The sequence below is a fragment of the Petromyzon marinus genome, chromosome 75 (genome assembly GCF_048934315.1).
Source record: "Petromyzon marinus isolate PM22_M1 ecotype Great Lakes invasive population chromosome 75, UKy_Petmar_22M1.pri1.0, whole genome shotgun sequence".
Classification (NCBI taxonomy): Eukaryota; Metazoa; Chordata; class Hyperoartia; order Petromyzontiformes; family Petromyzontidae; genus Petromyzon; species Petromyzon marinus.
The window spans coordinates 2866474-2994339 of record NC_133741.1 but is presented as its reverse complement, the minus strand read 5'-3'; the positions used below and the strand labels follow the sequence as shown (position 1 = coordinate 2994339).

Genomic DNA, 127866 nt, shown 5'->3' with positions numbered 1-127866 from the left:
TCACTGGGCTTCACTCGGGACAGAAACTCCTGATTCTTGTCATGATAATCCCGTCACTGTACCGTAAACAATATTAGTTGTGCCGTAGCATAAGGTAAATTCTTGCTGTAGATATATTCTAAAGGAATATTTCAGTACCTTCAGTACTCTGAATAAATATTATAATTGGAATGTATAAACTTGGGGGACTATGAAATGATATGTTTCTCTCTAGAAAACGCATGCATATTATGTTAAAATACCGAGTCATGATAAAGGGTAGGGACATCTACATTTGCATGGCTGCGTGAGCAATTATGGGTAGGCGCTGATGTTAATATGTTAAAGCTGGACACCCCTGGTTGCCCCTAACCCGCCCACATTAGCGGGTAAACGTGCAGGGTTCAGCATAGGGCCAGGCCTGGTGGTTTATGGCTCCACAACTGTGCTGGAACCCTGAATGCAGTGACTTTTGGATAGGGATTTTGATAGTTGTCATTTCTTGTTTCGTTTAGTTGAGGGGTACCTTACAAACAGTGCAGTCTTTTCTGATGGTAGTTCGTGTAAATAGCTAATTAAATATGTTATCGTCTAATGGAAAAACCTTGACTGGAATCCTTATATCGATTGCTGACTTGCTGGGTTGTCTGCACTCTACAGCTACAAAGTAGGAATTTTCAGTCGACATGGTAGGCTTCTTTCGATGAGCCCTGTGCTCCCAGAGTAATCCCTTAAACCCGACTCTCACACCTGCAATTCAAATCTTCATGTGCTTGGCTCTTTATCCTCTGTGATGTAAAATCAGTGGTTAAACGGCAGGCATAAGAACCCCCAGACTAATTAATAGGTGGGATTGGTTGCTTTATGTCAACAGTTAACATAATATCCAGCAGCGGGAGGGAGTGGTGGAGGTGTGGGGAAGCAAGGACTCAGAGAAAGCCAGCCAAAATTACCTCTTCATTTGCCTCCATGCCAGCCTGAAGCTGTGACCCTGTCTGCATGGCGTCTCAGCTGCCGAGACTATGCCCTACAGCGGTGCATAGCTGCTGTGTGTATGTCATGCTACATCAAATTCCCAGTGTTGCTGTACTGTGCCAAGTGTCCATTGAAGGGCCAGGTGCATACTGGTTCTGTACCAAGCGGTCACTGCTGTATAAGGTTTTCACTAGTGTCAGATGCTCATTGGGGGTCATGTGAATTGCAAACAGCTAAAAATACGTGTGTATCAGAACCGCTGTGCAGTGATGTGACTGCATTTTCAGTGGCTCAGGCCAGCGCAGTTGTCTGTGGTCACAAACGCTGTGAAGTGCATTCATGCGGGTGCGTGTGTCACAGCAACCTTAGGTGTTTGTGAGACCAGGTTTGCATAGCTAGTACGGTAAAACAACCCCCTACCTCCTCGTTGGTACTGGACAGTAACGCTGTGGTGAGCAGTGCCATGGGGGGGGGGGGGGGGGTGGGCGGGGGAATTTATATTTGCTATTCCCCTCATGGCGTTTGTATCCACCACAGTGGCCAAATGGGGGCTCTGGACAGGTGCGAGGGGTTGATAACCCCTCTACCTTCAATTAATTACCACTAAACCACGAAAATAATATCCAAATAAAATTAGTGCCGGATGGCCCGGGGGGACAGGCGTCTATGACATCTCCTGGACAAACCCTATTTGGCAGAGCCAGAATATTGAATTATTAGCCTCGGGGTTCATCCAGAAACAGCAAAAAGCCACTGTGGGTGGTCATGTGGAATGTTAGAACGCTCACTGTGGAGGAGAGGCTGCCTCTCTTTCGGGAGCTAGACCGGTGCGGCCTGGATCTCTATAGAATTCAGGAGGTCTGGAGGACCAGGTCTGGCTCCTGCGACCATGTGGGGTGGACAGTCCTCTACTCGGGGCAGGACACTGCCAAACAACAGGGAGTGGCTCTTATTCTAAACAAAAGGATGGAGAGGGTGTGGGAGTGTGGCAGTGAGGTGTGGGAAGCTGTAAGTCCCAGGCTACTTTAGGGCTAGCCTTCCCATCAAGCAGAGGCGAGGAGTGGTGGTCGTGGTTACTGATGCCCCCATCGAAGTTGAACATCAGTGGAGGGATGCAGGCAAGGCCATTGAGTCAGATTCATTATATAACCTTCTGTCACAGGTGCTAGCTAAAGTGGCCCCTCGGGATAGCACCATCCTGTTGGATGACTTTAATGCCCGAGTTGGTCATGATATTGGCACCTGGTCTGGAGTGATTGGAAGGCATTGGCCAGATCAGCTCAATAACAACAGTAGGAAGCTGCTAGACTTTTGTGCAGCCCATGAGCTTGTAATTACCAACACGCTGTTCCGGTATCGGCGCATCCACACATCATGGATGCATGCCAGGTCCAAGCAATAACATCTGCTGGACTATATAGTGATGGTACAGTGCATGCAGGCCCATGTCCTTAACACCAGTACCTACCATGGAGCTGATTTGCCCACTGACCCTCGACTTGTCATCTGTAAGATGCGCCTGCCATTCTTCCACTCCGGTGGTGGGTGTTCACCCAGGACCACATTCAAACCTATAGTGGCCTGGCTTCAGCTAGCTGATGAAAGTTGCAAGCGAGAATTTCATCATCGCTTGCGGCTGGGGTTGGCATTGTCCCCCACTTCTCCTGATGTCGAGGGGAAATGGGCGAGGTTTAGGACTGTGGCTCATGCTGCTGCAATGGCTGCGTTGGTTACACGGTCCAGGCCTCCCCAGAGACCCTGGTTGGCAGAGGAGGTGTGCAGGCTGGCTGAGAAAAAGCGATAGGCCCACTCTCATTGTCTACAGCATCCCACATCAGAGAATGAGGGGGCTTACCACAGCGTTCGCTCGGAGGTTCGGAGAGCCATGAGGCATTGCAAGGATGGGTGGTGGTCACGGGTTGCTGAGGAGATGGTCTCTGCCTCAGTCGCCTGCGATCACAAATCACTCTTTAATTCCATCAAAAAATGTATTTGCAGCACCACATCTATCACCATCATTCGGGGGAAGAACGGTTATCCAATCTCCGACCCCCAGGAACAGGTTTGCAGATTTGCTGAGCATTTCCTGGAGTTGTTGGGGGAGGAGAAATCCCTCAGCCTGGAAAACATCATTGGGCAAAGTGGGGATGACCCTGGCTGAGCCTGCGGTGCCTCAAATATTGGAAGAAGTCACCCCCTGTGAGTGGCTGGCTAAGGAATCATCTGTTGAGGAAGTACTGAAGGCGATTTTGAGTTTGAGACCAGGAAAGGCACCGGGCAGAGATGATCTCCTAAGCGAAATGCTGAGGGAGGGTGGCGTTTGTGCACAGACTGCCCTACATGACATCTTAATAACATCTTCTGGGTTCTTTTGGTAAAGTCACGTAGAATGGAGATAAAATAATACAAATAATAACAGAATAAAATTCTCACGACGTTTCGGCCACAACACAAGTAGCCTTCCTCAGGTGAAGAAACAGGACTGTCCGGAAGACAGCGCTGTCTTCCGGACAGTCCTGTTTCTTTACCTGAGGAAGGCTACTTGTGTTGTGGCCGAAACGTCGTGATAATTTTATTCTGTTATTATTTGTATTATGTTATCTCCATTCTACGTGACTTTACCGAAAGAACCCAGAAGATGAATCCCTGCAGTCACGAAAGCTTTAAATTGAAAATCTTAATAACAGTCTGGAACACTGGGCTGGTTCCACAGGATTAGAAAGATGCCCTGGTGGTCCCCCTCTTTAAGAAGGGACACCGTGCAAACTGTAACAACTACAGGGGCATCTCACTCCTCAGTGTACCGGGAAAGGTCTTGGCAAGGATTATTCAACATCGCCTTGCCAGACATGCTGAGGAGAGGCTTGTGGAGCCCCAATGCAGTTTCAGGAAAGGGCGGTCCTGCACGGATGCGAGATTTTCAGTGCGTCTGTTACAGTAGAGGTGTAGGAATTCCAACTAGACTGATATCTGCTTTATTGACCTGGTCAAGGCATATGATACCATCAGGAGGCCTGAGCTCTGGGTTATTCTTCGTGCTTTCAGAGTCCCTGACTCTCTGCTCACAATTATTAAGGACCTTCATGATGGTGAGCAGGTCCAGATAAACCTACGTGGTCAGGAGTCGGAGCCATACCCTATTCATCTTGGGGTGTGATAGGAATGTCCTCTGGCTCCCACATTATTTAACATCTATTTCAACCATGTAGTTCGTGAAGCCTTCGATGGCTGTACCGGAGGATTTTCCATCTGGTACAGATACAATGGGAGGCTGATCGATGGCTGCCTATTGGTCAACCATGTTATGTATGCCGATGATCTTGCGATTTCTGCTCATGCAGAGGAGAATTTGGAGGTGCTGCTGATCCTGGAGCGTGCCACTAAGAGGTGGGGCCTTACTATAAGCCCCACCAAAACTAAGCACCTACCTGGGTATTTTGCAACATCAGACACTCCACCCCCACAACTTCCAGTTGGTGATGGGGCATTTGTGGAGAGAGTGGGAAATGTCCCATACCTGGGCAGTGTGCTCATGACTGGCTCCGGTTTCACAGCAGAGGTCTCACTCCGAATCATTCGAGCAGCATTATCTTATCATCAGTTGTGCAACGCTGTATGGAAGCTACCTGGTCTGCTGCTCCAAACGAAGCTTCAGATCTTCTCGGCAACGGTCATGCCCTCCCTTCTCTATGCTTGCGAAACGTGGACCCCCCTAATGAAACATCTTCACAAGTTAATAACATTTACGCTGGCCTGCAAAGGATCCATTATGGGTTTTACCAGGCTGGATTGTGTGAGGAGCTCACAAATCCTTGAAATATCTGAACAAAGTCCCATTGGTGAGCTCCTCCGGCAGGCAAGGCTGCGTTTTGCTGGGTCATGTAGCCCGCATGACCAGCCTAAACATCTTTTGTTTGGCCAGATAGAGGAGGCTAAACGGGCACTGCACGGGCTAGAAAAGAGATGGAGTGATGTGGTACAGGAGGATGTGGAGCAGAGTGGACTTGCCGATGACTGGTACCAATGGTGTCAAGATCGTCCTCTGTGGAGGGGGCCCGTGAAGGATGCTACTGGGCAGTTGGAGGCAGTCGCCCTCCAACAACAACGGAGGGTGGAGGAGCGATGCTCACAACAAAGGAGCGGAGCGCCGGGCGGCTAAAACACAGCAACTTGGCAAAGTAGGGGGCACAGGTGGTGCATCGGCCAGTCATCTCAGTCAGTCGATCCATGGCACCTTGGTTCGCCCTGTTACCTCCTGCCAGTGGGCGTTCGACACGTCACGTGGCCTCAACGTGCACATAGCCTCGCACAAGCGCCGTGGTGACATGACCGCCACTTAGTGGCGAATGGTGGTTGTTGTTGAGTCGCTACTTGGTGTGTTTGGGAAATGCCCTGCCTTGTCAATAGCACAATCGCTATTCGAAATATGCAAACGGGTTCTCATAGGGAGTTGGGATGTATGGGTTTTGTATTAATTTCCCGCCAATCGAATGTTTTTTTATATTTATTTCTGGGGGTGTGGCATTGTCTGTCACAATTCACACCTCCACTAACTTGGTCGGAGCCGAAATAAATCACTCGAACCAAGGTTGGGCGTTTTCTGTAATGTGATGCGAATTTTGAGTAGCCACCATCACCAAAGTATAAAAATGTTTCTACGTTGTGCATTCGAACATGTGCGTGGTTACACAACGATTGCAATGCTGGATAAATGGTATCACAGGCAACCAAAGCACAATTTAAATTGCGTTGCATGAGACTTAAAAAAAACATTTTCTATTTTAAACGAAGTATGAAGACTGCCACGGGGTAAATAATTAGCAGCAGTCTATGTGTTGCAAACAATGACGGAAATTATACAATAAGACACACACACACACTGTGGAAACCGGAACGCACATTTTGGATTGGATGACATTATTAACAGGTGCGAATAAAATAAAACAATGGGTGGATGGGGGAGGGTTTCACACCTGCAGCAGGAAAGCAATATTTGTGTGTTCACATGCTGTACCGTGTTAAGAAAGAACAATTGAAGTTTGATGGTGGGTCCCATTTGTTTGGTCACTGCGCAATTTTTCTCGGCGTGGTAGAAAGTATGTAGCACAGCACACCCGAGGGATACAAACCCAAGTCGAGGCTGCTTCATGGGTTTGTGCAGCTTTAATCTTTCGCTCGCACCGGGAGATTACAAACGGTGAGCGTTGATGTGAGCAGGACGTTTAAGATGCCACGCTGTCGATAGGTGATGAAAAGACTGCAAGCGGACAGTTTACAAATCAAAACCCACTCGCACTTAAAGTCCTATTAAATGCCGATGCTCGCAGAAGTAAAACCAAAGATATGGATTTAAGCAGGGCAGATACCCTTTGCCCATCTTTGAAACAGCAACAGCGAAATATATCCCCAGGTTAGCCAACTATTCGGCTACGAATCCGAGGCGGGTTTGTAGTTCTTACGAATATGGCTGAGCCAGAAGCATAGATACTCGGGGACAGTTTTAGGACAGCATATATGAGGCAGCAGCAGCAGAAATTCTAGGCTTTAAAGCAAAGAAGGAGCGTCCATGGATAAGTGCTCAAATCGAAAAAAATCCCATAGACAGGGCTGGGAAAGGGAAGCAAAAGTTTATTGATAAGGACAATAGGTAAGAACAGGAGGAAGAGGAGTTTAACACGTAGTAGTCGTAGGTGTGGTGCCGTAGCAGCAAAGCCGCTCCGTTGGAGCCGTGCCTGCCACTGTGATGCCGCAGCAGCGAGGCCGTCCTGCCGACTCCGTGGCCGTGACGCCGCCACCTCCGAGCGACGGGGCCGACGCTGCTCTTCCCTCACCACCCCCCACATGAACACACACACACCCCCACATAGAGCCCTGAGGGGAGGTCACCTAGCCGACAGGTTTTCACCTGGAAGCCCTTTCATGGGACCAAACTTCACGGTTTCCTGCGACCAGGGAATTGGGCGACCTCCCCCGAGGCTAACGTGCACCACGGCGCCGTGACTTGGGTTGTAATCACGTGGTCACGATGTGGCTGCTGAGCCACCGCGGATAGAAAACAAACACCACACACACGGGTCAGCAGGCAGGTAGGGGGGGTACGGAGTCACGAACGGTGGGAAAAACAGGGCCGGTCCTCTGATTGGTAGGACAGATGCGCTTGTTTAGAGGGTGAAAAGCGGACGTCTGAGAGAGCACCGGCCTGGGGAGAGTGGCGGGAAATCCGAGCCACCTGATTGGACGGGAGGCCAGCGGATCAGCACCGACTTTTCTTTGATGTAGAGTACAATAAAAAGGTTAGAGAAGGTAGGGAGAGTTGGTTCCTGTTCTACTCAAGCCAGCGCTCAGGGCAGTCGACTTCCCAGCCACTCGAACGTCCGTGTGACGAGTCGAAGTGCAGCGAGGATCCGACCCAGCAGCTCCGTACGAGTCGAACCGTGAATACCCGAGAGTGAGATATTGAGGCCATTGGGAGATAGGTTAGACCTGCCCTGCTGACTCAAACTGACTCGGGTAATTTAACCTCGGACTCGCTGAGAATAAACTACTGGGGATCAATAAACCTTGTCATGTGGTTTCTGCGAGGATGGAATGGATGCATGTTGGTGTTTGTGCGTGAGGGTGTATTTGCCCACGTGGTTGCTCGCCCATGCGTGTAGCTCGTGGTTGGCGTGTGCGTGTGGTGAGCGGAGGCGGACTCGTGAGATTACTCATACCCCCTTTCGCTTAACGTGTGCGTGAGGCTATCGGGCGGCGTACACGCGAGATTATTCGTGCGGCCTTTTGTTTAGCGTGTGCGTGGGGAGAACGGGCGGTGTACCTGTGAGTTTGTTCATAAAGACCTTTAAATAAAACTCCGAGACAACTCCCCAATCGGCTGCGCGTGTGTGAGTGACGTCCCTGCCCTCTGACCCCGAGTCCCGCGCACGCGATTGGTGCGTGGCACGGGAGAGGAGCGACGTCGGATTTCGAGTGAGTAGGTGTGAGTGTGTGCGGAGATTGTGTGAATTGATCGCAGGTGGCTAAGCGCCAGCCACGAATCATGCCCCGAGGGGCTGCAGCGAAGGATGGGGGGGGTCTGTGAGCAGTAACCCTCCCCAGGACACGGAAGAGGGGAGTAGTGGATCCCACCTGAGCGAGGAGACGGGGGTCAGCCTCCCCGATATAGGCTTTCGAGACCCATATTATCCATACGTTTTATTTATTTATTAAATCGCGCAAATGTATCGTTAAACCCGGCACCACCCGAAACACTGCAAATTAGTAAGGTTTGTCACGTAAACAAAACGTGCCAATCCGTTCCGAGTAACGTTACGAGTAACGGATTTATGTTTAAGACCGAAACAGGAGGATTTCCCAACTCTGGGCTGTCGCCTGATGTGGCTTGTTGTAATTAATTACCGGCGAAACGTCACGGTACCCGAATTGTAAATGCTGTCGTGGGTTTACTCTGAAATATTCCGTTGTGCTGAGCTAGTAACGATGTGGCATGTTTCACGTGACAACCCCTTATCAATTGGCTGCGAGTCTGGTGGTGGCGGGTTTAACGACACATTCATATTCATGCGATCTGATCCAAGTGTTGCACACTCGAAATGAAGGACGTTGGGCAGGTGCTCCAAATCGAGGGCAAACACATTCATTGTGGTTAATGTGTAGAATGCAACAGCACGTGTGTCACACACAGCAAATCTTCACCGAGTCGCCATTAACCACGTGACTGGTGTACACGTTCGGTTAACCATTAACCCTGCCAGCCCCCCCACAGGCCCAACTCAGTCATCGCATGCTGCTGTACACACGTGCATTGATGTACTGCACAACACATAAAGAACTTATTTAAAGAGTGCTCCATTCCTAATGTGCCACACAAGAAACAAATATATTACGGACAAGGTACGTATTTACCAATGGAGGACAAAACAACGTTCAGTGATCAAGGCTACGGAAAAAGTTGTCACCAAAGTAATTCACGTAAGGGTGTGTGCACCCTGTGTATCGAGCAATGAAATGCGTACTTTCGGTGGCAAGGAGTTAACTACCTCGCCTGGTATGCAAGAAGGTCGTTGGTTCGATCCCGACTGTGACGCCTGCTTGTATATTTGGGGTTTTCCTGTCTCTTTCCCCGTGGTTGCGTGGATTTTTCTCCGGGTCCTCCAGTTTTTCCTCTCCACATTAAGAAACACGCGTTTAGAGTATTTTGCTGTGGCTTTAAATTTCCACGTGATAATAAGACACTTATTTGAGCTATCATGTATGAGCAGGTCGCTCTGAAAAGAGCTACATAGCTCAGTGGGCTCTACCTGGTAAAAGATTATAGATTTGAAGTTTTCATGACTGTAGGGATCCATAATCTTTGGTTCTTTCGGTAAAGTCACGTAGGTATAAAATATAAAATAAATAACGACGTTTCGGGCGCAACACAATTGCCCATCATCAGGTGGAACAACCACAGCAATAAACAATTGCTGAAGCGATTGTTTATTGCTGTGGTTGTTCCACCTGGTAAAATAGCTTAGTTAAAATCGACCCGAGTGCACGAGCCAGATTAATTGTAGCATTGCAAGATCATGCCAGGTGGTGACAATTTGGAATGGTGCATGGTTTACAATGATCATATGATCATGTCCCGAGTCTCTAGAATAGTATTGCCACAAGACTTGATTTACAGTCACTACCATCACTCAATCACCTTGAATCACTCCTTTCAAATTAATTCCTGCCAAGCTGCCACTGCATAAACAATTAGATGTGTGAACATGATTTGCCTGTATGCCTTATCGCACTATATTTTATTATGTTATAGACGCTTCATTATTTTACTCAGTTCAATATCGTGATGGTTGTAATTATTACTGTATGCTTTGGTTCTTTCGGTAAAGTCACGTAGTTAGAAATACATTCAAATGAAACAAATCACGACGTTTCGATTGCAACACAATCATCATCAGGTGGGAAAATCACAGCAAAAAAATGGTCTTGCTGTGGTTTTCCCACCTGATGATAATTGCTTGTGTTGCAATCGAAACGTCGTGATTTGTTTAAATTTTAATTTATTTATACCCACGTGACTTTACCGAAATAACCAAAGAGTATGGATTCCTGCAGTCACGAAAGCCTCAAATCAAGATTATTACTGTATATTGACATTCGACGTTTTTCAGTTAAACTTCCTTACCATTTGCGTTTTTATGCCTTATTTGCAATATGTAATTTAATTATAACCATCACTTTAGTTACAATTTTAAAAGATAACTTTATACTATACAGCAAGGTCTCAGAGTACGCGGACCCCGCTCATACACGACCGACTGACCCTCCCCCCCCCCCCGATTCATACTGACATTTTGTGCGACTCGTACTTTCGCTCCACGAACGGGGCTGGAAGCGAGGAGTCGGGCCACCCCTCGCCATCACGAGAACGATGGATTTGATATTGTATTTAGACTCTATATGGTAATATAGTGGTATACAGAAGTACATAGTAGTCTATAGTGTAAAATAGCATATAGTAGTATAATGTAAGAATAATATACAGTAATATAGTACTATATAGTGATGTAGTAGTATATAGTGATATAGAAGTATATAGAAGTATATAGTAGTTTATATGTATATACACTCATAGGCGAACCCCAACTTACACGAATTCGCGCTTACGCGGGGGGTATACGGAACCCAACCCCTGCCGCGTCCTCTGAGACCTTGCTGCTGTACTCGACATTGTGTGATTTGTTGCCGTTTTTGTCTCTTCACTATTTATTTATTTATTGCGACCTGTTATGCACGTTATGTTTGCCAGGGAACCGATGCTTTTGTGTATGAATCCCGATTCAAGAGCTACTTAGCTCACAGAGTACTTCAAAATAAACTGACACAAAAATTGGAAGTGCATCATTGTCTCCAGGTGAATGGTTTCGTTGCTTGCAGTCGAAGGTCAAATTTGATGTCATCAATTGGCCCATTTTATTGATGCATTTAAATCACCGTTACATTTCCAATAGGCTTCTTTTAAATTAACCGATCAACAAAAAGACATCCACGTCACACGTAAATAAATATCTTAAGCACAACAACGAACGTAGCAATAGACATGCACGTGCAGCTCAACCAAAATATGCACGCGTGACCGTGAGTTTGCACAAGTGACCTTTTTTTTTTTACACAACACTCGTGACGCGACGTGCCAAATTGTGAGTAAAACAATAAATTAGTTTTTGTTCTGTAGCATAATAAAAAAATAAGCAAACTTTGCAGCAACGCGACGCCGAACATGCCCCGCAAGAGCAGTCACCGCGCCCGATCCAAACTCGATTTCACTTCCCCTCGCGCAACGGCGCAAACACACTTGGGCGACTTACATCGCCTCGGTTTTGAGTAGAGCCCCTGCAATCGCTTGCTCATGGCCACCGCTGGCGAAAGAACCCCCACTACAGGGGAGCTCTAAAGAAAAAAACTGTGCTCTTGGGTTAGTCTCGGACTACTCTTCCATACTCCTTGTGAGGCAAATGTAAACACAAAGCATCCGCCGTATTTATTTACCCAGGTGCCCCCCCTATTGTACAATGAGATTTATTTTCCGTGCAAGGTGAATTTCACGTTTACAATATTTGTATTTTAGCCATACAATTGGTTTTTGGGTTATATTGCGGAAACATAAATGCGTTGTTAAATTGTAAATGCAGTGGGTTTACTCTCCAACACACCGGTGTGCTGAACTAGTAATACATTGGCACGTTTTGTGTACGTGACAAATCCTTACTAATTGGCTGTGTCGGGTGGTGGAGGGTTCAATGACACAGCATTTATATTTATGCGATCCAACCAAAAAACCTCCCATGGATAATATTGGTCGCGAAAGCCTGTGTGTTAAACTGATTTGTATTTTTGTCGACGGTGCATCATTTATTTCCATCATCACCACCGCCCACCACCGTCACCAAAGCGACCGTCACGGCGGTGGAATGACATCACACGCAGTACTGCAGCGTGGAAAGCAGCGGGGGTGCCCTGGGTAACCGCGGAGAACACCGCGCTGCCATTTCGCGGTGGCGTTGTTCCCAGTCACACGCCAGCCAGACTGAGTCACTGCAAAGGGAGGAGACGGCGCACTGCGAGACTCCTACACAAGGGGGGGGGGGGGGGGGTGGGCAGAGAGAGAGACAAAGCACCACAAACTCACAAAGACAAAGCTCACTCGTATAGCCTGAACAGGCTGTTGGCGAGCGCCTATGAAGGCCGGAATGGTACACGAGGGGGTGGGTGGCCAGCACCACGCCCGACCGCCTTTTTCTCCCTAGTGGCGATGTTTACAAACCACACCAGATACTCATTTTAGGCTGAGTCGACCTAGGGGAGGCCCAGGACCGTTTAAAATGATCGTAACTGGTGTTGGCCGTGAGCAGAATCGAACTCGGGTCACCGGGTTCGTAGCTGAGCGCACTAACCGCGACACTACCAATCCTCACACACCAATACTCGCCATTCGCCACAAAGTGGCGTTGACGTCACCATGGCGCTTGTGTCAGGCTATGCGCACGTTCAGGCCACATGAAGTGTCGAATGCCCACTGGCAGGAGGTAACGGGACAGACCCAGGTGCCATGGGTCGACTGACTGAGATGACTGGCTGATGCACGACCTGTGCCCCCTACTGTGCCAACTTGCTGTGTATTAGCCACCCGGCGCTCCGCTCGTTGTTGTCTCCAACTGCCCATTAGCGTCCTTCACGAGCCTCCTCCACAGAGGCCGATCTAGACACCGCTGGTACCAGTTATCGGTAAGTCCACTCAGCTCCACATCCTCTTGTACCACATCACTCCATCTCTCCTCTAGTTCATGCCAGGCCCATTTATCCCCCTCTCTCTGGAGGTGACTGAGCATTCGGTGGCTGGGCATTCGGGCTACATGACCCAGCCAATGTAGCCTTGCCTGCTGACGGACCACACAGAAAGCACACCTCGGATACAGCCCGATACTTTGTAAAATTCCACTGCAAGTGGACAAATACATGAAACGTTATAGAGATTAGAATTATATACAGGATGTGACTCTACCATAAAATATACACAATCTAAAGGGGTGACAATCGAGAGAATCTAGAGGTGTGGATGGATATAATCTACCAGAGTGTGAATGAGAACCTATATTGGTAAAATAATCGATATAATCTCCAGTGATATGAGTATCAATCGACTCTAATTGTGCTATAAAAAAAACTGTAACTGTACATAATTAAGACAATCGATCATCACACAAAGTAATTTCATCATGAGCATAACCAAATCGAAGGCTATACAGGGAGATGGGGGGGGGTCTTTGTATGCATCTTCTTTGGTTCTTTCGGTAAAGTCACGTAGAATGAGAATAAAATAATAAATTGATAAAATAAAATAACACAATAATATTCTCACGACGTTTCGGCCACAACACAAGCGGCCTTCATCAGGTGAAGGGAGCGAGACTGTCTGGTAGGACAGCGCTGGAGTGAGAGAGCCACGTTCAGATCACGGCTTTTAAGCTGTGTGAGAGGAACAAAGAGCCTTGACGAAGGAATTAGCATAAAATTTAGCATTGAAATGGCTGAATGATTAGCTTGTGACTGGTCACAGAAATAGCTATGTTAAAAGTTAAAGCATACACATCCGCAGAGGCACCCATTGTTAAAAGGAATTAGCATAGAATTTAGCATTGAAATAGCTAAATTAAGGCATACACATCCGCAGAGGCACCCCTTGATAATGGGATTAGCATAGAATTTAGCATTTAAATGGCTGAGTGATTCGCTTGTAACTGCTACAGAAATAGTTACGTTGAAGTCAGAGCATACACATTCACCGAGGCACTTAGTACAAATCAAACAGGAGAATTTAGCATTGAAATAACTAGGCGAATTTAGCATTGAAATAACTGGGTGATTTGCTAGTGACTGGTCACAGAAATGACTACACATCTGAGCTATTCACAGTACTATATAGTGAACCAATAAAAACTAAAATATAAATTACCTTCATGTTATCAATAAACTCTATATTCTCCAATCAGCTAAGCTACCAACCATAAGTCGTTATATATCACAATGCTATATGGCGAAAAAATGGGTGGATTCTTACCCTCAAATTTCCGTACCACGGATAGCTACGGGCCCCGTTCAGACGGACGAGTTCGTCCATGGTCGGAACAGAGGAGGGGGAGAGAGACAGCTGCGAAGCCCTAGTATACTCCATGTTGTAAACCATACCATTAACCGTGGTGCGAGAGGTATTAAGAGGCAATGCTGGCGAAAGAGCTGCGGTCTGAAGGTCATCGTAAAATTACAATTAATTAAGAACAGAAATGATTTAACACATCTTTCCAGTGGTTACTAAGCCTGAATCCATCTTCTCGGTTGAAATTGTCTCTGTGCTTGTATATGTGAATGGCCTCATGAACGAATCTCTCATGGTAGCCAGTTGGTTTGCAAAGAACCTCCGTCTTGGAGAAGTCAATGTCATGTGAGCCCACTGAATTGTAACAGTGATCTGCCACGGCAGAGGAGTTCGTCTTACCGTGTTTCAAGTCTGCTTTATGTTCGCGGATGCGGTCCGAGATATGTCTTTTGGTTTCTCCAATGTAGCTACTACCACAGAGGCACTTTAGTTTGTAAACGCCCGGGTACTGTATGTCTGGAAGAGCATCTTTTACAGATGGAACTAAATCACGGATTTTGTGTACTTTGTTGAATCGGACCTGGATCTTGTGTTTATTCAGGATTTTGGAGATCTTTTTAGTGACCCCTGCAATGTAGGGTAAGGTGATGGTCTCGGACCGCATCCGCGAACATAAAGCAGACTTGAAACACGGTAAGACGAACTCCTCTGCCGTGGCAGATCACTGTTACAATTCAGTGGGCTCACATGACATTGACTTCTCCAAGACGGAGGTTCTTTGCAAACCAACTGGCTACCATGAGAGATTCGTTCATGAGGCCATTCACATATACAAGCACAGAGACAATTTCAACCGAGAAGATGGATTCAGGCTTAGTAACCACTGGAAAGATGTGTTAAATCATTTCTGTTCTTAATTAATTGTAATTTTACGATGACCTTCAGACCGCAGCTCTTTCGCCAGCATTGCCTCTTAATACCTCTCACACCACGGTTAATGGTATGGTTTACAACATGGAGTATACTAGGGCTTCGCAGCTGTCTCTCTCCCCCTCCTCTGTTCCGACCATGGACGAACTCGTCCGTCTGAACGGGGCCCGTAGCTATCCGTGGTACGGAAATTTGAGGGTAAGAATCCACCCATTTTTTCGCCATATAGCATTGTGATATATAACGACTTATGGTTGGTAGCTTAGCTGATTGGAGAATATAGAGTTTATTGATAACATGAAGGTAATTTATATTTTAGTTTTTATTGGTTCACTATATAGTACTGTGAATAGCTCAGATGTGTAGTCATTTCTGTGACCAGTCACTAGCAAATCACCCAGTTATTTCAATGCTAAATTCGCCTAGTTATTTCAATGCTAAATTCTCCTGTTTGATTTGTACTAAGTGCCTCGGTGAATGTGTATGCTCTGACTTCAACGTAACTATTTCTGTAGCAGTTACAAGCGAATCACTCAGCCATTTCAATGCTAAATTCTATGCTAATCCCATTATCAAGGGGTGCCTCTGCGGATGTGTATGCCTTAATTTAGCTATTTCAATGCTAAATTCTATGCTAATTCCTTTTAACAATGGGTGCCTCTGCGGATGTGTATGCTTTAACTTTTAACATAGCTATTTCTGTGACCAGTCACAAGCTAATCATTCAGCCATTTCAATGCTAAATTTTATGCTAATTCCTTCGTCAAGGCTCTTTGTTCCTCTCACACAGCTTAAAAGCCGTGATCTGAACGTGGCTCTCTCACTCCAGCGCTGTCCTACCAGACAGTCTCGCTCCCTTCACCTGATGAAGGCCGCTTGTGTTGTGGCCGAAACGTCGTGAGAATATTATTGTGTTATTTTATTTTATCAATTTATTATTTTATTCTCATTCTACGTGACTTTACCGAAAGAACCAAAGAAGATGAATCATTGCAGTCACGAAAGCTTTAAATCGAAATCTTTGTATGCCGTTGTGAAAAGGTATTGTGGGTTCAGAGGTGTGTGTGTGTGGGCATTGAGGAAGTGTGGGTTTAGATACATTAATTATGCGTGTGTGTTTGAGGAGCAGTAGTGTAGCGGTTATTGCACTGCGCTACGAACCCGGCGACCAGAGTTCGATTCCTGCTCATGGTCACCACCAGTGGCGATTATCTGAACCGGTCCTGGGCCTCCCCCTAGATTGACAGAGCTTCAAATGAGTTCCTTGAGTGGTGTGTAAACATCGCCACTTGGGAGACAAAGGCGGCCGGGCTTGGTGCTGGCCACTCGCCCCCTCGTCTGCCACAGTGCTGGCCTTCATAGGTGCTACTCACTAACAGCATTTGCCTCAACAGTTACAGGCTACACAGGGGATCTTTGTCTTTGGTGTGTAATGAGTGGAGGGGGTCTGTGTTTGGTGGGGTTGGCTGCACCTGCACTGGCCCCGCACTCCACCTCGTGACCTCCTCCCATGGAGCCGGTGTAAGCAGAACCTTGGGACGACCCCGCGGCCATGGGACCTCCCGGAGCCTCGGGCGCCATACCGAGGTGGCCTCTCGACTCATAGGTCCGTAAAATAGCCTGTCGGGGCTTGGACACGAAGATAGAGATTAAAAGGGGGAGGGGGCGGGGGTAGGGTAAGACAGATCGAATCAGTCATCAGAATCAGAATATTTATATATACTGGAGGAATCCATTGAGTTATACATTTTTTCACAAATGTCCAGAAGGTTACAACAATAAACACAATACAAAAATATATAAATGTGACAACCCTTACTATTTGGCTGTGTCGGGTGGTGGCGGCTTTAATGACACATTCATATATTTACGCGATCTAACCCCCCAAAAAAACCTCTATGGACAATACTAAACACGACATTAGTGCAAAGTACAGGAAAGGTAAACAAATGATGCAAACAAATACAAATAAAACTAAACCATCCCCATCCTACCCGGCAAAGCCCACTGAGGTATTAACTTGTTTTTCAGAAGTGACCTGGCCACAAATGATAACTCAATTAAGTGGCGTATCATCTGGAAATTTATAGCAGCAAAATAATCGAAATAATTTCAATGCATATTTCTAAATGTGGAAGGAAAAACCGGAGGACGCGGAGAAAAAATCCACGCGATGACAGGGAGAGACCCCACAAACTGTAAATATACAATAGGAGTTAGGGTCGCTATGAAACCCACCACCTCCATACCAGGCCAGGAAGAAAACATCTCACCACCGCGGTGCCCGCTAAATAAATGTGTGCACTGCAAGTAGGACCATCTGTGTATTGATTTGTGTGATTCAGATATGGACAAAGGGGGGGGGGCGGGGGTAGTAACCGAGCAAGAGACACTAAGCTCGCTGTTTAACTCATTCTGATTATGTGGCCTCACAGACTAAATTGTCCTCCCCAAAGAGATTACAGGTAGTCCTCTAATTACGATGAAGATGCGTTACGACGACCCCATGGTAAGTCGAAAATATCGTAAGTCGAAGATGCCCTAGCCTACCCAGGAGTCTTAAAGAATGGTGATAATTTAGCAAAACAGAGCAATTTACAGTACCGTACTGTATAAACTATATACTGTATGTATTAATTGCAATACTGTATTGAACAGTAAAATGTAAAGTAAAAAACAAGGTAAATTCTTAGCCTACCTATATGAACTGCAATTTAATAGAAAGTTTTTTCAGGAAACAATCCTATCTACTATAAAAACTTTTAACATGCATTGAACGTATCGTAGTAACCCTAAAATGAAATCGCTAAAGCTACGTATCATACATGCATTGAACGTATCATAACGTATATTGTGCTGTACTCGCCAAGATTCTGTCCGTCGTCTGCATACTTGAACGATGTTAGGTTGTTGATGGCTACATTTAAAATATTTTACAATTTTGTCGTATCGCTATCGCCATCGTAAGATCGAAATATCGTAAGTCGGACCATCGTAACTCGGGGAACTACCTGTAGTCAGTTTAACAAGAAGGCTTTCGCGATCAAAATTATCTATAATAGAAACGTCATACTCGAATTGTAAATATTGTGGGTTTACTCTCCAACACACCGGTGTGCTGTACTAATAACGAATTGGGCCCGTTTTGTTTACGTGACAAACCTTGCTAATTGGCTGTGTCGGGTGGTGGCGGGTTTAACGACACATTTATATTTACACGATCTAATCCAAAAAAAAAACCTCTATTATTCTTTTTTGCGGATTAAAGGCACATATTATTACACCTCGGAGTGTTTTTATTTAATGCGAGCTTCGTAATCATTGTTTTATTTTTAAAGATTACTTAGGGATAGATATGCCTGTGACCAAGGAAAGTACTGTTAAGTGAGCACCTAAAATGGTCTGCACAGCACACGTTGGCCATGGCGTGAACGGCACCATGTTCAGGCAGCCTTCGTGTCCCTTAGCGGTGATGTTAAAAATTTTGCACCAGGTGTTCACTTTTTTTTCGTCCTATACTATACCAGGTAAGGTCCACTGAGCTACTGTATATAGTTATTTTTCAGAAGCGACCTAGCCACAAATGATAGCTCAACGTGGAAATGTATAGCAGCCAAATATAGTGGACTCTCGATGATCTGCGTGTGCTTTATCCAATTTGCAGATTAACCACGCACCTGAGATTTGGACGTAAATCAATAACTCATGGAATTTCCCTTAAGCCCAAATTAATAATGTATAAACAGTTATATATTTTTATTCTTAGAAATGTTTACTACAAGTTACGTGCTTAAACCGAAGAAATGTTGCTCCGGTTAATCCGAAATCCACGTGATTGGCTCCTCTACAGTACATTAGTTGCAATCCTTTACAACACTGGGGTAGACTTTGAATGATGTTGATTGGCGTGGCTCTGCTATCATCCACTTAGTGGGCCGAGTCTTCTGCTGGGCGGGAACAATAAAGTGTTATCATTGAGCACGTACATCATTGATCGGTCGTCGATCGTTAGTATTCGTTCTAAATTGAGAGAGTAACAATCGAAATCGTCAGTTGCGCTTCATTTTGAGTGACTGAACCAATCATTTAGTTTGTGAGCTTTAACTTATGAAACTGCGCGGTGCCAAAAGAAACGGAAGCGTCGTGTTGTTTTAACACTAAGTGAGTGCATGCTTTCGCGTGGACTTTTGTTATTAAACAAGATCAATACTTTCTCCATTAATCTGCTCCATCCTATCTCGCCGATCAGTGTGTACCAGCTTCGACAGACCCAAATTGACTCGGACTACGGCCCGTGTGTAAACCTCGTGCGATACGGCCAGCACAGTTTCGGCGTCTCCGGTCTAAAGACCTGGAACAAGCTACAAACTCAATGGTCGACATCCATCCCCGAGTCTGAGCCAGTTCCGCAACATACTCCAAACAGTGTTGCTGTTGTTGTTTGTTGTTTCAGAGAGCCTACTTCAACGTGTGATCAATGCACATTCATGATGGACTGGACTCATAAGAATGCACAATATCAAATGTCCATACTTACTTATTGCAATGTTATGTTCATTAACAAAACTAAATTTTCTTAACTTAAACATGATTTATACCTACATTAGTGGTCTTTGGTATAGAGAGAGAGAGACAGAAAATGGATATCATTGGATTGTCCGCGATTTTGAATTATCCACGGCCGTCATCCCCATCATTAGCGCGGATAATCGTGAATTCTACTGTAATGTATGTTGGTCTTCTTTTGCCGCGATTTTGAATTATCCACGGCAATCCTCCCCATAATTAGCGCAGATAATCGAGAATTATACTGTAATGTATGTTGAACTTCTTTTGCACCATACGTAGCCAACCATGCTAATCGGAGACAACGAACTTAAAGCTCCGTGGAACAAGCAGAAGTCTGTGATGTTTTTCCTGATGGTGAACATGCCATGCTTAGGGCGATGCATAACGGTGATGAATCTGAAACGACGAATGTGATATTGTGCGCCTGGTCAGTTTTTTTTACGTGTAATTCATGCTGTGCCAATACAGTCCGCTGTCGATTATCTATGCTAATGACAGGGAGGACAGGTTGCGGATAATTAAAATTCGCGGACAATCCTAAACTACGCATTTTCCGCAGATGTATATGCAAAAAACTAACGATAGACCAATCGATGCACGTGCTCAGTGATACTAACACTTTCCTGCTCCCGCCCAGCTGAAGACTCGGCCCATGAAGTGGATAGCAGAGCCACACCAATAAAAATCAATCAAACTCCGCCCCACTGCTGTAAAGATATGCAACTACTTTACCATTGGGGGAGATCACGTGGATTTCGGATTAACTGGAGCAACAAATTGTTCGGTTTAAGCACGTGACTTGTAATACAAATTCCCAAGAATAACAATGTATAACTGTTTTTGGATTATTAATTCGGGCTTTAGGGTTATTAACTTGTGTCAAAATCTCAGGTGCATAGTTAATCTGGAAATCAGATAAACCGCATGCCGATAATCGGGTGTCTACTGTACGTTGACGTTAAGGCCTTGAAGTGTTCCTGAGAGAGATAGATTGCATTTCACGTACAATGTTAATTTGATGTCCAGTTTGTGGAAGCGCGTAGGCTTGGGGGCGTATTCTCCTTGCGAAGTAGTCTTAGGAAGGGCCTCCCCTGTTAGTGCTTTAATTTATTATTCTGCTGAAATTGATTACACAAGTTCATATAAAAAAAAGACAAGACCCGTCATAGGGAGAAACCCGTGAAATTTGTCATCTCCCACCATGAAAATGGTGACGCACAACAGACACACCCCCCCCCCCACGCATGCAGTCTTACCTCACTGAGCTCGCTGGCTGGAGAATTGGGGGGCACCGCATTAGCGGGAAGCCCGGAGCTGCTGCTTGTGGAGAGAGACCTGGAAGGGAGGGGGGGGGAGGGGGCAAAGAGGAACAAATTATCAGAGCCAGTATTATTTCTCTCTCTCTCCTGTAACGCGGCAGTAGTAGTCGCGATCCTGAAGAACACCGTGTTGTGGCAAATCGCGTCGTAATAAATTATTTATAATCTAGGGTAAAGCACAGTCCGTGATAACGCGTGAGATGCGTAATTGCAGGCCGAACAAAGACTGAGGTGCGTGTGGTGGGTAGTATCTAGAAGCATCCAGCAGCATCCCGCATTGTGCAGTGCTACCCCGAGGCACTTGGAGAACCGCTTATTCCTACTTGCGTGACGTAGTTCCGTTCACTCAATTGCAGTATATCCAATTTGCATCGGCGTTATAAAAAAAAAAGTGTTCCCCAATACATCCATCGCATTGCATCCAATTCGCGTTATGCAAACACGCAGCGTTATAGAACAGATCGCACATTACATTTTACAATGTGATTATCGCGATATCAATTTGCCCGTAACTGTGAAATTGTATTTTACATCAAATTGTATTTCCACTCAACCGCAGTGCACTTAACATAAGCCTGCCATAAGTTTTCTAAACTTTACAATCTACAATTTCTTACAATGCATATGCTCTCAGTTACGCAGGAAAACAATGAATTAAATGAGCTGCTTAAAGGATGTTACATAACCGCCACAGCATGAATTACCGTCGAGAAACTGATAAACGCCTCATGATAGTGTAGTGTAATAGCGCCGTCTGTTGTCCAGCAACGGCAAACGCGGTACACGAGCAGTACACACGCCGGTGGGCACTTACGCGGCTGTGTCAGCAGGGCGGAGGAACTAGGGCAAGGGTCACAGAGACCCTGTCTGGAAGCCTCTGAAACCCGCTACTGGGCTCGAGAAGGCAGGCGCGGCCAGGGCGGAGCCAGGTCGGGGCCGAGTAGGATAGAAGCAGCGGAAAGCGACAGATCGTGGCTGCCGGTTCTGGGAAGTGGACACGTTTCGTCTTCGCTGTCGTCTTCGCCGCCTTCATCGCTGACGTCTTTGCTAGATAATTGCGGGGCCGGATAGTTGTTGGCTGTCTCGGTCGATGCCGTCAGTGTAACACGGTCAGGGTTGTGTCTAGGCTAGGCTCTACAACTTGGGAGAAGCGAGGGCGAACCTGTGAACCTGAAGGTGTTAAATAAAGAAGGTGCCTGCGCTCAAGAATCCTGTCTCCTGCTCCGTTGACACTACAATAGTAAACTCAGCATCTCCTGTTACTCGCCGGGCAGACGTGTGCAAACTCGTGGCTCATCACTTCAGAAGTGTAGACAATAGTCCATGTAGCATGTCAGTACATGGCCTTGTTTGATTTCTGCTAGGAACGTGAACAGAAAAAAAAAACCCACAGAATGCCGTCCCATATTTACACTTAATTTTGTTCAGGCAATAATACCAAGCGCCTCACCTTAACTTAAACATATTTTTTCTTTTATAATTGAGTGCTAACGAAACATCCATCATGAACAAAACATATTACCTAAATGTCTCCTCACATACAGTTAGGGAAAAAAGTATTTGATCCCGTGCTGATTTTGTACGTTTGCCCACTGACAAAGAAATGATCAGTCTATAATTTTAATGATAGGTTTATTTGAACAGTGAGACAGAATAACAAAAAAATCCAGAATAACGGATGTCAAAAATGTTATAAATTGATTTGCATTTTAATGAGGGAAATAAGTATTTGACCGCCTCTCAATCAGAAAGATTTCTGGCTCCCAGGTGTCTTTTATACAGGTAACGAGCTGAGATTAGGAGCACTCTCTTAAAGGGAGTGCTCCTAATATCAGCTTGTTACCTGTATAAACGACACCTTTCCACAGAAGCAATCAGATTCCAAACTCTCCACCATGGCCAAGACCAAAGAGTTCTCCAAGGATGTCAGGGACAAGATTGTAGACCTACACAAGGCTGGAATGGGCTACAAGACCATTGCAAGCAGCTTGGTGAGAAGGTGACAACAGTTGGTGCGATTATTCGCAAATGGAAGAAACACAAAACAACTGTCAATCTCCCTCAGCCTGGGGCTTCATGCAATATCTCACCTCATGGATTTGCAATGATCATGAGAACGGTGAGGAATCAGCCCAGAACTACACGGGAGGATCTTGTCAATGATCTCAAGGCAGCTGGGACCATAGTTACCAAGAAAACAATTGGTAACACACTACGCCGTTAAGGACTGAAATCCTGCAGCACCTGCAAGGTCCCCCTGCTCAAGAAAGCACATATACATGCCCGTCTGAAGTTTGCCAATGAACATCTGAATGATTCAGAGGACAACTGGGTGAAAGTGTTGTGGTCAGACTAGACCAAAATGGAGCTCGTTGGCATCAACTCAACTCGCCGTGTTTTGAAGAGGAATGCTGCCTATGACCCCAAGAACGCCATCCCCACCGTCAAACATGGAGGTGAAAACATTATGCTTTGGGGGTGTTTTTCTGCTAAGGGGACAGGACAACTTCACCGCATCAAAGGGACGATGGACGGGGCCATGTACCGTCAAATCTTGGGTGAGAACCTCCTTCCCTCAGCCAGGGCATTGAAAATGGGTCGTGGATGGGTATTCCAGCATGACAATGACCCAAAACACATGGCCAAGGCAACAAAGGAGTGGCTCAAGAAGAAGCACATTAAGGTCCTGAAGTGGCCTAGCCAGTCTCCAGACTTTAATCCTATAGAAAATCTGTGGAGGGAGCTGAATGTTCGAGTTGCCAAACGTTAACCTTGAAACCTTAATGACTTGGAGAAGATCTGCAAAGAGGAGTGGGACAAAATGCCTCCTGAGATGTGTGCAAACCTGGTGGCCAACTACAAGAAACGTCTGACCTCTGCGATTGCCAACAAGGGTTTTGCCACCAAGTACTAAGTCATGTTTTGCACAGGGGTCAAATAGTTATTTCCCTCATTAAAATGCAAATCAATGTATAACATTTTTGACATGCGTTTTTCTGGATTTTGTTGTTGTTATTCTGTCTCTCACTGTTCAAATAAACCTACCACTAAAATTCTAGACTGATCATTTCTTTGTCAGTGGGCAAAACGTACAAAATCAGCAGGGGATCAAATACTTTTTTCCCTCACTGTAAGCTATAAAATGATTTCTTCCACCACCCATCAGCCACACAGGTTGCTGGAAGTGCATAATTTTAGCAGCATCGATTTAAATACAAGCAAAACTCTGGACTGCCAGGTGTTACAGGCAAGGACTCTCCCTTTAAATGGACTGTAGTTCAGTGGTGTTTTAGGACATCAGGTTGTGGTGGGTTGGGGAAGTAGGTCGTGGTGGGTGGTGACAGTAGATAGTGGTGGATGGGGACAGTATGTATTGGTGGGTGGGGCCATCAATTAATGGTGGGCGGAGCCAGGTAGGAGGATACTAAGGTCTATACTCTTTGGTTCTTTCGGTAAAGTCATCACGTAGGTAATAATATAAAATAAATCACGACGTTTCTATTGCAACGCAAGCGATCATCATCAGGTGGGAAAACCACAGCAAGAATTTTTTTTTTGCTGAAGTGGGAGAGAGAGAGCTGCCGTGGTAAGAGGTTATAAAGGTAAGAAAGGGGGAGGAGCAAGGGGGGAGAGAGAGAGGGGGTGGGGGGGGCGCTGCGTGGACGCTAGAAGGACGTGAGGCTGGGGGGGGGGGGGAGTGGGCAGGCCTGGAAGTGGGAGGCCGAGAGAGCTGGGGATGCGGGGGGGGGGAAGTAGACAAGTACCCGGCAGATATGATAGACAACAACCATAAAGCAGTTAGGGTTTTACCCGGTTAATAACATCCTTCCAATGATTGCTCAATTTGCGTCCCAAAATAAACATTCTTGCTGTGGTTTTCCCACCTGATGATGATTGCTTGCGTTGCAATCGAAACGTCGTGATTTATTTTATTACCTACGTGATGAATTTAACGAAAAAACCACAAAGAGTATGGATCCCTGCGGTCACGAAAGCTTCAAATCTAAGCTTCCATGGGTTTGTTATTTTAAAATTGACTTAAAAACGCGAACTCACACTTGCAAATTGCACCGCGGAACAATTGTGTTGAGCTGAACGATCCTCCCGCGAGATGTAATGAGTCGGCCTCGTGCTGCGAGTGTGCGTGTGCCAAAATAGATCGAGAGGCCGCATCATACACACAGCTACTTGTGCACATGCATAGCAGCACGTATAGAGAAGATGACAACACACATTCTGACTTAAAACAATGTCATCGAATAAACTGCGTCTATTTAGTTTTTGTCCTCGCTTAATTGTTCTTTAACAATGCAATTTGACTGTTTCTACATGTTGTTGTCACCAAGACATTCCATGGTGACCCATTCCGCTGCCATATTTAATCAATGATCTTTACGTTAAATTACGTTGAAGATTTGCATGTTTTGTTTTAAACGGCTGCCCACAAAGGGGGCAGCCAAAGAGTCACAAAGGGGGCAGCCAAAGAGCCACGAAGGGGGCAGCCAAAGAGCCACGAAGGGGGCAGCCAAAGAGCCACAAAGGGGGCAGCCAAAGAGCCACAAAGGAGGCAGCCAAAGAGTCACAAAGGGGGCAGCCAAAGAGTCACAAAGGGGGAAGCCAAAGAGTCACAAAGGGGGCAGCCAAAGAGTCACAAAGGGGGCAGCCAAAGAGTCACAAAGGGGGCAGCCAAAGAGTCACAAAGGGGGCAGCCAAAGAGCCACAAAGGGGGCAGCCAAAGAGCCACGAAGGGGGAAGCCAAAGAACCACAAAGGGGGAAGCCAAAGAGTCACAAAGGGGGAAGCCAAAGAGCCACAAAGGGGGCAGCCAAAGAGCCACAAAGGAGGCAGCCAAAGAGCCACAAAGGAGGCAGCCAAAGAGCCACAAAGGAGGCAGCCAAAGAGTCACAAAGGGGGCAGCCAAAGAGTCACAAAGGGGGCAGCCAAAGAGCCACAAAGGGGGCAGCCAAAGAGCCACAAAGGAGGCAGCCAAAGAGCCACAAAGGGGGCAGCCAAAGAGCCACAACTTTGCGGCTTCAGAGCTGCATGTTGCCAAGCCCTCGTCAGGCGAGATATGCTAGTGTATAATCACCATGTCACGGAAACCGATCTATCCTACTCCAATCAAAGACAAAGATCCCCCGCATATGAATCGATTGGCGGTGACCCGGGTCACCATCGTGACCCGGGGGTGCCAAAACCTCCATAACTCCGAAACCAGACGGGAGATGTCACCGAGCCCGATACCCAACGCCAAATATGGAAATAAAAAACAAACGCAAAACACCCATAAACAAGGGGGGCTGCTGGGGTATTAGTGCGTGGCAACGGTTATCGCTTGTTTTGGAGGTACATGAGGATGCTGGTCTGGTCATTTCCCCAGCACGTTCTGCTTCTTACGGGGGTGGCCACCCTCCTTGTCTTTGGGAGCGAGACCACTCGGAGGCAATGGTGCACCAGGCGCTCATCTTGGTACGGCCGGCGGTCACGGTCGTGCTGGCGGGATCGACATCGTCGTCATCATCGCTCCCAGCGTCGCCCTCCGGCAGGACAGGATGGTAGTACCCAGCGATGCTCCCAGAAAAAAAAAAACCTTAAACTATGCCCGGCCAACCAATATTTTGCGGTGACCCGGGCTAATCGATTCATATGCTGAACAGACTTTTGGGCAAGTGCTCTTCGCGACGGCCGACACGGCACACAAGTGGGTGGCCAGCACCAGGCAATGTTTGGGACACAAATACGAATTTGAGGCCGAGCCGAACTAGGGGAGTCCCAGGAACAATTCAGATAATCGTCACTAGGTGTTGGCCGTGAGCAGGAATTGAACTCAGGTGGCCGGATTTTTAGCGCAGCGCGCTAACCACTACACTACCGCTTCCCTACTCCCCTGCTCCCACCACAACCTCCAACCTCATCTCTGGAATCCCAGTCTGCCGAATCCACCTTCTCCTCCTTCTTGACTCTCACCCATCGTAACGATCATTCAAAATATCGTTTGTCCTCAGTGAAGTCTCCCAGGCACGAAACCCAGGTTGTCGTGAACAAGGGCCACGGACAGGGTTGAGTTCAGGGATGATCATAATAATCATGACGTCAACTTCTATAACATGTTCCCACTATTGCAGTGTTCTGCCTCAGCCTCAAAGACAAGAGGACGACTCAAGGGGCACCAGGAAGGCGGAACACACTGACAAACGGGAAGGGTGCCAGCCACGCGGTGAGCCCATGCCAAATATAGCTCAAGCTCTGCGGTCCTCTGTATTTATTTTCAAATGTTTTTTTTATTTGACCAGGTAAGGCTCACCGAGCTATATGGATCGTTTTTGCAGAAGCCACCTGGCTATCGCAAACGATAGCTCAACGAAGTGGCATATCATGTGGGCATTCAGACCAGCCAAATACTCTCGAACGGCAGGCATGCCTCAAAAATGTGGAGGGGAAATATCGGAGAAAAATTTACGCGGCCACGGGGAGAACATGCAATCTCCAAATATACAGACTTCCTGCATACCAGGCGAGGTAGTCAACATCTCTCCACCCTGGAGGGGACGTGGGGGAACTAGGGTATCCGGAGAATACCCATGCATGCCAGGGGCGATATCAAGCTATCCCGTACATACCACCTTCTGCCAAGTCAGGGTTACGGCTCATCGAAGACCATTAGGGAAGGTAGTTTCAAAACATTTGTGTGATGCACCAACCCTCGCGCTGCCTTCAAAGTGCTGGATTACAGCAGCCATGGTGTTGAACGAAGACTTCTGCACTATTTCTCAGACCCATGGGGTTGGGACCATGACTCTGCACTATTTCTCAGATCGATGGGGTTGGGACCATGACATCTGCACTATTTCTAAGATCTATAGGGTTGGGACCATGACTTCTGCACTATTTCTCAGATCCATGGGATTGAGACCATGACGTCTGCACTATTTCTCAGATCGATGGGGTTGGGACCATGACTTCTGCACTATTTCTAAGATCTATAGGGTTGGGACCATGATTTCTGCACTATTTCTCAGATCTATGGGGTTGGGACCATGACTTCTGCACTATTTATCAGACCCATGGGGTTGGGACCATGACTTCTGCACTATTTCTCAGATCTATGGGGTTGAGACCATGCCTTCTGCACTATTTCTCAGATCCATGGGATTGAGACCATGACGTCTGCACTATTTTTCAGATCGATGGGGTTGGGACCATGATTTCTGCACTATTTCTCAGATCCATGGGGTTGGGACCATGACGTCTGCACTATGTCTCAGATCCATGGGATAGAGACCATAACTTCTGCACTATTTCTCTGATTCATGGGGTGTGGGGGGACCACGATTTCTGCACTATTTCTCTGATTCATGGGGTGTGGGGGGACCACGATTTCTGCACGACGTTCTCAGATCCTCGGTGTTGACCGCCGGACGATTCTCAAGTAGCCTTTATTCTCGTCGACAGCTCGATCTATCGCTCTCACCTCGGCCGCTGCCTCTCCTCTTGTCGTCTCCTTTCCTCCCATGCGCCCTGCACTCCATCCCCCCCAGGCCCGTCGACCCGATAGTGAAGATCGTGATGGAGTTGTTGATGATGATGAGGCAGCAGAGGCAGCAGATGGGGACGGTGTCCGTGATGATTATGCCGTTGATAATGGTCGAGTTGTTGCTGTTGATGGTCTTGGTGGTGGTGGTGGTGATGTTGTTTGTGGTGGAGCTCCTGTGGCTCACGACGTTGGTTAAGAGTCTGCTGCTGTTGCAGCTGATGATCGTGACGATGCTGCTGCTGGTGGAGATGTTTGCGACGTGGCTGTTGTTGCTGCTGCTGCTGATGATCATCATCATCATCATGGCGTGCGTATAGATTCCTCTGCGGGATCGTCCGTTGGCCGTGGTGAAGTTGCTTCTTGTGTCTCTCTCCTTGTTGTTCCCGTTGTTGTTGCTGCTGCTGCTGCTCCTGCTGGGAGTTAATTTCTTGACGCCCCTGTTCCTGTTGCTGCTGTTCCTCCTGCTGTCCCCGCTGCTGCTGTTCCTCCTGCTGTCCCCGCTCCTGCCCCTGCTGCTGTCCCCGCTCCTGCCCCTGCTGCTGTCCCCGCTCCTGCCCCCGCTGCTGCCCCCGCTGCTGCTGCTGTCCCGGCTGCTGTCCCTGCTGCTGCTGCCCCTGCTGCTGCTGCCTCTGGCTGCCCTGACGCCGCCTCACCGCCGCCGCCTCCGCAGCGCCGCGACGGCGGCACGCGAGGAGCGCGCGGCCGGCCAGGGCGCAGGCGAGCAGCAGCAGGAGGCAGGCGCACGGCACCAGCAGGCAGACGGTGCCCAGCAGCAGCGAGGGCCACCAAGCCGCAGCCAACGGGGGCGTCTGGGGAGATGCAGGAGGATGAGGAGTCGGGGTCGTCTTCACACCTTGCGTCTCTACCAGCTGGAAGAATGGCACAAGTGCTAGAAGCGGCACCACCAGCATCATCCTCGTCGTCGTCGTCGAAGCTTCTTCCCGACTCCCGGAGGGCGAGGGGGTTTGGTGGTGGTGGTGATGTGGATGGGAAGGGAACAAACAGTGTGGGGTGTGGGGTGTGGTGGTGTGGGGTGTGGTGTGTGGGGTGGTGGTGTGTGGTGTGGGGGGTGGTGCAAGCGGTTAGCGCGCTGCGCTGCGAAAACTCGGCGGAGCCGACCGAGTTCGATTCCTGCTCGCGGCGGCCGCCACCGCCACCACCACCAACAAAGCCTCCTGTTGGTTGGGGGCAAGTGTTGTTAGCGAGTAGCACCTACGAAGGCCCACGCACGCCACCCGAAGGGGTGGGTTGGGCCAGCACCATGACGCCACCAGGCAAGGCCATAGCCATGGAGTCAGCATTGGGGGGAACCAAATCTTCCAGGGTGTATGGGGGTCCCCTCCCCCCCCCCAGAAAAAAAAATCTAAATTTGAAAACATTTCCTTCCTAAAATATAAAAAAATTCACTAACACATGGTATGGACTTTTTTTTATTAATGTTTACAATAATGTCTAATAGTGTACTGTATTACATTGCTCTGTTTTTTTTTATTTTTCACCATTTCTTGTTTCATTGTATGTAAATGGCAGAGATTAAATATGAATAAAGTACAACCATAACCACAAAAAATATGAACGGAAATCTAAGCATTGATTTAATATGAAGACAAGTCCAGATATTGTGGGCCAAGAGGTGTGTCGGCCGTGAGCGGGAATCGAACTCTGGTGGCTGAGGCTGAATGCGTAGCGCAGCGCGCTAACCGTTGCACCACCGTTCCCATCAACACCAAGGCGATTGTCCTAAACCGAGTTATTGGAGCTGCTTAGGGGCCATCTATAAATGACGTCACGCACCTAGGGTGGGGGGGTCAGACATTTGTGACGATGTGTGACAAGGGAGGGGGAGGGGGGGTTGAGAAATGTGACGTCACATCAAAATGCGCAACTTTAAATCAATATAGACAACACGCTGTACTTAATTAAATAGACTTTTTAATGAATGTTTTCTCCTACAACATCAGAGTGCAGCGCCACATTAAATACGCACTATAATGACAATAGTTTAAAGAAATTTGAAGCATGTTTTTTTTTTGGGGGGGGCAGAGCTTTGTGACGTCATATTTGAGGGGGGGGGGGTCTGACTTTTTGTGACGCCGTCCAAAATCGCGTAACGGCCCCTTACTCCAAAAGTCTTTTAAGGCTATACGGGGGATCTTTGTCTTGTTTTTTGTAACTTTTTCCGCTCACGGCCAACACCAGTGACGTTTTTTTGAAGCGTTCCTCCTAAGTTGTTTGGCTCGGCGTCAAAAGAGTAACCTGGTAGTGGGCGTGTGCAGTAAACATCGCCAATAGGGGGAGACAAAGGCGGCCGGGCGGGCATGGTGTTTGGCCGTCCACCGTAACCATCTTCCCTCCTGTGAGAGACATAATTTTAGTATTTAAAATAATAATAAAAAATATTTCTTATTATTTTAATAATAAATAATAAAAATATGTTTTTTATAATTTTATTGTTTCCCTTCTACGTGACTTTACCGAAAGAACCAAGAATATGAATCCCTACAGTCACGAAAGCTTTAAATCAAAATATACTGGGTTGTTTGGGGGGGGGGGCGCCTAAGGCACCCCCCCAAACAACCACAGCCTGCGGCGCCCCCAACAGACCGGTCAAGTAAATCCTTACGATCCACTCGCACAACGTGTGGTGGGCCTTCATCCAGCAGTGGATTTAAGCACCAAAACAACTACAGTACTAATGTAATTAGAACCGTGTGTTTATGTCCATACGTAATAGATGTGTGTGTAGTGCAAGTGTGTGTTTTACCGTCAAAAGTATTATTGAAAAGTATTATCGTAGAGTACTGTAAAATGAACGCGAACGGCTTTGCTGTATAATAATAATAATAGGGTTTTTCCCCTTTTTTTCTGGCAACAAAACTGAAACCTTTTTTTTTACAAGGATTCACGTCTGCATTAACCACAATACCTGCAGTCAAAATGCAAACAAAAAAACATACTTATTCTTAGTTTTTTCGGTAAAGTCACGTTGAAGGGAAACAACAAAATAATAAAATATATATAACAATAAAAAATTCTCACGACGTTTCGACCATAACTCAAACGGTCGTCTTCAGGTGTGTTGGTTTGCATAAATTTATATATTTTATTATTTTGTTGTTTCCCTTCAACGTGACTTTACCGAAAAAACTAAGGATATGAATTCCTGCAGTCACGAAAGCTTTAAATCAAAAAACATACTATGATAATATATTGGCATTGTCCTTGAAACTGATTGGTCCACACCAAGGGACGGCTTTCTTTTGAGCCTCGACCCAATTGGTGCTCGACCAGATGACGCCTTTTGGCGTCATCTGTTCGAGAAAGTAAGTACAAGCTTTGCTGTACTTGAGGACTTTAAATAAGTCGAATAAGAGCGGCTTTACGCGGCTTTCACTTCCCGCGATGTAACTTTAATGTGAATGAATAAAAATGTATTTAAACTTTATTTGTGATATTTACATTCACTTCCATGAACTATGACTTATTAATCACTGAAATAACTGTTAGGATTATTTGCAATATCCCATATTAAGGGGTCTTAGGAAGTGGTGGGGGGGGGGGGGTCCCCCTCCCCTTCAGCCCCCACCCCTGTCGGCCCGTGAGCGTGGTGGCAGATCAGCTGCCCACAACACCACCTGGGGGGCGTACATGTTTGTGAGGGGCGCACCTCTGGTTGGCTGCTTGCTCGCGGTCAAGTGACGCACTTCAACCAATCCGTGCCGCGTTAATCACACAATGACAGTCACAGAATGACAGACCTGGGTGTTTATATATGTATACTTATGGGGGGGGGGGGGGACACATCCATTACATCCCCCCCCCAATATTCAAATATGCTAAAAATGCCCCCTCCCCCCCCCCCCCCCACTATTTTGGTATACAAAAATCAATAGCTATGCTATATAAATAAATAAATAAGCAATTTGCTAAACCTTGGCCACAATATCTGAACTTCTCTTCATATAAATCAATGCATATATTTATGTTTATATGATTGTGGTTATGGTTGTACTTTATTAATGAAACAAGAAACGGTAAAAAAGTAAAAACATAGCAATGTAATACAATACACTATTAGACATTATTATAAATGAAAGTACATCCTATGTGTTAGTGAATTTTTTTAATATTTTAGGCAGGAAATTACTTTTTAAAATTTTGATTTATTTTCTGGGTTGGGACCCCCAGACTCCCTGGAAGATTTGGTCCCCCCAATGTTGACTCCATGGCTACGGCCTTGGTCTGAATGTCGAAACATCTCTCGAGATTAGAACACATTCAGGATGTGAATCTACCATAACATCCACACGACCCACAGAGGTGAGAATCTAAAGAATCGAGAGGTGTAAATGGATAGAATATATGCAAGGGGTGTCAATAAGAACCTTCATTGGTGACATCTCACAGAACCTTCGGTGATGAGTATCAATTGACTCTAATTGTGCTGTAAAAATATAACTGAACATGATTAAGAAATAATCGATAACACGCACAAAGTATAGTAATAGGTTTTACCCTTTTAACTGGCGTCTTCTGGTCCAACACCAGTGGAGACTAGGCTCTAAGAAAAGCTCGGGTGTGGACCAATCAAATTCAAGGACAGTGCCATCATCATTATCAGAGTTGTCTCTTTTGTTTGCATTTTGACTGCTCGTGTTGTGGTTATTGCAAACATGATGCCTTGAATAAAGGTGTCGGTTTTTGTGCCAGTTAAAAGGGTAAAACCTATCACTATATCTTGTTACTGGCAAAGGAGGTCTCATAACGCACAAAGTAATTTCATCACGAGCATAACCGGAATATAAGCAATCGATTATGCCATCTTGCAACACTGGCACACTGCTAGACAGGATCTACTGTCCCCACCCACCAATGCCGACTGTCCCGACCCACCCCTGATTACTGTCCCCACCCACCCATCCCTGATTACTGTCCCCACCCACCCATCCCTGATTACTGTCCCCACCCACCCATCCCTGATTACTGTCCCCACCCACCCCTGATTACTGTCCCCACCCACCCATCCCTGATTACTGTCCCCACCCACCCATCCCTGATTACTGTCCCCACCCACCCTGATTACTGTCCCCGCCCACCCATCCCTGATTACTGTCCCCACCCACCCATCCCTGATCACTGTCCCCACCCACCCTGATTACTGTCCCCACCCACCCTGATTACTGTCTCCACCCACCATGATTACTGTCCCCACCCACCCTGATTACTGTCCGCACCCACCCATCCCTGATTACTGTCCCCACCCACCCACCCATCCCTGATTACTGTCCCCACCCACCCTGATTACTGTCCCCACCCACCCTGATTACTGTCCCCACCTACCCTGATTACTGTCCGCACCCACCTACCCATCCCTGCCTACTGTCACCATCTACCCCTGCCTCCTGTGAGGGAGAATCCCCAAAATATATAAATGGCAACCCAACAAATTGAGAGGAGATCCAATTAACTGGAAGGGAAACAAAATACCTGAAGAGGCTGGTTGTAATTACCGGCAAAACGTCATCGGTACTCGAATTGTAAATGTTGTGGATTGACTCTCCAACACACAGGCAGAGCTGAATTAGTAATTGGCATGTTTTGTTCACGTGACAATCCTCACAAATTGGCTGTGTCGGATAGTGGCGAGTTTAACGAAAATGAAAACCTGCGAGGGAAACCCAATAAAGTGAGAAAGTATCACGAGCTGAATTAGTCGATTTTTTTTTTAATTGGAGGGAAAGCAGCAGCTGGCCAACACGGGGATCGAACCCAGGACTTTCGCGTTGTTAGAACCACACTCTAACCAGGTGAACTAACCTTTATGTGAGCACGTGCAAATGCCTTTCAACACTCTCGCTCTGAAACTGTGAGAGAGAATCCCCCAACAAATGTGAATGGAAACCCGATAAACTGAGAGGACACCCAATTAACCAGGAGGGAAACAAAATTCCTGATGAGGCTGGTTGTAATTACCAGCATAACGGCTCGGTACTCAAATTGTAAATGTTATGGGTTTATTCTGACACACCGATGTGTGCTGAACTACTAACGAATTTTGATTTAAAGCTTTCGTGACTGCAGTGATTCATATTCTTGGTTCTTTCGGTAAAGTCACGTTGAAGGGAAACAATAAAATAATAAATATATATAACAATAAAATTCTCACGACGTTTCGACTGTAACGCCGTTGGTTTTTCACACCTGATGATGACTGTTTGCGTTACAGTCGAAACGTCGTGAGAATTTTATTGTTTTATATATTTATTATTTTATTGTTTCCCTTCAACGTGACTTTACCGAAAGAACCAAGAATATACTAACGAATTTCCACGTTTTGTTTACGTGACAAACCATACCAATTGACTGTGCCGGGTGGTGGCGGGTTTAACGACACATTTATATTACTGCAATTTAACCGAAGAAACCCTCTATTTATGGAAAACAAAATAACTTCCAGACATTGAGAAAGAAACCCGAGAATGATAGTTAGTCCTAAGAAACTGAGAAAGAAACGCATTTTACTTTTGGTTTTAAAAGGAAGAAACTGAGAGGGTAACCCAAGAAACTGGAAAGAAAACATAGGCGTAGTTTGACTTTTATATTGGAGGTGGCAGGGGTTTGCTTTGTCCTTCATATTAGGAATCGTGGGTGCATAAAATTGATCAATTTTGGTAATTGTAAACTACTGAAACTAAATCAATGAAGGTTTCCAGTTTGGGGGGTGCGTAACACCTCCATCCCCCCCAACAAAACTCTTCCCGTGGAAGAAAACCCCAGAAATTGAGGGAACACCAAGTAAAAAGAAGATGAGTCCAAGAAAGTGCGTGGGAAATCCAAGGCAGCAGTGTAAATAAAAGCAAAAAAACCTGCAAATAAACTTGATTCGAAGCTTTCGTCACTGTAGGAATTACTCTTTGTTTTTTTTCGGTAAAAGTCACGGAATAAATAAGAAATAATAAAATAACATAATAGCGTACGACGTTTTGGTTGCAACACAAGCAGCCATCATCAGGTACAGAAGAGCTAAATTTACGAGAGAGAGGAAACACATAACCCCAGATGTATATACAGACACCCAAGTAGGGGGGAACTAACACAGATACAACAGGGGATACAGAGAGAGAGAAGCAAACCAAACAAACAGGGTTTAGCAAAATTTGGAAACCGACCGTCTGTGTTGCTTTATATGGTTTCCAAATTTTGCTAAACCCTGTTTGTTTGGTTTGCTTCTCTCTCTGTGTCCCCTGTTGTATCTGTGTTAGTTCCCCCCTACTTGGGTGTCCGTATATACATCTGGGGTTATGTGTTTCCTCTCTCTCGTAACTTCAGCTCTTCTGTACCTGATGAAGGCTGCTTGTGTTGCAACCGAAACGTCGTACGCTATTATGTTATTTTATTATTTCTTACTCTTTGGTTCTATTCGGTAAAGTCACGTAGGTAAAAAAATAAAACAACAACAAAAATCACGACGTTTCGGCCACAACACAAGCGGCCTTCATCAGGTGAGGACAGTCTGGTCCCTTCACCTGATGAAGGCCGCTTGTGCTGTGGCCGAAACGTCGTGATTTTTTGTTGTTGTTTTATTTTTTACCTACGTGACTTTACCGAATAGAACCAAAGAGTATTGATCCTTGCAAGTCACGGAAGCTTCAAATCTAGAATTATTATTTCTTATTTATACGTGACTTTACCGAAAAAAACAAAGTGCAAATAAACTATAAAAAAACGAGAGAAGCAAGAACAACAAAAAACAAATGAGAGATAATTCGATTGAACGGATTCGGACTCACACAGAGACCCATAGACTCACTCAGAGACCCATAGACTCACTCAGAGACCCATAGACCCATAGACTCACACAGAGACCCGTAGACTGACACAGAGACCGATAGACTCACACAGAGACCCATAGACTCACACAGAGGCCCATATACTCACACAGAGAGCCATAGACTCACACAGAGACCCATAGACTCACACAGAGACCCATAGACTCGCACAGAGAGCCATAGACTCACGCAGAGACCCATAGACTCACTCAGAGACCCATAGACTCACACAGAGAGTCAAAGACTCACGCAGAGACCCATAGACTCACACAGAGACCCATATACTCACACAGAGAGCCATAGACTCACACAGAGACCCATAGACTCACACAGAGACCCATAGACTCGCACAGAGAGCCATAGACTCACGCAGAGACCCATAGACTCACACAGAGAGCCATAGACTCACACAGAGACCCATAGACTCACACAGAGACCCGTAGACTCACACAGAGACCAGAGACACATAGACTCACGCAGAGACCCATAGACTCACACAGAGACCCATAGACATAATTGCACGTAACTAAAAACCCACACCAACAAAAAAAGTGAGAGCAAAAATGCAATAGACAGAAGCAGAAACCGAGAAGAAACTGAGCGGGATGTCCTATACAATGAGAGAGAGACTGAAAAACTACGAGGGAAATCCAATATATACTGAGAGAAAGTGGAGAGGATGTCTTAGGGGCCGTCCATTAATGACGTCACGCGATTTTGGACGATTTTTGACCACCCCCCCCCCTTCGTCACATGACGTCACAAAAAGTCAGACCCCCCCCTCAAATATGACGTCACAAAGCTCTGCCCCCCCCCCCCCAAAAATATATATATAAAACATGCTTCAAATCGCTTTAAACTATTGTCATTGTAGTGCGTATTTAATGTGCACTCTGATGTTGTAGGAGAAAACATTTATTTAAAAAAGTCTATTTAATTAAGTAGAACGTGTTGTCTATGTTTATTTAAAGTTGCGCATTTTGATGTGACGTCACATTTCTCAAACCCCCCCCACACCCCCTCGTCACACATCGTCACAAATGTCTGACCACCCCCCCCTCCCCCCACCTAGGTGCGTGACGTCATTTATGGACGGCCCCTTATCCGTCCTCACACACTCGCACCGCACAAACAAGACGAATGCCTTCCGGGACCCGACATCACAATGCGCCTCACACATCAACCACGCACACGCAGGATGCACCAGGGCAAGGTTTTGGTGGTCACGTGACCGACATCGCGCGGCACGTGGCACGCTCGGGCAAGGGAATGGAGGTCGGGGCCGTGAGCACCGACCTGATTGGATGACACTGATTCGGATTGGCGTGGATCGTGGAAGAGCGGGAAATCGGAGAACGGTGATTGGCGGAGAAGGGGCAGAGAGGTAGGTTTCAAATTGGGACTTTGAAAGGAGGGGACAGGGTTGGTGCTGATGATGAGTGTTGCTGTGGTGTACGAGCGGTGACAACGAAAATGAAGAAAGAAGTTTAATCTTGATTTGAAGCTTTCTACCTACGTGAGTTTACCGAAAGAACCAAAGTGTAAAGAGGTTTAAGTACACCAGCACAAGTGTCCTTTTCAAAAGTAGCAGTGGCTTAGCTCTGTCCGTCTGTGGGTACGGTGGGCGCTGTGGTTCCTGGCACGATGACGCTCACATGGATGATCCAATCCGAAAGAAAAGTTTCGAAATTGTAGCGTTGCGATTCGACAACGAACGGAACACATTGATAAAAAAATGGGTTGCCTTAAACCTTGAAACAGAGACAGTAGCTCTGTCTGTCTGTTTACAACTGTGGCGAGCGTGGGGTTTTTCTTTTTGGCATGATAACTGTTGGAGTAACCATGCGATTTCAAAGGAAAACCTTTCTATATACTATGGAGTTGCTATTATTTATCAGACCGGTTTTTTTTATTCTAAAACAAGGTTGCGTAAAGGCCGGAAAAGAGACACCTAACGCTGTGATGAATTCGCTTTCATATTTGTGCCTTCAACAGCTGAGGCAGCCGTGCTTCCTGTCACATTCGAACGAATTAATTACACATGACGCCATCTAGAGCAGTGGTTCTTAACCTTGTTGGAGGTACCGAACCCCACCAGTTTCATATGCGCATTCACCGAACCCCTCTTTAGTGAAAAATAAAATGTGATTTTTTTCAAATTCAAGACATAGATATGTTTTTTACTGGTACACAAAATGAGCCGTGCATGAACATTACCTTGTTCAAAGAATAAAACCAACACAATGCATAAACTCACAACAAATTACATACCTGGAAATCAATGTGACTTCTGCTGTTGCCTTTGAGAGATCAGTTCAGATATGCGTGGCTTCACCTTGGCAAGTGCCACTCTCATGTCATTTTCACAGCAAAGTCTGTTCCTTTTCTTGGTTTTTATGTCCAGCATCCTCGAAAAGGATTGCTCACAAAGATATGTTGTAACAAATGGTATAAAAAAATCCAGGGCTTTCTTAGCAATAACTGGATACTTGTTCATTTGTCGACACCAAAACGTTGAGAGCGTTGTTGTTCTGAAGAGTTGCTGTTGAACCTGGCTCTGCTGAATTTCAATGATTTCGTCGAGGAATTCATCATTGACATCTGCTGTTTCAACAGCAAACGTGAACGGCTGTCTCACCCATGCTGGATATGACTCTCTTGTAGGGAAATATCCGTCGAGAGACTTTGCAAGCTCATCTAAGTGCGTGGCAATTGTTTGCTTCAGTTCCGTGGATACAGAAATATCTCCGATTCCAGACACATCTTCGATCTTACTTGCACAGTCGTCCAGAAGCGGGAAGTTTGCGAAGTTATTGTTCTCTGTGCGTCGTTTCCATAACGGTAGCTTTTTTTGAAAAGCCTTCAGGTGTTCTTCCGCTTCCATGATATTGACTCCACCACCCTGCATCTGCTGATTGAGATGATTGAGAGCTGCGAATATATCAGCCATGTACGCTAAAATGAGAATGAACTCAGGATTTTTGAAGCAATCTGCATGGCAGTGTTGGTGCTCTTGCAAAAACAGGGCTAATTCCACACGCATGGCAAAAACACGATTCAGCACCTGTCCCCGGGATAACCACCGAATATTAGAATGGAGCAGAAGTACCTCAAATTCAGAGCCCATTTCTTTACACAGCTCACTGAAGATGCGGTGCCTCAGAGCACTTTTTCGCACATAGTTCACACATTCCACCACAGTTTTTAATACTTCTGTCATTTTTGGAGGTAAGGTTTTTGTTGCCAACGCATGCCTGTGCAGAATACAATGCGTCACAATGATGTGTGGTGCATCGGCCTTTACTAGCGCACCAAAACCAGACTTTCTTCCCAGCATGACTGGAGCTCCGTCCGTACAAACTGCAGAAACCATATCCCATGAAAGATTGTTGTCTCTGAAGAAGTCATCCACAAGCTTCTTCACATCGGCTGCCTTCGTTGTTGTTGTAAGAGGCTTACAAAATAAAAACTCTTCTTTTATCATGTCGTCTTTCACATAGCGTACAAAAACAGCAAGCTGGCTTAGATCAGAAACGTCTGTGGTTTCGTCGAGTTGAAGGCTGAATTTTGCCGGGCTTGAAATCAGATCCGCGACTACTTGAGCCAAGATGTCTTTACTCATGTCTTCTATTCTGTCACTGACGGTGTCATTTGAAAGGGGAATTTGGGATAATTTACCTTCGGCCGCTGTTCCGAGTATCAGATTCGCCATCTTTGATGCAGCTGGTTTCACAAGTGTTTCACTAATGGTGTGTGGCTTGCCCTGCTTTGCGATCAGGTAAGCAACTTCGTACGATGCTGTCAGGATCGGTTTGTTAACAGGTACAAATCCAAGAGCAGGCAGAGTGGCCCTTTCATCGAATCTGGCTCTCTTCACCCTGAATTCAGCAAGTGTTGTGTTCTTGTATTCCCCGTCTCCATGCAGCTTCAAGAAGTGTTCCTTTAGTTTTGCCGGTGCAAGACTAGAGTTGCTCAACTTGGCGTTGCAAATCATGCAGATAGGACGCTCACTCCCATCACGTTCCGTGATACATGAGAATCCATGTTGTACATATTCGTCCGACCACTTTCTTCTTTTGCCCGACATAGTTATTATGGATAAAATATTAAAGAAATCACACGACGTACGACAACAACAGTCACACGTTGACTACTGAGTACGCACTAAATTCCCCGCAGCGCTGATTGGCCAAGCAGTGTAGCATGATCATCTGCAGCCAGTGATGGCCAAGCGGGCCGTGTGTGTCATCACAAATTTACACAATAATTCAAGTGTGTCCGGACCTCCGTGGCGGGGGCTCTGCCGAACCCCTGAGATCGACTCACCGAACCCCTGGGGTTCGATCGAACCCAGGTTAAGAACCACTGATCTAGAGACATCAAACATCATAGCCTGCACAACAACATCTTCCTTCATTTAATCATTCTCACTCCCCCGCGTGTGACGCTTCATTTCAATGTCTGTTTGTGTTATCTTTCCCTCCGTAGTCTTGTGAGGGTTTGACCATGAGGATGGACAAGCATATTTCACTCATTTAATTATCACAAGTTATTTATTTTCATTGAGAAAAATTACAATATTACGAGAGCTGAGTTCGTTTATTCTTACAATGGGAAGAGAAAATGAAACCTGGCCAGTACCGGGATCAAACCGGGCCCTTGGCGAGTGTTGAAAAGCATTTGCACGTGCTCACATGAAGGATATCTTGCGTTGCTTTGGTGTAGTGGCCGGTTAGCTCAGCTGGTTAGAGCGTGGTGCTAATAACGCCAACGTCCTGGGTTCGATCCCAATACTGGCCAGATGTTCTTTTCCTCCATGTAAAGTAATCAATGAAAATTTTGCTCCTGATTCTTTCCCTCATTTTATTGGGTTTGCCTTGCAGGTTATCAGTTTTTCTCTTTTCACAGAACATCCCTCAGTTTTTCTCCGTTGACAGCACCGCCTCTTCCATTTCTGCCTCTGTTTCTTGGATTTTGCTATTCACTTTTTGTCGCAGGATCTTAGTTTCCAGGGAATCTGTCCCAATTTCTTGGCTACATCAATCAGTTTGTTTGAATTTTCTGTCAGTTTTTTTTAGCCATTGCCTGGATTTATAGAGTTCCTTTTCTGTATGTGTTAGTTTCCATCACTCCCTTTGACTTCCCACACACTTGCTTGACTTATCCTGTTGGTACTTGTTGCTTCCTCTAAATTGTTGGGCTCTCTTCCCAGGTTCTCGTTTATCCGGTCAGTTTCTTCATTTAAAAAGAAAAAAAAAGAAAATGAGGTCCTTTACCAGTTTTTAGGTCAAACTATCAATTTTTTGCATTTTTTTTATTTTCATGGTTTTTATTTTGGGTCCAAGCCCAGTTCATTGGTTGTCCTCTCAGTTGATCGGGTTTTAATTGACATTTTTCGGAATTCTTGCTCCCAGTTTCTGAGCGACAGTGTTGACAAGCATTTGCACGTGCTCACATGAAGGATATCTTGCGTTGCTTTCGTGTAGGTGGCCGGTTAGCTCAGCTGGTTAGAGCGTGGTGCTAATAACGCCAAGGTCCTGGGTTCGATCCCCATACTGGCCAGATGCTCTTTTCCTTCATTTAAAGAAATCAATGAAAATTTTGCTCCTGATTCTTTCCCTCATTTTTTTAGGTTTGCCTTGCAAGTTATCAGTTTTTCTCTTTTCACAGAACATCCCTCAGTTTTTCTCCGTTGACAGCACTGCCTCTTCTGTTTCTGCCTCTGTTTATTGGATTTAGCAATTCACTTTTTGTCGCAGGATCTTATTTTCCAGGGAATCTGTCCCAATTTCTTGGCTACATAAATCAGTTTGTTCGAATTTTCTCTTAGTTTCTTTTTTCCATCCCGTGGATTTTTAGAGTTCCTTTTCTGTTTGTGTCTGTTTACACCACTGCCTGAGATGTCCCATACACTTGCTTGGCTTACCCTGTTGGTAGTTGGTGTTTCCTCTAAATTTTTGGGCTCTCTTCCCAGTTTCTCGTTTATCCGGTCAGTTTCTTCATTTAATAAAAAATAATATGCGGTTCTTTACCAGTTTTTATTTCAAACTATCAATTTCTTGAAATTTTTTTCGTTCATCCTCTCAGTTTCTTCATTTTAAAACTGTAAATAAAATCAGTTTCTTTACCAGTTTTTTAGGTCTTACTATAAGTATCTTGCATTTATTTTTATTTTCATGGTTTTATTTGGGATTCTCTCCAAGTAAATTGGTTGTCCTGTCAGTTTATCGGGTTTTCATTGACATTTTCGGAATTCCTGCTCCCAGTTTCTGAACGGCAGTGTTGACAAGCATTTGCACGTGATCACATGAAGGATATCTTGCATTGCTTTCGTGTAAGTGGCCGGTTAGCTCAGCTGGTTAGAGCGTGGTGCTAATAACGCCAAGGTCCTGGGTTCAATCCCCAAACTGGCCAGATGCTCTTTTCCTCCATTTAAAGAAATCAATGAAAATTTTCTCCTGATTCTTTCCCTCTCAATTTATTGGGTTTGCCTTGCCAGGTTATCAGTTTTTCTCTTTTCACAGAACATCCCTCAGTTTTTCTCCGTTGACAGCACCGTCTCTTCCGTTTCTGCCTCTGTTTCTTGGATTTTGCTCCTCACTTTGTGTCGCAGGATCTTATTTTCCAGGGAATCTGTCCCAATTTCTTGGCTACATAAATCAGTTTGTTCGAATTTTCTCTCAGTTTCTGTTTTCCATCCCGTGGATTTTTAGAGTTCCTTTTCTGCTTGTGTTTTTTACACCGCTGCCTGAGATGTCCCATACACTTGCTTGGCTTACCCTGTTGGTCGTTGGTGTTTCCTCTAAATTGTTGGGCTCTCTTCCCAGTTTCTCGTTTATCCGGTCAGTTTCTTCATTTAAAAAGAAAAAAAAAGAAAATGCAGTTCTTTACCAGTTTTTATTTCAAACTATCAATTTCTTGCATTTTTTATTTCGTTCATCCTCTCAGTTTCTTCATTTTAAAACTATAAATAAAATGGGTTCCTTTACCAGGTTTTTATGTCTTACTATAAGTATCTTGCATTTTTTTACAATTTTCATGGTTTTGTTTGGGATTATCTACAAGTAAATTGGTTGTCCTCTCAGTTTATTGGGTTTTCATTGACATTTTCGGAATTCCTGCTCCCAGTTTCTGAACGACAGCGTTGACAAGCATTTTCACGTGCTCACATGAAGGATATCTTGCGTTGCTTTCCTGTAGGTGGCCGTTTAGCTCAGCTGGCTAGAGCGTGGTGCTAATAACGCCAAGGTCCTGGGTTCGATCCCCATACTGGCCAGATGCTCTTTTCCCCCATTTAAAGGAATCAATGAAAATTTTGCTCCTGATTCTTTCCCTAATTTGATTAGGTTTGCCTTGCAGGTTATCAGTTTTTCTCTTTTCACAGAACATCCCTCAGTTTTTCTCTGTTGACAGCACCGTCTCTTCCGTTTCTGCCTCTGTTTCTTGGATTTTGCTCTTAACTTTTTGTCGCAAGATCTTATTTTCCACGGAATCTGTCCCAATTTCTTGGCTACATCAATCAGTTTGTTTGAATTTTCTGTCAGTTTTTTTAACCATTGCCTGGATTTTTAGAGTTCCTTTGCTGTATGTGTTAGTTTCCACCACTCCCTTGGACGTCCCACACACTTGCTTGACTTATCCTGTTGGTACTTGGTGCTTCCTCTAAATTTTTGGGCTCTCTTCCCGGGTTCTCGTTTATCCGGTCAGTTTCTTAATTTAAATTTTTTTTAAAGAAAATGCGGTTCTTTACCAGTTTTTAGGTCAAACTTTCAATTTTTTTTTATTTTCATGGTTTTTATTTTGGGTCCAAGCCCAGTTCGTTGGTTGTCCTCTCAGTTGATCGGGTTTTAATTTACATTTTTCTGAATTCTTGCCCCCAGTTTCTGAGCGACAGTTGACAAACATTTACACGTGCTCACATGAAGGATATCTTGCGGTGGGTTTGTGTAGGTTGGTGGTTAGCTCAGCTGGTTAGAGCGTGGAGCTAATAACGCCAAGGTCCTGGGTTCGATCCCCATACTGGCCAGATGCGCTTTTCCACCATTTAAAGAAATCAATGAAAATTTTGCTCCTGATTCTTTCCCTCATTTTATTAGGTTTGCCTTGCAGGTTATCAGTTTTTCTCTTTTCACAGAACATCCCTCAGTTTTTCTCCGTTGACAGCACCATCTCTTCCGTTTCTGCCTCTGTTTCTGGGATTTTGCTATTCACTTTTTTTCGCAGAATCTTATTTTCCAGGGAATCTGTCCCAATTTCTTGGCTACATAAATCAGTTTGTTCGAATTTTCTCTCAGTTTCTTTTTTCCATCCCGTGGATTTTTAGAGTTGCTTTTCTGTTTGTGTTTGTTTACACCACTGCCTGAGATGTCCCATACACTTGCTTGGCTTACCCTGTTGGTAGTTGGTGTTTCCTCTAAATTTTTGGGCTCTCTTCCCAGTTTCTCGTTTATCCGGTCAGTTTCTTCATTTAAAAATAAAGAAAATGCGGTTCTTTACCAGTTTTTATTTCAAACTATCAATTTCTTGCATTTTTTTTTCGTTCATCCTCTCAGTTTCTTCATTTTAAAACTATAAATAAAATGCGTTTCTTTACCAGTTTTTTAGGTCTTACTATAAGTATCTTGCATTTTTTATAATTTTCATGGTTTTATTTGGGATTCTCTAAGTAAATTGGTTGTCCTCTCAGTTTATCGCGTTTTCATTGACATTTGTGGAATTCCTGCTCCCAGGTTCTGAACGACAGTGTTGACAAGCATTTGCACGTGCTCACATGAAGGATATCTTGCGTTGCTTTCGTGTAGGTGGCCGGTTAACTCAGCTGGTTATAGCGTGGTGCTAATAATGCCAAGGTCCTGGGTTTGATCCCCATACTGGCCAGATGCTCTTTTCCCCCTTTAAAGAAATCAATGAAAATTTTGCTCCTGATTCTTTCCCTCGTTTTATTAGGTTTGCCTTGCAGGTTATCAGTTTTTCTCTTTTCACAGAACATCCCTCAGTTTTTCTCCGTTGACAGCACCGTCTCTTCCGTTTCTGCCTCTGTTTCTTGGATTTTGCTCCTCACTTTGTGTCGCTGGATCTTATTTTCCAGGGAATCTGTCCCAATTTCTTGGCTACATAAATCAGTTTGTTCGAATTTTCTCTCAGTTTCTGTTTTCCATCCCGTGGATTTTTAGAGTTCCTTTTCTGCTTGTGTTTTTTACACCGCTGCCTGAGATGTCCCATACACTTGCTTGGCTTACCCTGTTGGTCGTTGGTGTTTCCTCTAAATTGTTGGGCTCTCTTCCCAGTTTCTCGTTTATCCGGTCAGTTTCTTCATTTAAAAAGAAAAAAAAAGAAAATGCGGTTCTTTACCAGTTTTTATTTCAAACTATCAATTTCTTGCATTTTTTATTTCGTTCATCCTCTCAGTTTCTTCATTTTAAAACTATAAATAAAATGGGTTCCTTTACCAGGTTTTTATGTCTTACTATAAGTATCTTGCATTTTTTTACAATTTTCATGGTTTTGTTTGGGATTATCTACAAGTAAATTGGTTGTCCTCTCAGTTTATTGGGTTTTCATTGACATTTTCGGAATTCCTGCTCCCAGTTTCTGAACGACAGCGTTGACAAGCATTTTCACGTGCTCACATGAAGGATATCTTGCGTTGCTTTCCTGTAGGTGGCCGGTTAGCTCAGCTGGTTAGAGCGTGGTGCTAATAACGCCAAGGTCCTGGGTTCGATCCCCATACTGGCCAGATGCTCTTCTCCCCCATTTTAAGGAATCAATGAAAATTTTGCTCCTGATTCTTTCCCTAATTTGATTAGGTTTGCCTTGCAGGTTATCAGTTTTTCTCTTTTCACAGAACATCCCTCAGTTTTTCTCCGTTGACAGCACCGTCTCTTCCGTTTCTGCCTCTGTTTCTTGGATTTTGCTCTTAACTTTTTGTCGCAAGATCTTATTTTCCACGGAATCTGTCCCAATTTCTTGGCTACATCAATCAGTTTGTTTGAATTTTCTGTCAGTTTTTTAAACCATTGCCTGGATTTTTAGAGTTCCTTTGCTGTATGTGTTAGTTTCCACCACTCCCTTGGACGTCCCACACACTTGCTTGACTTATCCTGTTGGTACTTGGTGCTTCCTCTAAATTTTTGGGCTCTCTTCCCGGGTTCTCGTTTATCCGGTCAGTTTCTTAATTTAAAATTTTTAAAAAGAAAATGCGGTTCTTTACCAGTTTTTAGGTCAAACTATCAATTTTTTTTTTATTTTCATGGTTTTTATTTTGGGTCCAAGCCCAGTTCGTTGGTTGTCCTCTCAGTTGATCGGGTTTTAATTTACATTTTTCTGAATTCTTGCCCCCAGTTTCTGAGCGACAGTTGACAAACATTTACACGTGCTCACATGAAGGATATCTTGCGGTGGGTTTGTGTAGGTTGGTGGTTAGCTCAGCTGGTTAGAGCGTGGAGCTAATAACGCCAACGGTCCTGGGTTCGATCCCCATACTGGCCAGATGCGCTTTTCCACCATTTAAAGAAATCAATGAAAATTTTGCTCCTGATTCTTTCCCTCATTTTATTAGGTTTGCCTTGCAGGTTATCAGTTTTTCTCTTTTCACAGAACATCCCTCAGTTTTTCTCCGTTGACAGCACCATCTCTTCCGTTTCTGCCTCTGTTTCTGGGATTTTGCTATTCACTTTTTTTCGCAGAATCTTATTTTCCAGGGAATCTGTCCCAATTTCTTGGCTACATAAATCAGTTTGTTCGAATTTTCTCTCAGTTTCTTTTTTCCATCCCGTGGATTTTTAGAGTTGCTTTTCTGTTTGTGTTTGTTTACACCACTGCCTGAGATGTCCCATACACTTGCTTGGCTTACCCTGTTGGTAGTTGGTGTTTCCTCTAAATTTTTGGGCTCTCTTCCCAGTTTCTCGTTTATCCGGTCAGTTTCTTCATTTAAAAATAAAGAAAATGCGGTTCTTTAGCAGTTTTTATTTCAAACTATCAATTTATTGCATTTTTTTTCGTTCATCCTCTCAGTTTCTTCATTTTAAAACTATGAATAAAATGCGTTTCTTTACCAGTTTTTTAGGTCTTACTATAAGTATCTTGCATTTTTTAATAATTTTCAAGGTTTTATTTGGGATTCTCTTCAAGTAAATTGGTTGTCTTCTCAGTTTATCGGGTTTTCATTGACATTTTTCGGAATTCTTGCTCCCAGTTTCTGAATGACAGCGTTGACAAGCATTTGCACGTGCTCACATGAAGGATATCTTGCGCTGATTGTGTGTAGGTGGCCGGTTAGCTCAGCTGGTTAGAGCGTGGTGCTAATAACGCCAAGGTCCTGGGATCGATCCCCATACTGGCCAGATGCTCTTTTCCTCCATTTAAAGAAATCAATGAAAATTTTGCTCCTGATTCTTTCCCTCATTTTATTTGGGTTGCCTTGCAGGTTATCAGTTTTTCTCTTTTCACAGAACATCCCTCAGTTTTTCCCCGTTGACAGCACCGCCTCTTCCGTTTCTGCCTCTGATTCTTGGATTTTGCTATTCACTTTTTGTCGCAGGATCTTATTTTCCAGGGAATCTGTCCCAATTTCTTGGCTGCATAAATCAGTTTGTTCGAATTTTCTCTCAGTTTCGTTTTTACATCCCGTGGATTTTTAGAGTTCCTTTTCTGTTTGTGTTTGTTTACACCACTGCCTAAGATGTCTCACACACTTGCTTGGCTTACCCTGTTGGTAGTTGGTGTTTCCTCTAAATTTTTGGGCTCTCTTCCCAGTTTCTCGTTTATCCAGTCAGTTTCTTCATTTAAAAATAAAAAAATAAAATGCGGTTCTTTATCAGTTTTTATTTCAAACTATAATTTTTTGCAATTTTTGTCGTTCATCCTCTAAGTTTCTTCATTTTAAAACTATAAGTAAAATGCCTTTCTTTACCAGTTTTTTAGGTCTTGCTATAAGTATCTTGCATTTTTTATAATTTCATGGTTTTATTTGGGATTCTCTCCAAGTAAATTGGTTGTCTTCTCAGTTTATCGGGTTTTCATTGACATTTTCGGAATTCCTGCTCCCAGTTTCTGAACGACAGCGTTGACAAGCATTTGCACGTGCTCACATGAAGGATATCTTGCGTTGTTTTCGTGTAGGTGGCCGGTTAGCTCAGCTGGTTAGAGCGTGGTGCTAATAACGCCAAGCTCCTGGGTTCGATCCCCATACTGGCCAGATGCTCTTTTCCTGCATTTAAAGGAATCAATGAAAATTTTGCTCCTGATTCTTTCCCTCATTTTATTAGGTTTGCCTTGCAGGTTATCAGTTTTTCTCTTTTCACAGAACATCCCTCAGTTTTTCTCCGTTGACAGCACCGTCTCTTCCGTTTCTGCCTCTGTTTCTTGGATTTTGTTATTCACTTTGTGTCGCAGGATCTTATTTTCCTGGGAGTCTGTCCCAATTTCTTGGCTACATCAATCAGTTTGTTTGAATTTTCTATGTTTCTATTTTCCATCCCGTGGATTTTTAGAGTTCCTTTGCTGTATGTGTTTGTTTCCACCACTCCCTTGGACTTCCCACACACTTGCTTGACTTATCCTGTTGGTACTTGGTGCTTCCTCTAAATTTTTGGGCTCTCTTCCCAGTTTCTCGTTTATCCGGTCAGTTTCTTCATTTAAAATTTTAAAAAGAAAATGCGATTCTTTACCAGTTTTTAGGTCAAACTATCAATTTCTTGCATTTTTTTTATTTTCATGGTTTTAATTTTGGGTCCAAGCCCAGTTCGTTGGTTGTGCTCTCAGTTGATCGGGTATTAATTGACATTTTTAGGAATTCTTGCTCCCAGATTCTGATCGACAGTTGACATGCATATGCATGTGATCACATGAAGGATATCTTGCGTTGGCTGTGTATAGGTGGCCGGTTAGCTCAGCTGGTTAGAGCGTGGTGCTAATAACGCCAAGGTCCTGGGTTCGATCCGCATACTGGCCAGATGCTCTTTCCCCCAATTTAAAGGAATCAATAAAAATTTTGCTCCTGATTCTTTCCCTCATTTGATTAGGTTTGCCTTGCAGGTTATCAGTTTTTCTGATTTCACGTAACATCCCTCAGTTTTTCTCCGTTGACAGCACCGTCTCTTCCGTTACTGCCTCTGTTTCTGGGATTTTGCTATTCACTTTTTGTCACAGTATCTTATTTTCAAGGGAATCTGTCCCAGTTTCTTGGCTACATAAATCAGTTTGTTCGAATTTTCTCTCAGTTTCTTTTTTCCATCCCGTGGATTTTTAGAGTTCCTTTGCTGTTTGTGTTAGTTTCCACCACTGTCTGAGATGTCCCATACACTTGCTTGGCTTACCCTCATAATAATAAAAAATTTTGGGTTATATCGCGTTTATTTATAAATGTGTCGTAACCCTCCACCACCCGACACGGCCAATCAGCAAAAAAAAGTGTCACGTTGACAAAAGACAAATAATTCACTACTTCAGCCCACCGGTGTGTTGAAGAGTTAATCCACATTTACAGTTTGAGTACGACGTTTCGCTGGTAAATACTTCCAGCATCATCGGGCAATTCGCCAGAATGGTAAAGCCCTCGCTTGCTCCCGGTTTTATATAGAGCAGCAGGGTGACGTTATCACTTAACTCATTAGCATCTGCTTGGACATATTACGCTCTCAGTGGTCTCCAGCCCTCACTATATACAAAGTGCTGCTGTCCATTTGCTCGCTGCTGTGTGACCCAAATCCCGATGATCCTCTCGTGCCAGAGATGGCTTACCCTGTTGGTAGTTGGTTTTTCCTCTAATTTTTTGGGCTCTCTTCCCAGTTTCTCGTTTATCCGGTCAGTTTCTTCATTTAAAAATAAAAAAATATATAAAATGCGGTTCTTTACCCGTTTTTATTTCAAACTATCAATTTCTTGCATTTTTTTATTTCGTTCACCCTCTCAGTTTCTTCATTTTAAAACTATAAATAAAATGCGTTTCCTTACCAGTTTTTAGGTCTTACTATAAGTATCTTGCATTTTTTTATCATTTTCATGGTTTTATTTGGGATTCTCTCCAAGTAAATTGGTTGTCCTCTCAGTTTATCGGGTTTTCACTGACATTTTCGGAATTCCTGCTTCCAGTTTCTGAACGACAGTGTTGACAAGTATTCGCACGTGCTCACATGAAGGATATCTTGCGGTACATTCGTGTAGGTGGCCGGTTAGCTCAGCTGGCTAGAGCGTGGTGCTAATAACGCCAAGGTCCTGGGTTCGATCCCCATACTGGCCAGATGTTCTTTTCCTCCATTTAAAGAAATCAATGAAAATTTTACTCCTGATTCTTTCCCTCATTTTATTAGGTTTGCCTTGCAGGTTATCAGTTTTTCTCTTTTCACAGAACATCTCTCAGTTTTTCTCCATTGACAGCACCGTTTCTTCCGTTTCTGCCTCTGATTCTTGGATTTTGCTATTCACTTTTTGTCACACAATCTTATTTTCCAGGGAATCTGTCCCAATTTATTGGCTACATAAATCAGTTTGTTCGAATTTTCTCTCAGTTTATTTTTTCCATCCCGTGGATTTTTGGAGTTCCTTTTCTGTTTGTGTTTGTTTACACCACTGCCTGAGATGTCCCATACACTTGCTTGGCTTACCCTGTTGGTAGTTGGTGTTTCCTCTGAATTTTTGGGCTGTCTTCCCAGTTTCTCGTTAATCCGGTCAGTTTCTTCATTCAAAAATAAAAAAAAAAAAATCCGGTTCTTTACCAGTTTTTATTTCAAACTATTAATTTCTTGCATTTTTTTCGTTCATCCTCTCAGTTTCTTAATTTTAAAACTATAAATAAAATGCGTTTCTTTACCGGTTTTTTAGGTCTACCTATCAGTTTTTTGCATTTTTTTTTATAATTTTCATGGTGTTTATTGGGGTTCTTTCCAAGTATATTGGTTGTCCTCTCAGTTTATCGTGTTTTCATTGACATTTTCGGAATTCCTGCTCCCAGTTTCTGAACGACAGTGTTGACAAGCATTTCCACGTGCTCACATGAAGGATATCTTGCGTTGCTTTCGTTTATGTGGCCGGTTAGCTCAGCTGGTTAGAGCGTGGTGCTAATAACGCCAAGGTCCTGGGTTCGAGCCCCATACTGGCCAGATGCTCTTTTCCTCCATTTAAAGAAATCAATGAAAATTTTGCTCCTGATTCTTTCCCTCATTTTCTTAGGTTTGCCTTGCAGGTTATCAGTTTTTCCATTTTCACAGAACATCCCTCAGTTTTTCTCCGTTGACAGCACCACCTCTTCCGTTACTGCCTCTGTTTCTTGGATTTTGCTATTCAATTTTTGTCGCAGGATCTTATTTCCAGGGAATCTGTCCCAATTTCTTGGCTACATAAATCAGTTTGTTCGAATTTTCTCTCAGTTTCTTTTTTCCATCCCGTGGATTTTTAGAGTTCCTTTTCTCTTTGTGTTTGTTTACACCACTGCCTGAGATGTCCCATACACTTGCTTGGCTTACCCAGTTGGTACTTGGTGTTTCCTCTAAATTTTTGGGCTCTCTTCCCAGTTTCTCGTTTATCCGGTCAGTTTCTTCATTTAAAAAAAATATATGGTTCTTTACCAGTTTTTATTTCAAACTATAAATTTCTTGCATTTTTTTCCTTCATCCTCTCAGTTTCTTCATTTTAAAACTATAAATAAAATGCGTTTCTTCACCAGTTTTTTAGGTCTTACTATAAGTATCTTGCATTTTTTATAATTTTCATGGTTGTATTTGGGATTCTCTCTAAGTAAATTGGTTGTCCTCTCAGTTTATCGGGTTTTCATTGACATTTTTGGAATTTCTGCTACCAGTTTTTAAACGACAGTGTTGACAAGCATTTGCACGTGCTCACATGAAGGATACCTTGCGCTGGGTTTGTATAGGTGGCTGGTTAGCTCAGCTGGTTAGAGCGTGGTGCTAATAACGCCAAGGTCCTGGGTTTGATCACCATACTGGCCAGATGCTCTTTTCCTCCTTTTAAAGAAATCAATGAAAATTTTGCTCCTGGTTTTTTCCCTCATTTTATTCGGTTTGCCTTGCAGGTGATCAGTTTTTCTCTTTTCACAGAACATCCCTCAGTTTTTCTCCGTTGACAGCACCGCCTCTTCCATTTCTGCCTCTGTTTCTTGGATTTTGCTATTCACTTTTTGTCGCAGGATCTTATTTTCCAGGGAATCTGTCCCAATTTCTTGGCTACATCAATCAGTTTGTTTGAATTTTCTATGTTTCTTTTTTCCATCCCGTGGATTTTTAGAGTTCCTTTGCTGTATGTGTTAGTTTCCACCACTCCCTTGGACTTCCCACACACTTGCTTGACTTATCCTGTTGGTACTTGGTGCTTCCTCTAAATTTTTGGGCTGTCTTCCCAGTTTCTCGTTAATCCGGTCAGTTTCTTAATTCAAAAATTAAAAAAAGAAAATCCGGTTCTTTACCCGTTTTTATTTCAAACTATCAATTTCTTGCATTTTTTTTCGTTCATCCTCCCAGTTTCTTCATTTTAAAACTATAAATAAAATGCGTTTCCTTAGCAGTTTTTTAGGTCTTCCTATAAGTATCTTGCATTTTTTTATAATTTTCATGGTTTTATTTGGGATTCTCTCCAAGTAAATTGGTTGTCTTCTCAGTTTATCGGGTTTTCATTGACATTTGTGGAATTCCTGCTCCCAGTTTCTGAACGACAGTGTTGACAAGCATTTGCACGTGCTCACATGAAGGATATCTTGCGTTGCTTTCATGTAGGTGGCCGGTTAGCTCAGCTGGTTAGAGCGTGGTGCTAATAACGCCAACGTCCTGGGTTCGATCCCCATACTGGCCAGATGCTCTTTTCCTCCATGTAAAGAAATAAATGAAAATTTTGCTCCTGATTCTTTCCCTCATTTTTTTGGGTTTGCCTTGCAGGTTATCAGTTTTTCTCTTTTCACAGAACATCCCTCAGTTTTTCTCCATTGACAGCACCGCCGCTTCCGTTTCTGCCTCTCATTCTTGGATTTTGCTATTCACTTTTTGTCACAGGATCTTAGTTTCCAGGGAATCTGTCTCAATCTTTTGGCTACATCAATCAGTTTGTTTGAAGTTTCTCTGTTTCTTTTTTCCATCCCGTGGATTTTTCGAGTTCCTTTGCTGTATGTGTTAGTTTCCACCACTCCCTTGGACTTCCCACACACTTGCTTGACTTATCCTGTTGGTACTTGGTGTCTCCCCTAATTTTTTGGGCTCTCTTCCCAGTTTCTCGTTTATCATCTTAGTTTCTAAATTTAAAACAAATAAATAAACTGCGTTTCTTTACCAGTTTTTAGGTCCAACTATCAGTTTCCTGCATTTTTCAAATTTTCGTGGTTTTTATTTTGGGTCCAAGCCCAGTTCGTTGGTTGTCCTCTCAGTTGATCGGGTTTTCATTGACATTTTTCGGAATTCTTGCTCCCAGTTTCTGAGCGACAGTGTTGACAAGCATTTGCATGTGATCACATGAAGGATATCTGGCGTTCATTTCGTGTAGGTGGCCGGTTAGCTCAGCTGGTTTGAGCGTGGTGCTAATAACGCCAACGTCCTGGGTTCGATCTCCATTCTGGCCAGATGCTCTTTTCCCCCTTTAAAGAAATCAATGAAAATTTTGCTCCTGATTCTTTCCCTCATTTTATTAGGTTTGCCTTGCAGGTTATCAGTTTTTCTCTTTTCACAGAACATCCCTCAGTTTTTCTCCATTGACAGCACCGTCTCTTCCGTTACTGCCTCTGTTTCTTGGATTTTGCTCTTCACTTTTTGTCGCAGGATCTTATTTTCCAGGGAATCTGTCCCAATTTCTTGGCTACATAAATCAGTTTGTTTGAATTTTCTATGTTTCTTTTTTCCATCCCGTGGATTTTTAGAGTTCCTTTGCTGTATGTGTTAGTTTCCACCACTCCCTTGGACTTCCCACACACTTGCTTGACTTATCCTGTTGGTACTTGGTGCTTCCTCTAAATTTTTGGGCTGTCTTCCCAGTTTCTCGTTAATCCGGTCAGTTTCTTCATTCAAAAAATAAAAAAAGAAAATCCGGTTCTTTACCCGTTTTTATTTCAAACTATCAATTTCTTGCATTTTTTTTCGTTCATCCTCTCAGTTTCTTCATTTTAAAACTATAAATAAAATGCGTTTCTTTACCAGTTTTTTAGGTCTTACTATAAGTATCTTGCATTTTTTTATAATTTTCATGGTTTTATTTGGGATTCTCTCCAAGTAAATTGGTTGTCTTCTCAGTTTATCGGGTTTTCATTGACATTTTCGGAATTCCTGCTCCCAGTTTCTGAACGACAGTGTTGACAAGCATTTGCACGTGCTCACATGTAGGATATCTTGCGTTACTTTCGTGTATGTGGCCGGTTAGCTCAGCTGGTTAGAGTGTGGTCTAATAACGCCAAGGTCCTGGGATCGATCCCCATACTGGCCAGATGCGCTTTTCCTCCATTTAAAGAAATTAATGAAAATTTCCCTCCTGATTCTTTCCCTCATTTTATTGGGTTTGCCTTGCAGGTTATCAGTTTTTCTTTTTTCACAGAACATCTCTCAGTTTTTTTCTCCGTTGACAGCACCGTCTCTTCCGTTTCTGCCTCTGATTCTTGGATTTTGCTATTCACTTTTTGTCGCAGGATCTTATTTTCCAGGGAATCTGTCCCAATTTCTTGGCTACATGAATCAGTTTGTTCGAATTTTCTCTCAGTTTCTTTTTTCCATCCCGTAGATTTTAAGAGTTCCTTTGCTGTATGTGTTAGTTTCCACCACTGCCTGTGATGTCCCATACACTTGCTTGGCTTACCCTGTTGGTAGTTGGTGTTTCCTCTAAATTTTTGGGCTCTCTTCCCAGTTTCTCGTTTATCCGGTCAGTTTCTTCATTTAAAAATAAAAAAAGAAAATGAGATTCTTTACCAGTTTTTATTTCAAACTATCAATTTCTTGAATTTTTTATTTCGTTCATCCTCTCAGTTTCTTCATTTTAAAACTATAAATAAAATGCGTTTCTTTACCAGTTTTTTAGGTCTTACTATAAGTATCTTGGATTTTTTATAATTTTCATGGTTTTATTTGGGATTCTCTCCAAGTAAGTTGGTTGTCCCCTCAGTTTATCGGGTTTTCATTGACATTTTCGGAATTCCTGCTCCCAGTTTCTGAACGACAGTGTTGACAAGCATTTGCACGTGCTCACATGAAGGATATCTTCCGTTGCGTTTGTGTAGGTGGCCGGTTAGCTCAGCTGGTTAGAGCGTGGTGCTAATAACGCCAAGGTCCTGGGTTCGATCCCATAATGGCCAGATGCGCTTTTCCTCCATTTAAAGAAATAAATGAAAATTTTCTCCTGATTCTTGCCCTCATTTTGTTAGGTTTGCCTTGCAGGTTATCAGTTTTTCTCTTTTCACAGAACATCCCTCAGTTTTTCTCCGTTGACAGCACCGTCTCTTCCGTTTCTGCCTCTGTTTCTTGGATTTTGCTATTCACTTTTTGTCGCAGGATCTTATTTTCCAGGGAATCTGTCCCAATTTCTTGGCTACATAAATCAGTTTGTTCGAATTTTCTCTCCGTTTCTTTTTCCCATACCGTGGATTTTTAGAGTTCCTTTTCTGTTTGTGTCTGTTTACACCACTGCCTGAGATGTCCCATACACTTGCTTGGCTTACCCTGTTGGTAGTTGGTGTTTCCTCTAAATTTTTGGCCTCTCTTCCCAGTTTCTCGTTTATCCGGTCAGTTTCTTCATTCAAAAATAAAAAAAGAAAATCTGGTTCTTTACCCGTTTTTATTTCAAACTATCAATTTCTTGCATTTTTTTTCGTTCATTCTCTCAGTTTCTTCATTTTAAAACTATAAATAAAATGCATTTCTTTACCAGTTTTTTAGGTCTTACTATAAGCATCTTGCATTTTTTATAATTTTCATGGTTTTATTTGGGATTCTCTCCAAGTATATTCGTTGTCCTCTCAGTTTATCGGGTTTTCATTGACATTTTCGGAATTCCTGCTCCCAGTTTCTGAACGACAGTGTTGACAAGCATTTGCACGTGCTCACATGAAGGATATCTTGCGATGCTTTCGTGTATGTGGCCGGTTAGCTCAGCTGGTTAGAGCGTGGTGCTAATAACGCCAAGGTCCTGGGTTCGATCCCCATACTGGCCAGATGCTCTTTTCCTCCATTTAAAAAAATCAATGAAAATTTTCTCCTGATTCTTTCACTCTCAGTTTATTGGGTTTGCCTGGCAGGTTATCAGTTTTTCTCATTTCACAGAACATCCCTCAGTTTTTCTTCGTTGACAGCACCGTCACTTCCGTTACTGCCTCTGTTTCTTGGATTTTGCTCTTCATTTTGTGTCGCAGAATCTTATTTTCCAGGGAATCTGTCCCAATTTCTTGGCTACATCAATCAGTTTGTTTGAATTTTCTCTCAGTTTTGTTTATCCATTGCCTGGATTTTTAGAGTTCCTTTTCTGTTTGTGTTTGTTTACACCACTGCCTGAGATGTCCCATACACTGGCTTGGCTTACCCTGTTGGTAGTTGGTGTTTCCTCTAAATTTGTGGGCTCTCTTCCCAGTTTCTCGTTTATCCGGTCAGTTTCTTCATTTTAAAATAAAAATAAGAAAATGTGATTCTTTACCAGTTTTTATTTCAAACTATCAATTTCTTGCATTTTTTTCGTTCATCCTCTCAGTTTCTTCATTTTAAAACTATAAATAAAATGCGTTTCTTTACCAGTTTTTTTAGGTCTTACTATAAGTATCTTGCATTTTTTATAATTTTCATGGTTTTATTTGGGATTCTCTAAGTAAATTGGTTGTCCTCTCAGTTTATCGCGTTTTCATTGACATTTGTGGAATTCCTGCTCCCAGGTTCTGAACGACAGTGTTGACAAGCATTTGCACGTGCTCACATGACGGATATCTTGCGTTGCTTTCGTGTAGGTGGCCGGTTAACTCAGCTGGTTATAGCGTGGTGCTAATAATGCCAAGGTCCTGGGTTTGATCCCCATACTGGCCAGATGCTCTTTTCCCCCTTTAAAGAAATCAATGAAAATTTTGCTCCTGATTCTTTCCCTCGTTTTATTAGGTTTGCCTTGCAGGTTATCAGTTTTTCTCTTTTCACAGAACATCCCTCAGTTTTTCTCCGTTGACAGCACCGTCTCTTCCGTTTCTGCCTCTGTTTCTTGGATTTTGCTCCTCACTTTGTGTCGCTGGATCTTATTTTCCAGGGAATCTGTCCCAATTTCTTGGCTACATAAATCAGTTTGTTCGAATTTTCTCTCAGTTTCTGTTTTCCATCCCGTGGATTTTTAGAGTTCCTTTTCTGCTTGTGTTTTTTACACCGCTGCCTGAGATGTCCCATACACTTGCTTGGCTTACCCTGTTGGTCGTTGGTGTTTCCTCTAAATTGTTGGGCTCTCTTCCCAGTTTCTCGTTTATCCGGTCAGTTTCTTCATTTAAAAAGAAAAAAAAAGAAAATGCGGTTCTTTACCAGTTTTTATTTCAAACTATCAATTTCTTGCATTTTTTATTTCGTTCATCCTCTCAGTTTCTTCATTTTAAAACTATAAATAAAATGGGTTCCTTTACCAGGTTTTTATGTCTTACTATAAGTATCTTGCATTTTTTTACAATTTTCATGGTTTTGTTTGGGATTATCTACAAGTAAATTGGTTGTCCTCTCAGTTTATTGGGTTTTCATTGACATTTTCGGAATTCCTGCTCCCAGTTTCTGAACGACAGCGTTGACAAGCATTTTCACGTGCTCACATGAAGGATATCTTGCGTTGCTTTCTTGTAGGTGGCCGGTTAGCTCAGCTGGTTAGAGCGTGGTGCTAATAACGCCAAGGTCCTGGGTTCGATCCCCATACTGGCCAGATGCTCTTTTCCCCCATTTAAAGGAATCAATGAAAATTTTGCTCCTCATTCTTTCCCTAATTTGATTAGGTTTGCCTTGCAGGTTATCAGTTTTTCTCTTTTCACAGAACATCCCTCAGTTTTTCTCCGTTGACAGCACCATCTCTTCCGTTTCTGCCTGTTTCTGGGATTTTGCTATTCACTTTTTTTCGCAGAATCTTATTTTCCAGGGAATCTGTCCCAATTTCTTGGCTACATAAATCAGTTTGTTCGAATTTTCTCTCAGTTTCTTTTTTCCATCCCGTGGATTTTTAGAGTTGCTTTTCTGTTTGTGTTTGTTTACACCACTGCCTGAGATGTCCCATACACTTGCTTGGCTTACCCTGTTGGTAGTTGGTGTTTCCTCTAAATTTTTGGGCTCTCTTCCCAGTTTTTCGTTTATCCGGTCAGTTTCTTCATTTAAAAATAAAGAAAATGCGGTTCTTTACCAGTTTTTATTTCAAACTATCAATTTCTTGCATTTTTTTTCGTTCATCCTCTCAGTTTCTTCATTTTAAAACTATAAATAAAATGCGTTTCTTTACCAGTTTTTTAGGTCTTACTATAAGTATCTTGCATTTTTTATAATTTTCATGGTTTTATTTGGGATTCTCTAAGTAAATTGGTTGTCCTCTCAGTTTATCGCGTTTTCATTGACATTTGTGGAATTCCTGCTCCCAGGTTCTGAACGACAGTGTTGACAAGCATTTGCACGTGCTCACATGAAGGATATCTTGCGTTGCTTTCGTGTAGGTGGCCGGTTAACTCAGCTGGTTAGAGCGTGGAGCTAATAACGCCAAGGTCCTGGTTTCGATCCCCATACTGGCCAGATGCGCTCTTCCACCATTTAAAGAAATCAATGAAAATTTTGCTCCTGATTCTTTCCCTCATTTTATTAGGTTTGCCTTGCAGGTTATCAGTTTTTCTCTTTTCACAGAACATCCCTCAGTTTTTCTCCGTTGACAGCACCATCTCTTCCGTTTCTGCCTCTGTTTCTGGGATTTTGCTATTCACTTTTTTTCGCAGAATCTTATTTTCCAGGGAATCTGTCCTAATTTCTTGGCTACATAAATCAGTTTGTTCGAATTTTCTCTCAGTTTCTTTTTTCCATCCCGTGGATTTTTAGAGTTGCTTTTCTGTTTGTGTTTGTTTACACCACTGCCTGAGATGTCCCATACACTTGCTTGGCTTACCCTGTTGGTAGTTGGTGTTTCCTCTAAATTTTTGGGCTCTCTTCCCAGTTTCTCGTTTATCCGATCAGTTTCTTCATTTAAAAATAAAGAAAATGCGGTTCTTTACCAGTTTTTATTTCAAACTATCAATTTCTTGCATTTTTTTTCGTTCATCCTCTCAGTTTCTTCATTTTAAAACTATAAATAAAATGCGTTTCTTTACCAGTTTTTTAGGTCTTACTATAAGTATCTTGCATTTTTTATAATTTTCATGGTTTTATTTGGGATTCTCTAAGTAAATTGGTTGTCCTCTCAGTTTATCGCGTTTTCATTGACATTTGTGGAATTCCTGCTCCCAGGTTCTGAACGACAGTGTTGACAAGCATTTGCACGTGCTCACATGAAGGATATCTTGCGTTGCTTTCGTGTAGGTGGCCGGTTAACTCAGCTGGTTATAGCGTGGTGCTAATAATGCCAAGGTCCTGGGTTTGATCCCCATACTGGCCAGATGCTCTTTTCCCCCTTTAAAGAAATCAATGAAAATTTTGCTCCTGATTCTTTCCCTCGTTTTATTAGGTTTGCCTTGCAGGTTATCAGTTTTTCTCTTTTCACAGAACATCCCTCAGTTTTTCTCCGTTGACAGCACCGTCTCTTCCGTTTCTGCCTCTGTTTCTTGGATTTTGCTCCTCACTTTGTGTCGCTGGATCTTATTTTCCAGGGAATCTGTCCCAATTTCTTGGCTACATAAATCAGTTTGTTCGAATTTTCTCTCAGTTTCTGTTTTCCATCCCGTGGATTTTTAGAGTTCCTTTTCTGCTTGTGTTTTTTACACCGCTGCCTGAGATGTCCCATACACTTGCTTGGCTTACCCTGTTGGTCGTTGGTGTTTCCTCTAAATTGTTGGGCTCTCTTCCCAGTTTCTCGTTTATCCGGTCAGTTTCTTCATTTAAAAAGAAAAAAAAAGAAAATGCGGTTCTTTACCAGTTTTTATTTCAAACTATCAATTTCTTGCATTTTTTATTTCGTTCATCCTCTCAGTTTCTTCATTTTAAAACTATAAATAAAATGGGTTCCTTTACCAGGTTTTTATGTCTTACTATAAGTATCTTGCATTTTTTTACAATTTTCATGGTTTTGTTTGGGATTATCTACAAGTAAATTGGTTGTCCTCTCAGTTTATTGGGTTTTCATTGACATTTTCGGAATTCCTGCTCCCAGTTTCTGAACGACAGCGTTGACAAGCATTTTCACGTGCTCACATGAAGGATATCTTGCGTTGCTTTCCTGTAGGTGGCCGGTTAGCTCAGCTGGTTAGAGCGTGGTGCTAATAACGCCAAGGTCCTGGGTTCGATCCCCATACTGGCCAGATGCTCTTTTCCCCCATTTAAAGGAATCAATGAAAATTTTGCTCCTCATTCTTTCCCTAATTTGATTAGGTTTGCCTTGCAGGTTATCAGTTTTTCTCTTTTCACAGAACATCCCTCAGTTTTTCTCCGTTGACAGCACCATCTCTTCCGTTTCTGCCTCTGTTTCTGGGATTTTGCTATTCACTTTTTTTCGCAGAATCTTATTTTCCAGGGAATCTGTCCCAATTTCTTGGCTACATAAATCAGTTTGTTCGAATTTTCTCTCAGTTTCTTTTTTCCATCCCGTGGATTTTTAGAGTTGCTTTTCTGTTTGTGTTTGTTTACACCACTGCCTGAGATGTCCCATACACTTGCTTGGCTTACCCTGTTGGTAGTTGGTGTTTCCTCTAAATTTTTGGGCTCTCTTCCCAGTTTCTCGTTTATCCGGTCAGTTTCTTCATTTAAAAATAAAGAAAATGCGGTTCTTTACCAGTTTTTATTTCAAACTATCAATTTCTTGCATTTTTTTTCGTTCATCCTCTCAGTTTCTTCATTTTAAAACTATAAATAAAATGCGTTTCTTTACCAGTTTTTTAGGTCTTACTATAAGTATCTTGCATTTTTTATAATTTTCATGGTTTTATTTGGGATTCTCTAAGTAAATTGGTTGTCCTCTCAGTTTATCGCGTTTTCATTGACATTTGTGGAATTCCTGCTCCCAGGTTCTGAACGACAGTGTTGACAAGCATTTGCACGTGCTCACATGACGGATATCTTGCGTTGCTTTCGTGTAGGTGGCCGGTTAACTCAGCTGGTTATAGCGTGGTGCTAATAATGCCAAGGTCCTGGGTTTGATCCCCATACTGGCCAGATGCTCTTTTCCCCCTTTAAAGAAATCAATGAAAATTTTGCTCCTGATTCTTTCCCTCGTTTTATTAGGTTTGCCTTGCAGGTTATCAGTTTTTCTCTTTTCACAGAACATCCCTCAGTTTTTCTCTGTTGACAGCACCGTCTCTTCCGTTTCTGCCTCTGTTTCTTGGATTTTGCTCCTCACTTTGTGTCGCTGGATCTTATTTTCCAGGGAATCTGTCCCAATTTCTTGGCTACATAAATCAGTTTGTTCGAATTTTCTCTCAGTTTCTGTTTTCCATCCCGTGGATTTTTAGAGTTCCTTTTCTGCTTGTGTTTTTTACACCGCTGCCTGAGATGTCCCATACACTTGCTTGGCTTACCCTGTTGGTCGTTGGTGTTTCCTCTAAATTGTTGGGCTCTCTTCCCAGTTTCTCGTTTATCCGGTCAGTTTCTTCATTTAAAAAGAAAAAAAAAGAAAATGCGGTTCTTTACCAGTTTTTATTTCAAACTATCAATTTCTTGCATTTTTTATTTCGTTCATCCTCTCAGTTTCTTCATTTTAAAACTATAAATAAAATGGGTTCCTTTACCAGGTTTTTATGTCTTACTATAAGTATCTTGCATTTTTTTACAATTTTCATGGTTTTGTTTGGGATTATCTACAAGTAAATTGGTTGTCCTCTCAGTTTATTGGGTTTTCATTGACATTTTCGGAATTCCTGCTCCCAGTTTCTGAACGACAGCGTTGACAAGCATTTTCACGTGCTCACATGAAGGATATCTTGCGTTGCTTTCCTGTAGGTGGCCGGTTAGCTCAGCTGGTTAGAGCGTGGTGCTAATAACGCCAAGGTCCTGGGTTCGATCCCCATACTGGCCAGATGCTCTTTTCCCCCATTTAAAGGAATCAATGAAAATTTTGCTCCTCATTCTTTCCCTAATTTGATTAGGTTTGCCTTGCAGGTTATCAGTTTTTCTCTTTTCACAGAACATCCCTCAGTTTTTCTCCGTTGACAGCACCATCTCTTCCGTTTCTGCCTGTTTCTGGGATTTTGCTATTCACTTTTTTTCGCAGAATCTTATTTTCCAGGGAATCTGTCCCAATTTCTTGGCTACATAAATCAGTTTGTTCGAATTTTCTCTCAGTTTCTTTTTTCCATCCCGTGGATTTTTAGAGTTGCTTTTCTGTTTGTGTTTGTTTACACCACTGCCTGAGATGTCCCATACACTTGCTTGGCTTACCCTGTTGGTAGTTGGTGTTTCCTCTAAATTTTTGGGCTCTCTTCCCAGTTTTTCGTTTATCCGGTCAGTTTCTTCATTTAAAAATAAAGAAAATGCGGTTCTTTACCAGTTTTTATTTCAAACTATCAATTTCTTGCATTTTTTTTCGTTCATCCTCTCAGTTTCTTCATTTTAAAACTATAAATAAAATGCGTTTCTTTACCAGTTTTTTAGGTCTTACTATAAGTATCTTGCATTTTTTATAATTTTCATGGTTTTATTTGGGATTCTCTAAGTAAATTGGTTGTCCTCTCAGTTTATCGCGTTTTCATTGACATTTGTGGAATTCCTGCTCCCAGGTTCTGAACGACAGTGTTGACAAGCATTTGCACGTGCTCACATGAAGGATATCTTGCGTTGCTTTCGTGTAGGTGGCCGGTTAACTCAGCTGGTTAGAGCGTGGAGCTAATAACGCCAAGGTCCTGGTTTCGATCCCCATACTGGCCAGATGCGCTCTTCCACCATTTAAAGAAATCAATGAAAATTTTGCTCCTGATTCTTTCCCTCATTTTATTAGGTTTGCCTTGCAGGTTATCAGTTTTTCTCTTTTCACAGAACATCCCTCAGTTTTTCTCCGTTGACAGCACCATCTCTTCCGTTTCTGCCTCTGTTTCTGGGATTTTGCTATTCACTTTTTTTCGCAGAATCTTATTTTCCAGGGAATCTGTCCCAATTTCTTGGCTACATAAATCAGTTTGTTCGAATTTTCTCTCAGTTTCTTTTTTCCATCCCGTGGATTTTTAGAGTTGCTTTTCTGTTTGTGTTTGTTTACACCACTGCCTGAGATGTCCCATACACTTGCTTGGCTTACCCTGTTGGTAGTTGGTGTTTCCTCTAAATTTTTGGGCTCTCTTCCCAGTTTCTCGTTTATCCGATCAGTTTCTTCATTTATAAATAAAGAAAATGCGGTTCTTTACCAGTTTTTATTTCAAACTATCAATTTCTTGCATTTTTTTTCGTTCATCCTCTCAGTTTCTTCATTTTAAAACTATAAATAAAATGCGTTTCTTTACCAGTTTTTTAGGTCTTACTATAAGTATCTTGCATTTTTTATAATTTTCATGGTTTTATTTGGGATTCTCTAAGTAAATTGGTTGTCCTCTCAGTTTATCGCGTTTTCATTGACATTTGTGGAATTCCTGCTCCCAGGTTCTGAACGACAGTGTTGACAAGCATTTGCACGTGCTCACATGAAGGATATCTTGCGTTGCTTTCGTGTAGGTGGCCGGTTAACTCAGCTGGTTAGAGCGTGGAGCTAATAACGCCAAGGTCCTGGTTTCGATCCCCATACTGGCCAGATGCGCTCTTCCACCATTTAAAGAAATCAATGAAAATTTTGCTCCTGATTCTTTCCCTCATTTTATTAGGTTTGCCTTGCAGGTTATCAGTTTTTCTCTTTTCACAGAACATCCCTCAGTTTTTCTCCGTTGACAGCACCATCTCTTCCGTTTCTGCCTCTGTTTCTGGGATTTTGCTATTCACTTTTTTTCGCAGAATCTTATTTTCCAGGGAATCTGTCCCAATTTCTTGGCTACATAAATCAGTTTGTTCGAATTTTCTCTCAGTTTCTTTTTTCCATCCCGTGGATTTTTAGAGTTGCTTTTCTGTTTGTGTTTGTTTACACCACTGCCTGAGATGTCCCATACACTTGCTTGGCTTACCCTGTTGGTAGTTGGTGTTTCCTCTAAATTTTTGGGCTCTCTTCCCAGTTTCTCGTTTATCCGATCAGTTTCTTCATTTAAAAATAAAGAAAATGCGGTTCTTTACCAGTTTTTATTTCAAACTATCAATTTCTTGCATTTTTTTTTCGTTCATCCTCTCAGTTTCTTCATTTTAAAACTATAAATAAAATGCGTTTCTTTACCAGTTTTTTAGGTCTTACTATAAGTATCTTGCATTTTTTATAATTTTCATGGTTTTATTTGGGATTCTCTAAGTAAATTGGTTGTCCTCTCAGTTTATCGCGTTTTCATTGACATTTGTGGAATTCCTGCTCCCAGGTTCTGAACGACAGTGTTGACAAGCATTTGCACGTGCTCACATGAAGGATATCTTGCGTTGCTTTCGTGTAGGTGGCCGGTTAACTCAGCTGGTTATAGCGTGGTGCTAATAATGCCAAGGTCCTGGGTTTGATCCCCATACTGGCCAGATGCTCTTTTCCCCCTTTAAAGAAATCAATGAAAATTTTGCTCCTGATTCTTTCCCTCGTTTTATTAGGTTTGCCTTGCAGGTTATCAGTTTTTCTCTTTTCACAGAACATCCCTCAGTTTTTCTCCGTTGACAGCACCGTCTCTTCCGTTTCTGCCTCTGTTTCTTGGATTTTGCTCCTCACTTTGTGTCGCTGGATCTTATTTTCCAGGGAATCTGTCCCAATTTCTTGGCTACATAAATCAGTTTGTTCGAATTTTCTCTCAGTTTCTGTTTTCCATCCCGTGGATTTTTAGAGTTCCTTTTCTGCTTGTGTTTTTTACACCGCTGCCTGAGATGTCCCATACACTTGCTTGGCTTACCCTGTTGGTCGTTGGTGTTTCCTCTAAATTGTTGGGCTCTCTTCCCAGTTTCTCGTTTATCCGGTCAGTTTCTTCATTTAAAAAGAAAAAAAAAGAAAATGCGGTTCTTTACCAGTTTTTATTTCAAACTATCAATTTCTTGCATTTTTTATTTCGTTCATCCTCTCAGTTTCTTCATTTTAAAACTATAAATAAAATGGGTTCCTTTACCAGGTTTTTATGTCTTACTATAAGTATCTTGCATTTTTTTACAATTTTCATGGTTTTGTTTGGGATTATCTACAAGTAAATTGGTTGTCCTCTCAGTTTATTGGGTTTTCATTGACATTTTCGGAATTCCTGCTCCCAGTTTCTGAACGACAGCGTTGACAAGCATTTTCACGTGCTCACATGAAGGATATCTTGCGTTGCTTTCCTGTAGGTGGCCGGTTAGCTCAGCTGGTTAGAGCGTGGTGCTAATAACGCCAAGGTCCTGGGTTCGATCCCCATACTGGCCAGATGCTCTTTTCCCCCATTTAAAGGAATCAATGAAAATTTTGCTCCTCATTCTTTCCCTAATTTGATTAGGTTTGCCTTGCAGGTTATCAGTTTTTCTCTTTTCACAGAACATCTCTCAGTTTTTCTCCGTTGACAGCACCATCTCTTCCGTTTCTGCCTCTGTTTCTGGGATTTTGCTATTCACTTTTTTTCGCAGAATCTTATTTTCCAGGGAATCTGTCCCAATTTCTTGGCTACATAAATCAGTTTGTTCGAATTTTCTCTCAGTTTCTTTTTTCCATCCCGTGGATTTTTAGAGTTGCTTTTCTGTTTGTGTTTGTTTACACCACTGCCTGAGATGTCCCATACACTTGCTTGGCTTACCCTGTTGGTAGTTGGTGTTTCCTCTAAATTTTTGGGCTCTCTTCCCAGTTTCTCGTTTATCCGGTCAGTTTCTTCATTTAAAAATAAAGAAAATGCGGTTCTTTACCAGTTTTTATTTCAAACTATCAATTTCTTGCATTTTTTTTCGTTCATCCTCTCAGTTTCTTCATTTTAAAACTATAAATAAAATGCGTTTCTTTACCAGTTTTTTAGGTCTTACTATAAGTATCTTGCATTTTTTATAATTTTCATGGTTTTATTTGGGATTCTCTAAGTAAATTGGTTGTCCTCTCAGTTTATCGCGTTTTCATTGACATTTGTGGAATTCCTGCTCCCAGGTTCTGAACGACAGTGTTGACAAGCATTTGCACGTGCTCACATGAAGGATATCTTGCGTTGCTTTTGTGTAGGTGGCCGGTTAACTCAGCTGGTTAGAGCGTGGAGCTAATAACGCCAAGGTCCTGGGTTCGATCCCCATACTGGCCAGATGTGCTTTTCCACCATTTAAAGAAATCAATGAAAATTTTGCTCCTGATTCTTTCCCTCATTTTATTAGGTTTGCCTTGCAGGTTATCAGTTTTTCTCTTTTCACAGAACATCCCTCAGTTTTTCTCCGTTGACAGCACCATCTCTTCCGTTTCTGCCTCTGTTTCTGGGATTTTGCTATTCACTTTTTTTCGCAGAATCTTATTTTCCAGGGAATCTGTCCCAATTTCTTGGCTACATAAATCAGTTTGTTCGAATTTTCTCTCAGTTTCTTTTTTTCATCCCGTGGATTTTTAGAGTTGCTTTTCTGTTTGTGTTTGTTTACACCACTGCCTGAGATGTCCCATACACTTGCTTGGCTTACCCTGTTGGTAGTTGGTGTTTCCTCTAAATTTTTGGGCTCTCTTCCCAGTTTCTCGTTTATCCGGTCAGTTTCTTCATTTAAAAATAAAGAAAATGCGGTTCTTTACCAGTTTTTATTTCAAACTATCAATTTCTTGCATTTTTTTTCGTTCATCCTCTCAGTTTCTTCATTTTAACACTATAAATAAAATGCGTTTCTTTACCAGTTTTTTAGGTCTTACTATAAGTATCTTGCATTTTTTATAATTTTCATGGTTTTATTTGGGATTCTCTAAGTAAATTGGTTGTCCTCTCAGTTTATCGCGTTTTCATTGACATTTGTGGAATTCCTGCTCCCAGGTTCTGAACGACAGTGTTGACAAGCATTTGCACGTGCTCACATGAAGGATATCTTGCGTTGCTTTCGTGTAGGTGGCCGGTTAACTCAGCTGGTTATAGCGTGGTGCTAATAATGCCAAGGTCCTGGGTTTGATCCCCATACTGGCCAGATGCTCTTTTCCCCCTTTAAAGAAATCAATGAAAATTTTGCTCCTGATTCTTTCCCTCGTTTTATTAGGTTTGCCTTGCAGGTTATCAGTTTTTCTCTTTTCACAGAACATCCCTCAGTTTTTCTCCGTTGACAGCACCGTCTCTTCCGTTTCTGCCTCTGTTTCTTGGATTTTGCTCCTCACTTTGTGTCGCAGGATCTTATTTTCCAGGAAATCTGTCCCAATTTCTTGGCTACATAAATCAGTTTGTTCGAATTTTCTCTCAGTTTCTGTTTTCCATCCCGTGGATTTTTAGAGTTCCTTTTCTGCTTGTGTTTTTTACACAGCTGCCTGAGATGTCCCATACACTTGCTTGGCTTACCCTGTTGGTCGTTGGTGTTTCCTCTAAATTGTTGGGCTCTCTTCCCAGTTTCTCGTTTATCCGGTCAGTTTCTTCATTTAAAAAGAAAAAAAAAGAAAATGCGGTTCTTTACCAGTTTTTATTTCAAACTATCAATTTCTTGCATTTTTTATTTCGTTCATCCTCTCAGTTTCTTCATTTTAAAACTATAAATAAAATGGGTTCCTTTACCAGGTTTTTATGTCTTACTATAAGTATCTTGCATTTTTTTACAATTTTCATGGTTTTGTTTGGGATTATCTACAAGTAAATTGGTTGTCCTCTCAGTTTATTGGGTTTTCATTGACATTTTCGGAATTCCTGCTCCCAGTTTCTGAACGACAGCGTTGACAAGCATTTTCACGTGCTCACATGAAGGATATCTTGCGTTGCTTTCCTGTAGGTGGCCGGTTAGCTCAGCTGGTTAGAGCGTGGTGCTAATAACGCCAAGGTCCTGGGTTCGATCCCCATACTGGCCAGATGCTATTTTCCCCCATTTAAAGGAATCAATGAAAATTTTGCTCCTGATTCTTTCCCTAATTTGATTAGGTTTGCCTTGCAGGTTATCAGTTTTTCTCTTTTCACAGAACATCCCTCAGTTTTTCTCCGTTGACAGCACCGTCTCTTCCGTTTCTGCCTCTGTTTCTTGGATTTTGCTCTTAACTTTTTGTCGCAAGATCTTATTTTCCACGGAATCTGTCCCAATTTCTTGGCTACATCAATCAGTTTGTTTGAATTATCTGTCAGTTTTTTTAACCATTGCCTGGATTTTTAGAGTTCCTTTGCTGTATGTGTTAGTTTCCACCACTCCCTTGGACGTCCCACACACTTGCTTGACTTATCCTGTTGGTACTTGGTGCTTCCTCTAAATTTTTGGGCTCTCTTCCCGGGTTCTCGTTTATCCGGTCAGTTTCTTAATTTAAAATTTTTAAAAAGAAAATGCGGTTCTTTACCAGTTTTTAGGTCAAACTATCAATTTTATTTATTTATTTTTATTTTCATGGTTTTTATTTTGGGTCCAAGCCCAGTTCGTTGGTTGTCCTCTCAGTTGATCGGGTTTTAATTTACATTTTTCGGAATTCTTGCCCCCAGTTTCTGAGCGACAGTTGACAAACATTTACACGTGCTCACATGAAGGATATCTTGCGGTGGGTTTGTGTAGGTTGGTGGTTAGCTCAGCTGGTTAGAGCGTGGAGCTAATAACGCCAAGGTCCTGGGTTCGATCCCCATACTGGCCAGATGCGCTTTTCCACCATTTAAAGAAATCAATGAAAATTTTGCTCCTGATTCTTTCCCTCATTTTATTAGGTTTGCCTTGCAGGTTATCAGTTTTTCTCTTTTCACAGAACATCCCTCAGTTTTTCTCCGTTGAAAGCACCATCTATTCCGTTTCTGCCTCTGTTTCTGGGATTTTGCTATTCACTTTTTTTCGCAGAATCTTATTTTCCAGGGAATCTGTCCCAATTTTTTGGCTACATAAATCAGTTTGTTCGAATTTTCTCTCAGTTTCTTTTTTCCATCCCGTGGATTTTTAGAGTTGCTTTTCTGTTTGTGTTTGTTTACACCACTGCCTGAGATGTCCCATACACTTGCTTGGCTTACCCTGTTGGTAGTTGGTGTTTCCTCTAAATTTTTGGGCTCTCTTCCCAGTTTCTCGTTTATCCGGTCAGTTTCTTCATTTAAAAATAAAGAAAATGCGGTTCTTTACCAGTTTTTATTTCAAACTATCAATTTCTTGCATTTTTTTTCGTTCATCCTCTCAGTTTCTTCATTTTAAAACTATAAATAAAATGCGTTTCTTTACCAGTTTTTTAGGTCTTACTATAAGTATCTTGCATTTTTTATAATTTTCATGGTTTTATTTGGGATTCTCTAAGTAAATTGGTTGTCCTCTCAGTTTATCGCGTTTTCATTGACATTTGTGGAATTCCTGCTCCCAGTTTCTGAACGACAGTGTTGACAAGCATTTGCACGTGCTCACATGAAGGATATCTTGCGTTGCTTTCGTGTAGGTGGCCGGTTAACTCAGCTGGTTATAGCGTGGTGCTAATAATGCCAAGGTCCTGGGTTTGATCCCCATACTGGCCAGATGCTCTTTTCCCTTTTTAAAGAAATCAATGAAAATTTTGCTCCTGATTCTTTCCCTCGTTTTATTAGGTTTTCCTTGCAGGTTATCAGTTTTTCTCTTTTCACAGAACATCCCTCAGTTTTTCTCCGTTGACAGCACCGTCTCTTCCGTTTCTGCCTCTGTTTCTTGGATTTTGCTCCTCACTTTGTGTCGCAGGATCTTATTTTCCAGGGAATCTGTCCCAATTTCTTGGCTACATAAATCAGTTTGTTCGAATTTTCTCTCAGTTTCTGTTTTCCATCCCGTGGATTTTTAGAGTTCCTTTTCTGCTTGTGTTTTTTACACCGCTGCCTGAGATGTCCCATACACTTGCTTGGCTTACCCTGTTGGTCGTTGGTGTTTCCTCTAAATTGTTGGGCTCTCTTCCCAGTTTCTCGTTTATCCGGTCAGTTTCTTCATTTAAAAAGAAAAAAAAAGAAAATGCGGTTCTTTACCAGTTTTTATTTCAAACTATCAATTTCTTGCATTTTTTATTTCGTTCATCCTCTCAGTTTCTTCATTTTAAAACTATAAATAAAATGGGTTCCTTTACCAGGTTTTTATGTCTTACTATAAGTATCTTGCATTTTTTTACAATTTTCATGGTTTTGTTTGGGATTATCTACAAGTAAATTGGTTGTCCTCTCAGTTTATTGGGTTTTCATTGACATTTTCGGAATTCCTGCTCCCAGTTTCTGAACGACAGCGTTGACAAGCATTTTCACGTGCTCACATGAAGGATATCTTGCGTTGCTTTCCTGTAGGTGGCCGGTTAGCTCAGCTGGTTAGAGCGTGGTGCTAATAACGCCAAGGTCCTGGGTTCGATCCCCATACTGGCCAGATGCTTTTTTCCCCCATTTAAAGGAATCAATGAAAATTTTGCTCCTCATTCTTTCCCTAATTTGATTAGGTTTGCCTTGCAGGTTATCAGTTTTTCTCTTTTCACAGAACATCCCTCAGTTTTTCTCCGTTGACAGCACCGTCTCTTCCGTTTCTGCCTCTGTTTCTTGGATTTTGCTCTTAACTTTTTGTCGCAAGATCTTATTTTCCACGGAATCTGTCCCAATTTCTTGGCTACATCAATCAGTTTGTTTGAATTTTCTGTCAGTTTTTTTAACCATTGCCTGGATTTTTAGAGTTCCTTTGCTGTATGTGTTAGTTTCCACCACTCCCTTGGACGTCCCACACACTTGCTTGACTTATCCTGTTGGTACTTGGTGCTTCCTCTAAATTTTTGGGCTCTCTTCCCGGGTTCTCGTTTATCCGGTCAGTTTCTTAATTTAAAATTTTTAAAAAGAAAATGCGGTTCTTTACCAGTTTTTAGGTCAAACTATCAATTTTATTTATTTATTTTTATTTTCATGGTTTTTATTTTGGGTCCAAGCCCAGTTCGTTGGTTGTCCTCTCAGTTGATCGGGTTTTAATTTACATTTTTCGGAATTCTTGCCCCCAGTTTCTGAGCGACAGTTGACAAACATTTACACGTGCTCACATGAAGGATATCTTGCGGTGGGTTTGTGTAGGTTGGTGGTTAGCTCAGCTGGTTAGAGCGTGGAGCTAATAACGCCAAGGTCCTGGGTTCGATCCCCATACTGGCCAGATGCGCTTTTCCACCATTTAAAGAAATCAATGAAAATTTTGCTCCTGATTCTTTCCCTCGTTTTATTAGGTTTGCCTTGCAGGTTATCAGTTTTTCTCTTTTCACAGAACATCCCTCAGTTTTTCTCCGTTGACAGCACCGTCTCTTCCGTTTCTGCCTCTGTTTCTTGGATTTTGCTCCTCACTTTGTGTCGCAGGATCTTATTTTCCAGGGAATCTGTCCCAATTTTTTGGCTACATAAATCAGTTTGTTCGAATTTTCTCTCAGTTTCTGTTTTCCATCCCGTGGATTTTTAGAGTTCCTTTTCTGCTTGTGTTTTTTACACCGCTGCCTGAGATGTCCCATACACTTGCTTGGCTTACCCTGTTGGTCGTTGGTGTTTCCTCTAAATTGTTGGGCTCTCTTCCCAGTTTCTCGTTTATCCGGTCAGTTTCTTCATTTAAAAAGAAAAAAAAAGAAAATGCGGTTCTTTACCAGTTTTTATTTCAAACTATCAATTTCTTGCATTTTTTATTTCGTTCATCCTCTCAGTTTCTTCATTTTAAAACTATAAATAAATGGGTTCCTTTACCAGGTTTTTATGTCTTACTATAAGTATCTTGCATTTTTTTTACAATTTTCATGGTTTTGTTTGGGATTATCTACAAGTAAATTGGTTGTCCTCTCAGTTTATTGGGTTTTCATTGACATTTTCGGAATTCCTGCTCCCAGTTTCTGAACGACAGCGTTGACAAGCATTTTCACGTGCTCACATGAAGGATATCTTGCGTTGCTTTCCTGTAGGTGGCCGGTTAGCTCAGCTGGTTAGAGCGTGGTGCTAATAACGCCAAGGTCCTGGGTTCGATCCCCATACTGGCCAGATGCTCTTTTCCCCCATTTAAAGGAATCAATGAAAATTTTGCTCCTGATTCTTTCCCTAATTTGATTAGGTTTGCCTTGCAGGTTATCAGTTTTTCTCTTTTCACAGAACATCCCTCAGTTTTTCTCCGTTGACAGCACCATCTCTTCCGTTTCTGCCTCTGTTTCTGGATTTTGCTCTTAACTTTTTGTCGCAAGATCTTATTTTCCACGGAATCTGTCCCAATTTCTTGGCTAAATCAATCAGTTTGTTTGAATTATCTGTCAGTTTTTTTAACCATTGCCTGGATTTTTAGAGTTCCTTTGCTGTATGTGTTAGTTCCCACCACTCCCCTGGACGTCCCACACACTTGCTTGACTTATCCTGTTGGTACTTGGTGCTTCCTATAAATTTTTGGGCTCTCTTCCCGGGTTCTCGTTTATCCGGTCAGTTTCTTAATTTAAAATTTTTAAAAAGAAAATGCGGTTCTTTACCAGTTTTTAGGTCAAACTATCAATTTTTTTTATTTTTTTTTATTTTCATGGTTTTTATTTTGGGTCCAAGCCCAGTTCGTTGGTTGTCCTCTCAGTTGATCGGGTTTTAATTTACATTTTTCGGAATTCTTGCCCCCAGTTTCTGAGCGACAGTTGACAAACATTTACACGTGCTCACATGAAGGATATCTTGCGGTGGGTTTGTGTAGGTTGGTGGTTAGCTCAGCTGGTTAGAGCGTGGAGCTAATAACGCCAAGGTCCTGGGTTCGATCCCCATACTGGCCAGATGCGCTTTTCCACCATTTAAAGAAATCAATGAAAATTTTGCTCCTGATTCTTTCCCTCATTTTATTAGGTTTGCCTTGCAGGTTATCAGTTTTCCTCTTTTCACAGAACATCCCTCAGTTTTTCTCCGTTGACAGCACCATCTCTTCCGTTTCTGCCTCTGTTTCTGGGATTTTGCTATTCACTTTTTTTCGCAGAATCTTATTTTCCAGGGAATCTGTCCCAATTTCTTGGCTACATAAATCAGTTTGTTCGAATTTTCTCTCAGTTTCTTTTTTCCATCCCGTGGATTTTTAGAGTTGCTTTTCTGTTTGTGTTTGTTTACACCACTGCCTGAGATGTCCCATACACTTGCTTGGCTTACCCTGTTGGTAGTTGGTGTTTCCTCTAAATTTTTGGGCTCTCTTCCCAGTTTCTCGTTTATCCGGTCAGTTTCTTCATTTAAAAATAAAGAAAATGCGGTTCTTTACCAGTTTTTATTTCAAACTATCAATTTCTTGCATTTTTTTTCGTTCATCCTCTCAGTTTCTTCATTTTAACACTATAAATAAAATGCGTTTCTTTACCAGTTTTTTAGGTCTTACTATAAGTATCTTGCATTTTTTATAATTTTCATGGTTTTATTTGGGATTCTCTAAGTAAATTGGTTGTCCTCTCAGTTTATCGCGTTTTCATTGACATTTGTGGAATTCCTGCTCCCAGGTTCTGAACGACAGTGTTGACAAGCATTTGCACGTGCTCACATGAAGGATATCTTGCGTTGCTTTCGTGTAGGTGGCCGGTTAACTCAGCTGGTTATAGCGTGGTGCTAATAATGCCAAGGTCCTGGGTTTGATCCCCATACTGGCCAGATGCTCTTTTCCCCCTTTAAAGAAATCAATGAAAATTTTGCTCCTGATTCTTTCCCTCGTTTTATTAGGTTTGCCTTGCAGGTTATCAGTTTTTCTCTTTTCACAGGACATCCCTCAGTTTTTCTCCGTTGACAGCACCGTCTCTTCCGTTTCTGCCTCTGTTTCTTGGATTTTGCTCCTCACTTTGTGTCGCAGGATCAAATTTTCCAGGGAATCTGTCCCAATTTCTTGGCTACATAAATCAGTTTGTTCGAATTTTCTCTCAGTTTCTGTTTTCCATCCCGTGGATTTTTAGAGTTCCTTTTCTGCTTGTGTTTTTTACACAGCTGCCTGAGATGTCCCATACACTTGCTTGGCTTACCCTGTTGGTCGTTGGTGTTTCCTCTAAATTGTTGGGCTCTCTTCCCAGTTTCTCGTTTATCCGGTCAGTTTCTTCATTTAAAAAGAAAAAAAAAGAAAATGCGGTTCTTTACCAGTTTTTATTTCAAACTATCAATTTCTTGCATTTTTTATTTCGTTCATCCTCTCAGTTTCTTCATTTTAAAACTATAAATAAAATGGGTTCCTTTACCAGGTTTTTATGTCTTACTATAAGTATCTTGCATTTTTTTACAATTTTCATGGTTTTGTTTGGGATTATCTACAAGTAAATTGGTTGTCCTCTCAGTTTATTGGGTTTTCATTGACATTTTCGGAATTCCTGCTCCCAGTTTCTGAACGACAGCGTTGACAAGCATTTTCACGTGCTCACATGAAGGATATCTTGCGTTGCTTTCCTGTAGGTGGCCGGTTAGCTCAGCTGGTTAGAGCGTGGTGCTAATAACGCCAAGGTCCTGGGTTCGATCCCCATACTGGCCAGATGCTATTTTCCCCCATTTAAAGGAATCAATGAAAATTTTGCTCCTGATTCTTTCTCTAATTTGATTAGGTTTGCCTTGCAGGTTATCAGTTTTTCTCTTTTCACAGAACATCCCTCAGTTTTTCTCCGTTGACAGCACCGTCTCTTCCGTTTCTGCCTCTGTTTCTTGGATTTTGCTCTTAACTTTTTGTCGCAAGATCTTATTTTCCACGGAATCTGTCCCAATTTCTTGGCTACATCAATCAGTTTGTTTGAATTATCTGTCAGTTTTTTTAACCATTGCCTGGATTTTTAGAGTTCCTTTGCTGTATGTGTTAGTTTCCACCACTCCCTTGGACGTCCCACACACTTGCTTGACTTATCCTGTTGGTACTTGGTGCTTCCTCTAAATTTTTGGGCTCTCTTCCCGGGTTCTCGTTTATCCGGTCAGTTTCTTAATTTAAAATTTTTAAAAAGAAAATGCGGTTCTTTACCAGTTTTTAGGTCAAACTATCAATTTTATTTATTTATTTTTATTTTCATGGTTTTTATTTTGGGTCCAAGCCCAGTTCGTTGGTTGTCCTCTCAGTTGATCGGGTTTTAATTTACATTTTTCGGAATTCTTGCCCCCAGTTTCTGAGCGACAGTTGACAAACATTTACACGTGCTCACATGAAGGATATCTTGCGGTGGGTTTGTGTAGGTTGGTGGTTAGCTCAGCTGGTTAGAGCGTGGAGCTAATAACGCCAAGGTCCTGGGTTCGATCCCCATACTGGCCAGATGCGCTTTTCCACCATTTAAAGAAATCAATGAAAATTTTGCTCCTGATTCTTTCCCTCATTTTATTAGGTTTGCCTTGCAGGTTATCAGTTTTTCTCTTTTCACAGAACATCCCTCAGTTTTTCTCCGTTGAAAGCACCATCTATTCCGTTTCTGCCTCTGTTTCTGGGATTTTGCTATTCACTTTTTTTCGCAGAATCTTATTTTCCAGGGAATCTGTCCCAATTTCTTGGCTACATAAATCAGTTTGTTCGAATTTTCTCTCAGTTTCTTTTTTCCATCCCGTGGATTTTTAGAGTTGCTTTTCTGTTTGTGTTTGTTTACACCACTGCCTGAGATGTCCCATACACTTGCTTGGCTTACCCTGTTGGTAGTTGGTGTTTCCTCTAAATTTTTGGGCTCTCTTCCCAGTTTCTCGTTTATCCGGTCAGTTTCTTCATTTAAAAATAAAGAAAATGCGGTTCTTTACCAGTTTTTATTTCAAACTATCAATTTCTTGCATTTTTTTTCGTTCATCCTCTCAGTTTCTTCATTTTAAAACTATAAATAAAATGCGTTTCTTTACCAGTTTTTTAGGTCTTACTATAAGTATCTTGCATTTTTTATAATTTTCATGGTTTTATTTGGGATTCTCTAAGTAAATTGGTTGTCCTCTCAGTTTATCGCGTTTTCATTGACATTTGTGGAATTCCTGCTCCCAGTTTCTGAACGACAGTGTTGACAAGCATTTGCACGTGCTCACATGAAGGATATCTTGCGTTGCTTTCGTGTAGGTGGCCGGTTAACTCAGCTGGTTATAGCGTGGTGCTAATAATGCCAAGGTCCTGGGTTTGATCCCCATACTGGCCAGATGCTCTTTTCCCTTTTTAAAGAAATCAATGAAAATTTTGCTCCTGATTCTTTCCCTCGTTTTATTAGGTTTGCCTTGCAGGTTATCAGTTTTTCTCTTTTCACAGAACATCCCTCAGTTTTTCTCCGTTGACAGCACCGTCTCTTCCGTTTCTGCCTCTGTTTCTTGGATTTTGCTCCTCACTTTGTGTCGCAGGATCTTATTTTCCAGGGAATCTGTCCCAATTTCTTGGCTACATAAATCAGTTTGTTCGAATTTTCTCTCAGTTTCTGTTTTCCATCCCGTGGATTTTTAGAGTTCCTTTTCTGCTTGTGTTTTTTACACCGCTGCCTGAGATGTCCCATACACTTGCTTGGCTTACCCTGTTGGTCGTTGGTGTTTCCTCTAAATTGTTGGGCTCTCTTCCCAGTTTCTCGTTTATCCGGTCAGTTTCTTCATTTAAAAAGAAAAAAAAAGAAAATGCGGTTCTTTACCAGTTTTTATTTCAAACTATCAATTTCTTGCATTTTTTATTTCGTTCATCCTCTCAGTTTCTTCATTTTAAAACTATAAATAAAATGGGTTCCTTTACCAGGTTTTTATGTCTTACTATAAGTATCTTGCATTTTTTTACAATTTTCATGGTTTTGTTTGGGATTATCTACAAGTAAATTGGTTGTCCTCTCAGTTTATTGGGTTTTCATTGACATTTTCGGAATTCCTGCTCCCAGTTTCTGAACGACAGCGTTGACAAGCATTTTCACGTGCTCACATGAAGGATATCTTGCGTTGCTTTCCTGTAGGTGGCCGGTTAGCTCAGCTGGTTAGAGCGTGGTGCTAATAACGCCAAGGTCCTGGGTTCGATCCCCATACTGGCCAGATGCTTTATTCCCCCATTTAAAGGAATCAATGAAAATTTTGCTCCTCATTCTTTCCCTAATTTGATTAGGTTTGCCTTGCAGGTTATCAGTTTTTCTCTTTTCACAGAACATCCCTCAGTTTTTCTCCGTTGACAGCACCGTCTCTTCCGTTTCTGCCTCTGTTTCTTGGATTTTGCTCTTAACTTTTTGTCGCAAGATCTTATTTTCCACGGAATCTGTCCCAATTTCTTGGCTACATCAATCAGTTTGTTTGAATTTTCTGTCAGTTTTTTTAACCATTGCCTGGATTTTTAGAGTTCCTTTGCTGTATGTGTTAGTTTCCACCACTCCCTTGGACGTCCCACACACTTGCTTGACTTATCCTGTTGGTACTTGGTGTTTCCTCTAAATTTTTGGGCTCTCTTCCCAGTTTCTCGTTTATCCGGTCAGTTTCTTCATTTAAAAATAAAGAAAATGCGGTTCTTTACCAGTTTTTATTTCAAACTATCAATTTCTTGCATTTTTTTTTCGTTCATCCTCTCAGTTTCTTCATTTTAAAACTATAAATAAAATGCGTTTCTTTACCAGTTTTTTAGGTCTTACTATAAGTATCTTGCATTTTTTATAATTTTCATGGTTTTATTTGGGATTCTCTAAGTAAATTGGTTGTCCTCTCAGTTTATCGCGTTTTCATTGACATTTGTGGAATTCCTGCTCCCAGGTTCTGAACGACAGTGTTGACAAGCATTTGCACGTGCTCACATGAAGGATATCTTGCGTTGCTTTCGTGTAGGTGGCCGGTTAACTCAGCTGGTTATAGCGTGGTGCTAATAATGCCAAGGTCCTGGGTTTGATCCCCATACTGGCCAGATGCTCTTTTCCCCCTTTAAAGAAATCAATGAAAATTTTGCTCCTGATTCTTTCCCTCGTTTTATTAGGTTTGCCTTGCAGGTTATCAGTTTTTCTCTTTTCACAGAACATCCCTCAGTTTTTCTCCGTTGACAGCACCATCTCTTCCGTTTCTGCCTCTGTTTCTGGGATTTTGCTATTCACTTTTTTTCGCAGAATCTTATTTTCCAGGGAATCTGTCCCAATTTCTTGGCTACATAAATCAGTTTGTTCGAATTTTCTCTCAGTTTCTTTTTTCCATCCCGTGGATTTTTAGAGTTGCTTTTCTGTTTGTGTTTGTTTACACCACTGCCTGAGATGTCCCATACACTTGCTTGGCTTACCCTGTTGGTAGTTGGTGTTTCCTCTAAATTTTTGGGCTCTCTTCCCAGTTTCTCGTTTATCCGGTCAGTTTCTTCATTTAAAAATAAAGAAAATGCGGTTCTTTACCAGTTTTTATTTCAAACTATCAATTTTTTGCATTTTTTTTCGTTCATCCTCTCAGTTTCTTCATTTTAAAACTATAAATAAAATGCGTTTCTTTACCAGTTTTTTAGGTCTTACTATAAGTATCTTGCATTTTTTATAATTTTCATGGTTTTATTTGGGATTCTCTAAGTAAATTGGTTGTCCTCTCAGTTTATCGCGTTTTCATTGACATTTGTGGAATTCCTGCTCCCAGGTTCTGAACGACAGTGTTGACAAGCATTTGCACGTGCTCACATGAAGGATATCTTGCGTTGCTTTCGTGTAGGTGGCCGGTTAACTCAGCTGGTTATAGCGTGGTGCTAATAATGCCAAGGTCCTGGGTTTGATCCCCATACTGGCCAGATGCTCTTTTCCCCCTTTAAAGAAATCAATGAAAATTTTGCTCCTCATTCTTTCCCTAATTTGATTAGGTTTGCCTTGCAGGTTATCAGTTTTTCTCTTTTCACAGAACATCCCTCAGTTTTTCTCCGTTGACAGCACCGTCTCTTCCGTTTCTGCCTCTGTTTCTTGGATTTTGCTCTTCACTTTTTGTCGCAGGATCTTAGTTTCCAGGGAATCTGTCCCAATTTCTTGGCTACATAAATCAGTGTGTTTGAATTTTCTCTGTTTCTTTTTTCCATCCCGTGGATTTTTAGATTTCCTTTGCTGTATGTATGTGTTAGTTTCCACCACTCCCTTGGACTTCCCACACACTTGCTTGACTTATCCTGTTGGTACTTGGTGTTTCCCCTAAATTTTTGGGCTCTCTTCCCAGTTTCTCGTTTATCCGGTCAGTTTCTTCATTTAAAAATGAAAAAAAGAAAATGCGGTTCTTTACCAGTTTTTATTTCAAACTATCAATTTCTTGAATTTTTTTCGTTCATCCTCTCAGTTTCTTCATTTTAAAACTATAAAAAATGCGTTTCTTTACCAGTTTTTTACGTCTTACTATCAGTATCTTGCATTTTTTATCATTTTCATTGTTTTTTTGGGATTCTCTCCAAGTAAATTGGTTGTCCTCTCAGTTTATCGGGTTTTCATTGACATTTTCGGAATTCCTGCTCCCAGTTTCTGAACGACAGCGTTGACAAGCATTTGCACGTGCTCACATGAAGGATATCTTGCGTTGCTTTCATGTAGGTGGCCGGTTAGCTCAGCTGGTTAGAGCGTGGTGCAAATAACGCCAAGGTCCTGGGTTGGATCCCCATACTGGCCAGATGCTCTTTTCCTCCATTTAAAGAAATCAATGAAATTTTTGCTGCTGATTCTTTCCCTCATTTTATTAGGTTTGCCTTGCAGGTTATCAGTTTTTCTCTTTTCACAGAACATCCCTCAGTTTTTCTCCGTTGACAGCACCATCTCTTCCGTTTCTGCCTCTGTTTCTGGGATTTTGCTATTCACTTTTTTTCGCAGAATCTTATTTTCCAGGGAATCTGTCCCAATTTCTTGGCTACATAAATCAGTTTGTTCGAATTTTCTCTCAGTTTCTTTTTTCCATCCCGTGGATTTTTAGAGTTGCTTTTCTGTTTGTGTTTGTTTACACCACTGCCTGAGATGTCCCATACACTTGCTTGGCTTACCCTTTTGGTAGTTGGTGTTTCCTCTAAATTTTTGGGCTCTCTTCCCAGTTTCTCGTTTATCCGGTCAGTTTCTTCATTTAAAAATAAAGAAAATGCGGTTCTTTACCAGTTTTTATTTCAAACTATCAATTTTTTGCATTTTTTTTCGTTCATCCTCTCAGTTTCTTCATTTTAAAACTATAAATAAAATGCGTTTCTTTACCAGTTTTTTAGGTCTTACTATAAGTATCTTGCATTTTTTATAATTTTCATGGTTTTATTTGGGATTCTCTAAGTAAATTGGTTGTCCTCTCAGTTTATCGCGTTTTCATTGACATTTGTGGAATTCCTGCTCCCAGGTTCTGAACGACAGTGTTGACAAGCATTTGCACGTGCTCACATGAAGGATATCTTGCGTTGCTTTCGTGTAGGTGGCCGGTTAACTCAGCTGGTTATAGCGTGGTGCTAATAATGCCAAGGTCCTGGGTTTGATCCCCATACTGGCCAGATGCTCTTTTCCCCCTTTAAAGAAATCAATGCAAATTTTGCTCCTGATTCTTTCCCTCGTTTTATTAGGTTTGCCTTGCAGGTTATCAGTTTTTCTCTTTTCACAGAACATCCCTCAGTTTTTCTCCGTTGACAGCACCGTCTCTTCCGTTTCTGCCTCTGTTTCTTGGATTTTGCTCCTCACTTTGTGTCGCAGGATCTTATTTTCCAGGGAATCTGTCCCAATTTCTTGGCTACATAAATCAGTTTGTTCGAATTTTCTCTCAGTTTCTGTTTTCCATCCCGTGGATTTTTAGAGTTCCTTTTCTGCTTGTGTTTTTTACACCGCTGCCTGAGATGTCCCATACACTTGCTTGGCTTACCCTGTTGGTCGTTGGTGTTTCCTCTAAATTGTTGGGCTCTCTTCCCAGTTTCTCGTTTATCCGGTCAGTTTCTTCATTTAAAAAGAAAAAAAAAGAAAATGCGGTTCTTTACCAGTTTTTATTTCAAACTATCAATTTCTTGCATTTTTTATTTCGTTCATCCTCTCAGTTTCTTCATTTTAAAACTATAAATAAAATGGGTTCCTTTACCAGGTTTTTATGTCTTACTATAAGTATCTTGCATTTTTTTACAATTTTCATGGTTTTGTTTGGGATTATCTACAAGTAAATTGGTTGTCCTCTCAGTTTATTGGGTTTTCATTGACATTTTCGGAATTCCTGCTCCCAGTTTCTGAACGACAGCGTTGACAAGCATTTTCACGTGCTCACATGAAGGATATCTTGCGTTGCTTTCCTGTAGGTGGCCGGTTAGCTCAGCTGGTTAGAGCGTGGTGCTAATAACGCCAAGGTCCTGGGTTCGATCCTCATACTGGCCAGATGCTCTTTAGCCCCATTTAAAGGAATCAATGAAAATTTTGCTCCTCATTCTTTCCCTAATTTGATTAGGTTTGCCTTGCAGGTTATCAGTTTTTCTCTTTTCACAGAACATCCCTCAGTTTTTTTCCGTTGACAGCACCGTCTCTTCCGTTTCTGCCTCTGTTTCTTGGATTTTGCTCTTCACTTTTTGTCGCAGGATCTTAGTTTCCAGGGAATCTGTCCCAATTTCTTGGCTACATAAATCAGTGTGTTTGAATTTTCTCTGTTTCTTTTTTCCATCCCGTGGATTTTTAGATTTCCTTTGCTGTATGTATGTGTTAGTTTCCACCACTCCCTTGGACTTCCCACACACTTGCTTGACTTATCCTGTTGGTACTTGGTGTTTCCCCTAAATTTTTGGGCTCTCTTCCCAGTTTCTCGTTTATCCGGTCAGTTTCTTCATTTAAAAATGAAAAAAAGAAAATGCGGTTCTTTACCAGTTTTTATTTCAAACTATCAATTTCTTGAATTTTTTTCGTTCATCCTCTCAGTTTCTTCATTTTAAAACTATAAAAAATGCGTTTCTTTACCAGTTTTTTAGGTCTTACTATAAGTATCTTGCATTTTTTATAATTTTCATGGTTTTATTTGGGATTCTCTCCAAGTTAATTGGTTGTCTTCTCAGTTTATCGGGTTTTCATTGACATTTTCGGATTTCCTGCTCCCAGTTTCTGAACGACAGTGCTGACAAGCATTTGCACGTGCTCACATGAAGGATATCTTGCGTTGTTTTCGTGTAGGTGGCCGGTTAGCTCAGCTGGTTAGAGCGTGGTGCTAATAACGCCAAGGTCCTGGGTTCGATCCCCATACTGGCCAGATGCTCTTTTCCCCCTTTAAAGAAATCAATGCAAATTTTGCTCCTGATTCTTTCCCTCGTTTTATTAGGTTTGCCTTGCAGGTTATCAGTTTTTCTCTTTTCACAGAACATCCCTCAGTTTTTCTCCGTTGACAGCACCGTCGCTTCCGTTTCTTGGATTTTGCTATTCACTTTTTGTCGCAGGATCTTATTTTCCAGGGAATCTGTCCCAATTTCTTGGCTATATAAATCAGTTTGTTCGAATTTTCTCTCAGTTTCTTTTTTCCATCCCGTGGATTTTTAGAGTTCCTTTTCTGTTTGTGTTTGTTTACACCACTGCCTGAGATGTCCCATACACTTGCTTGTCTTACCCTGTTGGTACTTGGTGTTTCCTCTAAATTTTTGGACTCTCTTCCCAGTTTCTCGTTTATCCGGTCAGTTTCTTCATTTAAAAATAAAAAAAGAAAATGCAGTTCTTTACCAGTTTTTATTTCAAACTATCAATTTCTTGCATTTTTTTCGTTCATTCTCTCAGTTTCTTCATTTTAAAACTATAAATAAAATGCGTTTCTTTGCCAGTTTTTTAGGTCTTACTATAAGTATCTTGCATTTTTTTATCATTTTCATGGTTTTATTTGGGATTCTCTCCAAGTAAATTGGTTGTCTTCTCAGTTTATCGGGTTTTCATTGACATTTTCGGAATTCCTGCTCCCAGTTTCTGAACGACAGTGTTGACAAGCATTTGCATGTGATCACATGAAGGATATCTTGGGTTGCTTTTGTGTAGGTGGCTGGTTAGCTCAGCTGGTTAGAGCGTGGTGCTAATAAAGCCAAGGTCCTGGGTTTGACCCCCATACTGGCCAGATGCTCTTTTCCTCCATTTAAAGAAATCAATGAAAATTTTGTCCTGATTCTTTCCCTCATTTTATTGGGTTTGCCTTGCAGGTTATCAGTTTTTCTCTTTTCACAGAACATCCCTCAGTTTTTCCCCGTTGACACCACCGCCTCTTCCGTTTCTGCCTCTGTTTCTTGGATTTTGCTCTTCACTTTGTGTCGCAGGATCTTATTTTCCAGGGAATCTGTCCCAATTTCTTGGCTACATAAATCAGTTTGTTCGAATTTTCTCTCAGTTTCTTTTTTTCATCCCGTGGAATTTTTAGAGTTCCTTTTCTGTTTGTGTCTGTTTACACCACTGCCTGAGATGTCCCATACACTTGCTTGGCTTACCCTGTTGGTAGTTGGTGTTTCCTCTAAATTTTCGGGCTTTCTTCCCAGTTTCTCGTTTATCCGGTGAGTTTCTTCATTCAAAAATTAAAAAAGAAAATCCGGTTCTTTACCCGTTTTTATTTCAAACTATCAATTTCTTGCATTTTTTATTTCGTTCATCCTCTCAGTTTTTTCATTTTAAAACTATAAATAAAATGCGTTTCTTTACCAGTTTTTTAGGTCTTACTATAAGTATCTTGCATTTTTTATAATTTTCATGGTTTTATTTGGGATTCTCTCCAAGTAAATTGGTTGTCCTATCCGTTTATCGGGTTTTCATTGACATTTTCGGAATTCCTGCTCCCAGTTTCTGAACGACAGTGTTGACAAGCATTTGCACCTGCTCACATGAAGGATATCTTGCGTTACTTTCGTGTAGGTGGCCGGTTTGCTCAGCTGGTTAGAGCGTGGTGCTAATAACGCCAAGGTCCTGGGTTTGATCCCCATACTGGCCAGATGCTCTTTTCCCCCATTTAAAGGAATCAATGAATATTTTGCTCCTGATTCTTTCCTTCATTTTATTAGGTTTGCCTTGCAGGTTATCAGTTTTTCTCTTTTCACAGAACATCCCTCAGTTTTTCTCTGTTGACAGCACCGTCTCTTCAGTTTCTGCCTCTGTTTCTTGGATTTTGCTCTTCACTTTTTGTCGCAGGATCTTATTTTCCAGGGAATCTGTCCCAATTTCTTGGCTACATAAATCAGTTTGTTCGAATTTTCTCTCAGTTTCTTTTTTCCATCCCGTGGATTTTTAGAGTTCCTTTTCTGTTTGTTTGTTTACACCACTGCCTGAGATGTCCCATACACTTGCTTGGCTTACCCTGTTGGTAGTTGGTGTTTCCTCTAAATTTTTGGCCTCTCTTCCCAGTTTCTCGTTTATCCGGTCAGTTTCTTCATTCAAAAATAAAAAAAATAAAATCCGGTTCTTTACCCGTTTTTATTTCAAACTATCAATTTCTTGCATTTTTTTTCGTTCATCCTCTCAGTTTCTTCATTTTAAAACTATAAATAAAATGCATTTCTTTACCAGTTTTTTAGGTCTTACTATAAGTATCTTGCATTTTTTATAATTTTCATGGTTGTATTTGGGATTCCCTCTAAGTAAATTGATTGTCCTCTCAGTTTATCGGGTTTTCATTGACATTTTCGGAATTTCTGCTACCAGTTTTTGAACGACAGTGTTGACAAGCATTTGCACGTGCTCACATGAAGGATATCTTGCGTTGTGTTCGTGTAGGTGGCCAGTTAGCTCAGCTGGTTAAAGCGTGGTGCTAATAACGCCAAGGTCCTGGGTTTGATCCCCATACTGGCCAGATGCTCTTTTCCTCTATTTAAAGAAATCAATGAAAATTTTGCTCCTGAATCTTTCCCTCGTTTTATTAGGTTTGCCTTGCAGGTTATCAGTTTTTCTCTTTTCACAGAACATCCCTCAGTTTTTCTCCGTTGACAGCGCCGTCTCTTCCGTTTCTGCCTCTGATTCTTGGATTTTGCTCTTCACTTTTTGTCGCAGGATCTTATTTTCCAGGGAATCTGTCCCAATTTCTTGGCTACATAAATCAGTTTGTTCGAATTTTCTCTCAGTTTCTTCTTTCCATCCCGTGGATTTTAGAGTTCCTTTTCTGCTTGTGTATTTTTACACCGCTGCCTGAGATGTCCCATACACTTGCTTGGCTTACCCTGTTGGTAGTTGGTGTTTCCTCTAAATTTTTGGGCTCTCTTCCCAGTTTCTCGTTTATCCGGTCAGTTTCTTCATTTAAAAATAAAAAAATGCGGTTCTTTGCCAGTTTTTATTTCAAACTATCAATTTCTTGTATTTTTTTTCGTTCATCCTCTCAGTTTCTTCATTTTAAAACTATAAATAAAATGCATTTATTTACCAGTTTTTTGGGTCTTACTATAAGTATCTTGCATTTTTTATAATTTTCATGGTTTTATTTGGGATTCTCTCCAAGTTAATTGGTTGTCTTCTCAGTTTATCGGGTTTTCATTGACATTTTCGGATTTTCTGCTCCCAGTTTCTGAACGACAGTGCTGACAAGCATTTGCACGTGCTCACATGAAGGATATCTTGCGTTGTTTTCGTGTAGGTGGCCGGTTAGCTCAGCTGGTTAGAGCGTGGTGCTAATAACGCCAAGGTCCTGGGTTCAATCACCATACTGGCCAGATGCTCTTTTCCCCCATTTAAAGGAATCAATTAAAATTTTGCTCCTGATTCTTTCATTCAGTTTATTGGGTTTGCCTTGCAGGTTATCAGTTTTTCTCTTTTCACAGAACATCCCTCAGTTTTTCTCCGTTGACAGCACCGTCTCTTCCGGTGCTGCCTCTGTTTCTTATGTTTTCGTCTTCACTTTGTGTCGCAGGATCTTATTTTCCAGGGAATCTGTCCCAATTTCTTGGCTACATAAATCAGAATGTTTGAATTTTCTCTGTTTCTTCTTTACATCCCGTGGATTTTTAGAGTTCCTTTGCTGTATGCATTAGTTTCCACCACTCCCTCGGACTTCCCACACACTTTCTTGACTTATCCTGTTGGTACTTGGTGCTTCCTCTAAAATTTTGGGGTCTCTTCCCAAATTCTCGTTTATCCGGTCAGTTTCTTCATTTAAAATTTTAAAAAGAAAATGCGGTACTTTACCAGTTTTTAGGTCAAACTATCAATTTCTTGCATTTTTTTTATTTTCATGGTTTTTATTTTGGGTCCAAGCCCAGTTCGTTGGTTGTCCTCTCAGTTGATCGGGTTTTAATTGACTTTTTCGGAATTCTTGCTCCCAGTTTCTGAACGACAGCGTTGACAAGCATTTGCACGTGATCACATGAAGGATATCTTGCGTTGCTTTTGTGTAGGTGGCCGGTTAGCTCAGCTGGTTAGAGCGTGGTGCTAATAATGCCAAGGTCCTGGCTTCGATCCCCATACTGGCCAGATGCTCTTTTCCTCCATTTAAAGAAATCAATGAAAATTTTGTCCTGATTATTTCCCTCATTTTATTGGGTTTGCCTTGCAGGTTATCAGTTTTTCTCTTTTCACAGAACATCCCTCAGTTTTTCCCCGTTGACACCACCGCCTCTTCCGTTTCTGCCTCTGTTTCTTGGATTTTGCTCTTCACTTTGTGTCGCAGGATCTTATTTTCCAGGGAATCTGTCCCAATTTCTTGGCTACATAAATCAGTTTGTTCGAATTTTCTCTCAGTTTCTTCTTTCCATCCCGTGGATTTTTAGAGTTCCTTTTCTGTTTGTGTTTGTTTACACCACTGCCTGAGATGTCCCATACACTTGCTTGTCTTACCCTGTTGGTACTTGGTGTTTCCTCTAAATTTTTGGGCTCTCTTCCCAGTTTCTCGTTTATCCGGTCAGTTTCTTCATTTAAAAATAAAAAAAGAAAATGCAGTTCTTTACCAGTTTTTATTTCAAACTATCAATTTCTTGCATTTTTTTTCGTTCATCCTCTCAGTTTCTTCATTTTAAAACTATAAATAAAATGCGTTTCTTTGCCAGTTTTTTAGGTCTTACTATAAGTATCTTGCATTTTTTTATCATTTTCATGGTTTTATTTGGGATTCTCTCCAAGTAAATTGGTTGTCTTCTCAGTTTATCAGGTTTTCATTGACATTTTCGGAATTCCTGCTCCCAGTTTCTGAACGACAGTGTTGACAAGCATTTGCATGTGATCACATGAAGGATATCTTGGGTTGCTTTTGTGTAGGTGGCTGGTTAGCTCAGCTGGTTAGAGCGTGGTGCTAATAATGCCAAGGTCCTGGGTTTGACCCCCATACTGGCCAGATGCTCTTTTCCTCCATTTAAAGAAATCAATGAAAATTTTGTCCTGATTCTTTCCCTCATTTTATTGGGTTTGCCTTGCAGGTTATCAGTTTTTCTCTTTTCACAGAACATCCCTCAGTTTTTCCCCGTTGACACCACCGCCTCTTCCGTTTCTGCCTCTGTTTCTTGGATTTTGCTCTTCACTTTGTGTCGCAGGATCTTATTTTCCAGGGAATCTGTCCCAATTTCTTGGCTACATAAATCAGTTTGTTCGAATTTTCTCTCAGTTTCTTTTTTCCATCCCATGGAATTTTTAGAGTTCCTTTTCTGTTTGTGTCTGTTTACACCACTGCCTGAGATGTCCCATACACTTGCTTGGCTTACCCTGTTGGTAGTTGGTGTTTCCTCTAAATTTTTGGGCTTTCTTCCCAGTTTCTCGTTTATCCGGTGAGTTTCTTCATTCAAAAATTAAAAAAGAAAATCCGGTTCTTTACCCGTTTTTATTTCAAACTATCAATTTCTTGCATTTTTTATTTCGTTCATCCTCTCAGTTTTTTCATTTTAAAACTATAAATAAAATGCGTTTCTTTACCAGTTTTTTAGGTCTTACTATAAGTGTCTTGCATTTTTTTACAATTTTCATGGTTTTATTTGGGATTCTCTCCAAGTATATTGGTTGGCCTCTCAGTTTATCGGGTTTTCATTGACATTTTCGGAATTCCTGCTCCCAGTTTCTGAACGAGTGTTGACAAGCATTTGCACCTGCTCTTTGGTTCTATTGGGTAAAGTCACGTAAGTAAAAAATAAAATAACAAAAATCACGACGTTTCGGCGAGACAGTCTCGTCCCTTCACCTGATGAAGGCCACTTGTGTTGTGGCCGAAACGTCGTGATTTTTGTTATTTTATCTTTTACCTACGTGACTTTACCCAATAGAACCAAAGAGTATGGATCCTTGCCGTCACGAAAGCTTCAAATCTTCATTTGCACGTGCTCACATGAAGGATATCTTGCGTTGTTTTCCTGTAGGTGGTCGGTTAGCTCAGCTGGTTAGAGCGTGGTGCTAATAATGCCAAGGTCCTGGGTTCGATCCCCATACTGGCCAGATGTTCTTTTCCCCCATTTAAAGAATCAATGAAATTTTTGCTCCTGATTCTTTCCCTCATTTTATTAGGTTTGCCTTGCAGTTTATCAGTTTTTCTCTTTTCACAGAACATCCCTCAGTTTTTCTCCGTTGACAGCACCGTCTCTTCCGTTTCTGCCTCTGTTTCTTGGATTTTTCTATTCACTTTTTGTCGCAGGATCTTATTTTCCAGGGAATCTGTCCCAATTTCTTGGCTACATAAATCAGTTTGTTTGAATTTTCTCTCAGTTTATTTTTTCCATCCCGTTGATTTTTAGAGTTCCTTTGCTGTATGTGTTAGTTTCCACCACTCCCTTGGACTTCCCACACACTTGCTTGACTTCTCCTGTTGGTACTTGGTGCTTCCTCTAAATTTTTGGGCTCTCTTCCCAGTTTCTCGTTCATCCGTTCAGTTTCTTCATTTAAAAATAAATAAAAGAAAATGCGGTTCTTTACCAGTTTTTATTTCAAACTATCAATTTCTTGCATTTTTTTTCGTTCATCCTCTCAGTTTCTTCATTTTAAAACTATAAATAAAATGCGTTTCTTTACCAGTTTTTTAGGACTTACTATAAGTATCTTGCATTTTTTTATAATTTTCATGGTTTTATTTGGGATTCTCTCCAAGTAAATTGGTTGTCTTCTCAGTTTATCGGGTTTTCATTGACATTTTCGGAATTCCTGCTCCCAGTTTCTGAACGACAGTGTTGACAAGCATTTGCACGTGCTCACATGAAGGATATCTTCTGTTGCTTGCGTGTTGGTGGCCGGTTAGCCCAGCTGGTTAGAGCGTGGTGCTAATAACGCCAAGGTCCTGGGTCCGATCCCCATACTGGCCAGATGTTCTTTTCCTCCATGTAAAGAAATCAATGAAAATTTTGCTCCTGATTCTTTGCCTCATTTTATTGGGTTTGCCTTGCAGGTTATGAGTTTTTATTTTTTCACAGAACATCCCTCAGTTTTTCTCCGTTGACAGCACACTCTCTTCCGTTACTGCCTCTGTTTCTTGGATTTTGCTATTCACTATTGTCGCAGGATCTTATTTTCCAGGGAATCTGTCCCAATTTCTTGGCTACATAAATTAGTTTATTTGAATTTTCTCTGTTTCTTTTTTCCATCCCGTGGATTTTTAGAGTTCCTTTGCTGTATGTGTTAGTTTCCACCACTCCCTTGGACTTCCCACACACTTGCTTGACTTATCCTGTTGGTACTTTGTGCTTCCTCTACATTTTTGGGGTCTCTTCCCAGATTCTCGTTTATCCGGTCAGTTTCTTCATTCAAAAATAAAAAAAAGAAAATCCGGTTCTTTACCCGTTTTTATTTCAAACTATCAATTTCTTGCATTTTTTTCGTTCATCCTCTCAGTTTCTTCATTTTAAAACTATAAATAAAATGCATTTCTTTACCAGTTTTTTAGGTCTTACTATAAGTATCTTGCATTTTTTATAATTTTCATGGTTTTATTTGGGATTCTCTCCAAGTATATTGGTTGTCCTCTCAGTTTATCGGGTTTTCATTGACATTTTCGGAATTCCTGCTCCCAGTTTCTGAACGGCAGTGTTGACAAGCATTTGCACGTGCTCACATGAAGGATATCTTGCGTTGCTTTCGTGTATGTGGCCGGTTAGCTCAGCTGGTTAGAGCGTGGTGCTAATAACGCCAAGGTCCTGGGTTCGATCCCCATACTGGCCAGATGCTCGTATCCCCCATTTAAAGGAATCAATGAATATTTTGCTCCTGATTCTTTCCCTCATTTTATTAGGTTTGCCTTGCAGGTTATCAGTTTTTCTCTTTTCAGAGAACATCCCTCAGTTTTTCTCCGTTGACAGCACCGTCTCTTCCGTTTCTGCCTCTGTTTCTTGGATTTTGCTCCTCACTTTGTGTCGCAGGATCAAATTTTCCAGGGAATCTGTCCCAATTTCTTGGCTACATAAATCAGTTTGTTCGAATTTTCTCTCAGTTTCTGTTTTCCATCCCGTGGATTTTTAGAGTTCCTTTTCTGTTTGTGTCTGTTTACACCACTGCCTGAGATGTCCCATACACTTGCTTGGCTTACCCTGTTGGTAGTTGGTGTTTCCTCTAAATTTTCGGGCTTTCTTCCCAGTTTCTCGTTTATCCGGTGAGTTTCTTCATTCAAAAATTAAAAAAGAAAATCCGGTTCTTTACCCGTTTTTATTTCAAACTATCAATTTCTTGCATTTTTTATTTCGTTCATCCTCTCAGTTTTTTCATTTTAAAACTATAAATAAAATGCGTTTCTTTACCAGTTTTTTAGGTCTTACTATAAGTATCTTGCATTTTTTATAATTTTCATGGTTTTATTTGGGATTCTCTCCAAGTAAATTGGTTGTCCTATCCGTTTATCGGGTTTTCATTGACATTTTCGGAATTCCTGCTCCCAGTTTCTGAACGACAGTGTTGACAAGCATTTGCACCTGCTCACATGAAGGATATCTTGCGTTACTTTCGTGTAGGTGGCCGGTTTGCTCAGCTGGTTAGAGCGTGGTGCTAATAACGCCAAGGTCCTGGGTTTGATCCCCATACTGGCCAGATGCTCTTTTCCCCCATTTAAAGGAATCAATGAATATTTTGCTCCTGATTCTTTCCTTCATTTTATTAGGTTTGCCTTGCAGGTTATCAGTTTTTCTCTTTTCACAGAACATCCCTCAGTTTTTCTCTGTTGACAGCACCGTCTCTTCAGTTTCTGCCTCTGTTTCTTGGATTTTGCTCTTCACTTTTTGTCGCAGGATCTTATTTTCCAGGGAATCTGTCCCAATTTCTTGGCTACATAAATCAGTTTGTTCGAATTTTCTCTCAGTTTCTTTTTTCCATCCCGTGGATTTTTAGAGTTCCTTTTCTGTTTGTTTGTTTACACCACTGCCTGAGATGTCCCATACACTTGCTTGGCTTACCCTGTTGGTAGTTGGTGTTTCCTCTAAATTTTTGGCCTCTCTTCCCAGTTTCTCGTTTATCCGGTCAGTTTCTTCATTCAAAAATAAAAAAAATAAAATCCGGTTCTTTACCCGTTTTTATTTCAAACTATCAATTTCTTGCATTTTTTTTCGTTCATCCTCTCAGTTTCTTCATTTTAAAACTATAAATAAAATGCATTTCTTTACCAGTTTTTTAGGTCTTACTATAAGTATCTTGCATTTTTTATAATTTTCATGGTTGTATTTGGGATTCCCTCTAAGTAAATTGATTGTCCTCTCAGTTTATCGGGTTTTCATTGACATTTTCGGAATTTCTGCTACCAGTTTTTGAACGACAGTGTTGACAAGCATTTGCACGTGCTCACATGAAGGATATCTTGCGTTGTGTTCGTGTAGGTGGCCAGTTAGCTCAGCTGGTTAAAGCGTGGTGCTAATAACGCCAAGGTCCTGGGTTTGATCCCCATACTGGCCAGATGCTCTTTTCCTCCATTTAAAGAAATCAATGAAAATTTTGCTCCTGAATCTTTCCCTCGTTTTATTAGGTTTGCCTTGCAGGTTATCAGTTTTTCTCTTTTCACAGAACATCCCTCAGTTTTTCTCCGTTGACAGCGCCGTCTCTTCCGTTTCTGCCTCTGATTCTTGGATTTTGCTCTTCACTTTTTGTCGCAGGATCTTATTTTCCAGGGAATCTGTCCCAATTTCTTGGCTACATAAATCAGTTTGTTCGAATTTTCTCTCAGTTTCTTCTTTCCATCCCGTGGATTTTAGAGTTCCTTTTCTGCTTGTGTATTTTTACACCGCTGCCTGAGATGTCCCATACACTTGCTTGGCTTACCCTGTTGGTAGTTGGTGTTTCCTCTAAATTTTTGGGCTCTCTTCCCAGTTTCTCGTTTATCCGGTCAGTTTCTTCATTTAAAAATAAAAAAATGCGGTTCTTTGCCAGTTTTTATTTCAAACTATCAATTTCTTGTATTTTTTTTCGTTCATCCTCTCAGTTTCTTCATTTTAAAACTATAAATAAAATGCATTTATTTACCAGTTTTTTGGGTCTTACTATAAGTTTCTTGCATTTTTTATAATTTTCATGGTTTTATTTGGGATTCTCTCCAAGTTAATTGGTTGTCTTCTCAGTTTATCGGGTTTTCATTGACATTTTCGGATTTTCTGCTCCCAGTTTCTGAACGACAGTGCTGACAAGCATTTGCACGTGCTCACATGAAGGATATCTTGCGTTGTTTTCGTGTAGGTGGCCGGTTAGCTCAGCTGGTTAGAGCGTGGTGCTAATAACGCCAAGGTCCTGGGTTCAATCACCATACTGGCCAGATGCTCTTTTCCCCCATTTAAAGGAATCAATTAAAATTTTGCTCCTGATTCTTTCATTCAGTTTATTGGGTTTGCCTTGCAGGTTATCAGTTTTTCTCTTTTCACAGAACATCCCTCAGTTTTTCTCCGTTGACAGCACCGTCTCTTCCGGTGCTGCCTCTGTTTCTTATGTTTTCGTCTTCACTTTGTGTCGCAGGATCTTATTTTCCAGGGAATCTGTCCCAATTTCTTGGCTACATAAATCAGAATGTTTGAATTTTCTCTGTTTCTTCTTTACATCCCGTGGATTTTTAGAGTTCCTTTGCTGTATGCATTAGTTTCCACCACTCCCTCGGACTTCCCACACACTTTCTTGACTTATCCTGTTGGTACTTGGTGCTTCCTCTAAAATTTTGGGGTCTCTTCCCAAATTCTCGTTTATCCGGTCAGTTTCTTCATTTAAAATTTTAAAAAGAAAATGCGGTACTTTACCAGTTTTTAGGTCAAACTATCAATTTCTTGCATTTTTTTTATTTTCATGGTTTTTATTTTGGGTCCAAGCCCAGTTCGTTGGTTGTCCTCTCAGTTGATCGGGTTTTAATTGACTTTTTCGGAATTCTTGCTCCCAGTTTCTGAACGACAGCGTTGACAAGCATTTGCACGTGATCACATGAAGGATATCTTGCGTTGCTTTTGTGTAGGTGGCCGGTTAGCTCAGCTGGTTAGAGCGTGGTGCTAATAATGCCAAGGTCCTGGCTTCGATCCCCATACTGGCCAGATGCTCTTTTCCTCCATTTAAAGAAATCAATGAAAATTTTGTCCTGATTATTTCCCTCATTTTATTGGGTTTGCCTTGCAGGTTATCAGTTTTTCTCTTTTCACAGAACATCCCTCAGTTTTTCCCCGTTGACACCACCGCCTCTTCCGTTTCTGCCTCTGTTTCTTGGATTTTGCTCTTCACTTTGTGTCGCGGGATCTTATTTTCCAGGGAATCTGTCCCAATTTCTTGGCTACATAAATCAGTTTGTTCGAATTTTCTCTCAGTTTCTTCTTTCCATCCCGTGGATTTTTAGAGTTCCTTTTCTGTTTGTGTTTGTTTACACCACTGCCTGAGATGTCCCATACACTTGCTTGTCTTACCCTGTTGGTACTTGGTGTTTCCTCTAAATTTTTGGGCTCTCTTCCCAGTTTCTCGTTTATCCGGTCAGTTTCTTCATTTAAAAATAAAAAAAAGAAAATGCAGTTCTTTACCAGTTTTTATTTCAAACTATCAATTTCTTGCATTTTTTTTCGTTCATCCTCTCAGTTTCTTCATTTTAAAACTATAAATAAAATGCGTTTCTTTGCCAGTTTTTTAGGTCTTACTATAAGTATCTTGCATTTTTTTATCATTTTCATGGTTTTATTTGGGATTCTCTCCAAGTAAATTGGTTGTCTTCTCAGTTTATCAGGTTTTCATTGACATTTTCGGAATTCCTGCTCCCAGTTTCTGAACGACAGTGTTGACAAGCATTTGCATGTGATCACATGAAGGATATCTTGGGTTGCTTTTGTGTAGGTGGCTGGTTAGCTCAGCTGGTTAGAGCGTGGTGCTAATAATGCCAAGGTCCTGGGTTTGACCCCCATACTGGCCAGATGCTCTTTTCCTCCATTTAAAGAAATCAATGAAAATTTTGTCCTGATTCTTTCCCTCATTTTATTGGGTTTGCCTTGCAGGTTATCAGTTTTTCTCTTTTCACAGAACATCCCTCAGTTTTTCCCCGTTGACACCACCGTCTCTTCCGTTTCTGCCTCTGTTTCTTGGATTTTGCTCTTCACTTTGTGTCGCAGGATCTTATTTTCCAGGGAATCTGTCCCAATTTCTTGGCTACATAAATCAGTTTGTTCGAATTTCTCTCAGTTTCTTTTTTCCATCCCATGGAATTTTTAGAGTTCCTTTTCTGTTTGTGTCTGTTTACACCACTGCCTGAGATGTCCCATACACTTGCTTGGCTTACCCTGTTGGTAGTTGGTGTTTCCTCTAAATTTTTGGGCTTTCTTCCCAGTTTCTCGTTTATCCGGTGAGTTTCTTCATTCAAAAATTAAAAAAGAAAATCCGGTTCTTTACCCGTTTTTATTTCAAACTATCAATTTCTTGCATTTTTTATTTCGTTCATCCTCTCAGTTTTTTCATTTTAAAACTATAAATAAAATGCGTTTCTTTACCAGTTTTTTAGGTCTTACTATAAGTGTCTTGCATTTTTTTACAATTTTCATGGTTTTATTTGGGATTCTCTCCAAGTATATTGGTTGGCCTCTCAGTTTATCGGGTTTTCATTGACATTTTCGGAATTCCTGCTCCCAGTTTCTGAACGAGTGTTGACAAGCATTTGCACCTGCTCTTTGGTTCTATTGGGTAAAGTCACGTAAGTAAAAAATAAAATAACAAAAATCACGACGTTTCGGCGAGACAGTCTCGTCCCTTCACCTGATGAAGGCCACTTGTGTTGTGGCCGAAACGTCGTGATTTTTGTTATTTTATCTTTTACCTACGTGACTTTACCCAATAGAACCAAAGAGTATGGATCCTTGCCGTCACGAAAGCTTCAAATCTTAATTTGCACGTGCTCACATGAAGGATATCTTGCGTTGTTTTCCTGTAGGTGGTCGGTTAGCTCAGCTGGTTAGAGCGTGGTGCTAATAATGCCAAGGTCCTGGGTTCGATCCCCATACTGGCCAGATGTTCTTTTCCTCCATTTAAAGAATCAATGAAATTTTTGCTCCTGATTCTTTCCCTCATTTTATTAGGTTTGCCTTGCAGTTTATCAGTTTTTATCTTTTCACAGAACATCCCTCAGTTTTTCTCCGTTGACAGCACCGTCTCTTCCGTTTCTGCCTCTGTTTCTTGGATTTTTCTATTCACTTTTTGTCGCAGGATCTTATTTTCCAGGGAATCTGTCCCAATTTCTTGGCTACATAAATCAGTTTGTTTGAATTTTCTCTCAGTTTATTTTTTCCATCCCGTTGATTTTTAGAGTTCCTTTGCTGTATGTGTTAGTTTCCACCACTCCCTTGGACTTCCCACACACTTGCTTGACTTCTCCTGTTGGTACTTGGTGCTTCCTCTAAATTTTTGGGCTCTCTTCCCAGTTTCTCGTTCATCCGTTCAGTTTCTTCATTTAAAAATAAATAAAAGAAAATGCGGTTCTTTACCAGTTTTTATTTCAAACTATCAATTTCTTGCATTTTTTTTCGTTCATCCTCTCAGTTTCTTCATTTTAAAACTATAAATAAAATGCGTTTCTTTACCAGTTTTTTAGGACTTACTATAAGTATCTTGCATTTTTTTATAATTTTCATGGTTTTATTTGGGATTCTCTCCAAGTAAATTGGTTGTCTTCTCAGTTTATCGGGTTTTCATTGACATTTTCGGAATTCCTGCTCCCAGTTTCTGAACGACAGTGTTGACAAGCATTTGCACGTGCTCACATGAAGGATATCTTCTGTTGCTTGCGTGTTGGTGGCCGGTTAGCCCAGCTGGTTAGAGCGTGGTGCTAATAACGCCAAGGTCCTGGGTCCGATCCCCATACTGGCCAGATGTTCTTTTCCTCCATGTAAAGAAATCAATGAAAATTTTGCTCCTGATTCTTTGCCTCATTTTATTGGGTTTGCCTTGCAGGTTATGAGTTTTTATTTTTTCACAGAACATCCCTCAGTTTTTCTCCGTTGACAGCACACTCTCTTCCGTTACTGCCTCTGTTTCTTGGATTTTGCTATTCACTATTGTCGCAGGATCTTATTTTCCAGGGAATCTGTCCCAATTTCTTGGCTACATAAATTAGTTTATTTGAATTTTCTCTGTTTCTTTTTTCCATCCCGTGGATTTTTAGAGTTCCTTTGCTGTATGTGTTAGTTTCCACCACTCCCTTGGACTTCCCACACACTTGCTTGACTTATCCTGTTGGTACTTTGTGCTTCCTCTACATTTTTGGGGTCTCTTCCCAGATTCTCGTTTATCCGGTCAGTTTCTTCATTCAAAAATAAAAAAAAGAAAATCCGGTTCTTTACCCGTTTTTATTTCAAACTATCAATTTCTTGCATTTTTTTCGTTCATCCTCTCAGTTTCTTCATTTTAAAACTATAAATAAAATGCATTTCTTTACCAGTTTTTTAGGTCTTACTATAAGTATCTTGCATTTTTTATAATTTTCATGGTTTTATTTGGGATTCTCTCCAAGTATATTGGTTGTCCTCTCAGTTTATCGGGTTTTCATTGACATTTTCGGAATTCCTGCTCCCAGTTTCTGAACGGCAGTGTTGACAAGCATTTGCACGTGCTCACATGAAGGATATCTTGCGTTGCTTTCGTGTATGTGGCCGGTTAGCTCAGCTGGTTAGAGCGTGGTGCTAATAACGCCAAGGTCCTGGGTTCGATCCCCATACTGGCCAGATGCTCGTATCCCCCATTTAAAGGAATCAATGAATATTTTGCTCCTGATTCTTTCCCTCATTTTATTAGGTTTGCCTTGCAGGTTATCAGTTTTTCTCTTTTCAGAGAACATCCCTCAGTTTTTCTCCGTTGACAGCACCGTCTCTTCCGTTTCTGCCTCTGTTTCTGGGATTTTGCTATTCACTTTTTTTCGCAGAATCTTATTTTCCAGGGAATCTGTCCCAATTTCTTGGCTACATAAATCAGTTTGTTCGAATTTTCTCTCAGTTTCTTTTTTCCATCCCGTGGATTTTTAGAGTTGCTTTTCTGTTTGTGTTTGTTTACACCACTGCCTGAGATGTCCCATACACTTGCTTGGCTTACCCTGTTGGTAGTTGGTGTTTCCTCTAAATTTTTGGGCTCTCTTCCCAGTTTCTCGTTTATCCGGTCAGTTTCTTCATTCAAAAATAAAAAAAAGAAAATCCGGTTCTTTACCCGTTTTGATTTCAAACTATCAATTTCTTGTATTTTTTTTCTTTCATCCTCTCAGTTTCTTCATTTTAAAACTATAAATAAAATGCGTTTCTTTACCAGTTTTATAGGTCTTACTATAAGTATCTTGAATTTTTTATAATTTTCATGGTTTTATTTGGGATTCTCTCCAAGTAAATTGGTTGTCTTCTCAGTTTATCAGGTTTTCATTGACATTTTCGGAATTCCTGCTCCCAGTTTCTGAACGACAGTGTTGACAAGCATTTGCACGTGCTCACATGAAGGATATCTTGCGTTGCTTTTGTGTAGGTGGCCGGTTAGCTCAGCTGGTTAGAGCGTGGTGCTAATAACGCCAAGGTCCTGGGTTCGATCCCCATACTGGCCAGATGCTCTTTTCCTCCATTTAAAGAAATCAATGAAAATTTTGCTCCTGATTCTTTCCCTCATTTTATTAGGTTTGCCTTGCAGGTTATCAGTTTTTCTCTTTTCAGAGAACATCCCTCAGTTTTTCTCCGTTGACAGCACCGTCTCTTCCGTTACTGCCTCTGTTTCTTGGATTTTGCTATTCACTTTTTGTCGCAGGATCTTATTTTCCAGGGAATCTGTCCCAATTTCTTGGCTACATAAATCAGTTTGTTCGAATTTTCTCTCAGTTTCTTTTTTCCATCGCGTGGATTTTTTGAGTTCCTTTTCTGTTTGTGTTTGTTTACACCACTGCCTGAGATGTCCCATACACTTGCTTGGCTTACTCTGTTGGTAGTTGGTGTTTCCTCTAAATTTTTGGGCTCTCTTCCCAGTTTCTCGTTTATCCGGTCAGTTTCTTCATTCAAAAATAAAAAAAAGAAAATCCGGTTCTTTACCCGTTTTGATTTCAAACTATCAATTTCTTGTATTTTTTTTCTTTCATCCTCTCAGTTTCTTCATTTTAAAACTATAAATAAAATGCGTTTCTTTACCAGTTTTTTAAGTCTTACTATAAGTATCTTGCATTTTTTATAATTTTCATGGTTTTATTTGGGATTCTCTCCAAGTAAATTGGTTGTCTTCTCAGTTTATCAGGTTTTCATTGACATTTTCGGAATTCCTGCTCCCAGTTTCTGAACGACAGTGTTGACAAGCATTTGCACGTGCTCACATGAAGGATATCTTGCGTTGCTGTCGTGTAGGTGGCCGGTTAGCTCAGCTGGTTAGAGCGTGGTGCTAATAACGCCAATGTCCTGGGTTCGATCCCCATACTGGCCAGATGCTCTTTTCCTCCATTTAAAGAAATCAATGAAAATTTTGCTCCTGATTCTTTCCCTCATTTTATTAGGTTTGCCTTGCAGGTTATCAGTTTTTCTCTTTTCACAGAACATCCCTCAGTTTTTCTCCATTGACAGCACCGCCTCTTCCGTTTCTGCCTCTGATTCTTCGATTTTGCTATTCACTTTTTGTCGCAGGATCTTATTTTCCAGGGAATCTGTCCCAATTTCTTGGCTACATAAATCAGTATGTTTCAATTTTCTCTGTTTCTTCTTTACATCCCGTGGATTTTTAGAGTTCCTTTGCTGTATGTATTAGTTTCCACCACTCCCTTGGACTTCTCACACACTTGCTTGACTTATCCTGTTGGTACTTGGTGCTTCCTCTAAATTTTTGGGCTCTCTTCCCAGGTTCTCGTTAATCCGGTCAGTTTCTTCATTTAAATTTTTTAAAAAGAAAATGCGGTGCTTTACCAGTTTTTACGTCAAACTATCAATTTCTTGCATTTTTTTATTTTCATGGTTTTTATTTTGAGTCCAAGCCCAGTACGTTGGTTGTCCTCTCAGTTGATCGGGTTTTAATTGACATTTTTCGGAAATCTTGCTCCCAGTTTCTGAGCGACAGTGTTGACAGGCATTTGCATGTGATCACATGAAGGATATCTTGCGTTCCGTTTGTGTAGGTGGCCGGTTAGCTCAGCTGGTTAGAGCGTGGTGCTAATAACGCCAAGGTCCTGGGTTTGATCCCCATACTGGCCATATGCTCTTTCCCCCCTTTAAAGAAATCAATGAAAATTTTGCTCCTGATTATTTCCCTCGTTTTATTAGGTTTGCCTTGCAGGTTATCAGTTTTTCTCTTTTCACAGAACATCCCTCAGGTTTTCTCCGTTGACAGCACCGTCTCTTCCGTTACTGCCTCTGTTTATTGGATTTTGCTCTTCACTTTTTGTCGCAGGATCTTATTTTCCAGGGAATCTGTCCCAATTTCTTGGCTACATAAATCAGTTTGTTCGAATTTTCTCTCAGTTTCTTTTTTCCATCCCGTGGATTTTTAGAGTTCCTTTTCTGTTTGTGTTTTTTTACACCACTGCCTGAGATGTCCCATACACTTGCTTGGCTTACCCTGTTGGTAGTTTGTGTTTCCTCTAATTTTTTGTGCTCTCTTCCCAGTTTCTCGTTTATCCGGTCAGTTTCTTCATTTAAAAATAAAAAAAATAAAATGCGATTCTTTACCAGTTTTTATTTCAATCAATTTCTTGTATTTTTTTTCGTTCATCCTCTCAGTTTCTTCATTTTAAAACTATAAATAAAATGCGTTTCTTTACCAGTTTTTTAGGTCTTACTATAAGTATCTTGCATTTTTTTTATAATTTTCATGGTTTTATTTGGGATTCTCTCCAAGTAAATTGGTTGTTTTCTCAGTTTATCGGGTTTTCATTGACATTTTCGGAATTCCTGCTCCCAGTTTCTGAACGACAGTGTTGACAAGCATTTGCACGTGCTCACATGAAGGATATCTTGCGTTGCTTTCGTGTAGGTGGCCGGTTAGCTCAGCTGGTTAGAGCGTGGTGCTAATAACGCCAAGGTCCTGGGTTCGATCCCCATACTGGCCAGATGCTCTTTTCCTCCATTTAAAGAAATCAATGAAAATTTTGCTCCTGATTCTTTCCCTCATTTTATTAGGTTTGCCTTGCAGGTTATCAGTTTTTCTCTTTTCACAGAACATCCCTCAGTTTTTCTCCGTTGACAGCACCGCCTCTTCCGTTTCTGCCTCTGATTCTTCGATTTTGCTATTCACTTTTTGTCGCAGGATCTTATTTTCCAGGGAATCTGTCCCAATTTCTTGGCTGCATGAATCAGTTTGTTTGAATTTTCTCTCAGTTTATTTTAGCCATCGCCTGGATTTTTAGAGTTCCTTTGCTGTACTCTTTGGTTCTATTCGGTAAAGTCACGTAGGTAAAAAATAAAACAACAAAAATCACGACGTTTCGGCCACAACACAAGCGGCCTTCATCAGTTGAAGGGACCAGGCTGTCTCGATGACAGCGCTGGAGTGAAACACAGCCACGCTCAGACCGCGACCTTTAAGCCATGTGCGAGGAAACAATGTGCCTTGACAAAGGAATTAGCATAAAAATTAGCATTTGATTGGCCGACTTAGCATGATGGAAGGTGTAGAGGTGGTGTACATGCGGGTGAACATGCCGGTTGGCACAGGGGGGAGGGGCAGTTTACCTATTGATGGTGTGAAAAGGGAATTTTTAAGAGCTGCGAAAGTTTGGGGTACCACTACTTGAAAAATATACTGTACCATTGAAAATTAGTTTAATCTTTAGTTCGATTTAGAACATCTTTCAAATGGTTGCTTAATTTGAAACCATCTTCTCGGTTGAAATTGTGTCTTTGTTTGTAGATCTGAATTGCCTCGTGAACAAATCTCTGATAAAAACCCGTGGGTTTGCAAAGAACCTTGGTATCGGAGAAAATTATATCGTGATCACCCACAGCGTTGTAACAGTGATCAGCCACGGCAGAAGAATTCGTTTTGCCGTGTTTCAAATCTGATTTGTGCTCGCGAATTCGGTCAGAGACATGTCGCTTTGTCTCCCCGATATAGCAATCACCGCAGGTACAACTCAATTTGTAAACCCCGGGGTACTGTAAGTCAGGAATGACATCCTTCACGGATGGGATCAGATCACGAATTTTATGTACTGTATTGAACCGGACCTGGATCTTGTGTTTGTTTAGAATCTTGGAGATCTTTTTAGTAACGCCTGCTATATATGGTAGTGTGATGGTTTTGACCGGAGTATCAAGTGGTTGTTTCTGTATGGAGGGAGAAACAGCTTGGCGGATGGTACGGTCAGAGTAACCATTCCTTTTGAGGGCCAGGTGTACATGTTTTAATTCACTGGTCAGGTGGTGTTGGTCCAAAATGCAATGAGCTCTATGGTATAAAGTTTTGATGAGATAATTCTTTTTGGCTGGGTGGTGGTGGGAATCAGGTTTCAAGTAGGAATCTGTGTGGGTGGGTTTCCTGTAGACAGAATGCCCCAATGAGCCATCAGGTCTCCTCTCAAACAGAACATCTAAGAATGGTAGCTTGCCATCTTTCTCCACTTCCATGGTGAATTTGATGGCGGGATGTCTGGAATTGATGTGGTGTAGGAAAAGGTTCAGAGCTGGGAGGCCATGTGGCCAAATGACGAAAGTGTCATCCACATATCTCTTCCACAGGGAAGGTCTGAGGGTGGAAGTCTGGATGACGTCTGATTTAAATTTCTCCATGAAAATATTGGCTATCACTGGTGACAAGGGGGATCCCATGGGGGTACCCTCATTTTGTTTGTAGAAGGAGCCATTCCAAATAGGTATTGTTGAGGCAGTGCCTAACCAGTGCAGGTGTGTCGGGTTCTAATCCATGTTGGACCAAATTTTCAATTATTTCAATGAAATCAGGTACTGGGACCTTGGTAAACAAAGAGACCACATCGAAGCTGACAAGAATATCGTCAGGGGACAGTACAACGTCTTTGACCATAGAGACCAATTGGGCTGAGTTAAGTACTGCTGAGGTAACTGTCACAGTAACTGTGAATAGCTCAGATGTGTAGGCTTTGACTCCAACATAGCCATTTCTGTGACCAGTCACTAGCTAATCACTCGGTTATTTCAATGCTAAATTCTCCTAGTTATTTCAATGCTAAGTTCTCCTGTTTGATTTGTACTAGGTGCCTCTGTGAATGTGTATGCTCTGACTTTAACATAGCTATTTCTGTGACCAGTCACAAGCTAATCACTCAACTATTTCAATGCTAAATTCTATGCTAATTCCTTTGTCAAGGCGCTTTGTTTCTTCTCACACAGCTTAAAGGTCGCGATCTGAGCGTGGCTTTTTCGCTCCAGTGCTGTCCTCCAGACAGTCTCGTTCCTTCACCTGATGAAGGCCGCTTGTGTTGTGGCCGAAACGTCATGAGAATTTTATTGTGTTATTTTATTTTATCAATTTATTATTTTATTCTCATTCTACGTGACTTTACCGAAAAAACCAAAGAAGAGGTTATGGCTGTACTTTATTAATCCTTAATCTCGGCCATTACAGATGTAGGGGTGCTAACTACTCACTGTTTGGTAACCTGCATTGCCACCAGGTATCAAAGGGGCAGTGCAGCGTTACCTCTGTGTGAATAACGGTTGGGGTCAGACGAGGTGAAGTGGATCGCAGCCACAGTTTGGTAAGAACCAATCAGACAGTTCCACGTGTGAATGTGGGATTGGTTAGACCTAGCCACAAACGGGTATAAGAAGGGTGAGCACGCAGAGCGCGGGAAGTTCTCTCCCTACACGAAGACCGAAGCCCGGGCTGAAGATAGACAGGACCCTGGACCCAGCCTCTCAGCCCTTCTGAGGGCTAAGGCTCGGCGTATCCAGTGATCATGACCCACCGCGCCAGCGGTGGGTCAGATAGCCTCCCATATGTCCAAGCTGGAGGACTCTAGGATAGCGGTAGACTCAAGAGTAAGTCCCACCAAGATAGGAGGCTGTACCTCCTTAGGTTAGCAGGAGACCTGTGTGCAAGTCCCGCTAAGTCTAGAGGCTGTACCTTCTTAGGGTATTGGGTGAGGGGACCGTATACCCCTTTGTGTGTTAAGGACTGTGTAAGACAAGTATTACAATAAACAGTGTGCCTCATAAGAAGTTTATTCGTCATTATAAACACTACACATACAATGAAACAATAAAAGGTAAAAAATAAAAACAGAGCAATGTAATACAATATACTATTAGACATTATTGTAAAAAATTAATAAAAAGTCCATCCTATAGGTTCGTGAATTTTATAATATTTTAGGCAGAAAATGGCAGGAAATTCGTATTAAAATTTAGATTTTTTTTCTGGGGGTGGGGGACCCCCAGACTCCCTGGAAGATTTGGTCTCCCCAATGTTGACTCCATGGCTACGGCCTTGCCTGGAGTGAATACCTTAATGGAGCACATACTGATGCTGGCACGGTTAGTGACACTAAAGCCTCTCACTTGCTTACAATATAAATTAAATGCACTTTTTTCATTATGAGACCTCCTTTGCCAGAAACAAGATATAGGAATAGGTTTTACCCTTTTAACTGTTGTGGTTATTGCAAACATGATGCCTTGAATAAAGGTGTCAGTTTTGTGCCAGTTAAAAGGGTAAAACCTATTCCTATATCTTGTTTCTGGCAAAGGAGGTCTCATAATGTTAATGCTCACCCCGAGCCCTCAATACTCTGATAGTGCGCTGTTTTTGAGTTGTATGCCTTTTGGCGTCTTCTGGTCCAACACCAATGGAGACTAGGCTCTAAGAAAAGCTGTCTCGGGTGTGGACCAATCAAATTCAAGGACAGTGCATATTATTATCAGAGTTGTCTTTTTTGTTTGCATTTTGACTGCTTGTGTTGTGGTTATTGCAAACATGATTCCTTGAATAAAGGTGTCAGTTTTTGTGCCAGTTAAAAGGGTAATACCTATTCCTATATCTTGTTTCTGGCAAAGGAGGTCTCATAATGTTAATGCTCACCCCGAGCCCTCAATACTCTGATAGTGCGCTGTTTTTGAGTTGTACGCCTTTTGGCGTCTTCTGGTCCAACACCAATGGAGACTAGGCTCTAAGAAAAGCTGTCTCGGGTGTGGACCAATCAAATTCAAGGACAGTGCATATTATTATCAGAGTTGTCTTTTTTGTTTGCATTTTGACTGCTTGTGTTGTGGTTATTGCAAACATGATGCCTTGAATAAAGGTGTCAGTTTTTGTGCCAGTTAAAAGGGTAAAACCTATTCCTATATCTTGTTTCTGGCAAAGGAGGTCCCATAATGTTAATGCTCACCCCGAGCCCTCAATACTCTGATAGTGCGCTGTTTTTGAGTTGTACGCCTTTTAGCGTCTTCTGGTCCAACACCAATGGAGACTAGGCTCTAAGAAAAGCTGTCTCGGGTGTGGACCAATCAAATTCAAGGACAGTGCATATTATTATCAGAGTTGTCTTTTTTGTTTGCATTTTGACTGCTTGTGTTGTGGTTATTGCAAACATGATGCCTTGAATAAAGGTGTCAGTTTTTGTGCCAGTTAAAAGGGTAAAACCTATTCCTATATCTTGTTTCTGGCAAAGGAGGTCCCATAATGTTAATGCTCACCCCGAGCCCTCAATACTCTGATAGTGCGCTGTTTTTGAGTTGTACGCCTTTTGGCGTCTTCTGGTCCAACACCAATGGAGACTAGGCTCTAAGAAAAGCTGTCTCGGGTGTGGACCAATCAAATTCAAGGACAGTGCATATTATTATCAGAGTTGTCTTTTTTGTTTGCATTTTGACTGCTTGTGTTGTGGTTATTGCAAACATGATGCCTTGAATAAAGGTGTCAGTTTTTGTGCCAGTTAAAAGGGTAAAACCTATTCCTATATCTTGTTTCTGGCAAAGGAGGTCCCATAATGTTAATGCTCACCCCGAGCCCTCAATACTCTGATAGTGCGCTGTTTTTGAGTTGTACGCCTTTTGGCGTCTTCTGGTCCAACACCAATGGAGACTAGGCTCTAAGAAAAGCTGTCTCGGGTGTGGACCAATCAAATTCAAGGACAGTGCATATTATTATCAGAGTTGTCTTTTTTGTTTGCATTTTGACTGCTTGTGTTGTGGTTATTGCAAACATGATGCCTTGAATAAAGGTGTCAGTTTTTGTGCCAGTTAAAAGGGTAAAACCTATTCCTTAAATGCACTTATTGAAAAGTTCCAGGTGCTGGGTTGTTCTTTTTGGTTGTTAATTGAACAGATCAACACACACGTAGGTAGTCGCCTGGAAACTACCCTGATCGCCCATCGTGCTTTCCCCTGAACCCTTTCCTGGATTCTCCCTTCATTCATCTCAGCTAATTGGCTTCTACCCCTCCTCCAGCCCCCTCCCCTTTCAGGTGAGCGATAGGTGGCTCCCATTATCTCACTCCCTCATGTAATCAGGATCTTTATTTACACTGGAGGAATCCGATGAGCTGTGACACTCTTTTCACAGATGTCCAGTAGGATGTGGGTTGTGATAACGTAAGCTGTGAGTTAACCAAGCTACTGGCATCCACGATAATTTGATATCGATGTGTGTACCTAGCAACCCTTTGTGAAGGCGAGTCTCGGTAATTCAGCCAGTTAACTATTAACGTACACCTTTTGGTGTACGCCTTTTGGCGTCTTTTGGTCAAACACCGTTTTGAGACTAGGCTCAAAAGAAAGCTCTCTCTGATGTAGACCAATCAGTTTCAAAGACAATGCATATATTATCAGAGTATGTTTTTTTGTTTGCATTCTGACCACAAGTATTGTGGTTAATGCAGACATGATTCCTTGTAAAAGGTTTCAGTTTGGTGTATTAACATCTTAACACATGTTTTGTTGCCAGAAAAAATGGGGAAAAACCTATTCTCATATTTTGTTACTGGCGAAGGAGGTCCCATGATGTAACTATTAACTGTCACTTTGTGTGGCTGTGTACCGGGATGAGTGTAAAAAATACAATTTTACGTTTCACAAAATGCCTACACACGGATGGTGACAATGTATCTTAGAACAGCCTTCACCGGATCTCTCCCAAATATGAATCAAGATCTGCAACACTACCAAGCGGTCATGGTAACTGATGATGTATCACTCACTTCCATTGCTTTTACTGGCTACTTTTATCATGAACATGACTCAATGATTCCTCTACCCATGTTGAAGATTCAGTTTACCGACACTGTTTCATGACATCATCCATACTGTGTTCAATCACCATATTGTAGGTAACAAGTCACTTACCCATTCAGTCACTCATCCACACACTCGTTCCTATACTTTGCTGTATTGTTGTAACTTTCTGACCTGCCCCGACTGGACATCTGTGAAAAAAAGTTTCGTAGCCCATCATATTTTTCCAGGATAAATAATCCGACTCTGATATACACAGTGTGTATGGCTCTGAGCGAGCGAGTGTGTGTGCTGCAGAGATCGCGGGAGACACAGGGGAGAAGTAAAGAACACAAACGTACAACAAAAATTTACCATTATTCAACGATAACCACCCCTATGTGCTCAATGAAGATTATGGTCAAGAAAAGAGCGAGGCATAGTGGGCACGGATGACATGTGCGGTAAACCCTCCCCCAAACTGGGGGGTAGTGGCAACAGCAGCAGTGACTTATCGCCATCGCATGTGTCGTGAGTTCAACTGAGTCGCAGACGTACTCTTTGGAGGCAACACATTTATTGCTACCAACATGAAGGGGTAACTGCCCCTTCACCAGATAACAACCTATGGTGGTGGACCACCAGGCTAACTACACTGGGAGTAGCTACAACGGACAGGACCCCAGCTTGAGTCCAAGTCCACGTGTTGGTGACTCTTCTCGGACGTAGAACGTAGATTCTTCAAGATAACAACAGCAGCCGGTCCCTCTCTGGGACCCGGCTTATATCCTCTGTGGTGTGGCTGGCTCCGCCCTTAGCCACGACCCCCTTCGAGAACGCTCGAGCAGGATCTCGGCCCTGACACGTGACCACCCCTTGCCCCCACCTGGGGGCCCTGTGTCGACTTTACCGGTCACGTGTCCTTCGGGGTCAACCAGAGTGCCATGACCCTTAGTAACCCCATTCCCATGGCCGGCACCCTTACACCCTATCCTGTAGGGGTCGGCACTGCACGCAGAGCGTGGTGCCATCCAGGACTGCCAGTCAGTGCTCACCGAGCCTCTCTAGGGCCAGTACTGCACCCACATATACGTGGTGCCCGTGATGTCAATACATCGCACACCGTGCCTCTATGGGGCTGGCATTACACAGTGACATCCGCGATGTCACTACATCACCCCCCTCCCCCCCTTCGTAGCACTCAGCCGTCCAGGCTGTCAACTCCCCCTTTAAAACGAACACAGTAACAAAGCGAATAGAGTGAGTAAAAAGTGAGTTAAAAGTGAGTAAAACCCCTACGTGTGCCTTAAAAATAACAATGAACAAATAAATACCCAAGCCCACTAATACAATATATACACTATCAACAAATTTACTGTAACAACGGGGAAAAGGGTAGAAGTACAGAACAACACGAGAGAAAAAAACTAAATGCAGTAAATGTGAACGCTCAGAACCCCATCCATCACCAACCTCTCCCACCCTCACTGTGTAACAACACCCGCATGCACAATAAAGACTAGGTTCTGCCAATAACCGATACGGCCTGCTGAGTGCAATAACCAACTGACGGTGTGGGAGTGTGTGTGTATGGGGGTCACGAAAACCGAATAATTTTTGATGGAGTCCTTGTGGCCGGTCCCCCAGGGGAGGTGGACTCGCTCTCCCTGGAGGTCCTGGGGGGAATATGCAAATGTCCCGTCCAACCCGGTTCCTCACGAAGAGTAGTCGGCCAGGTGAACGGGTTGTCCTCTCCCAAATCCCGTGGAGACAATGCAGGTGGCGCCTCAGAGGACGTTAGGCATGCAACACCTTCGGGTGCAGTGGAGCGAAAGACGGTCGGGCGGATGACGGCGGTGGTCCGGGGAGGCGTCGTTGCGGCAGCCCGAGGAGACATGCCGCGGCAGACTGCAGCAGTAGCACACGACGAGCCTGCTCCCAGGACGAGGAGATGCCTTCCGCCATCGCTGGTCTTCCGCCCGTCGCACCATGTCGTCCCCTCACCCGCATCCGCTCTGGGTCAATGCGCAGGCTGGGACGGGCTCCACATCTTCAGGTGTATCCGGCCCCTCACGGGGCGCGGTACACACCGCCAATGCCTTGTGCCGTTGCAAGAGCTGTTGAGCCTGGAGACATCTTACAATCTTGATGGACGAAAGATCGTCCTCTACAGCCGGCAGGACCATGTCAAGGTTCTTAGCCAAAGCCAGCAATCTCTCGAGGACCAGCGAGTCGACTCCGTCGTGGTCCATCCTCGGAAAGGCAGCCTTCGCTAGCACTAAAACTGCACTATGGAAGGCGAGGGGTGTCTCGGCTTCCCCTCTCATTCGCGTAGTGAACTTATGGCGCACGACAACGGCTCGTAAATCGCCGCCATTTGGTCAAAGGCTTGAGTCGGCGTGGCCCTCTCCGACGGGGGGATGGTGAAAAATACTGCCAAGGTATCGTCATCAAGAGCGGCGGGCAGCGCTCTCAGCGCCTCCGCCTCCGTCCACCTCGCCAAGTCGGCGTTCGTCAGGAACTGCCGCTTGAAGACCACCCAGTCGCCACTAACAGCTGTAAATTATTTTACGAGGGGCAGTCGTCGCCGGAGAGATGGGACATCCACCGGTGAACTCAACACAACTTCAGATTTGGCGGGCTCCGTGCTCCGCTCCTCCAACAAGATGGCGGCCGTGAGCATGGGCTGCGCCACGGAGGTTCCAGATTGATGGGAAATGGCGGCGGGAACTGCGTCCTCGTGCGGCTCCCCCGCTCTCTCGTCCACCGCTTACTCCTTGCGGTGGAGCTCAGCGACGATGGAAGCCGCGGCTTGTAAGAGCTCCGCGAGGCGGGAGTGCGCCGTCCGGCGCTCCTTCCCCGATGGCGGTGAACCGTCGCTCCGCCGAGAGCGCCTCGCCTCCCTCCTCTGGGGTCGCCATCCCTGGGGCTGTTTGAGGGATGAGGTCGTCGTCGTCTGACGTCCTGGTACGTAGTCTGCGTCGCACAGACATACTCTGCAATGGCTAATTTTACTAGAGAATGTTTGGCCACTACCGACACCAGTTGTAGGGAGTTCAACTGAGTTACAGACGTACTCTTTGGAGGCAACACATATTTATTGCTACCAACATGAAGGGGTAACTGCCCCTTCACCAGATAACAACCTATGGTGATGGACCACCAGGCTAACTACACTGGGAGTAGCTACAACGGACAGGACCCCAGCTTGGGTCCAGGTCCACGTGTTGCTGACTCTTCTCGGACGTAAAACATAAATTCTTCAGGATAACCACAGCAGCCGGTCCCTCTCTGGGACCCGGCTTATATGCTCTGTGGTGTGGCTGGCTCCGCCCTTAGCCACGACCACCTTCGAGAACGCTCGAGCAGGATCTCGGCCCTGACACGTGACCACCCCTAGCCCCCACCTGGCAGCCCTGTGTCGACTTTACTGGTCACCTGTCCTCTAGGGTCAACCAGAGTGCCATGGCCCTTAGTAACCCCATTCCTATGGCCGGCACTCTCACACCCTATCCTGTAGGGGTCGGCACTGCACGCAGAGCGTGGTGCCATCCAGGACTGCCAGTCAGTGCTCACCGAGTCCCTCTAGGGCCAGTACTGCACCCACATATACGTGGTGCCCATGATGTCAATACATTGCACGCCGTGCCTCTCTCGGGCAGGCATTACACAGTGACATCCGCGATGTCACTACACATGCAGCTGGCAAAATCAAAAGCGGGATCCTGTGGGCGAAGTTGTGTGCCACGGAATCTCCATGTATGACATCTGTGGCTGGAAGCCTGGACCACAGATCGGACTTGATTTACATGGTTGGAAGCATGACTGATGTGATTCGTCATGGGGACGGTTCAGCTGATAGTTATGGTGCGTGTGCATACATCTGTAGTGGGTAAGGATGGAAACTAAGTCTTCTCTGGAGGCAACATGTTTATTTATAAGTGTAATACGAGGGTTCACCGACGGTCGATGATTGGTGAGATAGGCTCCGCCGCTTCAGCCATCAGCCAATTATATGGATGCGCCAAGTTCAAGGGCGGAGCTCAAGGGCTCTTGTGAGTAACCATCCAGAAGGTTGGTAAGGGGGTGTGGCTCTAGGCGGGGCTTTTTGACATAGAAGGGATATAAGGGGAAGCAGGAAGAAGCTCGGGGTCAGTGTATGGAGTCTAGAGGCGAGACCACGTCTCGCGCCTCCTGCACGCCAGCGGCCACGTGGCGAGCTGGAGGCTGTCTCCTTGTGCGCCTTCTGCCAGCAACGCACGGGAGCAGGGGGGGAGCGTGAGCGAGCTGTGCGCGGAACGAGAGTGGAGGGGTGTCGGTGTGAAGAGAACGCGTAGCTGTCCGGCCGACGGGGAATAAATAATAAAGACACGAACTACAGATCGTTGTCGAAGTGCTTTATTAGAACAGTAACACAAGGTCCCTGACACAAAGGGGTCTCGGCCCCTTCCACCCGATACCCTGGGGAGGTATAGCCTCCGGGCTAACGTGTCCTAATCACTGGGACCACTCTCTATATATCAGCCCTCCGGCTAGGGGGAGCTAGGGGAGGCTAGCCTGACCCGACCCAGCCTAGGCCCTCGGGTCCCGACCACTGGCCCATTTGGTCCTGGCCCTGACAAGGACTTTGGGTTCGGGGGTTCCCAGGGTCTTATTATGGCTGGTGTTCAGGTCTTCTGCTTGACTGCCGGTCCTATTCAGTAAACCGGCTTTATACCGTTTTCTGGCTTACTCCAACCCTAGATGTGGGCCAATATCTTTGACACCAAGACCTACTGTGGAGCTGATATGCCTACTCGGCATGTCATCTGTAAAATGCAGCTGCCATTATTCCACTGCGGTGGAGGGTGTCCACCTAGGGACCCCAGGCATGCTGAAGAGAGTCTTGCAGAGCCCTGTCGTTTCAGGCCATGGTGGTCCTGCACGGACACCATATTCTCTGTCTGCTACAGCAGTGGTATTTTGTGTCATCAAACACTCTGTCTCAACTCCCCATTGATGATGGGGCGTTTATGGAGAGAGTAGATAGCTTTTCATACTTGGGCAGTGTGCTTATGACCAGCTCCGATTTGACGGCACAGGTCTCACTGCGAATCAGTTAAGCGACATTTTATCATCGGCTGCGTAACGCTGTGTGGAAGCTACCTGGTCTGTTGCTCCACACGAAGCTGCGGGTCTTCTTGGCCACAATCATGCACTGTCTTCTCTATGCTTGTGAAACGTGGACCTCCCTAATGGAACATCTGTGCTAGTTACAAATATTCAGGTTGGCCTGTCTATGATCCATCCTGGGTTTAACCAAGCTGGATTGTGTGAGGACCTTACAATTCCTTGAAAGATCTAGACAATCCCATCAGTGAGCTACTCCGGCAGGCAAGGCTGCATTGGCTCGAGCATGTAGCCTGCATGCCAAGACACCGCATGCCCAAACAGCTTTTGGTCAGCTGGATAGAGGGAGCTAAATGAGCATGACACAGGCTGGAGAAGAGATTTACTCTTGTGGTACAAGAGGATATGGAGTTGAGTGGACTTGCCGTTGACTGGTACCGACGGTGTATCGGCCTCTGTGGAGGAGGCTCATGAAGGACGCTACTGGGCAATTGGAGACAGTCGCCCTCACAACTGCGGAGGGCGGAGGAGCGATGCTCACAACAACGAGCAGAGCGCCGGGCGGATAAAACAGAGTTGTCACAGTAGGGGGCACAGGTGGCGCATTTGCCAGTCATCTAAGTCAGTCAACCCACGGCACTTGGGTCTGTCCTGTGACCTGCCAGCAAGCCTTCGACACTTCAAGTGGCCTTACAGTGCACATATCCTTGGTACAAGCGCCATGGTGTCATCACTGCCACTCAGTGGCAAATGGCGGTTGTTGTGTGCATCTCTATGAGTCAGTGTGCGTTTATCCGAGTGTGTGTGTGTGTCTCTATGACATCGAACGCTCAATCCTCAGCACAGAGAGGATTTCTGTTCCCGCTCTCTGGGAGTTTACCAAGGATGAGGAGAAGCCACGATCACGAAACCATGCCATCACCTCTCCTACAATCACACAGACACGTGAACACATGGACAAACAGCAACACAACCATATCATGCCATGAATACACAGCTATACAGCCATACAGACACACAGTCACATGGACACAGCCAATTAGACAGCAACATGGACACAGCTACACAGTGATATAGCCACAAGGATACACAGACACGCGGACTCAAGAGTCACGTGAACACACAGTCACATAGCCATAGTCACACAATCACACGATGTGGTGTGCGGTGTAATTCAAAGTAACCATGAGCGTCTTTGTGGAGAATATAAATAACAAGACAGACAAGCAGACAATGTGTCTGCTTCACATATCCCTCTCTCCACGTAGAAAATAAAGGCATTTACACATCCCATCAACCTCACGGCCTCTGGAAGTGCATCATTTCAACAGCACCGCTTACACTCAGTGGTGTGTGGAATGATGCGGTGTGTGTGAGTGGTATGTGTGGGTGGTGTAAGTGGTGAGTATGTGTGCGTGGAGCGATGCGGTGAGTGGTGTGTGTGTGGTGTAATACGGTGAGTGTGAGTGGTCTGAGTGGTGTGATGCGGTGAGTGTAAGTGGTGTGTGTGTGGTGAGTCTGAGCTAGTGTGTGTGTGTGTGGTAAGCGGTGAATGTGTGGTGAGTGTGTGGTGAGTTAGTGAGTGTGAAGCGGTGTGTGAGTGCCATGCGGTGAATGTGTGTGGTGTGATGTGGTGAGTGTGTGTGGTGATCATATGGTGTGATGCTGTGAGTGTGAGCGGTGCATGTGAGCGGTGAGTGCGAGTGGTGTGACGCGGTGAGTGCGAGCGGTGTGTGTGTGGTGGGTCTAATGCGGTGAGTGTGTGGTGTGTGCGATGTGTGTGTGTGTAGTAATGCGGTGAGTGAGAGCAGTGAGTGAGTGTGAGCAGTGGGTGTGAGCAGTGTGTGTGGTGAGCTTTGACTATGTGTTTGGTGAGTGATGAGTGTGATGTGATGAATGTGAGCGGTGAGTGTGATGGGTGAGTATTTGGTGAGTGTGTGGTGTATGTGTGTAGTAATGCGGTGAGTGAGAGCAGTGAGTGGGTATGAGCAGTGTGTGTAGTAGTGAGCAGTGAGTGTGAGCGGTGTGCCATGATCACCAGGGGCGTTGTGATGCTGACAGAGAAGGTAGAACGCCCCCGTGTGGTGAGTGTGAGCAATGAGCGTGAGCTGTGAGTGTGTAGTTTGTGGTGAGCAGTGAGTGTAAGCGGTAAGTGTGAGCGGTGAGTGAATGTGTTGATTGTGAGCGGTGTGTGTGTGTGGTGTGACGTGGTAAGTATGTGCGGTCAGTGCGAGTTGTGAGTGGGAGCGACCAGTGTGAGCGGTGAGTGTGTGTCTGTGTGGTGTGACATGGTGAGTGGTGAGTGTGAGCAGTGAGTGTGCGCAGAGTGTGTGTGTGTGTAGTGTGAGTGGTGTGTGTGTGAGCAGTGAGTGGTGAGCGGTGTGCCATACTCACCGGGGGCGTTGTGCTGCTCACACACGAGGTAGAACGCCCCCGAGGGGGAGAGCAGCGATGCCACGAGGGGGAGGAGTCGGTCCACGACCTCGCGACCCCTCGCGCCACCCGCCCATGCGCTCGACACGTCCCCCAGCCCCACCTGCACACACAGTACACGCACAGAGTACACGCAGAGTAGACACACACAGAGGACACACACACATGCAGTAAACGCACAAAAACAGTGCACACACAGGTATAAAGAATCATACTTACACACAACTTACACACAACAACATGCGCCAAAAGTGTCGGTGCCAGGCTTGGTGCACTTTTAGGCCTACACGTGAAGTGTGGAAGGCTCGCCGACAGCTCACAGGACAGACCCAGGTGTTTTGGGTTGATGGCAGCACCTGTGCTCCTCACTCCGACACCTCGCCACGTTTTAGTTGCCCCAGCGTTTTGCTCGTTTCTGTGAGCATCCCTTCTCAGAATCATCAGAATCATCAGATTCTTTATTTATACTGCAGGAGGAATCCGATGAACTATAAAGCTCTTTTTCACAGATGGTCCAGTAAGGGGCACGGGGTTGGAACGTTACAACATACACAATACACAAACACGAAAGGAGTGCAAGGTAAGCAATTCACTCGAGAAATTACTAAAACTATTTAAATTTTACCACGTAAAGCCCACTGAGCTATTAGCGACCTAGCGATCGCATATGAAAGCTCAACGAAATGGCTTGTCACATAGGCTTATCACGATGGCATGGTTTTGTTTGTATTTGTATGTGTTTTGCGTGATTTGTTTACATTTATTGTACTTGGCACTACTATCGTGTTTTTCTGTGAAAAATATGTTTAGTCCGAATGGATATTCAGACTACACACTCCATAAAGCTATCACCCCAACCGTTGGGAAAGAACCATCTGAGGACCCAATCAAACCCATCACCTTGCCATACATAGCACGGGTCACCAAAAAGATTTCCAAAATCAAGACCAAACGAGATCCAGGTTCGATTTAACACAGTACATAAAATTCGTGATCTGATCCCATCTGTGACGGTCTGGCGGACTCCGTTGCAACTGCATTGTCAAGAGCGTGTCGCCAACCGATGGCGTTTAGTTCAACAGCCTGACTCTCTAATCATTCTTGAAATTAACATTTATTGAATGTCACCCCGGCCTGAAATCCTGGCTCCGCCCCTGGTGACAAATGTGATCCTTGACATGCAATACCTCGGCGTCTAACAAACTAAGCTGTGTCTGCGGCAATAGTTACATTGGGGAAACTAAGCGACATGCCTCGGACCGTGTTCGTGAACATAAGGCAGATTTGAAACACGGTAGGACCAACACCTCGGTTGTGGCTGATCATTGTTTTAATGCGGTTGGTTCACACGAAATTGATTTCTCTAAGATGAAGTGTGCTTTGCAAACCCACTGGCTATCAACAAAGATTATTTCATGAAGCCATCCATATATACAGACCTAGACACAATTTCAACCAAGAAGATGGGTACAAACTCAGCAATCACTGGAAGGATGTATTCAACCAGTTTAAGTCATAACTGGCTGTAATGTTTCCATTTTAGACCTGGCAGCTCTTTAATTGGTAGAAGCCCACCACCAGAACAATCACTACCAACAACTACCATCACCTCTAGCAGCCCTTTAATTGGTGGAAGCCAACCACCAGGACCATTACTGCCCACTCCATTTATTGGTGGAAGCCCACCACCAGCACCATCACTACCAACAACTACCTTCACCTCTAGCAGCTTCCCTTACATTAACATTAGCTACCCCGCCCATGCTGCTGACACTTGGGCTACACCCATTTTTAAACATTTATAAGCAGTTTGCCTTTAGAGGCTAATCCCCTTTTCCTGATGACGACCACTTGTGTTGCGATCGAAACGTCGTGGTTTTTTGTTATTTTCTTTGAACCTATCTACGTGACTTTACCGAAAGACCCAAAGAAAATTAATAAGAAGTTTATAGCTCATCAGATTCCTCCAGTATAAACAAATATTCTGATTCTGATCTTCCCACTGCTGGTACCGGTCATCAGCAAGTCCAATTGGCTCCAGTATAGTTGTGGAAATTCTTAACTAGGCATAACAGGGTGATTCGGGGGGCACCTCGCTGGATTCCGTGACGACGTAGGGAGGATTGAAGAGCAGGAGGTCGACGGAGCCGGAGAGACGTGGGAGGAGCGCGTGAACCTGGCAGTACGGTAACCACGACAACCACTGTGACCAACAAAAAATCACCTGGCCCCTCTGGCACCTAAAGCCTGGTCCCTCCGGCCCATAAGGCCTGGCCCCTCCGGCCCATAAGGCCTGGCCCCTCCGGCCCATAAGGCGTGGCCCCTCCGGCCCATAAGGCCTGGCCCCTCCGGCCCATAAGGCCTGGCCCCTCCGGCCCATAAGGCCTGGCCCCTCCAGCCCATAAGGCCTGGCCCCTCCGGCCCCTAAAATCTGGCCTCTCTAGCCCTTAAGGTCTAGCCCCTTCAGCCCCTAAGGCCTGATCTATCTGTACCCTTTGTTCTGGTCTCTCTGACCCCTAAGGAGGAGCGGCCACTGCACATCACAGTCATAGGATGAGTGTAAGAATCACACAATACACATACTTCCCTCTTGGCGGTTTTCATTTGAAGGGACATATCGAAAGGGGGCCCTTGTGTCTGCTCACTCATTCTGAGGCTCACCAGGTCGGTGATGATCGGCTGAAGCGTCACGTGGTTGAGCGAGGCCGTGACGCTTGTGCAGTGAGCAGCATCGTGATTGATGTCTGTGGTCCTGGAGGAGAAACCACGCAGCCACAGTGACGCACACAGCCACAGTGAAACACACACACAACCACATTAGAGCACGCAGCTACAGTGAAGCACACAAACACATTGAAGCACATAGCCAGCACAATGAAGCGGAGAGCAACCGCAGTGATGCACGCAGCCACACAGACACAGTGAACCACACAGCCACAGTGAAGCACACAGACACACAACCACAGCGAAGCACACAGCCACAGCGAAGCACACAGCCACACAATCACAGTGAAGCATGCAACCACAGTGAAGCACACAGCTTCACTGTGGCTGCTGCCTTCCCACTCATCTGTGGTTCCTCCTTCTCCTCCTCATGCCTCCGAGTGTGGATCTCTCTCTTCTCTCTCTCTATGAGCACGACGACTGTCCCAAGCTCTGCAGTCCTCTAAGTCTGAAGATATTTTCTCAGCCAATTAATGCCCAGTGAAAACCCACGTGCATATACACTGCTGCGCTACAAGGTGAGATTATCATCATCATCATCACTATTACAGTAGTCCCCCGATTAATGGTATTAGTTTATTCCACTAAAACTATCATTGATTGAAGTTATCGTTAATGGAACATAGAAAATGTACGTTAAAGGGCTTAATTTGTTCCAAGACGATCGTAAGTTGCCCTTTTTAACCCTAAACACATATCTTGTAATATTTAAACACTCAATTTTAATAAACAAACGTTATGAGAGCATATTAAAGCATTGCTATTAATAGAAACAAGGATAAATAATATAATGAACAAATGGTGTGTAAAAAGGTGCATAAATAGAGCATAGTATAAAACGATTCAAAAGCTTGCAGCCAGTCACTCTCAAAACGCTTATAAAAAAAGGGCGTTGCTGATGGTTGTCGGCTGCCAAGTCCACTTAGGAGCGCTCTGATTGGCTGAAATAGGCGGGTCTGCGTGATATCGTGAAACGTATCGTTAAATCCAAAATGTATCGTTAATAAAAACAATGGGACCCTATGGAGAGGCAGATCATTCATTATCGAAACATCGTTAAATCGATGGCATTGTAAACCAAGGGGACCCACTATAAATTACTCTCAACCTGTGTCACAAGACAAGTCAAAGATCCCCCAGTGTAGCCTTAACAGACTGTTCGGGGCAAATGCTGTTAGCGAGTAGCAGTGTCTATGAAGGCAAACAAGGCCAGCACCACGCCCGGACGCCTTTGTCTCCCCAGTAGCGATATTTACCACACACCAGTCCATCTAGGGGAGGCCCAGAAGTGGTTCAGATAATCGTCACTGGTGTTGGGCCGTGAGCGGGAATTAAACTCGGGTGGCTCGGTTCGTAGCAAAGCGGTAGTGCTAACCGCTGATGGTGGTGGCATTGTTGGTGATGGTGGTGTGGATGTTGGTGATATATGTGTTGGTGTTGGTGATGGTGCGGATATTGGTGATGTTGGTGATGGTGTTGATGATGGTGTCGATGTTGGTGGTGGTGTTGATGTTGATATAGGTGTTGGCGATGGTGGTGATGGCATTGTTGGTGATATTGTTGATGTTGGTGGTGTTGTTGGTAATGTTGGTGGTGATGGTGTTGATGTTGGTGGCGATGCAGGAGTCTCCTCACAGGTAGCTCGTTGCGGAGCCCAGGATAGAAGCAACAAAGCAGGAGATGACTCCGGACCCAGAGCCAACCTCCAGGCAAATCAGAGGCCTTGACCCACAAAGACAAAGGGGAAAGTGCTGCTAGCGAGAACCGATTGAGTGGGTGATGATGTTTACACACCACCGCACCAGGTACTCATTTGAGGCTGAGTCAACCTAGAGGAGGAGGCCCAGGGCCAGTTCAGATGATCGTCACCGGTATTAGTGGTCATGAGCGGGTATCGAAATTGGATCGCCAGGTTCGCAACACAGCGTGCCACTGCTCCCACACACACAGCACACAGACAATACACACACACAGTATAATACACAGAAGACACACAGTACACACATACACAGTACATACAAAGTACACACAAGCAGGACACATAAATAGTGCACACAGTACATACACAGTACACATACATACAAAACAAAGATCCCTCATATAGCCTGTAACAGACTGTTGGGGCAAGCGCTGTTAGCGAGCACATATGAAGACCGGCATAGCATACGAGGGAGTGTGTGGCCAACACCACACCCGGCCGACTTTGGCTTCCTCTTGGCGATGTTTACACATTGCACCAGGTCCTCATTTGAGGCTGAGTCGACCTAGGGGATGCCCAGAACTGGTTCAGATAATTGGCCATGAGAAGGAGTCGAACCCGGATCACCAGGTTCGTAGCGCAGCGCGCTAACTGCTACACTACTGCTTCCCACTACATACATACAATACACACAAACACAGTATACACAATTCACACAGCACACACACTGTACACGCGCACACAGTATACACAGTACACGCACACAGTACACACATAGACAGTACACACATACAGTTCACACAGTACACACACAGTAGATACAGTACACAAACAGTTCACACAGTACACACACGGTACACACAGTACACATACATTATGCACACAGTACACACAGTAAACGTACACACAGTACACACACAGACAATACACACAACACACACAAAACACACAGTACACACAGACAGTAGACACACCGTACACACACAGAGTACAAACAGTACACACAGTACACACACAGACAGTACACATAGTACACACACAGACAGTACACATAGTACACACACAGACAGTACACATAGTACACACACAGGCAGTACACAAAGTACACACACAGACAGTACACATAGTACACACACAGACAGTACAAAGTACACACACAGACAGTACACATAGTACACACACAGACAGTACACATAGTACACACACAGACAGTACACATAGCACACACACAGACAGTACACATAGCACACACACAGAGAGTACATAGTACACACACAGACAGTACACAAAGTACACACACAGACAGTACACATAGTACACACACAGACAGTGCACATAGTACACACACAGACAGTACACATAGTACACACACAGACAGTACACATAGCACACACACAGACAGTACACATAGTACACACACAGACAGTACACATAGCACACACACAAACAGTACACACAGTACACACACAGACAGTATACATAGTACACACACAGACAGTACATAGTACACACACAGACAGTACACATAGTACACACACAGACAGTACACATAGTACACACACAGACAGTACACATAGTACACACACAGACAGTACACATAGTACACACACAGACAGTACACATAGTACACACACAGACAGTACACATAGTACACACACAGACAGTACACATAGTACACAGACAGTACACAAAGTACACACACAGACAGTACACATAGTACACACACAGACAGTACACATAGTACACACACAGACAGTACACATAGTACACAGACAGTACACATAGTACACACACAGACAGTACACATAGTACACACACAGACAGTACACATAGTACACACACAGACAGTACACATAGTACACACACAGACAGTACACATAGTACACACACAGACAGTACACATAGTACACAGACAGTACACAAAGTACACACACAGGCAGTACACATAGCACACACACAGACAGTACACATAGTACACACACAGACAGTACACATAGTACACACACAGACAGTATACATAGTACACACACAGACAGTACATAGTACACACACAGACAGTACACATAGTACACACACAGACAGTACACATAGTACACACACAGACAGTACACATAGTACACACACAGACAGTACACATAGTACACACACAGACAGTACACATAGTACACACACAGTACACAAAGTACACACACAGACAGTACACATAGTACACACACAGACAGTACACATAGTACACACACAGACAGTACACATAGTACACACACAGACAGTACACATAGTACTCACACAGACAGTACACATAGCACACACACAGACAGTACACATAGCACACACACAGACAGTACACATAGTACACACACAGACAGTACACATAGTACACACACAGACAGTACACATAGTACACACACAGACAGTACACATAGTACACACACAGACAGTACACATAGTACACACACAGACAGTACACATAGTACACCCACAGACAGTACACATAGTACACCCACAGACAGTACACATAGTACACACACAGACAGTACACATAGTACACACACAGACTGTACACATAGTACACACACAGACAGTACACATAGTACACACACAGACAGTACACAAAGTACACACACAGACAGTACACATAGTACACACACAGACAGCACACATAGTACACACACAGACAGTACACATAGCACACAGACAGTACACATAGTACACCCACAGACAGTACACATAGTACACCCACAGACAGTACACATAGTACACACACAGACAGTACACATAGTACACACACAGACAGTACACATAGTGCACACACAGACAGTACATAGTACACACACAGACAGTACATAGTACACACACAGACAGTACACATAGCACACACACAGAGAGTACACATAGCACACACACAGAGAGTACATAGTACACACACAGACAGTACACATAGTACACACACAGACAGTACACATAGTACACACACAGACAGTACACATAGTACACACACAGGCAGTACACATAGTACACACACAGACAGTACACATAGTACACACACAGACAGTACACATAGTACACACACAGACAGTACACATAGCACACACACAGACAGTACACATAGTACACACACAGACAGTACACATAGTACACACACAGACAGTACACATAGTACACACACAGACAGTACACATAGTACACACACAGACAGTACACATAGTACACACACAGACAGTACACATAGCACACACACAGACAGTACACATAGTACACACACAGACAGTACACATAGTACACACACAGACAGTACACATAGTACACACACAGACAGTACACATAGTACACACACAGACAGTACACATAGTACACACACAGACAGTACACACATACACCGTACACAGTGGAGGGGTACCGGCTGCTACGGAGTCGCTCTGCGTCGCCCTCCAGCGCCGCCATGAGCAGGAAGGAATCCTCACTGGGCTCGTAGACGCGGCCCTCCCAACCCTGCCACCTCGGCGTGGGCAGCATCGCGGCAGTAACAGTGGAGAGAGATTGACCCTGCAGAGACACAGCAGCAGTGGAGAGAGTCTGACTCCGTAGAGACACAGCAGCAGTGGAGAGAGCCTGACCCTACAGAGACACATCAGCAGTGGAGAAAGCCTGACCCTACAGAGACACACCAGCAGTGGGGAGAGCCTGACCCTGCAGACACATCAGCAGTGGAGAGAGCCTAATCCTGCAGACATAGCAGCAGTGGAGAGAGCCTGACCCTGCAGACAAACAGCATCAGTGGAGAGAGCCTGATCCTGCAGACACAAAAGCAGTAGAGAGAACCTGACTCACACTATAGCCGATACAATTGAAGCCGGCATGGCACACGAGGAGTGGGTGGCCAGCACCACACTGCATCAGGTACCCATCAATGGCTGAGTCGACCTAGGGGAGGTCCAGGACCGGATCAAATACAGTATTCTTCGAATATTGGCTGAGTGGGAATTTAACTCGGATCGCGAGGTTCATAGCGCAGCACGCTAACCACTGCACCACTGCTCTCCTGATAAAGGGTGACACGGTGGCTAGGATATGTTAATTCCTTAGCCAGGTATACAGGCGGTCGTAGGTTCAGTCCCGACCACGACGCCTGCTGTATATTTGGGAGTTTGCATGTTTCTCCCCGTGGTAATGCGGTTTTTCCCTCCGCATTAAGGATCAATATCACGCATTTAGAATATTTGGCTGCTAGAAATGTCCACATGATGAGCCACTTCATTGAGATATCGTTTGTGTGGTCAGGTTGTTGCTGAAAAAAATAGCCATATAGCTCAGTGGGGACCTTACCTGGTAAAATAAAAACAATTTAGTTCAAAACAAAGTTTAGTTTTAGTTTATAATACATCTGATTCACTGCGGCCGGAGGAGCTCACTGAAGGGGACGGTATCCAGATCCTTCAAGGATCTGTGAGCTCCTCACGCCATCCAGCCTGGTTAATCCCAGGATGGATTGTAGGCAGGCCAGACTAAATGTTTCTAACCAGCGAAGATGTGCCATTAGTGGGGGGGGGGGTCCACGTTTCACAAGCATAGGAAAGGGAGGGCATGACCGTGGACGAGATGACCCAAAGCTTTGTGTGGAGTGACAGACCAGGTAGCTTCCACAAAGCAGCGTAATGCAGCCAATGAAAAGATAATGCCTCTCGACCGATTTGGAGTGAGACATCCGCTGTCAAAACACCATTGGTCAAAAGCACACTGCCCCAGGGTACTGAAACTTATCCACGTTCTATCACCTGCCCCCATTAATTCGTGAGGCATTTGAGGGGGTGGAGCGTTTGATGACACAGCATACCAAGGCAGGTGCTTAGTTTTGATGGGCTCATGGTCCCCATCTCTTAGTGGCATGCTCCAGGTTCAAAGGGTGGGCAGCAATCAACAGACCATCGGCGTACAACGTGGTCGACCACGAGGGAGCCAGAACATCCCTCGACCACACCCAGGGCATCGATCAGCCTACTCATTGTATATGCTGTAGCAGATGTAAATTCCACTGGTACAGCCACGGAAGTCTTCTCGAACTACGTGGAAAAAGATGATGTTAGTTAGTGTCGGAGACAGAGGACATCCCTGTACACACCGCATGGTGAACAGAATGAATGGGGAGGATACTTCTATAATCAAAGCCTGACGTTCCGTTTGTCCGTCAACTAAATTATGAGAGCCTTTCACAAGGCCTGAATCAAAAGTTAGAAAAAATTGATCCAACAGTAGTATCTATAAAAAAGTTTACCCAATAGTAGTATCTATATAGTCAGTAGTATCTAAATATAGTCAGCAATATCTACTGACTATTGTATGTAGGGTGTGTAGGCATAAAAACCTTACATACAATAGCATCAGTCGTATCTACTGACTCTATACTACATACAATAGAGTCCATATTTATTTTGTAGGCAGGAGCTTAAAACCAGGAAGCTGTAGAAACTCGGCGTTAATCGGTTATTACATTGATGTCTTCACTGGCGCTCCTCAAGAGATGCTCAGATTCACAGGTAATAACCAAACAGATTTACATTAACCCTCCCCCTACTCTGATCTTCGCACCGATAGGCTCACAGTGATGACATCAATTTACTCTATTGAAGACTGAAAACAGGAAGACTTTCTCAGAATTGTGGCAAATCGCCTGATGAAGCTTGTTGTTGTAATCACCAGTGAAACGTCACGGTACATACATTGTTGTGGTGGGTTTACTCTCCAACACACAACCGGTGTGCTGAAGTAGGAACCAATTGGCACGTTTTGTTACGTTCTGTCGTGTGGTGGTGGCGGGTTTAACGACACATTTATATTTACACGATCTAACCCAAACCCCCCCCCCCCCATTCTATTATGAACAGGGAATGCCTCTGACTCGCCGTGCAATTGGAAACAACGTGTGCAACTGGGATATGGCATCAATGTTGTTCTAGAAGAATCAGAACATGTATTTATACTCTAGGAATCCGATGAGCTATAAAGTATTTTTCACAGATGTCCAGTAGAAGAGGTTCAATTAACGGAGTGCATCATCACAACCGGAGCTATCGCTGTGAGGGGGCTGTATACCTGTCAACCCATACGGTTTGGGGCCGCCCATAAATGACGTCACGCGATTTTTGACGATTTTTGACCCCCCCCCCCTCGTCATACGGCGTCACAAAGTCAGACCCCCCCTCAAATATGACGTCACAAAGCTCTGCCCCCTCCCCCCGCTCCAAAAAAAAGAACATGCTTCAAATCGCTTTAAACTATTGTCAGTGTAGTGCGTATTTAATGTGGCGCTGCACTCTGATGTTGGAGGAGAAAATATTTATTAAAAAGTCTATTTAATTAAGTAGAACGTGTTGCCTATATTTATTTAAAGTTGCGCACTTTGATGTGACGTCACATTTCTCAAACTACCCCCCATCGTCACGCATCGTCACAAATGTCTGACCCCCCCCCCACCCCAGGTGCGTGACGTCATTTATGGACGGCCCCTTTACCCCGTATTGTTGTACAGGGAAATTTAGTTTATTCAGGTTCACACGGTGTCGCCATTTCAATACAGGCAAAACAAATTGTCTTTGTTTGTGTTTCTCCCCTTGTGATACGACATTGTAGGATGAACGTTGAGATTTATAAGGGTACGGGGGGTGACCAATAAGGTCGTATTTGGTCTGTAATAAGGTAGGGCACTGATAAGGGGTTGACAGGTATGTGGCTGCCTCACTCTGAGCCGTCTAGGGTTCGCGTCTGAGCGCTTCATCAAGGTGACGACGTTCACCGCCACCAATCCAACGCGCGTCCACGCTGATCAGTTCGTTCAGCGCGCGTCCAGATTGGTGAGTTCATTTAGAGCACGTCCATGTTGATTAGTTCATTTACCACGCGTCCATGTTGATCAGTTCGTTCAGCGCGCATCCATGTTGGTTAGTTCATTTAGAGCACGTCCATGTTGGTTAGTTCATTCAGCGCGCATCGACGTTGGCGAGTTCATTCAGCACACGTCCATGTTGATTAGTTCATTCAGCACGCGTCCACGTTGATCAGTTCGCCCACGTGACACCCCCCCCCGCGGACAGAGGGAAGGGGTTGGCCCACGTGACACCTCCCTCCCCGGGACACAGAGGCCCCCCCCACCCTTCCCCGCGCGAGGCGGAGGGAGAAAAGGGGGGCGGGGGGGGGGTACCCCACGTGACCCCCTCCGACGCCAGAAAAAACGCGGGAAAAGCGAACCGGGAGGGGTCGCGGCGACGTCACTTCCGCTGTACGCGAAGCAAACATTGAGGGGGGTTGCGCGCGCGCTGCTGCTTCCACTGCTGCTTCCACTGCTTCCACCTTCATCGCGACTCGCAGTAACGGGGGGCAGGAGTCCGCGCTCATCCCCCCCCCTCTCACCTCGTACGCTCCTACCCCCCCCCCCCTCGGGGGGACCTTCCTCGCTTCGCGCCGTAGAGCGGAGCTCGGCACTTCCCAGTCCCCTCGCGGCTGTCCCTCACCGCCTCTCTCCCATCGCGCTCTCCTTCACCCCGCGCGCGCGCGCTCCGTGAAGTGGAGGAGGGGGAGGTTTGGGTCTCCCTCGCCACAACCAAACAACCGAAGTCTCGCGACGCCACGCGAGAGGCGGGACTTGGGGTGCGCGCGCGCGCCCCCCACCCCCTCCCCTCACCTCAGCCTCCTCCCTCTCCGTCTCGAGCATGCCGCCAGTGAAGCTCCGTCACGTGGTGTCGTGCAGCAGTGAGGATCCGGTGAGTGCGGGTCACGTGGTATAGCCTCGCACGCACCCCTCTTAGCCTCACCAGGTTCGTGTGCGCGGGCCCGCCATCTTACCTGGGGAAGCTTCACCTTGAGCGGGGCCGGCCATAGGGATTTGCGTGCGCCCGTGTGCGTGGGCGGCCATCTTACCGTGGGGAAGATTTCGCGTGTGCGTGGGACGACCATCTTACCTGGGGAAGATTTCGCGTGCGCCCGTGTGCGTGGGACGGCCATCTTACCTGGGGAAGATTTCGCGTGCGCCCGTGTGCGTGGGACGGCCATCTTACCTGGGGAAGCTTCGCGTGAGCGGGGCGGCCATCTTACCTGGGGAGACACTGTCTCGGTGTAGCGACCTCGATCTGCTTGGGCTCATCAGCAGTTCCCCCGTGGAACGTCTCTCGCGCTGCTGCTGCGAGATTTCCCTATTGACGCGAGGGTTATCGTTAACATCGCAATGCTCCTGCTTTGGCAGCTGTGCACAATTAAAAGACCTGAATCAGAGTAAGTATACTCCAGGATGAATCCGATGAGCTATAAAGCTCTTTTCCACAGATGGTTCAGTAGGGGCGGGTAAGAACGTACACCAACAAGCAATACAAAAACACGACAGTAGCGCAAAGTACAAGGCAAACAAATCACCTAAACCATAAAACTGGAACTAAACCATCCCCATTCTATCAGGCAAAACCCACTGAGCTATTAACTTGTTTTTAAGAAGCAACCTTGCCCATTGTGATAGCTCAACAAAGTGGCTTATCATTTTGACATTTACGGCAGCAACATCTTATTTTGCAAGATAATATTACTTTACTGCCATAAATGTTTCTAAATGTGGAGGGGAAAAGCCGGAGGAGCCGGAGAAAACATCCACACGACCACGGGAAAAGAGAGACACGCAAACTCTAAATATACAGCAGGCGTCTGGTCGGGATCTCCTACATACCAGGCGAGGAAAATAGCATGACTTCTAATTGGATAATACATTCCAAAGTTTCTGAAAGGCAATAAAACAGCAAAAAAAACTAGCAGACAACACCAAGACGAACACACAAGTCCTTCAATCAAATTGTACACACTATGGCCTTAATTTGCCATCTATCAGCGAACTGGAATATACATTCGCCAATACACAAAACAAAACTGGTGACTGTAAAACATGTGATTCCCATCACCACATTGGTGTTACATTCCTTCTCTTTGGTTCTTTCGGTAAAGTCACGTAGGTATAAAATAAAATAAATCACGACGTTTCGATTGCAACACGAGCAATCATCATCATCAGGTAGGAAAACCACTTCAGCTAAAATTTTCTTGCTGTGGTTTTCCCACCTGATGATCGGACGTGAGCCACCGCCACTCAACGCTTGGCGAGGCAGCCCCCTCGCACCAGTAGCTCAGGTTGTGATGATGTGCTCCGGGCTGCTGGTCCGCCCAGTAGAAAAGTGCTCTTTGGGGGGGGGCGGGG

The 127866-nt window shown here is 43.3% G+C and overlaps 2 protein-coding genes and 53 non-coding genes across 55 annotated transcripts; 53 read left to right on the top strand and 2 right to left on the bottom strand.

Moving 5' to 3' along the window:
• Positions 1 to 10893: 10893 nt before the first annotated feature.
• On the bottom strand, positions 10894 to 29363 carry LOC116937639 (uncharacterized). The gene is made up of 5 exons (XM_032944799.2): positions 29062 to 29363; positions 28387 to 28976; positions 20854 to 20932; positions 16501 to 16657; positions 10894 to 12073 (listed from the first exon to the last, which is right to left on the bottom strand). The coding sequence occupies exons 1-5, from the start codon at positions 29361 to 29363 to the stop codon at positions 11903 to 11905; spliced, it is 1299 nt and encodes a 432-aa protein (XP_032800690.2). The 3' UTR covers positions 10894 to 11902.
• An 11641-nt stretch (positions 29364 to 41004) lies between these two features.
• On the top strand, positions 41005 to 41078 carry TRNAI-AAU (transfer RNA isoleucine (anticodon AAU)). The gene has a single exon. It is a non-coding gene; the product is annotated as a tRNA-Ile (tRNA).
• Positions 41079 to 41766: 688 nt separating this feature from the next.
• Positions 41767 to 41840, top strand: TRNAI-AAU (transfer RNA isoleucine (anticodon AAU)). Its single transcript has one exon. It is a non-coding gene; the product is annotated as a tRNA-Ile (tRNA).
• A 778-nt stretch (positions 41841 to 42618) lies between these two features.
• Positions 42619 to 42692, top strand: TRNAI-AAU (transfer RNA isoleucine (anticodon AAU)). The gene has a single exon. It is a non-coding gene; the product is annotated as a tRNA-Ile (tRNA).
• Positions 42693 to 43480: 788 nt separating this feature from the next.
• TRNAI-AAU (transfer RNA isoleucine (anticodon AAU)) lies at positions 43481 to 43554 on the top strand. The gene has a single exon. It is a non-coding gene; the product is annotated as a tRNA-Ile (tRNA).
• A 673-nt stretch (positions 43555 to 44227) lies between these two features.
• Positions 44228 to 44304, top strand: TRNAI-AAU (transfer RNA isoleucine (anticodon AAU)). Its single transcript has one exon. It is a non-coding gene; the product is annotated as a tRNA-Ile (tRNA).
• Positions 44305 to 45940: 1636 nt separating this feature from the next.
• Positions 45941 to 46014, top strand: TRNAI-AAU (transfer RNA isoleucine (anticodon AAU)). The gene has a single exon. It is a non-coding gene; the product is annotated as a tRNA-Ile (tRNA).
• Positions 46015 to 47546: 1532 nt separating this feature from the next.
• On the top strand, positions 47547 to 47620 carry TRNAI-AAU (transfer RNA isoleucine (anticodon AAU)). Its single transcript has one exon. It is a non-coding gene; the product is annotated as a tRNA-Ile (tRNA).
• A 780-nt stretch (positions 47621 to 48400) lies between these two features.
• Positions 48401 to 48474, top strand: TRNAI-AAU (transfer RNA isoleucine (anticodon AAU)). Its single transcript has one exon. It is a non-coding gene; the product is annotated as a tRNA-Ile (tRNA).
• Positions 48475 to 49156: 682 nt separating this feature from the next.
• On the top strand, positions 49157 to 49230 carry TRNAI-AAU (transfer RNA isoleucine (anticodon AAU)). Its single transcript has one exon. It is a non-coding gene; the product is annotated as a tRNA-Ile (tRNA).
• Positions 49231 to 50443: 1213 nt separating this feature from the next.
• On the top strand, positions 50444 to 50517 carry TRNAI-AAU (transfer RNA isoleucine (anticodon AAU)). Its single transcript has one exon. It is a non-coding gene; the product is annotated as a tRNA-Ile (tRNA).
• Positions 50518 to 51302: 785 nt separating this feature from the next.
• On the top strand, positions 51303 to 51376 carry TRNAI-AAU (transfer RNA isoleucine (anticodon AAU)). The gene has a single exon. It is a non-coding gene; the product is annotated as a tRNA-Ile (tRNA).
• A 772-nt stretch (positions 51377 to 52148) lies between these two features.
• On the top strand, positions 52149 to 52222 carry TRNAI-AAU (transfer RNA isoleucine (anticodon AAU)). The gene has a single exon. It is a non-coding gene; the product is annotated as a tRNA-Ile (tRNA).
• A 782-nt stretch (positions 52223 to 53004) lies between these two features.
• On the top strand, positions 53005 to 53078 carry TRNAI-AAU (transfer RNA isoleucine (anticodon AAU)). The gene has a single exon. It is a non-coding gene; the product is annotated as a tRNA-Ile (tRNA).
• Positions 53079 to 55475: 2397 nt separating this feature from the next.
• Positions 55476 to 55548, top strand: TRNAI-AAU (transfer RNA isoleucine (anticodon AAU)). Its single transcript has one exon. It is a non-coding gene; the product is annotated as a tRNA-Ile (tRNA).
• A 781-nt stretch (positions 55549 to 56329) lies between these two features.
• TRNAI-AAU (transfer RNA isoleucine (anticodon AAU)) lies at positions 56330 to 56403 on the top strand. Its single transcript has one exon. It is a non-coding gene; the product is annotated as a tRNA-Ile (tRNA).
• A 1641-nt stretch (positions 56404 to 58044) lies between these two features.
• On the top strand, positions 58045 to 58118 carry TRNAI-AAU (transfer RNA isoleucine (anticodon AAU)). The gene has a single exon. It is a non-coding gene; the product is annotated as a tRNA-Ile (tRNA).
• Positions 58119 to 60601: 2483 nt separating this feature from the next.
• TRNAI-AAU (transfer RNA isoleucine (anticodon AAU)) lies at positions 60602 to 60675 on the top strand. The gene has a single exon. It is a non-coding gene; the product is annotated as a tRNA-Ile (tRNA).
• A 1635-nt stretch (positions 60676 to 62310) lies between these two features.
• On the top strand, positions 62311 to 62384 carry TRNAI-AAU (transfer RNA isoleucine (anticodon AAU)). Its single transcript has one exon. It is a non-coding gene; the product is annotated as a tRNA-Ile (tRNA).
• A 3334-nt stretch (positions 62385 to 65718) lies between these two features.
• On the top strand, positions 65719 to 65792 carry TRNAI-AAU (transfer RNA isoleucine (anticodon AAU)). Its single transcript has one exon. It is a non-coding gene; the product is annotated as a tRNA-Ile (tRNA).
• A 776-nt stretch (positions 65793 to 66568) lies between these two features.
• TRNAI-AAU (transfer RNA isoleucine (anticodon AAU)) lies at positions 66569 to 66642 on the top strand. The gene has a single exon. It is a non-coding gene; the product is annotated as a tRNA-Ile (tRNA).
• Positions 66643 to 68277: 1635 nt separating this feature from the next.
• TRNAI-AAU (transfer RNA isoleucine (anticodon AAU)) lies at positions 68278 to 68351 on the top strand. The gene has a single exon. It is a non-coding gene; the product is annotated as a tRNA-Ile (tRNA).
• Positions 68352 to 69033: 682 nt separating this feature from the next.
• TRNAI-AAU (transfer RNA isoleucine (anticodon AAU)) lies at positions 69034 to 69110 on the top strand. Its single transcript has one exon. It is a non-coding gene; the product is annotated as a tRNA-Ile (tRNA).
• A 1635-nt stretch (positions 69111 to 70745) lies between these two features.
• Positions 70746 to 70819, top strand: TRNAI-AAU (transfer RNA isoleucine (anticodon AAU)). The gene has a single exon. It is a non-coding gene; the product is annotated as a tRNA-Ile (tRNA).
• Positions 70820 to 71501: 682 nt separating this feature from the next.
• On the top strand, positions 71502 to 71578 carry TRNAI-AAU (transfer RNA isoleucine (anticodon AAU)). Its single transcript has one exon. It is a non-coding gene; the product is annotated as a tRNA-Ile (tRNA).
• Positions 71579 to 72364: 786 nt separating this feature from the next.
• On the top strand, positions 72365 to 72438 carry TRNAI-AAU (transfer RNA isoleucine (anticodon AAU)). The gene has a single exon. It is a non-coding gene; the product is annotated as a tRNA-Ile (tRNA).
• Positions 72439 to 73119: 681 nt separating this feature from the next.
• On the top strand, positions 73120 to 73196 carry TRNAI-AAU (transfer RNA isoleucine (anticodon AAU)). The gene has a single exon. It is a non-coding gene; the product is annotated as a tRNA-Ile (tRNA).
• Positions 73197 to 74831: 1635 nt separating this feature from the next.
• TRNAI-AAU (transfer RNA isoleucine (anticodon AAU)) lies at positions 74832 to 74905 on the top strand. The gene has a single exon. It is a non-coding gene; the product is annotated as a tRNA-Ile (tRNA).
• Positions 74906 to 75587: 682 nt separating this feature from the next.
• On the top strand, positions 75588 to 75664 carry TRNAI-AAU (transfer RNA isoleucine (anticodon AAU)). Its single transcript has one exon. It is a non-coding gene; the product is annotated as a tRNA-Ile (tRNA).
• Positions 75665 to 77299: 1635 nt separating this feature from the next.
• TRNAI-AAU (transfer RNA isoleucine (anticodon AAU)) lies at positions 77300 to 77373 on the top strand. Its single transcript has one exon. It is a non-coding gene; the product is annotated as a tRNA-Ile (tRNA).
• A 2479-nt stretch (positions 77374 to 79852) lies between these two features.
• Positions 79853 to 79926, top strand: TRNAI-AAU (transfer RNA isoleucine (anticodon AAU)). The gene has a single exon. It is a non-coding gene; the product is annotated as a tRNA-Ile (tRNA).
• Positions 79927 to 81561: 1635 nt separating this feature from the next.
• On the top strand, positions 81562 to 81635 carry TRNAI-AAU (transfer RNA isoleucine (anticodon AAU)). Its single transcript has one exon. It is a non-coding gene; the product is annotated as a tRNA-Ile (tRNA).
• A 782-nt stretch (positions 81636 to 82417) lies between these two features.
• Positions 82418 to 82491, top strand: TRNAI-AAU (transfer RNA isoleucine (anticodon AAU)). Its single transcript has one exon. It is a non-coding gene; the product is annotated as a tRNA-Ile (tRNA).
• A 769-nt stretch (positions 82492 to 83260) lies between these two features.
• TRNAI-AAU (transfer RNA isoleucine (anticodon AAU)) lies at positions 83261 to 83334 on the top strand. Its single transcript has one exon. It is a non-coding gene; the product is annotated as a tRNA-Ile (tRNA).
• A 784-nt stretch (positions 83335 to 84118) lies between these two features.
• On the top strand, positions 84119 to 84192 carry TRNAI-AAU (transfer RNA isoleucine (anticodon AAU)). The gene has a single exon. It is a non-coding gene; the product is annotated as a tRNA-Ile (tRNA).
• A 781-nt stretch (positions 84193 to 84973) lies between these two features.
• TRNAI-AAU (transfer RNA isoleucine (anticodon AAU)) lies at positions 84974 to 85047 on the top strand. Its single transcript has one exon. It is a non-coding gene; the product is annotated as a tRNA-Ile (tRNA).
• A 776-nt stretch (positions 85048 to 85823) lies between these two features.
• TRNAI-AAU (transfer RNA isoleucine (anticodon AAU)) lies at positions 85824 to 85897 on the top strand. Its single transcript has one exon. It is a non-coding gene; the product is annotated as a tRNA-Ile (tRNA).
• Positions 85898 to 86580: 683 nt separating this feature from the next.
• On the top strand, positions 86581 to 86654 carry TRNAI-AAU (transfer RNA isoleucine (anticodon AAU)). Its single transcript has one exon. It is a non-coding gene; the product is annotated as a tRNA-Ile (tRNA).
• Positions 86655 to 87436: 782 nt separating this feature from the next.
• On the top strand, positions 87437 to 87510 carry TRNAI-AAU (transfer RNA isoleucine (anticodon AAU)). The gene has a single exon. It is a non-coding gene; the product is annotated as a tRNA-Ile (tRNA).
• Positions 87511 to 88521: 1011 nt separating this feature from the next.
• On the top strand, positions 88522 to 88595 carry TRNAI-AAU (transfer RNA isoleucine (anticodon AAU)). The gene has a single exon. It is a non-coding gene; the product is annotated as a tRNA-Ile (tRNA).
• A 783-nt stretch (positions 88596 to 89378) lies between these two features.
• TRNAI-AAU (transfer RNA isoleucine (anticodon AAU)) lies at positions 89379 to 89452 on the top strand. The gene has a single exon. It is a non-coding gene; the product is annotated as a tRNA-Ile (tRNA).
• Positions 89453 to 90231: 779 nt separating this feature from the next.
• On the top strand, positions 90232 to 90305 carry TRNAI-AAU (transfer RNA isoleucine (anticodon AAU)). The gene has a single exon. It is a non-coding gene; the product is annotated as a tRNA-Ile (tRNA).
• Positions 90306 to 91089: 784 nt separating this feature from the next.
• TRNAI-AAU (transfer RNA isoleucine (anticodon AAU)) lies at positions 91090 to 91163 on the top strand. Its single transcript has one exon. It is a non-coding gene; the product is annotated as a tRNA-Ile (tRNA).
• A 781-nt stretch (positions 91164 to 91944) lies between these two features.
• TRNAI-AAU (transfer RNA isoleucine (anticodon AAU)) lies at positions 91945 to 92018 on the top strand. Its single transcript has one exon. It is a non-coding gene; the product is annotated as a tRNA-Ile (tRNA).
• Positions 92019 to 92794: 776 nt separating this feature from the next.
• Positions 92795 to 92868, top strand: TRNAI-AAU (transfer RNA isoleucine (anticodon AAU)). Its single transcript has one exon. It is a non-coding gene; the product is annotated as a tRNA-Ile (tRNA).
• Positions 92869 to 93551: 683 nt separating this feature from the next.
• TRNAI-AAU (transfer RNA isoleucine (anticodon AAU)) lies at positions 93552 to 93625 on the top strand. The gene has a single exon. It is a non-coding gene; the product is annotated as a tRNA-Ile (tRNA).
• Positions 93626 to 94408: 783 nt separating this feature from the next.
• On the top strand, positions 94409 to 94482 carry TRNAI-AAU (transfer RNA isoleucine (anticodon AAU)). Its single transcript has one exon. It is a non-coding gene; the product is annotated as a tRNA-Ile (tRNA).
• A 1010-nt stretch (positions 94483 to 95492) lies between these two features.
• Positions 95493 to 95566, top strand: TRNAI-AAU (transfer RNA isoleucine (anticodon AAU)). Its single transcript has one exon. It is a non-coding gene; the product is annotated as a tRNA-Ile (tRNA).
• Positions 95567 to 96349: 783 nt separating this feature from the next.
• Positions 96350 to 96423, top strand: TRNAI-AAU (transfer RNA isoleucine (anticodon AAU)). Its single transcript has one exon. It is a non-coding gene; the product is annotated as a tRNA-Ile (tRNA).
• A 779-nt stretch (positions 96424 to 97202) lies between these two features.
• TRNAI-AAU (transfer RNA isoleucine (anticodon AAU)) lies at positions 97203 to 97276 on the top strand. Its single transcript has one exon. It is a non-coding gene; the product is annotated as a tRNA-Ile (tRNA).
• A 783-nt stretch (positions 97277 to 98059) lies between these two features.
• Positions 98060 to 98133, top strand: TRNAI-AAU (transfer RNA isoleucine (anticodon AAU)). Its single transcript has one exon. It is a non-coding gene; the product is annotated as a tRNA-Ile (tRNA).
• Positions 98134 to 98916: 783 nt separating this feature from the next.
• TRNAI-AAU (transfer RNA isoleucine (anticodon AAU)) lies at positions 98917 to 98990 on the top strand. Its single transcript has one exon. It is a non-coding gene; the product is annotated as a tRNA-Ile (tRNA).
• A 684-nt stretch (positions 98991 to 99674) lies between these two features.
• On the top strand, positions 99675 to 99748 carry TRNAI-AAU (transfer RNA isoleucine (anticodon AAU)). Its single transcript has one exon. It is a non-coding gene; the product is annotated as a tRNA-Ile (tRNA).
• A 780-nt stretch (positions 99749 to 100528) lies between these two features.
• Positions 100529 to 100602, top strand: TRNAI-AAU (transfer RNA isoleucine (anticodon AAU)). Its single transcript has one exon. It is a non-coding gene; the product is annotated as a tRNA-Ile (tRNA).
• Positions 100603 to 111060: 10458 nt separating this feature from the next.
• HEMK2 (HemK methyltransferase 2, ETF1 glutamine and histone H4 lysine) lies at positions 111061 to 126132 on the bottom strand. The gene is made up of 7 exons (XM_032979643.2): positions 126045 to 126132; positions 122026 to 122186; positions 118580 to 118666; positions 116882 to 116972; positions 116313 to 116396; positions 114182 to 114323; positions 111061 to 112714 (listed from the first exon to the last, which is right to left on the bottom strand). The coding sequence occupies exons 2-7, from the start codon at positions 122154 to 122156 to the stop codon at positions 112602 to 112604; spliced, it is 648 nt and encodes a 215-aa protein (XP_032835534.2). The 5' UTR covers positions 122157 to 122186; positions 126045 to 126132; the 3' UTR covers positions 111061 to 112601.
• Positions 126133 to 127866: the final 1734 nt, after the last annotated feature.

Excerpts from the sequence above, each read along its gene's own strand:
- LOC116937639 (XM_032944799.2), bottom strand. The coding sequence starts at position 29,363 with ATGATGCTGGTGGTGCCGCTTCTAGCACTTGTGCCATTCTTCCAGCTG. Across the intron at positions 16,658-20,853 it reads CAGCCAGCGAGCTCAGTGAG|CCCCGACAGGCTATTTTACG; the intron begins GTAAGACTGCAT and ends TTCGTGTCCAAG. Across the intron at positions 12,074-16,500 it reads GGAGTGCGGGGCCAGTGCAG|GAGTCTCGCAGTGCGCCGTC; the intron begins GTGCAGCCAACC and ends CCCCTTGTGTAG.
- HEMK2 (XM_032979643.2), bottom strand. The coding sequence starts at position 122,156 with ATGCTGCCCACGCCGAGGTGGCAGGGTTGGGAGGGCCGCGTCTACGAG. Across the intron at positions 118,667-122,025 it reads AGCCGGTACCCCTCCACTGT|GCCTCTGATTTGCCTGGAGG; the intron begins GTACGGTGTATG and ends TTGTGGGTCAAG. Across the intron at positions 116,973-118,579 it reads GGCTCCGCAACGAGCTACCT|GACCACAGACATCAATCACG; the intron begins GTGAGGAGACTC and ends TTTCTCCTCCAG.